Source organism: Sylvia atricapilla, chromosome Z (assembly GCF_009819655.1).
Source record: "Sylvia atricapilla isolate bSylAtr1 chromosome Z, bSylAtr1.pri, whole genome shotgun sequence".
Lineage (NCBI taxonomy): Eukaryota > Metazoa > Chordata > Aves > Passeriformes > Sylviidae > Sylvia > Sylvia atricapilla.
In genome coordinates, this window is record NC_089174.1 from 57,439,813 (window position 1) to 57,583,991 (window position 144,179).

The 144,179-nt window shown below is 38.1% G+C and overlaps 1 protein-coding gene across 1 annotated transcript; it reads left to right on the plus strand.

Annotated features, from left to right (window-relative positions):
• Positions 1-16,658: 16,658 nt before the first annotated feature.
• On the plus strand, positions 16,659-108,093 carry MPDZ (multiple PDZ domain crumbs cell polarity complex component). Its single transcript, XM_066339168.1, has 46 exons — positions 16,659-16,730; positions 17,311-17,477; positions 26,739-26,960; positions 27,889-28,028; positions 29,965-30,178; positions 32,157-32,285; positions 33,479-33,682; positions 37,055-37,169; positions 40,328-40,416; positions 42,108-42,303; positions 43,648-43,746; positions 45,734-45,813; positions 46,524-46,670; positions 47,841-48,008; positions 48,993-49,178; positions 51,978-52,187; positions 57,209-57,367; positions 60,183-60,407; positions 61,326-61,449; positions 64,477-64,675; positions 67,532-67,573; positions 71,836-71,940; positions 72,739-72,831; positions 73,319-73,496; positions 75,621-75,731; positions 78,931-79,026; positions 83,137-83,299; positions 83,909-84,105; positions 90,110-90,201; positions 90,763-90,853; positions 91,200-91,280; positions 91,827-91,919; positions 92,010-92,084; positions 93,374-93,554; positions 94,300-94,445; positions 94,769-94,852; positions 94,959-95,152; positions 95,402-95,549; positions 98,771-98,857; positions 100,267-100,363; positions 101,012-101,055; positions 102,105-102,227; positions 103,046-103,150; positions 103,268-103,380; positions 104,381-104,504; positions 105,843-108,093. The coding sequence occupies exons 1-46, from the start codon at positions 16,715-16,717 to the stop codon at positions 105,987-105,989; spliced, it is 6,099 nt and encodes a 2,032-aa protein (XP_066195265.1). The 5' UTR covers positions 16,659-16,714; the 3' UTR covers positions 105,990-108,093.
• Positions 108,094-144,179: the final 36,086 nt, after the last annotated feature.

The window sequence follows — 144,179 nt, forward strand, 5'->3', positions numbered from 1 at the left end:
CGAGCTAATCTCATGCTCCCAAAATTGGGAGCATAATACAAAGTAAGAGACCATCTGGATTTTCCTGAGACAAAAAACCAGTCAATGGATGTAAAGTTGGATTCAGTGAAAATATGATTGATCCAGTTTCTTATAAGTTTGCAAGTATGCTAGATGTCTATGACCTTGCTATGGCTTTTAAGGTCTTCATGGAAGTACTGAGGTACAGGCAGAGGCCATTTGTTTTCTTAGAAAATGGTGCTGGTCCTAAAGCTGTCTTAACAAGCAATAACACAGACAAGGATATTTAAATCTTTCTCACTTGCTGGACTGAAACATTTCCTATTACTTCAGATTTATAGATAACAAAGTTTTCTGGTTATTTAATCTCTGAAAGGCTTGTTCCTTTTTGTGTGGAGAAGACATCCCCATATACACAAAACAGCTTCATGGGCAGACTCTCCAGCTGGAGTGTTGCAGACTCGATCAATTTTATTTCCTCCCCTTGCTACAACTGAAAGTTCTCTTGATCAAGGACTCTACTCTGACACTCCTGGAAGGAGTTAGGTAAAAGACTTTTGGTGTCGAAGGCATGGACTATGCCCAACTCAGCATACCAACAGGATAATGTAGGTTACTGTTTCAAGGAATGTAAGTTTAATGCCTTCCAAGAGGGATCTCAATTCATTTGCCTGTGCACCAAATTCTTTCTCAAAAATGAAGACATAGGATTTGGTCTTTGTGGTACCTGTACAAGAAGGTATTTCTAGCAGAGAAATCTGGGTACTGTCTCCGAAATCAGATAGAGAAACACCTGGTTTTTGAATTCTAGAAGGATTTACATGAGGGTAGACCAAAAATATATTAGGAAACAAAAATGGACTCATCTAGGTAAATTCAATATCTCAAATAAGATGCTGGTGGCTCTTAAGGTGTGAAGACTCAGGCACCAGACTTATATGGAGCTGGCTAATGGGTGTAGCAATATTGGTAGGTTTCTCAAGGTAATCATGCAGATCTGAAGAAAACCTTTTGAATCTCTCCAACTTGAATTAATTCTGTAAGAACTCTTTCTGACTTTTCTGAGGATAGTTTCAATACTTAGGTTTACCATTTATTTCATTAGAGTGGAATGGGCAGTGGCATTACAAGAAAAAGCACCTGCAGAAGACATCTGTATACATGGATGTCTGAAAGAAATGTTCTTGCAGTGAAGTCCATGTGAGTTGTCATGCATTAAGATCCTAGAAAAGGAGAACACATAGAATGACCTGAGGAGGGAAGGAGAAATGCTGACTGTAGCTTCATGAGTGTGATGATGCACTCTGTGTTGCAGGGCAGAAGGTTATACTAGTGGGTCTAAGCTTGTGTACAGCTAGTTTATCCAGAAAACAGTCCTAAAAACTATGAGCATTTTTCTTCTGATGCTGTCTTCACTTCTGTTTCTCTTGTCAAGTCTTTCCTATTCAAAAGTTCACAAGATGGATAGGGAGGTGTAGAAATATTTTTCTTGTCTGAAGTAGCTCCTTTCTGCTGTTTGAACAGCATTCACATACCAGTGTTCATCGTGCATTGTGCCTTCTTCATGTTCAAGAAGATCTGTGGTAAGGCAATACTGGATTGTGAGACAGAATAGGTTCAATATTTCAGGTTTCTTTTTTACCTTCATATGTTTTTGTAGTTGTGTGGGCATTTATAGTTCTGTTTTTTAAAGCTCAAGTACTGAAATAATAGGGACATGAAAGTGAAGAGAATGAGAGGGAAAGAGTGATTTTTTTGCTCAGCTATTTATTTTTGTAAATGGTATTATTATTATTCATTCCTCCTACATACAAATTAGATTCAGAGTTCAAATATTATTAGCAGGAGATTTAAAATTCATCACTTTGCAGTTGTGTAATCCATTTCCTTTTGTCTTGTCCCCTTGGCAACAAAAATTAAAGGACAATCATATAATGAGAAAACCAAATTCCTGCTCATCTGAGCCAGTTTTTGCATAAGGCATTTTTAGATTCTGACTGGATATAGACTAAATATTGTCTCAAGGAACTGAAGGAAGTTTATTATAGCCTTGAGACCTCATCCTGTGCTCTGCACATTGTACGAATCCCTGAAAAGGCTGGACAAAAACAACAAAACAGTGACTTTTAGCCAATGAGAGCAGCTACTCCATCTAGCTAAAAAACTATTTTTTGCATACAAGGTTGTGAGTACTGATAGGTAACCTCCTGAAAATGAGGGATTCAACTTACTACTGTTGGGTGGTCTGGATGGAGTATTGATTCTTATTTTTACTTACATTGCCAGCTTTTGGCACTTAATGACATGTTGAGAGCAAATGTGCTCATTTCGTATCAAAGTTTTTAAGATCTCCTTATGCCAACATCAGTATGAGAAGGAACTTTTATCCATGAGAGAAGCAGCTGGCCTAAATCAAAATGGATTTTAGAGGAAAAAAGGCATTTACTGATTTAGTTTCCTGCTCCAACAGAGCTTTTTAATGTTGCAGTTGGACTAAATCTAAATTTGTTTTGTTTGCTAAAATTTTCACTTAGTGTTAAATGCCTATCTAAGAACAAACTAAAATGAAACTTCCATTTGTCAGATACTTGTATAAATGAGCTTATTCCAGAAATTTTTACAACTTTTTTAAACCTTCTGGTCTGCTGAAAGCTCATTTCTTTCCGTGTTTTTCATAGTTTTCTTAGTACTTTCTGTGTGGCTTGTAGGAATGGTGAACTCCTTTACAGCACTTGAGTATGCAGAGAGGAAGGAAAGATCTTCAATGGATCAAAGCAAACTGTAAGGAATTTACATCAGTGAATCTGACTGAGACTCCAAAAACTTACAGTTACAGACATTCTCACTCATATCTGGGCCAAAAGTCTGTAGCACAATGCATCAGAAGTTTCCTCCTTACATCCAGTTGGCTGAATAGGGAATAATCTCAATAATAGAAAGGTTCCCTGCACTCTTCTTTTGTTTTACAGGTGCTAATCTTGCTAGACAAAATAGCTTTGATATAGAAGATATAATAGCTAATAAAGCCCTTTTCCTGAGTAGCTTTTTCAAAAGAGCAGAGTGGTCTTCTTTGGACATGTCACCTGCCATCCATAAATTACTCAGCTGATGTGAATGAACAATATTTAGTTTTCAAGTTCATAGGCAGATGGATACATTCTTCGCATGTTTGGATTTTGGAATCTTGGTACAAAACACCAAAATACTGGTGTGTGTTTAATGCTGGTAATTCCTAAACTGTAATAATCACAGTTTCAATGCCACTATGTACTAATGGCATAAACGGCAGTTAATAACAGTGGTAAATACTAATAACTTTAGTCCAGACCCAAAGTTCACCTACACCATAAACAAGATGAAAGGACACAGATGTACATTTCTGCCTCTTCTCTACTCGTAAATTATAACTAAGAACATGCAGATCCATATGGAATCAGCTCCCTCAGAAAAGCAATGGAGCAGGGTTGTTGGCATGATTTCCCTGTACACACAACGACTTGGCAAAGCTATCTGTAAAACTTTATTGCCCTCTCAGCTCTACAGCTCTAATGACTGGACTAGTTGATACCACCTTGATGGTATAATAGGGAACTATTTATCCAAAATGAGATAATAATAACATGAATGTTTCCGGGAACAAAAGGCATAAGACTGCAAATTCAGAGAGGTACTTTTCCCCTAAGATTTTAACTCTGAAAATCACTGAAAGCAAAACATTTCTCCAATTTCACATTTGGATCAGAAGAAGAGACTAGAAGATAATGTGTACTCCTAAATGTAATCTGCATCATGCACTGCACAAAGCAAGATATAAGATACTCTGATTGGCTAAATAGCGCATACAGAGGTAAATACTATTTGGACAGTGATCAGTTGTAGAGCCATAAAACAAATCATTCTGTACATATTGCTGTGCTTTACTTTAGCTTCACGAATTAATCTCTACATAAACCTGAACTAGTCAGGTCAGTTTTCTTCCCCTCCAAATTTTTTTAGATCTAAAGGAAATGTTATGCAGGACCTCTTGATTTTTCTAAAGATTCTCTTATGAGATATTGCCTTGTCTTTTCAAATATTGGAACAACTGTTGCATTCACAAGAACCATTCACATGTTGCTCTGGACAGTGTCCCTTGAGAGACTTCTGAAAAAAGCTTTTAAAATAGGTTCTTTGAGAGTAGAGTCTGTCAAATATGTGGTAATCTCTGGCAAAATACAAGATTTGGGGAAAAAAAAAAAAAAAAAAAAAAAAAAAAAAAGCCATAATCTGACAAAACCAGTCTCTTCTTGTAGGTATTATGTGTTTGAAGAACTTATGATAATATGCTTGGCACTTATTTGGCTTCACTACTGTGATATGGGCAAGGCCTGTGGCTTTAAACAATCCTGTTTGTGTGTAAATAAATACTGTTTAAATTTGTCATAATTTCAAGTATTTTGTTTTGTAGTTATAAATAATCGACATACCTTTTATGATTTTTTTTTTACTCCATTTTACCTTATGGGGCATACTTTCCCTTCTAGGTGTATGTGTAACCTCCAGGAGCAATAATAACAGTTATGAAGTATGTCCCCAGGGAAGACAATTTCCCCAAGAACTTTTAAAATGTAAATCTATGCACCATTCTTGCCATTATGCATGCTTCAGTAAGTGAAACTAATATTTGCTACTTGCCAGCATAATCATCCAAAAGCTGTATAAATTTCAAACATGAAAGTTAAGAGAAATTTTAACTCTGTATAACATAAATGGTCTTACCTCCAGTAACAGAAGTAACTGTGTAGTTGCACCACCTGACTTTTGAAGCGTAACTTCCATGCTGAAGTGAAGGAGAAGTGTTACATTTAATACAGTATGCTTCTGCTAGCATAATTTATTATACTCAAAAGTTCTCCTTGAAAAAAATACATCCTTATTTGGATAAGAACAAAAGACATAACCACACACTATATATTTAGATTAGCAGCTATAGCAATTACGATCATAGTTACCTTTGATCTCAGATTGGCTTTCTCCAGCTTAATTCCACTTAATGAAATGGATTACTCTTGCTTTACACAATCAGAAATAAAATTTGATCTATAATAAATTCCTACCATTCTCTAAAAAGGAAGATGGTAATTAGTGGTTTTTTTAACTTGAAATTTGAGCAAGTGCTGTAATGGAAAATACAATATTGTGTCTAATTATGCATATATACATATGAATATACATTAAGAAAATTATGCTGTAATATTAAAGAGTAAGGCTATAAAGGCAGAAATGTATCCAGTTTTTAATCAAGGTAGTACTTTTGAAAAGTGTTTATTGGTCCCTTCTCATGTTTTTTTCTAAGTTCAGGGATGGAATACTTCAAGCATAAATATAAAATATATAAATATTCCCGAGTCCTTCCTCACAGGATACTTCTAGGTCCTGAAAATACATATTCTACCCATTCTGTAGTGGAACATGCAATAACAATGCCCATATGAAATATGATACCCACAGTGATGAAACCAAAAAATTACTATTATGAACACCTTTTTTTTGTTAGGAAATAAATAGATCTATGTCATAAATGTCAACAAATGTGTTTCATAGGCAACATCTTCTAGCAGTGAAGTCAGTACTTGTGATTCAGAGCAGAATCAGACTCTCATTTCATTGGCTGGATCCTCTTCCCATTATTATTTTAAAAGGCTGCATCCCCACCAGCAGCCTGATGAATGATTTATTGGACACATAACCTTGTTTCTGGTGCCCCTGTTATTCTGTAAAGACTTTTCTCAGCTTACTTCTCCTTCATGTTTTCTAATAAATCTAAGCAGTAGGTCATTAATATTAATATTTTATTTATTTAAGTAAATCAGCAAGGCAGACATCTCATCCAATATTGATACTTTGACCACAAGTATACTATAAATTGACCTGAGAAATGAAATATATCAGGATGTTAATACTAGAGAACATAAAATGAGGGTTTCTTTAGATTCTTTAGATTACTCTCCTTAATAGTCCTTTAGTCCTTTCTGACAAAATATTTTTAATGGATTTTGTAGTCATAGTAGTCTTTCAGGAATGCTTGTGATATTAAAAAAAAAAAAAAAAAAAAAAAAAAAAAAAAAGAAAACCAAAGAAACAACTGCTTGCAATTTTTATTTACAATCTCTTGAATGCATATGTGTAGACGCAACAACTATCTGTAGGTTGTTAAAACATTTAGCCTTGAAATCTCCTTACAATGGAGATTCTCTTTTAGTTCATTTTAAGGACCTCTCAAGATTATACACTACCAGTGGCCACACTCCTTACACTGACATTGCCATGACATAACTTAAAGCATTGTATGCCACTGTGCATGATGTAACCTACAATAAGGAAATCATTGATACCCTTGTTTTCAAGAAAGGGGCTGGAAAGGTCCTATTTTATAGCAAAAGGAAGAAATAAGTAAATACAAACTGCTAATGTCTTTCTAGATAACTTTCTAAAGCTAGTACCAAACATATCCACAGGCCCAGCTGCATACTCTGAACCCTAACAATTTGTTTTGCTATTTGCTAGAACTGCGCCTGCATGGCTCTTCATCAACGTCATCAGCTACTGTGCACAAGAGCTCATTGGATTACTGTGATGCAAATTCCTCATTTTATGTTTTATCAGTTTTATGTTTATTGAGAGGGCTCAGTTTCTGTATACAGCTATGTTGGCATAATTATACTCAGGAAAATATTTTTAATACAGGCAAGGCCTAAGGTAGCACAATGTTCTGAACTTCAATAACTATCTCCTACTTAATATATACTCCAAGGATTTGCCAAAATCTGAATAGAATTTAAAATGCATTTCTACTATAGAATAGCAGTCTGTATGTTAGAAAAACTTTCTGAAAGGTACATCCCACACAAAGACAAATTGCACTGAGAAGAATTATTAAGCAAGTGATGCTGTTGTACATCAGGAGTTCTGTTGCACCTAATTTTTGACCAGTTTTTGTCCAAATAAACTTAATAGAATCACTGCATTTTGTTTCAGTCATATGCCATAGTTAAAGCCTGAGCAACAGGAAAAAAATAACAGTCTCATTTTGTACTTATCTAATCAACTCTGGTTTATTCATTGAACAATGATACATGGAAACAAACTGTAACTTATTTTTTAAATTTTACTCTGGATTTAATAAAGGCTCATGTAACACACCAAGTTGGTGGGACAGCTACAGAGCATTCAATAGCTATAACATTCTAGCTACAGCAGAGCCTCTGTGTTTAATTAAAAACCAATATTTACAAGCACATGCCAAACTGACCAATGGAACCTGTGAATAAAATCTAGAAAATTAATTTTCTTAGTTAAAAAGTGGAAGAACTATTGTTAAGATGGTGTAATTACATGCATATTTTAGTACTCAGCAGAGGAAAAGGTAGCTAATAATTTGGAGTTTTTCAATCCACCAGCTCTAATAAGAGCAAGCAAGAAAAATACTGTTTAGTGATTCAAACTTTTTTTCAGAATTTAATTTTCCAAACAAAATTAGAAAACCCACACCATGCAATGTACAAAGACCTGTGTTTCCTAAAGTCTACATTTGTAATGTTCTGCTGAAGAAAGTGTTTGTACTGGGATTGCATTTATTGACACTGTTGAAAATAGATAGGGTTGTGTTCCATTCTAGTTTTATAACATTAGGTTTGTCTATAATTTTTGTGTGAGCAAAAAAAGAGCACCACACACCCAAAGAAACCCACCAACCAAACATCATCCCCTCCCCCCCTCCCATCCCAAACTACTAGAACTTACTATGACATTTAAAGTTAACATCTGTTTGGAGAAAGAACCAAACCAAGCCAGAAGGCAAGCAGATAAAAAGCTCACCAAGCTCCGCAGAGCCAGAGCCAACATGCCTAGTGGAGCAGCCGGGGGTCCATCTCCCTCTGCAGGGGGTTTACCTCATTTGAGCTGCTTGAGAGCATCTACACCAAAAAAAATATCTTATGTAAAGGAAAAGGAAAACCGTGACCCTGAAAACATTTTCCAGGGGAAACGAAGTTAACAAATAGCAAAATAATCCCACCTTTAGATGAACTTATGTTTTCAGGTATTTTGTTGTCACTGCAAACATCTGCATTATGTGCTATATTCTCATACATATATATGTGAAACACACAGCATCTTCCTTACTTTTGGTTAACAAACTAAACCAGCTGCTACATAGAAGGAAAAGTCATTCCTTCACTAACTCTACCACCTTATAAATCACTTTTTCTAACTTCATCATGTGTTGTTTGTTGATCTTGGCATTTCAATTTTTTTTAACAGTTCCGAACTTTTTCCCAGTTCCCTCCGTTCCAGGCCGGGCTCATCTTACTGCACCAGATACGGCCGGCGGCTGGGCTGGCAGCGAGCAGGGCCAGGCCCGGCCGCAGGCGGCACCGCACCACTGGAAAAAGGCAGGGGCCACGCCGCTGCCGCCTTCACTTCACAGGCGAACCGGGGAGGTGAACCGGAGCAGCCCGGCTCCTCGGTGTCATCCCGAAAAGGCGTGCGCTCCGGCAGCCGCGGGGAGACAAACTTCGCGGGAAGGGCCGCGGCGCGACAGGCCGGCGGGGCCGGGGCCGGGCACCCCCGAAGGTGCCCCGCTGTCCCCGGGATACCCCCGCCCACCGTCGCTGCGGGAGGCCGCCTGGCCCGCCCCGGTGAGACCCGCGGGCGCAGGGTGCAGGATTAGTTTTCAGGCCGCCGGGGCGTGCCCGAGCGCGCTGCCCCCGCGGCGCGGCTCGCTCGGCGCCGCTACTCGGGGGCGGGAAGGGCGGAGAGCGGGGCCGGCCGGCGGGGCCCGCCGAGCCGCTGGGGTAAGCAGGGCGCTGGGCCGGGCAGCGGGGCGAGCCCGCCCGAGTCGTGCTGCGGGGATGCGGGCCGGGAAGGGCGGGGAGGGTCCGTCGCGTCTCCGGAGATTGAGCGACCTTTTAAAACACGTTTGTCTCCTGAAGTTTTATTTGTTATTATTAATTTGATCCGAAGGGTTTTGCCGGGGGGGTGGGTGGGGGGGGGGTGGGCTGGAGGAGGAGAGAGGCCGTGGAGTCGCGGGCCGGGCGGCTGAGCCTGTTGCTGTGTCCCAGCATATCCTCCCTTCCTTTCCCCGGGCCGACCGCGGGCGGCGGGAGCGGCTATGGGGGTCGGGCTGGGCCGGGGCTCCGGCCTGCGGCGGGCGGGCGGTCCGCGGGCTCGGGCGGCCTGGCGGGGCGTCGTCCTCACGTAAACAAAAGCCGAAGAACCTTCCCTGACTTCTGCAGGGAGCCCCGCTGCCCTTTCACACATTCCTTTTTTGCCCCCCAGCGGGCGTTTCGTGACGGGAGGAGGTCTCCTCATCTGCCGCCACCGCCACCGACCTTGCTGGCGGCCGCGGCCCTCGGCCGGCACTCGTGGGCGGCGGCGTTGACTCTCGGTGGGTGCCAGAGCCGGACCGAGGCCCCGGCGAGCTGGCCATGTTCCCGGGCTCCAGACGGGGCGACGGCCGCGGCTGCTCAGGACCGGTACCTGTTGCCGTGCTGGTGTCGGCGCTCCCCGCGGGTCCGACCCCGCTGTAGCGCTCCAGCAGCTCCCCGGTACGCGTTTAAATGTAACGGGAGCGGAGGGCGAGGGGACGCCCGCAGTTGTGCTCTTTGATGAGTCTGGGTGCGCAAAGGAAAGGGATGATTCGTTTCTCGTGTCCCTCCTTGCTGCCAGTACCTCTCTGTGTTACTGGAAAGAGCATTAGTAGGAAAGAAAAAAAAAAAGGAAAGACTCAAAAAGTCGACCTTTTGAACTCGTGTAGAGCGTTTAACAGGTTTCATTTGCCATTTGGCTGAAAAATGCTGTGGTTTTATTTTTCTTTTTCTGTTTCCTTCTGTTTTGCTTTTGTAAACACTGCATCGTCCAGCTATGTTTTTGCGTCTTGTTTTAGATTTTTTTTTTTTTTTTTTTTTTTTTTTAAATAAGCTGTTGGATAGGAAACGTCTTTACTGGCTTTGGTGCCAGAGAGGGTGTCAGGAGTTTGTCTCCGTAGGAGAGCAGTGATTTACTGAAATCAAGTGGAAGGGTCTAGGGTCTGAATTCTACAGTTGCGGAAGTTCTGTTGTTTGATGCCCTGTGGTTTTGATATCACTGCTGCGTTTCCCAAGGTAACAGCAACTCCTTTGTAAGGCAGAATCAAAACTGGAAAAGGGGAAAGTGGTAAAATATCTTTTGGTAGTGATACTTGATGTTTCTGTGGAAATTGAAAGTAATTGTGACACTAAAATACAAGAATGTAAGTGGAAAATATCTAAGGTTATACCTACTTTCACAAGCAGCATTTTTGAGACAGAGAACATTTTTTTTTTAATTATTATAAATTTTTAGTTTTTATCTCTTCTATCTTGTTAACAGAAACATGCATGTAACATTTACTGATTACCTCTGGTGTTTTTAGTGGTTTCCTTAGTGCTTTGAAGAAGCTTTTCATTAGGAACTGGATACATTCTCCTCTCTTTACACCAAAGTGCACTAGGAAAGTTAGATCACTATCAGTAGGGAAAGACAACTGCACTACTTACATACTAATGGATCTTTTTACTCTACCTGGCTCTGGTGGGGCCCTGGTCTGTGAATTCCTGAAAGGGGAATGCCTTGTATCTTCTCAGTCATGCAGATAGCTGTAGATAGTTTTAACAAGTAGCACTTTTCAGTACATTGAGAACCATTTTAAAGGTCTAAATCTCTGCTCCATGTTTCACATAAGAAACATTAAAAATTTTGTGAAGTGCGTCCAGTACATTTTCTAATTGGCTTTGTGTTTGAGCATTCCGGTGAAGCAGTTTTGGCCAATACAATGCCATGCTGGCAGGATACTATAATAGTGTTGATAAGGACAGTTTTGTTTCACTGCTGGTGTTCCCGACGAGTCGATATGAAAATGTGCTATTTTTGCTTAGGCAATAATGAAGTATTTCTTTTGTAGGCTTTTCAGACCCTGTCTTTGCCTCTGAGACCCATTGCACAGTGGTCTTGTTACACAGTGTTATGACTTTATGTATAATTCACTTGTTATTGTCATAGTACACAAAGAGAAATTTGTGTTTTCAGTTTGTAAGGAAAATGGTGACTCTTTGTTGATACATACTGGCAGCTGTTTGGAGAGGCTTTGTATTTATTCATTTATTATGCTGTTGTCACCTCTGAAGAATCCAGTATACACTGAGGTGCAACTGCTGCTTCATCAGGTTTGATTGAATTGAATGAATATGGTAATCAGTTGTGTATACTTAAAAACATAAAGAGGTGATATTAACCATGCCTGTATTTCATTAATTCAGTATATGTATTTTCTCCTATATTCTGCATATGCTAAAAAGTTGCTTTTCAGTTTCTGAAGCTAATATGGAAAGATTCCAATCGAAGTTAATTTAAAATATTTACTGAAAAAAATAGATGATCCAACCAAAAGATGATCTGGTTTTTTCATTAACAAAAAAACCCCAAAGAAACCCCACCAGAAACACTTACAGTACTATGTTGCTGGTTTTGGAATGCTCTTTACTGATCAATTTTGAATACACTATATCACACACATTTATCAATAGGTGAAATCATTATGGATAGTTTAGGCCCGTTTCCCTGTTTCAATTATTAGCATGTCAATTAACATGGATATTACATCTTATGATCATGTAGGGCTTCTTACAGCGTTGCAAAACCTTATTTATACACAGTGAACAGATTGCCAGTTCATGGAAAAGCATTTTAAATTTCCTTAATACATCAATGTGATGTGTACACAATGAAGTTTGAATGCTCAAAATTCTGTTTTAATAATTGGTTCAAAGTACATGTTACTGTTCAACTCTATCGCAGCACTTTTCTTCAACATACAGAGCTGCTACCTCTCTGTATTTCTGGTGCATTCAGCATTTTGCTAAATTTCAAGAGGTTAGTAATGTCTTTTCAAAGTGCTTAGAGTCTTAATATTGGCTGTGCAATACTGCCTTTTTATTTCTGCTTTGAATGTTTCAGAACAAGTTTCGTTAGCATGGCATTTAAATGTAGATGTCAGGCATCTCTTGCTTGCTTGTTACATTCCAGGTAGTCATTGGAAATCTGCTTTGTTCCTTGTGGAATGTTAATTTTGGGTTTTTGGGGTTTTTTTGTTTGTTCTAGTTTTCCTGATGGTCATTGCTCTCTTACGTTTACTTTCACACCCTTTGTGCACCTAGGAGAAGTAGCTAGAAAAAAATACGTAGAAAAGCATGAGATCTTTCAATTTACTGTGTACGGTTTCCACTGCCTTAATTTTGGCAAGACTATTAGGAGTCCGGGAACCGTCTTAGTTCTTCTCCTGGGGTTAGTAGCCAGCTTTCAGGAGGTAACTGGAAAAAATGGAAGAGCTCTTAGAATCTGCAGCCAAAGCAGAAAATTTAGCAGTAACAAATATGTTCCACTTCCTGTGGTTTGGTTTCTGTTCCTGCACCACACAGTGCTAACACAATATGCCTATTTGAGTGATAGCCAGAAAATTGGAGAGGAAGGTGTCATGGGATAAAAATCAAGTACTAAAGGATATCTCTAGCCCAGACAAATCCAGGCCAAAGTGTTAGATTAGAAGTTTTAAAATATTCCTTTTAGCAGCTATAAAATGCATGTTGTGCTTCCTGTGCTGCTTAATTGAAATAGATTTAATTTTAACCTCAGGCAACTCCAAGCCAAAGTTTGGGCCTAGAGATCACTCTTAAGATAGTAATTTCCTCTGTATCCTCAGAGCATTTCAAGTAATGGAGGAGCTATAGGGCAAAGCCTATTACTATGTTTTCTATCTTTGGCATTGCATGTTTCCTAATCCATCCTATGAGCATTAGTTTCCAAGGTATTATCTAAAATGGGGTTGTAAAATAGCAGATGGAGTATTCATCAATGAAAGAGATTAGGTTTCCTTGTAGAAACTGAGTGATCAGTTGTGAAAGAATGATCAGTGGAAAGGGGTCATATTTCTGTTTTCATTAATCTTTTGTCTGTTTAGCTAAATGCCTTCTGCAACTTTAGTGGAAAGGAGGTGATCAAATAAATTTCCTATTTTAAAAAAAAATTCTGCCACCTATGTACTTTAGTATTTCAGAAGTACAGAGAGAAACCAGACCTACAAGCTGTTTTCTGGCAACCAATGTTATCAAAGAAGGGTAGCATGAAAAGTGGCAAAATGTGTATATAACACATTTTTGTTCAATAGCAGAAGAATCAAATTCCGGAAGCTTGAAAGGGATCATCTTTAACTTTGGTTTGTTCTTTGAGAGAAATATCTGTCTAAAATTCCTTGTTTTCTATTCTAGTGTTCTTAAACAAAAGGAAAAAGAGGATGATGAGGTTTGCTTTCTTTCCTTTCTTTTTCTTTTTGTTTTGTTTGGTTGTTTTTTATTTAAATCACAGCTTTCAGCTACCTGTGTCTTTAGAACTAGAAGATAGATTTAACTTGCTATTTGCTTAACAGTGTTTCTTCGATTTCCTGATAAAGTCTTAACTCAGACAGTCTGTGTTCTTATTACTGTGAAGAGATTAATGAACTTCAGCACTGAAATGCAAAAATAGTTAAATCTACTTTGAGCTAAGCTAGTAAGCTCTTTGAGGTGTGAAGATTGTTCTATCATGTGCAGAAGGGCTGGTTTTGGCTTCAAGTTCTCGTGATACAAAGTGGCAGGAGATTGCAAAAATGAGAATATCAGAACTAAACTTCCCACCGTGCATCTAGAAATCTAGGATGCCATTATAAAAATATTCACTATAGCAGAATTAGGCCTTTCAACAAGTAATCGTGCATGCAACTCTAGTTCTCACTAGCACATTATTGCTAAAATACCTAGAAGCATGCTGATTTAAAGGGCAGTGTGTCCTGTAGTGGATGGTGGTGTTTAGGATATGTCTCTGCAGTGCATTTTGGACAGATGGGTGGTTGCCTCTCCTGTACTTCCACTATGTTAATGTGCCACTAAGCTGGTGCTGACAGATCCCACTTGTTAGCATGGATGTGGCACAGCAGGAGCAGTCACGTGGCTTTTTGAGTATTTCAGAGTACAGGCAGAGCAAACGTGTCACCTTGGCATGGACATGTAGAGGCAAACACTTGATGTGCCTTAATGCATTCTGACTGCCTCAGAGGAGGTGTCTGAGGAAAACATTCTGGGGACAGTTTTGGTCTTGCCCATGTTTATTGCTGCAGTTGACAAAAGCATTAAACTGGCCAGCTAGGGATGGATTCCCTGCTAATATAAACCCAAATAAGGAGAATAAACTGAGAGTTCAAAATGGGTTTGCTGATGCTATCATGGTGCTAGAGCAGTATTCACTCCTCTATCTAAAGCATGAGGTAAATAGAAAGCAGGTAATGAGTGTCTTGGCAGAGGTGAGGACTTCTTTTCATTGCAAATTATGTGGAATAATCTCAACCTGTAGATACGTTTAGGACTTGTGTCTACTCTTAGAATTTTCTGCTGTAAGTTATTAGAGTTCATGCCTTCAGGATTGTGTGAACACCATGATGAGCTTGGGAGCTGTCACTTGTAAAATTTGCCTTTCACAGCACAAGAAGAATGAGATTTTAGTCAAATTGAGTCATAAAAGAAAGCAATATCCAGCTACTCCAAAATATACATTTTATAGCTGCATCTCTTCTTGAGGTTCTTGCAGAACTAAAGCAGAACGGTAGCCCACTATTTTTCCTGAGTAGTTTCTGTTGAACATATGATGTTATGTGCTTATACATATAGTGCTGAGATAAATGAAATCACTGAAAAATATTCCATTTCTAATTTTTTGCACAGTTCTCTGGTTCCATCCACTACACAGCCCCAAGAGTAGGTCTCAAGAAAGAACTGGAACAGTGAAACAGGAAGGAACTGTTTTGATTGGCTTTTCCACTGAGGAAAATGTCTAAAAGCATGACATAAATACCTCTAGTTTTAGATAGGGGCTCTGAATATAAGGGATAGTAGTTTTTAATCTAGAAAGAAAAGCTCTTGGTAATTAAGATTTAGAGAAGTCAGCTTCCTTCATAATGTTTAAATAATCTCATCCAACTCTTCCAGTGTAAAATAGACTTCATTTTGTTCTGTGACAAGGTGAAAATACAAGATATTTGGGTTGTTTTTCAGATTTGGTAATCACATGCTGGGTTTTTGCTTGCCAAGTAAGAGAAAAAAAATTCATAAAGGCTTATTTTTATTTAAAGACATAATTTGATCATGGAGTAACATTACTTTGACAAAGTTGGGTTTAAGGGGTTTGAATATTGTATTTTTGAATAATACTGTATTTTTGACAATATGTTTGAATATTGTCCTAAAGGGAATGGATGATCAGTGCTTCTCTGTCAGTGTATTGTTAAATACAAATGCTATCTTCAGAGAGGTTGTGGACTCCCCATTCTTTTAGTGGGCTGGATTGGGCTGTGAGTAACCAGGTCTATTGGAAAGTTCTCTGCCCATGGCAGTAGGGTAGGAACTAGATGATCTTTAAAGTCTTTTCCAACATGAACCATTCTTGTGATTCTGTGAATAAAACTGATAGGAAGCTTCAGGCGTATTGAAACTATGAGAATCATATTGATGGAACTTGAGGCCATTTAAACCCATTTGGTTTTCTGCACAAATTGCAAATAGTATAGGCTTGACAAAATGATCAGGGTCTATAACTAATGATCCTGTTAGGCTGTCTTGTCCAATGATCTGTCAACATAATTCCTTTTCCTCTTTTTATCCAAAGTGTCAAAAAAAAAAAAAAAAAAATCACTTTACCTGAGTGTTTATAGATCATAGCTCTGCATGTTTTTAAGTTCTTGAGATTCAAGTGGGGATGCTGTACTGAAGTGTTTTCCTACTGTAAAGAAAACAAAAGTACCGCTATGAAAGATAAGATCAACAGTTCATAAACCTGCAACGATATTTGAGCTCTTCACTTCTCCTCAGCTATCCATGTCCATGAAACATGTTCTGTCGCTGCGAATTTCTGGGCAAAAAGCCCCAAGCAACTCCCAAAAGCAACAAATAAGAATAAGCAAAGCAATTTCAGAATTTCTTCCTCCCAGCGTAGAATTTCCTTGTGGAAATCCACACTGATGAAAACTCAGCTATCATCCTCATCTGACTCTCTATTCCAATAGTGCTAATAGGAGAGGCTATAGTGTGAGACTCCAGCAAACGTGTAGCCTTGTGATTTATATGACTTTTCTTTCAAAGATATCTGTAAAAAATGTGCTGTGGCTCATGCACCTGAAATTGTCAACACAGAGCTTGAAAACTGATCCCGCTGGGAATGTCTTTTGTGGATGAAAAGGAAAGCCATGAAACAGTGTAAAATATCAGTGGCAGCTATGATTCATAGTATCTGATTAAAGCAGTGCAGGACATGTTGTGCAACAGTATGCAGACAGCTGCTTTGATATGGAAATACAAATATATTACAAAGTATATTTCTAAAGCAATTTTCAGGAAGGTTTTGAATACCAAAGTGAGTCAGAATATGGTCACCTTTGAGGCTATTTGAATTTTCTGTGGAGATAGTTTTTTTGTGGGTTGTTATTTTGCTGTTTATTGCTTTCAGGAGTCAAGCTTTTTTCTTTCTCTTCAGAGCTTAGCATTTCTATGAATGTAACCTTTTTTCCTTTCTGTTACTTTTCAGGGAAATATTTACTATCTCTTTCCAGTGTTGAAACAGAAGCTGAGAAGCAGAAAACATGCTGGAAACAATTGGTAATTTTTTTTTTCATTTGTATCACAATATTTTTGTGGCCAAAACAAGTGTGTGTGAAGGATTTGGGATATGGGTGTATACTTCTGAGAGGTGTTTTGAAAAAAAAAATCTTCTGTGCTTAGAAGTGCATGTTGTGTTTGGGTTTTTATACTTGAAAACAAAAGTTGTACAATCATATGTTTAGTGTATTTAAATTTTAGCCTTGTCTTGATTTCATTGTTTTAATATTTTCTTGAATTAAAAGTTTGCATGGACAAGACAAATGTTTTCTATTATGACTATTTATGCCACTATTTATTTACAATGGATTGTAGCCACAGTTCCTACAACTGAATTTCAATGAGGGTTGTTTCATTTTTGTTACTCACTTCTTGATGGACAGAAATACAATTTTCTTTGACTTTTGATTTATGCTTTGCCTCTGATTTCCTGCTTCATTGGACAGGTTGGGATTTTTGTTCAAAATGTAGCCATTCAAATTCTCTGTAGTTAGAACAGTAAAGAGGGTTATATTTCAACCTGCTACCTTGTGTGGCTTGTTTCTAGACTGCTACTGACTAGGAATTATTATTGCTACAGATACACATCGGGCCCTCCAGGCCATGGAGCGCTTACAGGCAAAACTTCGGGATCGAGGTGACATTGCAAATGAGGAGAAACTGAGCCTATTAAAATCAGTGCTGCAGAGTCCTCTCTTTAATCAAATTCTGAGTCTTCAGACTTCTGTTCAGCAACTGAGAGATCAGGTAGGAAAAGCAGTCTTTCAAGTGCAAGGGGGAACTTGCTAAGGTAATGCAAAAATGTGTGTGTTTCTGCTTGTTGAATGATGAAATAGCTTAAACTAAACATATGACCCAAAGGTCCGGAGCTTTGCTGAGGCCATGTTACCCCATTGACTTTTTGGGGCTTTGGTGAGGCTGTATTTTGTGTATGTGATTTTATGTATATGTTCATACTTGAAATGTGCAGGGTAGGGAAATGGTAATATGGATGGGGGGTTAACATAAAGCTTTTTTTCTCTGCCCTTAAAAAGGAGCTTGTTTTCTATGAATTCTAGGACTTTTTTCCTAAGAGCCTTGTACTGCTCTTTTGTGTTAAAATGAAGATATAGACAGAAGCTGTGGAATGGTTGACTTCAGGAGGATATGAAGATCTATTTTGTACTTTGTGTAAGAGTAAAAGATCAAAGAAAATACGGGGCTCCTGCCTCCTTTTTTTGCTTGCTTAGGTTATTAAGTATTAATTTTCTGCATGTTTTCAATGAGCTTGAGAAAAGGGTCAGCAACTTGGCTATATTGACTTTATTTGTTGTTATAATTTTCTTGTCAGTAGAATAAGAATTTGAAGAATATAGAAAGTAGTTCAGTAACTGAATTAGGACTAAACTGTGTATCCGGATTTACAAATTGCTCTTCCTGTTGACTCCTGCAAGATTGCTAGCTCTGTCTGGTATGCAGAATTGCTGAAGTGGGGGGGAGTAAACTCTGCACATGGACGTTATCATCAATGTGGAGACCCATCTGTGATGGGGAGGATTCCTCACAGTCCTCACAGTACTTCAGCTGTGTGGCAGTAAAATGCACTGTGGCCCTTTATTGCTTCTTGTGGATCATCTTGATGCTACTTTGCACAGACAAGAAATTAATTAGAATGTTGTCTGTGTTATATTCATCATGATATTTTTCAGATTTGGTTTGTTTAGTATTTAGAGACTTGATGGCATTGGAGTAATTTAAAAAAATCTCGGGGAAAAAAACTGAGGGTTTGTTTGTGCTGCTATTTGAAAATGAGAATTAACAGTAGCATCCAGAAATTGTGTGAATTATGTGGTAAAGACCCTGGGAACATGTAGTGAGAAAAAAAAAGTATGCCTGAAACATTAATAAAAGTTTGGTAAAATGGAAAATTAAATTTTCACTTCTGGACATTAGCTGTGAAGTTAAAGGATGGCTGTCTTTTTAAACACAGTTGCCTAAATTAGAAAATGAAGGAGGAGAAACTAGAATGGGTAATTTAAGGCATATAGTTTTTAAAAAGCAAAGAATAACTCCACTTTCTATCCTGATGGCAGGTTTATCTGTGAAGTAACTTTAGTGATCTGTGCATGTTGCATAGTATGTGCCCTGTGTAGTTGACGGGGAGCTATTTGGATGTGAATTCCCCCTTTTTTATGTGTGCTTATATGAATACTTACACGTGTAAATATGTTTCCAGCATTCTTAGATTTGTGTCAGTTCTTTATCCAGTAATTTTTCTGTAGAATTTCTTGCCTGCAATATAACACAAGATTATTGCTTTTATTTTGTGCTATTTAAATATTTGCAAAGATACTGAAACAAGACAAAGAATAAAAGCATGAAATAGGCAGTTATGCTAAAAAAACTTGTATTTTCAAAGGTTCACTTTTGAGGACATCCTTTTTACAACTGTTAGGGTACTGTGCTCTTGGAGCTCTTAAGCTACAGATTGGTGAAAACTGCAAGGCATGTGAGTAGTGACCAGGTTTTTTGGCCAAGCTATGCCAGACTAAGAAACAAGTTGTTTCCCAACAGTGCAACAATGTTGCAGTCAGAGTCATGTTTGAAACAGGATGACAAATGGTGCTGAGTTGTACAATGACAAGATGCTGCAGGTTCTACCCGCTGGAGACTAAGGTGGCTAATTTGTTTAATGTTTAATGATGAGCTGCATTGACACCTGAATGGGGATTTGATTCTTTTTGAGGTGAAGTGTGACAGTCTGCTTAACTGCTCCTATGTTTTTAGTGAGTTTTTAGAGAGCTACAAGACTACGGCAAAATTCTCAGGTACGTCATCTTTTAGGACAGTGTAGTTTAAAAGAGGGGGTGGGAGCAGAGAAACCAGAATGCCAGTTTACGACTCAAACAGATTTCCTTGCAAGTATCCCCACAGAAGTAGGTCAGCCAGTGATACTTCCTTATGGGCATCTAGCATTACCAGTAAATTATAAGGTAAGGATGTATTCCTGGGTTGAGGCACTGTGTCTGGAAGGCATAGAGATGATGGTGAAAGTCCTGTTGGCACAGTGTGTGGACTGAGTGGTATGTTGCTTCATATTGAGGTATGGTGCTAAAGTCAGCACATCTGATGCCTTGGGTCTTACTGGCAGGCTTTAAAGTTGTGGGGTTTTTTTCTTAAATGAGCAAGCAGAATTTGTTTGTACTGCAAAACTGTCATTGTGAAGTTAACTGAAGTGGAAAAGTCTAGGCATAACAAAGGGATTTTTTTTACTGATCTGACTTCACAAGTCTCTTGAGCTGGGGAGCACTGAAGGAACCAGTCTTTTTCCTGTCTCCTTTTGTCCTTGTTCTTCAGCTCATTTTTGTTTTCTCATGTTGAAGAGCAGTCTTCTTGTTTGAAGATAGGGCAGAGAGAGAAGAAAAATAGAGATTGTGGTGTTTAAAATGTTTTAATAGTATTTTATTTTCTTTATGAAATATTTTAAAGAAAATGGTCAGACCATGCTAGTGTTAGTGTCCTGCTTCTCTTCCATTCCTTTTTGTCTCTCAGTTCTTCACCTCCTCCCCACCTCTTCCTACCTCATTTCCACTCAGAGCTCTGCAAGAGCAAAATATCTGGTGTTCGGTTGGCTCAGATGGCATCGTGGCATTTCTCAGTTTTGGGGTGGGATTTTTTTGGTGGTTTGTTTTAGGGTTTTTTTGGTTTAGGGTTTGTTTGGTTTTGTTTGTTTCTTTTGTTTTTGTCTTGTTTGTTTCTGTTTGTTTTTGGGTTTTTTTTGTTTGTTTCTTTATGTTGTGGTTTTTGTTTGGTTTAGTTTCATTTGGTTGGGTTGGGATTTTTTACTCGTGAATTTGACCATAGTTTTTCCTACACAGTGTAGTGGTGGGTAGTAGCTGGGTGTCAGTACAAGAGAGGATTTAGGGAACAAATGAGAAACTGTCTTTTCTTATTGCCTGTGAACACTTAGCAGTGTTAAGTCAACTCTGTATTTTGCACTGTTTATTTTTAGTATTTTGTATGTTTAGTTCATGTTTTGAACCCCTTTTGGAAACAATACTGCTTGCACTTCTAAATGAAGCGATCACAAGAAATGCTAATTTGGCATGTTCATCTAATTTGAGGATGGAGTCATTAAAGTGCAGCCAGCAGAGTGGTGCTGGTGCCAGTTCCTGTTCCTAGGAGCTCAGGGCCTTTCCCTGCTGTTTTATTTCCATGTTCTCTGGCTTGTGCTTCCACACTTCCAGTGTGCTTGCTGTTGCTGCTGGCCTTTTTGCTACTCAGTCTTGTGTTTCTTGGGGTGTCCAGGGCTGCTACTTAGTGGCTGGAGTGTAGAAATACTGAAAATTTCTTTTTGTCTAAGTTGAGACATAGGAGTGTTGGCGACATTACTTAAAGTGTTGATACAGGACAGATGTGGCTTTTGTTGCTTTTTTGTTAAAAAAGTATTTTGAGCTACTGCATATAAGCACTGCTTAACTGTATTTAGTATGTGTGTATAAAACATAAATTTCGTCACACTAAGTGGTATTTATGAAGTTTTCTTTTAATCTTATGCAAATTATGACCACATTGGATATATTCATACCATTAGAAAAAGCCAATCAAGGAAAAATAGCATAAGCAAGCTTATAAAACAAAGCAGTAATGTTTCAGACTGTAATTATTTAATCACAGTGCTATAAAACTGCTTTTTAATGAAATTATGATGACTGTATTACTGTAAAGTAGTGCAATTTATAAGTTATGAAAAATATTTCATTTTAAAATTTGCACTTATGGTTTATTGCCTCCCCTGGAATGACCTATACTTCTGTGGTTAGCAAGAATATATAACAGTTATTCCCTGCTTGTTCATGCTCTAAGCCTGGATTTCAGGGGTCACATGGAAGATAGTGGTCATCACATTTCTGCTTACAATTTGCCTCAGAATTCTGAACTTCTACCTTAAGTACTACTGTAAATGTCACTATAAATGTTTTTAATAGTTTTTAAGGTGTAACCATGTCTGTTTAAGAAGAGGAGATGTAAAATGTGAGGTTTTTTCAGACTACACACAAAACTTCACTCTGTTAATAGTTTAACATGTTTTTGTGTTTATTTTTGCTTGGAGTTTCAGAGGTTAGGTGATGTTTTATGTGAGGCTGGCTTCATGTGCTAAGCACAAGCTCCATTAAAAATGAGCTGTGTTTGTTTAAAAAAGGTGTGATGAAAGTGAGATGTTGCTGTCAGTTGCTCTTGATGTGACTATGTTCAATGCTGTGTTGTAGCTGTGCTGTTGTATTGAAATTTTGAGGAGAAGCTTTTAAAGTTCTGGTTAAGCTAGTGTGAATTGGAAGGTTATTTTTTCCTTTTCCTGCAAAGGAAAAGTGTGGAAGACTTCTTTTCAGTGGTATTTTGATCATCATGCAAACAAATATAATCCAGTGTTTTCAGAACAGTGGAGTTGTTACTAATTTATGTGTATTAAAAAAACATGACCAACTTCCATCCTTTTGCTTTGAAAGGCAGAAGGAATGGGAGAAGTAAATGAATTCCTATATGTCTGCAGTGATGCCCTGGCTCACAAAAGTGTGGAGAAAGGATGAAATTTCAAACAGAGAAAGTGGTCACTATGTTTCCAGTTTGAACAGGACCTGGTCAGTGAAAACATACAATGTAAAAACTAAAAAAAAAATTAATTGCCCTATAACTACTTCTATTTCAGCATGAGAATGTGCAAATTCTCCTCTAGGGAGAAAACTATAATTCCCTAAGGACATTGTCTTTTCTTTTTGGAAGAAGTCCTTCAAACCTGAGTAGAGAAAAGCATGGTGAGATTGGGCAGATGTCCAGGTGAAAGTTAAAGTGCCCATCATGGCTACTCTGCTCTTAGAACACTGCAAACAGTGCAGTGAGCTGCCTAAAGCAATCAGTCCACTGTTCAGTAGTACTAGGAAAACATACTTAAATCATAGTACAAGTTGAGTGGTACAAGAAGTATTTTGGATTCAGATTAGGCATGTAAAACTATCCATAAAGGCAATGTGTCATATTCTAACACCTTTTATTTTTGATGTGTAGTTCCATTTATTCTTTGGTGATTATGTATACAGCGAGTCTTTTATTGTATACTAGAGAAAAACAGTATCATGATGCAAACACCATTTATAACCTTCATACTATTTTAAAACTGCTATAATTAATTACTGTGGCTTGATGTAGATTTTTGTACATGATTTTTCTAGTGCAACTTGTTGCCTACACATTTGTGTGTAAAGGAGTACTCTAGACATGGGCTTTTTATGCAGAGAAAGATTTCACAAACTGGGATTGTCTCTGCATTAGCAGTCTGAAACACTGTGTGGTGACATGAAATAAATTTAAAGCAGTGGACTCTTAGCTACAATCAGTTTCTGTGACATAACATTTTGTTTCCTTTTTGCCTGCATGACTCATTCTTTGTAAACTAGATGTTCTAGCTTTCTGTACATGGTCTCACATTTTGCTTTTAGCATTATTATGGTATTTTCCTTCATTTGTCTTTTTTTTTTTTTTGTCATAGAAAATCACTACACACAAAGTGGGGAATTCACTCAGAGTTGAGTTTTATGAGACTATCAGTAAAACCAATTACTTCTACTGTAAGAATAGACTCTTCCCTTCTGTACCCTGAAACATGAAACATCCAGAAGCTCCTACCACAGTAAAAGGGCCCCAGGACAGAATAATGCTGTTAGAATGGTGCTAAATGAAATTCCAGACATTTAATATATTTTTCTCTAGGTGTAATCATTGACGTCATTGCCATGCTCAGCTGCTGAGTCTGGCTCACTTTACCTTGAAGTAACCACTCCAAAAGCTTCACCAAAGTAAGCTGTCTTTTGTGAGCTGTCACTGATTGACCTTGGATAAAATTGGTAGATTTTACTTGTACTATTCTGTTTTTTGTTTAGGCTAGTTTTGCTGCTTTGCCAGAGGAGGGGATTCATTCTCTAGAACTGCTTTGATGAAGAGTGATCTGAGGATGATAGCCTTCAGCAGAAAGGGTATTTTCTGCAATAGGCACTGCAATTTAGTAAATGAAATTTAATCTATGACTTACTAACATTGTGATATCGGACCTGTATACTATGGCCTTTGGTGCACATGAAAGGTAGTTCATGTATGCATGAACTATATATGCATGTGTTGTGGTTTTGAAAACAAACCAAGTAAGAGGCTCTAAGTCAGAAATAAAATTTAATGAGAAGAAAAGGAAAATAAAATAGAATAAAATAAAATAAAATAAATACAAAAAGAAAAACCACTGACAGAGTCAGAATACAACCTGATCAGCGTGATGGAAACAGTCCAGACGAGGTGGTCTTCCTGAAACAGAAATCTTGTAGAAAGGTCTGGTAGCTCCGGTCCTCTGGGAATCCAGTGGGTGAGGGCTGCTTCTACTGTCCCAAATCCCAGCTTATATCCAGGTGAGAATGCTTGGCTCTTCCCCATGGGCGGAGCATCTCACAATGGGATGATGAGTCATGGAAGAGGGCCTTGATGGCCCATTAAAGAGAGAGATAACTCCCAGAGGGAGTTATCTGAGTCATGCAAAAGGCATTGATGGGCCATTAACTGAAGATGGTGATAGAATACATCCTAAACTACAACCCAGGACAGCATGTCATATACTCTCAGGCTGCTTCATATTGCCGTAGAAATGTAAAAATATTTTCAGTAGAACCATTTATTAATGGTTAATTGCAGTACTGTTAGATACTCCTAGGATTAATGATTTCACTAATGGCCATTTTTTGTGGGAAGAAGCAGGACAACAGGCTCTTTAAGAAGATTTGAAGGTTGAGGAGAATAAGAAATCAAGCACTTAATGGACCAAGTTCAGTTAACACAGTTTTATACATTGAAATGGACAATATTTTGAAGGTAGAAGTGAATTAACCTATTATATGACCTTACGCAGGTAAGAAACACAAGCATGTCATAGACTTTACTCGTTTCAAATCCATTCATATAATGTATAGGGAAGTCTTATATTCTCAGAAGGGTAGAATTTGGTTATGTCTCTGGGTGCTGTTCCATGTAATGAACTATGAAAAAAGGTTTGTCTACCTGTGCCTTACAAGCTTGCCAAAATGAATGTATGTGGTCAAAGAAAGTGCATATGTGCACTTTAGGCATTACAATTTGTTCGAAACATAACTAAATGATTCCTCACAAGTATGGATGAAGTATGGATAAAGAATCAGTGTGATATTGATACCTTGGAAGGCTGACCTGAAACAGAAACTGGACACTGTTAGAGAATAAAGTAGGTATCTATTGAAAGGAGTTCAGGTTCCAGCTTGGGCAGGACAAGAGCCCGGCCAGGACTGCACCCAGGGTGGACTGAGAGTAGTCACAAAATTGGTGACAGGTCATGAAGTCTTACATTTTTATAAGTTTTGGTTTATTTGCACATTGGGGTCTAATTGTCCAATTACAGCTTCAGGTTGTGAGGTCTCATCCTTCTTGTTTTCTCTCTTCAGTCCACTGTTGTTAATGTTGTTGGGCTGAAAGTTGTCCTTGGTTCTCAGCAGGAAAAGGATTTGTTTTGTCCACTTACTCTGTGGAGAGAGCTTAGTGGCACTTAATATGAGGCTCAGAACTACATCCCTAGGCAGCACAGAATCTGCAAATATGAAAGCTAAAGCTTAAGGTGTCAATACAAAAACACTGAGTTCCAAACATCCAAATTTTCTTCTTTACAGTTTTTTTATGTCAGAGCAGGCTTGGAAATGCTGTTGAGAACTTTTCTTTCTAATGCTGCCTTGTGATCTTTTTTTTTTTAACTTGAGGGCCTTCCCAGCCACATAAGTTGTTTGACAAATTATGTTTTATTGCATTTCCCTAAAACACTCAGATGAGATGGAATTGTATGATGAAAACAATATTCACCTTTTAATAACTTGAATGTTGGAGGACTGATATGATAAGCCTAATAGATGTAACAATTGCTTGAATAATTGAGACTTGTGCTGTAGAGATTTTAGAATATATCTACCATTTTGAAATTTTTATTTGTACTTGAAGTTTAAAATATGACTTTAAGGAAGGGGAACCTTGGGTTTCTGTATTGTGATGCAGAACGGTTGAAAGTGTGCATTGTAAAACTGTGAAAAGTGTCGGAAACTGCAATATAATAGTTAGCGTGCCAGGCAAGTACGAAGCAAATTTGTCTGGGGTAAAGCAGTACCAAATGACAGTCAACAGGCAAGTGGGACATAAGACAAATGAGGCTTTCTGCTTCACCTGGGGTTTATACCAGCAGCCATTCATTAGATTGTTTGGCACAATCTGCTTGAAAAGAGGTGATTTATTATGGCTGTGCAAACCAGAGAATTTTCTTACTTTTCTGTTCTAAGAAAAATGGATTGTTAAGTCTGTCTATGTAAATGTATGATTGTGAGTTTCATATCAGCCTTGTGGTTATAGACTTGTTCTTTAATCTTGTATTTAATCCTAGCTCATGCAGATAGTCACAATGATCGCTGTAGCACGCAGTGATGTGGAAACCCTGACCAGTGAAATTTGTTCTCTCTGTAGGCTATGAGAGTCACTTATTTTTTCATCAATATGTGAATACTTTTTTAAAAAATTTTAGAATAACAAATACTTTTTGTTTTGTTTTTTTTTTTTGAGGTTTTTAGTTTGTTTGTTTCTGTAAGTACTGATACTGTAGAAAAAAAATAGTTGTTGGTTACTTCTAACATAGTGATGGGATACTTCAAGATGCTACGGTGATGGGAACAAACTAATTTTAGATAGAGTATGGAAAATAATTTTAGGTTGTTTTAATAAATTTCTTCTGTGTTTTATGCTTGTAGTTCACAATTTTACATTGGCTATAAATATTGAAGGTAACTTTTTTTCTTAAAAAGTCTGTTTAAAATTGCAAATTGGAATTTCAAGTACTTCTAGTGATCATTTGGCTTATGATAATGTTCTTACCTAATGAGAAGGTTTCTGCTGTGTCTATAAGTCCATGTTGCTGTCAATCTTTTACAGGTAAAAATTGCACCTTCCACGCATTCCAGTGGGGAATTCCCTCAGCTTCTACATCATGGTGTGAACCTGGGATCCTTGCCACTTAATGAGTCATATTTGTTGGCTCAGCAGAATGGCAGCCCAGCTGATGTGTTAGAAGCATCGATGAGATCCGTTACTCCTCAGATTAATGGGAAATTCTCTAATGATGACTTTGAACAGCTGATCAGAAACATGTCCCAGGTAACCCTGTCAGATAATATGGATTACTGATTATATGAAATGTAAGATACATGTATGTTTATTTAAAAAGCAATTGAGTTACTATATAAACCACAATACCACTTCCGGTATAAAAGTAATCTTTTAGTTTGAGAAACAATTACTAAATGAGAAAGCAGTTGAAAAACTAGCGCTGATGTAGTCATTCATGAGCTACTGTCCTTAGTTGACCATTGTGTGTATTACAGATCAGGATGCCATTATTTTTGCATGCTGATTGTAGAACTGTTGCTCTATGTATGAGGGAGATACATGTCAAAGCATGCTCTTTTATGCTTAGTTTAATGAAAGCTAGTTCTATGACTTCCTTGGAAATAAAATGGAAAATTTTGACCTTGCTGTGCATTGTTCTGTAATCTTACTACTTTCCTGTAGTAGGCAGAAATGGTGCGTGAGTCTCTTCGGTGGCTGGAGCTGGGAATGCTCAGGCATATATTCTAAGATTTATCTATTTAATCTGTAATAGAGCAGGATAGGAGACGTCTAATGGTGTTCAGGAGAGCCTTTTTGCATAGTCCAACTTCTTTTCATCTTTCTGAAATTCATCCTCTTTTTCTGGTTTTGCTTGAAAGTTGTCCTGTACCCTCTAAAATAGGTACATATCCTGCTTCAGTCACTACTAAACCAAAACTCTGTATATTTATTTTTTGTTCCCTGATTTACTCTTCTAGGCTGTAATAATATTTATTTCTCAAATATTTTCTGTATGATAGCAAGAAATTGAAAATGAACAACTATGTTTCAGTTATTAGCTTGTATAGTTTTGCACAGCTGTAGTTGTCATTTGAAATTAGTTTCCAAGTTGTTTGCCACATTTATTATTGCTGCTTTGGTTCATTTTTAGCCTTTTAACATTGGTACTCTTTTTTTTTTAACTTCTGCTGAACAGGGTCGTCTTGTTGAGACAATTGACCTCATTAAACCTCTGAGTGGTGGTCTGGGCTTCAGTGTTGTAGGACTCAAGAGTGAAAACAGGGGAGAACTAGGAATATTTGTGCAAGAAATCCAGGAGGGAAGTGTGGCACATAGGTAATATTACTACTGAATATTTTACTATAACAAATGTTAATACGTACTGCAGTTCAGTTGTGTTACTGGTGTTATTTTGTGCAAGGGCATGTTTCTCTCCTCATATTCTGAGCATCATTGCAGATTTCTCTGGGGTTTTTAAATAGGGAAAAAGAAGAAGCTACTGTTCTGTGTCATGTCTTCTAAAGCTGAAATACATATTTGGCCATATTTGATATGGCCATATTTGATCCCATTTCATATATGAAATACATATTTGAATGCACTGAAGAACAATTTGATGCAAAAGTCAGCTGTATCTGACACTATTTTTCTTAGGAGAGTCTAGAGCAGGTGTGAAACTCAGATTTGAAGTCAAGTCTTGATCTGAAGTGGAGATATTCACAGAGATACTCAGCTGGTATTACAGAAGCTCAGCAATAGTAATAGCCTGCCGAAAGTATGCTCTAGACCTAAACTCGGATTCCACAACTGATGTTGAGAGAAGTGCCCAAGGGAGCACACAAACTCTATGGTAAATGGCAGCAGCAGCACTGGTTCAGTGCAGACTGGTAAGGTGTGTTGCTGCTCAGGATCCTGGCCCAAGCTGCTTTGTGGTGTACTCTATGGTGTGTGGAGAAGCTGAGTCGTGTTGGTGCTGTTTCTCAATGTGCTTTAGGGAGATATTTTTTTGTTTTTTTTTTTTTATGATCTGAACACTGTAAATCTAATAAAAACATGAACAAGAGAAACAAGAACATGGTATCCAGAGTTAATTGTAGTTAATCAGTTCCAAAATGTGGCATATATCTCTACGCTATTTTTTAATCCACCTAATTTCTGCTTTCTCTGTTTATTTTTTTATTTTGGTTTAGGCAAGGTTTTGTTTTTCTGTTTGTTTGTTTCCTTCCCATTTGACAGGTATTTGCTTTTACTTCACTTACTGCTTGGAGGTGAGACCTATCTTTACTGAATCAGGCCCTGTCCGATTCACTGTCAGGAAAAAGAACATTCAATGACTGTTACAGGGCTTATAAATGAGAGAGGCTCTGCCAGTAAAAAGTCTTTGAGAGCAGTCTGAAAAACAGTTCAAATTCACGAGTGAAATGCTGTGGGCTGAAACTAAAAGTCTTTTTCTTGAGTGCTCTACCTGAGTTTCTACTCTGTAGGTGCTTATAAAGGCTGGTGTAACAGAGATTGTTGTTTTCCTTGCTGGCCTTTGTTATCAAAGCATTTCGACTTTGGAATGCAAAGAAGTGGTGGAGGAAAGAGAGGGTAACTCAACTGTGTAGGCTTCATACGCTTGCTTTGGAGTACATCTGAGGAAGGACTCAGTATATAATTTATAGTGCTTTCCTTTGTCAGGAAGTGAAGAGGTTATTTTTTTATTTGTTCGTGGCTTTTTCCACTTGTATAAAAGGGATCTATTTTTCCATTTTTGTTCAGTTTCTTTCTTTGTCTTTTTTTCTTTTATTCTTTTCCTTTTTTTCCTGTCTTGTTTTTCAGCAGAACAAAATTTGTTTCTTTTAACTTATTGATGAAAGAGTGTTCCACTCCATGGTTTGATGAATATTCAGAATGGGTGCATTGAACAAAGTGGAGCACTTAGTCTGTAAAGCAAGAAGCTCAAAGTCAAGGATAAACATAAGTTCCCAGGCTGTGCTTGGAAGTTACTGAGATTAATATGCTTAGTCTCGCATGGGGTTCAGGGAGAAGAAAGCTGGCTAGGGGGTAGTAGCAGTGGGATTAGCTTCAAAGGGAGCAATCACCAGGGTGCCACATCAACTCCTTTCAGCACAGCTGCAGGGGAGGATTAAAAAAGTGGGGGGAATAGAGACCAGTTTATTAAAAACCCTGAAAGGTTGTCAAAAATACTGCAATTTCTGTGGCAATGTTTCCTATGTTTTTCTTATTTTTTGTTTTGTCATCCCCCTTCCTGTTTATATCTGTGTGGCAGAGATGGAAAGCTGAAGGAAGCAGATCAAATCCTTGCTATTAACGGACAAGCCCTTGATCAGACAATTACACATCAACAGGCTATCAGCATTTTGCAGAAAGCAAAAGATAATGTCCAGCTAGTTGTGGCTAGAGGCGCTTTTCCTCAGCTCATCAGTCCTGTAGTTTCCCGGTCTCCATCTGCTGCTAGCACAGTTTCAGCCCACTCTAACCCGGTGAGTATAGCCCAAACATCTGTGTATTCAGTTCTGGACCTGTGTGTACTTACTGTATATAGTCTTTTGAGTAATTTTTTTGAACTTGTATGTACATTCCTTCACAAGTGCATGAGGTTTTTTTCTATTTATTTTAATTGTACCTTTCCCCTACAAAGAGTAGAAAATATTCAGGCTTGCTGGGGGAAAAGTGTTCATCTTGGATGTCTTCCTTGCTCCCATCTGCCAAATAATCTGTATCCACCAGGGCAAATACAGCATGTTTACCTTACTTGATGAAGCTTTATTTTGAGGTTGCAGCAAACAGGATATTATTTATTTGCCTTCTGCTTGAGTCTTTTGAGGCATTGTCATCTGATTGCACCATCAGCTGGACAGCTGCTTTTGTGTTTGTTTTTTCTGTTGTCTTTTAGCATGAGAGCTCCAGTAAAGCTAAAAAATGCACTTCAGGACTCCCCAAAAATCAGCTCTGCTACAATTCCTTTCTTATTAGAGCTTTTGCACATCTAGATGTAGAGAAGACAGTTCATAAACATGGTGGTTTTAACTGTATTTTCTCTTCATCTTACCTTACTCATGTAATGGCTTGTCCTGGGATGAAACAACCTGTATATAGTTTCTGTAGGTTTTGCTGTTAAGTCATCTGAGGCCCTTCTTTAAGAGACTTAATTACCCGACGTGTAGGAAGCAATCAGTCTAGAAAAAGGAACTGTTTTAGTGGTTTTTTTAATCATTAGCATAAAACCTTTAGTGAAGGAATATTGGAATTATTCCTTTTATCTATGTACAGGAGTGCAGCTGACTGACCTAACTTTTCCTGCCAGCATGTAGGAGAAGCCTGCTCTTCTCCAGTATTGCTGTGACAAACTTCTTTCTCTATGTGATTTCCTCTGTGTTTGCTGAACAGCTTCCCTTGCTTGAAAAGGTGTTCTTACAAACATTCTGTAGCTGCTTCTGTTTTTTTAGCATGCCTTTCCCAGTTCTCATGTTCTCTTTGCTTTCAAATGCAGTATACTAGGAACCATTCTCTTCCCTTCAGGCTTTGCTTTATTGTACTGATTTTATTTTAAGACTGGATTTCCTAACAGGTACCACAGGGCTTTGGGTTTGCAATACCTTGATTATTAAAAAACAAACAAACAAACAAAAAAAACCCCAACCTGGTTTCAGGATTACACTTGGTGTAGCACCAGCTGTGGTTTTAAATTTCAAATGAGTTTACTGCCTAAGTTCTTCTTCAGGAGAAGGAATATCATGAGCTTCCAGCTGTCCTTTCAGATGTGGGTGTGCTAGGATGTGAGTGTGAGTGTGCTAGGATTTATCTTTCTTTCAGAGCAGTTTTTCTCCTGTCAGAACACAAAGTCTGCCATCAGAATAACTTCATTCTAGTGCTGTTGCCATCAGGCAACCCAGAAGACTTTATTACATGGGGTAATTCTGCTACTACTTGCCTCACAATATTTGGTTCTGCTTTCAGTCTTTAAAATATTGAATCGGGATTTTGCTTTCTCCTGTACTCTGTTATAATGGCTGATGTGAACAGGCACTTATGTGAAAATTTTAATTTCCAATCCTATGTGGTTTTCTAGCAGCAGTATTTACTGACTACAAAGGGTATGAATGTGGGCAGCCCTAGGCTACTGCCTAAGTTCATTTGACAAGTTCTTGAAAGGTCTGACCCATTATCCAGCTCTGATTTGTACCAGAGAACTTCCACCTGTTATACAGTTAGTAATTTACCAATTAAATATTATGTAATATCATACCTAATCACAATTGTTAAAGAGGGATTATATGTCCAGCCTCCTCCAACTTCCCATTATGAAAAACATACTCAAGAAATAAGAGAAAATAACTTGCAAATTCTTATGCATATATTAATAGTTTGGATTGATAATCTTAGAGGTCTTTTTGCATCTGAACAATTCTATGATTCTATGTTTTTAATCATTTGCAAGTTTATATTTATTCCTTTTAGGTTCACTGGCAGCATGTGGAGACCATAGAGTTGGTGAATGATGGCTCTGGTCTGGGATTTGGGATCGTGGGAGGAAAGTCAACTGGAGTGATTGTCAAAACCATCCTTCCAGGAGGGGTGGCTGATCAGGTAAATTCTACCTACTTCTCTGTTACTGTTCAGTAAGGTGTGAAGTTTCTCTTTACTTTTATGATCAGACCAAATAGTGGTAGTTTTTGTCCAAAAAAAAAGTAAAAAAAGAAACAATAATTACTGAAATTATTCCTTTGTAAAGGTGCGTTTAGTGCAGGAGTCTGCATTTGAATATTCAAGATGGATTAGGCCCTAAATCATGTTTTCAAATCCGTAACATTATATATGTTTTGTGCATTTAGAGTCTCAATTCTTTCACGAGTGTACTGGTTGTAATCAGGGGTGGTGGGGACTCCAAAGATTGACTTGCTGTGCCCTAACAGGTGAGAGCATCTGCTTTTCTCTGCTGAGCTTACTGAAGCTTGGAGCAGGTTTTTGCTTCACGTCTTCTTCAAGACACAAGCTCTGCTTTTGCCTGAGGGGCTCATGTGAATTGAATTTGGTTATCACAGCTCATTTCAAGCTTGTTCGTTGACCAGGGACCTAGGGCTGCATTAATGAAGGTCAAGGATTGAATAGGCACAGAGACTGGTCAGTCTTCCAACAGTAGCAATAGTGGCCTGATAACAGGGTCTGGAGATGCGTGGACAGGATTTACTGCTGCCCTCTTTCTCCTGAACAGGTAGATCCTTTTACTACCTGTCTCTGTAACACTTACCATATCGCCTAAATTCATATGAAGGTTTTTTATTAATTAAAGATAAATCAGTAAGAGACTAAACCAATGTAAAGCAATTTAGATAGCTGAATCACAGGAAGAGAGAAATAAATTTTATTTTGAAGTCGTGGGTAATCCTGTTACTACTCCTACTAGTATCAGTGCAAAGTTGAGTATGTGTTTGTATGTCGATTTTTGGAAGTTTGCTTAAAAATGAAATCCAAAGTTCTGCAATCTACATGGCAGTTGTTAAATACCAGTAGGAGTAACTGTAGATAAACACATTCTTTTCTCTGTGCTTGGGTGATATCTTCAAAACGCATCTCCTGGATATTTCTGGGGAAATTCCTAGTAAAATTTGTGTGCCATTAGGCAACCTTCTTTTCTTCTCCATGTTATCAGGATATTGACTTAGCATCCAGAAAAAGTCACCTGATTCATATGTCTTAGAAGTGACTAAAGCTATGTGTTTTTTTCTAATTGTGTGATACATGGAAGAAATGGCATTGTCTTGTCATTATTTTTTCTTTAGCATGGAAGATTGTGTAGTGGAGATCACATCCTGAAAATTGGTGATACAGACCTAGCTGGAATGAGCAGTGAGCAGGTGGCACAAGTTCTAAGGCAGTGTGGAAATAGAGTGAAACTGGTAATAGCAAGAGGTCCTGTTGAGGAGCCACTTGTACCAGCAGTTCCTCCAGGTACACCAGTAGCCACCCCTACACCTGAGAAACAGGTAAGCAATAGTGAATATATGTAACCCATTGCAGACTTCCTTTCTTTTTAACTGCTATTCAAATGTGTTTTGTTTCTGTTCTCAAAAGTTAGGATTTTCTTTCCCAGTAGCGCTATTCTCATTTGAGACTCTGGAAAAATTTAAATGTATTGAGTCCACAGTGCAAAGAACTGTATTCTTGCAGACTTCTGGGATTAAGGTTTAGGGTTTCCATGAGTATAATCTGATTAACAGCTTGTTCTGGGCTGCTTGAAATAATTTTTATTACATTGGGACAACTGAAGCAACACTGTCTTTTCTTCAGGACAGAACTAGTTGACTCTTTAGCATTTTTCTGTCTGCCTGCCATTTTCCTTTCCATATAATTTCATCTGTTCATCAGAACTTTTGTCCCTGTGCCAACCAGCCCACAGATGCTAATTGTTTCCAGCATCACCCGTCATTGCTCATTTACTAGAGGTTTTCTAAAAAACAGTAAGCCAGCTGCTACCCTACTCCCCTGCTGATGATTGTACTTTGTATTGTTAGTCATCTACAACTGTCAGCCACTTAAAAAAATGCTGTAAATATTACCATGACTTTTCACCTCCAAACCTCTACAAAAGAGGTAATTTGAGTGTTTGTAACAAAGTCTGGTTTCATGGGAGTCAGAAACAGCACTGTTTTGCCACATATGGCTATGACCAGATACACTTAAATGTGAACATGTGAAGTAAATTAATGAGAGAAGAAAAAGTTTGGTTTTGAGCCTACTCCTAGATAGAAGGTTTTGTTTTACTTTTTCCTGTTGCTTTTCTAGTTGTTTTCTTCAGTTGCAATGTAAATTTGAGACAGGTCACATCAGAAGAGAAAAAGTTCTTGCAATTTCTGCATGATTGTGTGCTGGTTTGGAAGCAAAGCAGTGGGACATCCAAGTCAGAACTGCAATATAATAGGAAAATGAAAATAAAATGCAGTAGTGCAAAAACACTGACAGAGTCAGGATACAACCTGACACCCTATCAGTCAGGGTGTTGGTACCAGTCCAGCTGAATGGTGGCTACAGTCCTCTAGGAGTGACAGATGTGGTTCTGTTGAAGCAGTGATCCTATAGGAGGGTGTAGTTTTTCTGAAGATCCAGTAGTGGTGTAGAAGGATCCAGTCTTCCTCTGAGAATGCAGTGGGAAAAGGCTGCATGTGCTGTTCAAATCTCACATTATATCCAGGTAGGAATGCTTGCCTCCTCCCCCTGGGTGGATCATTTTACAATGGGATGATGTAATTTTATCAATCATGCAGTGAGACTCAATGGCCCATTAACAAAAGATATCCCCTTGGAGGGAGGATGGATCGTGAAAAGTGATAATGCTGCCCCACCTGGTTTTAACAGCTGGCCCATTAACAAAAGATACCCTCCTCAGAGTTATGAGGAATGAAAGAGATAAAGAAACACTGTCCCACCTGGTTTCAACAGATTACCAGTGTTTCTTTATCTCTTCCATTCCTCATAACTCTGTGGGGGGAGGGTGGGTATGTCTTCTGTTAATACTTATAGAATATGTATAGAATACATACTTTCGATTACATTGTTCATTGCAACCTAAAACAGATTGTTATGTAACAATTTATGATGTTATGTAACAGTCTTCATGGTGATACCATAATTTTGTCCATTTGTCCATTGTAGTGATATCTGTGAAAACCTAACATATATTCATCCCCTGTTTTGTGGCTATAAGGCAAAGAAAGGAGGCTTCTGAGCATGGAAGATGAGAGACAAACTGGTACTTTGTGTCTTTACAGCAATCAGAGATGTAAAACCTTTCTGAAATTTAGATAAAGGGATTGATATTTAGCCCTAGTATTACTTGTCTGAAATGCATCTGTCAAAATAAAAGCTGAATTTGGTAATTTAATATGTGCATATTTCTACAGTACTTGCCTTTTTGAGGTTATGTGATGCAATGTTAAAAGGTCTATCTGCAGCTCATATATGATTTCTAGTGCTGACAAAATAGCTCAAAGCAACAAAGGGGCACAATTTGATGTATTTACCACCTTCCCAGTTTCCATACTTTCAAATACCTCTTTCGTAGTACTTCTCTTCTGGCAGGAGGCAAGCTATTTTTAAACTTCTGCCTACACAAAGTCACATTCTTGGAAGAAGCACACTGTTAACAGTCATAAAAAACTCATTGATTTGGATGTGGAATGAAGATAATGATTCAAATGATTTGATTTTTTAGTTTCTTTCTATCATATATGGTGTGGGTAGAGTCTTCATGATGCTTCTGAAACTATTATTTGAGACCAGAATGGCTTTGCAAAATGGGCACTTCTTGTCATGTTACCTGCAGATGTCTATTGTGTAAAAATTCATAAGGCTATAGGAATTGGATCTTTTTTTAGTGGCATTACCTGTGGCCAGAATAATCCTGTATTTTTTTATCAGAGGGATGATCAATGCATTAGATTTTCTTTTTTTTTTCTTGTGCTTAATTTGGTTTCTGGTGGAGTTGCTTGGATAAAAAGCTCAAGTCAGATTATCTTTTGGCAAATGGCACCATAACTTTCCTGAAGTCCTTCTTGGCACATACTTAGCTAGTCAAACTGGGTTTGTTGTTTGGCACTTAAAAAAAGTTCACTGCTGTTTGGCATGCAGAAGGGACAGAATAAAACTTTTAATACATTCGCCCATTGTTACAATAGGATTTTAATATGTATTCCTCTTTCATTAACAACAAGTAATTAAATGGCCCCAAAATCCACTGTTATTGAAATTCAGAGAGTTATGGCAAGTATTAATGAAGATTGTAATTATTTAGCTAGCTGGAAGTATAATTGCTATGTGGTAAAACAAACTTTTTAAGCCTTTGAAAAGCAAGAAATGTAATCGTTTGACTAATGATAGCTTTTAGCATATTTTGAAATTGCAAGTTTTAAAGAGACACCTATAGATAATGAACAGAAATTTAGACAAATAGAATACAGAATACAATTTGGGTTTTTGTTCTTCTTTTTAATAACACGGTAGTATAAAGCTAGTTCTGAGGAGGTGTATATATATATATATGTGACTTACTGTACAAGAAATTAATTGTTCAATTTGTACAAATTTCACCAGTCATTTTAGTCATTAAATAATGATTTGATAGGTTAAAGGTAATATCCCAGAGCAGTGGGGTGAGGAGGACATGACCTGCCCTGCATTGCTTTACCATGAGGCATGTTACCTATTTCTTCCTTTTCTGATGAACAGCAAATAAGAACAAAAGCTAATTTCACACTTCATTTTTAATGTTTGTATCTAATTTTGCATGTTACTGGCATTAAAGAATGTGGTGAATCTTTAAGGAAAAAATACTTCCTTTCTAACCTCCCTTTTCTTTTTAGTATGATGCTTCTCTTGATAGCTGTGAAGATGGGGAGAAATTCAATGTTGAACTCACTAAGAACAACCAGGGTTTAGGAATAACTATTGCGGGTTACATTGGAGACAAGACATCAGGTAAATGTTGATTCCTGCACTTTTATTTTCAGTCTGTTGCATACTATAGTATATGTGCGTCAAAGAACTAATTTTGGTATAGCTTCTCTTGAAAGTACCCTTAACTATCTCAAATCTATATGAAATTTGTAAAGGAAAAACGATTGTTTTCCATTTGTAAAAAGGATGTTCAGAATAAAAGCAATCAATATTATAAAATCTCACTTTAGTTATTTGAAATCTGTTTTTATCTTTACTTTTGGCTAAACTTGTGCTTATGTGTTTCTAAAAACAATGGAAAAATATGCTGAGCCCTTTTTTTAGAAGTAGCCTTCTTACAAGGCAACACAATAGCATTCTGAGTAGTTTTAAGAGATTGTTATTAATTCTTAATCAATGTGTATAATCCTGCTAGCCCATCACAGATTCTTTACTGACTTCTAGATATAATAAATGTTTCTTCACCTGTGGGCTATGGCAGAGAATAAATAAGTTTATTTAAATAAATAAATTTATTTAAATAAATAAGTGCAGAAATGTTCATGGATGGTTGCTTATTTTTACTTTGTAATTTCCACTATATTTTTTTCACAAAAATAATCCAGAACTCTGTTAGGCCTCCTTGGAGGAAATTTGGCAAATTCATTGTTGCTCGGAAGGGATGTCTGTTGAATGTGTCATAAAGCTTCTCAAAGAGGTGTTGGTTTGACTTGTATCCACATGGATATTGTTCAAAAAATGTACGGATAAGTACATTCCATATTTTTGGCAGTTTATAGCTATAATTTTTGGGATTTGAAAAAAATGGACTTCCACAGGACCGGATAGTGACACTTCGTGCAAGTCCACTTGTTAGCAGCTTACAGTTGAATCTTAAAAAGACAAATTAAGATGTAGAACATGTATAGATCTGAGAGAATATTTTAACTGATTTAGTGTTTGGGCATCACTAATCTTCAGTTTGAAATTACTGTGCTGCATGTAATTATGGTAGAGAATATTCTTGTCTCAGGAACTAGGTACCTAACTTGATTTTGTGATGTAACAGTTACAGAACAATTTTGCTGTCAGAGAAGCAGCAATAAAACTGCTGGACAACAAATAGCATGGCTGAATTTTGTGTGAATGACAAATAAGTTGTTATGGTGTCTTGGTTTGGGAAGACAGGTATTTGCCAGGGAAAGCTGGAGCTTCCCTTGGAATGGAGAATGTAAACCACTACCACCACCCTTTTTTCAATTATAATTTTTTCAGTTAAAAGCTTTTAGGCAAAAGATTTTGGAAATAGAAATAGCACTTCTTTACTGGTATGTATAAAACAAACAAACAGACAAAAGCAAAAATAAACAACTACAGCATTGATAACAAAAACAGTGCCAAGAACCTCGAGGACTTTGCTTAACAAAAGCCCAGGGCAGTTTGGTCTCGGTGCCTTTGTAGGATCCTCAGAGCACCAAGCTGGAACAGTGGAAAAAGAGTCTCGGTAGCTGTGGAGTGGCAGGGTGTCCTGGCAGGCAGGGGCAGGGTGTCCCAGCAGGGCAGAGGGATGCAGGGTCACTCTGTAGCAGACGAGCAGTGCCGATGGAACCACGACAGCAGGGCAGGGCTGGCCCAGCTCTCGCAGGGCAGCAGAGAAGCTCAGAATTCCAGAGTGAGCAGATGATGGCAGATTTCCCAAGATTGGACTGCAGTGAAATCCTCCAGCAGGAGCACCAACCCAACTGTGTGCTTTCTCCCCGAACGCCAAAAACCAGACAGACTGGCTACCTGAAGCTCTGCACGTTTCCTGCCTCAAACCCCCACCCCCCTCTGAGCTTCGACCACCCCTTTGTTTTGTTAAATAGTCTTAAATTCGACATTTAGTCTCCTTGGTAACTTATGGGTAAAAATTCTTTAGAGTAAAAAGGAACAAAATCTAACCTCCAACACATGGTATCTTACAGCTGTTAAAGGATGTTAGAATGCTTGGAAGTTAGGAGGAACAGCCATGTAATTATGCACAAAACCCAAGCAAGCAACTTCTTAAAAAAAACCCAGCTTGAGGCCCCCCCCACCAATAGTAATAATAAAAAAAAGATAGAAAAACAGAAAAAAACAGAGACTTGTCAATGAAGTGACTTGAATATATGTGTAATCTTATTTTTCCTAAGCTGAATTGAGTCATAAACCCTCCTTTCTTATCATATTGTCATATTGAGGACCAGTAAAAAGTTAGCTTGAGGTCTGCAAAGGCTGTCACAGCTTTTAAAATGTATTTAAAAGTGGATTATTTTCACATCAAGCATATTTATTTAACAGAATGAGAACATTTGTTGAGAGAAAGTAGATGCTGTTAAGATTTCTGATATCAGTGTTACAGGATGGAGACCGTCAGAGTGGTTTCATGTAAGCTGTGCAAAATGTGCATGTAGGACCTCCATGTATTTTCACTTTATTGAGGTATTCAATTTGTTTCAAAGGCAAGTGTGTTTTTCCTAAAATTTTTCTTTTAGCAAAACGTCCTACTGTAGGTGTTTACTATGTATTACTTTCTTTCTGATTCAAAAGTAGTAGCTAGTTAGTAACTACAATGTTTCTGTTTTGATGGAGGGGGTGTTTAATTTTGTTGTTTTTTGTTAGAGTTTTTAAAACTTTTGACCTTCTTATCAAATAGTAATAACTGCAAAAAAATGGTTAAAAACTGGTTCAAATGTAAATTGTAGTCCTGTTTGCTTATAATTTTCTCAATCTGGCAATCCAAACATGCATTTCTTAAGCTTTTATTAAATATGTAGAAAATTCAGAAATTACTGAATTAGTGTAGCTGAATTTTCTACCCAACTCTGGCAAAAGTCAGAGATATGTTTTTCATCTGTGTTGTTTTCAGCATTTAGATTAAAGTAAGTTAGAATATTTCTTATTTTGCATCAAGAATGTGACTTAGGCAATGTAAAGTTTGAATGAAATCTCATCCAATGCAAAGAGATATTAATCTGTCTCATTCTCTATATATTCTATAATAATAATATATATGTTTCTCTTAAATCATTGCTTTCTTTATGATTCTTTTATTATCTTACTTAGGGATCGTGTTTTCTTTCTTTTTCCCCCCTGCCTTGACTGGTGCCTTTAGTTGCATTATTTAAATTGCTTCTTAATAAATATGTTAACTTAAATTTTTCCCTGTTTTTTCATCCCAGAACCTTCTGGTATCTTTGTGAAAAGCATTACAAAAGGCAGTGCTGTTGAACATGATGGCAGAATCCATGTGGGAGATCAAATTATAGTTGTAAGTAAACACAGGAAGAAATGGGATCGCTTGTCTACAATACTCTGCTTCTTTATGTTACAAAGAAATGCTCATGTAGTACTTGTTTAAAATACTTTATGATCATTGTTGCAGTTCTGAGTGCTTCTCTGACAGTGTATCTCATCACATGCTTTCTGATTATGCTACCAGCATGTAACTTGTATTTCTTAAAAAAATCTGTATTGTATGGGAAACCATATCGTTATATATCCATACCAGTAGGAGGTTAGTAAGTGTGAAATTTCGAAGTTTGATTCAAATTGGGCAACTGTTTTCAAAATTTTTTTTAAAAGTATGTCAATAAAGTTTTAGGTGTTCAGAGAAAGAAGAACATATTTTCTTCCACTAACTGTTGGTTCTGTGGCAGAAATCAGGTCCTGAGTGCTGGGAGTTTGTTGTTGTGTCTCTCATAGATCTGTCATTGCACTGTGTGATGACAGCACTAAGAACAGGTTATGGTCTCTCTCCAGAAGTGCCTGCATGTTTGTTTGTGGAAGTATGTATCTTTTTTATGGTTTACGTCCTGAGTACAAATGGCTAAAATGGATTATTCCAAAGTATTCTTTTTCTACTGCAGATACAGAAGGAGAAATTTGAGTGATCTCAGATACAGAAAAATAATAAACATTTTTAAATATGGTTTGTTTCAGTGTGGAGGAAAAATTAAATACTCCCACCTGATGTTTAGTTACTTTAGATTTAGAAGAATTTCAGAGAAGGAAAATCCCCAAATGACTAAGGGTCCAGGGGATTCATTCTTCATTTAGGAGGACTTAAAATAATGAAATATTTGTGTTGTGTAGATAGGCAGAAGCAAATGCAGGAGCCAAAGAGCATGGTATTATAAGAAGTATTTGAGAAATTTAAGGCACTATGGGGTAGATGTAGAAATAATAGGATGTTATGGAGTTTGCAGGGAGAAGAAGAATAAAATGTGTTGGGTGCTAGGGGTAATGGGTTTGAATTGAGAAATGCCAAAATTTTGAATTTCAGAAAAACACCTGAGTTAATGCAGTAATCAAAGAGTTTCAAACAGAGGAGACCAAAATTTTATTCTTTAAACTATTGAAATGATGAACCAGCGATAACAGCTGGTTGGTTGCGACAGTGTTCTGTTTGGGAATTGTATATTGCTGTGTTCATTAGTAGGCTTCTCTGTATCTAAGTTTACTTGACCTCAGCATGAGTGCACTCTGTAGGTCTTTCTACCACAGTGGATCAATGTGTCTTTCCTTACTCTTCTCTCTCCAGAACCTCTAGCCATGGCTGTGTTGGTTTATTCACCCAGTATTTTCTCCTCAGAGGTAGGGATGGCTGAAATGATTGAGCAGACAGGCTGCACAATATGCTCTTCACAGCATGTGCTGTATCCTCTCCCACTTTGCAGAACAGATCTGCCTGGCTGCACCATGGTGGGCACTCCTCCCCACTTTGCTGCGGTGCTGGTTGTCACCTGGGGTACTCAGTGGGAGTGCTTAGCATATCCAGTGTAGCTCTGGGGTACTCTAGTGGGAGTGCTTAACATATCCAGTGACATAAAGTTGTACAGGTTTTGTTCTTGCCCCTCCACTTGCCTTTTGCTTGGGCTAACAGATGCTGAGAGCTCACTGTATTGTTTTGCCCTGAACTTTTTCTCCCTGGGTGAACTGAAAATCTGCTTAATCCTGCAGGTGGATGGAACAAATCTTCAGGGTTTTACTAACCAGCAAGCAGTTGACGTTTTGCGACACACAGGACAAACAGTTCAGCTCACTTTGATCAGAAGAGGTCTTAAGCAGGAAAATCGTATTCCACCCCAGGAGGACTTCAGTGCTCCTGTTGAAAAGGATGTACTATTCCAAACAATGGATAGTACCACAGCCACAGGTAATTAAACTGGCTTTGCTGTAAAGTTGGCTTGAAATATTTCTCTTCTCAATTGCTGGAAACCTGGAAATGATTCATTCTGGATAGCTATTACAGATGGCAGGGCTGCTGTACATGAGGGTGGAATTTTGTCTACTATGGTTTGATTAATCCTTTAGACACACTGGTATTATTTGCTACATTTTCAAAGTGAGCATTGAAAGTTCTTTCCTGCACTGTACTTCTGGCTAAATTGCTTTAAGACTTTGATCCTACAAATCTTTGAATGGTAAGAAGGCAGCAAATGTTTTAGTCATGCTAAAGAGTGAGAGCTGCATTCAAAAGCAATCAGAGAAAGACCCTTCTTGATGAGCATAATCAATCTCATCCCCTTTTACTCTTGCTTGTTACAAGCTACAGGTATGAGAGGAGTAGCCTGTATTTAGGTGCTGATACAGGAGTAGCCTGTATTTAGGTGCTGTATTTAGGTGTAAAATGTTCAGAAGCCAAAGACCAGTAGTAATGTTGCTCCTGATGATATGAGATTAGTGCAGCTTTATCTTACATATTTTGCACGTTTTTAAGTATATGTGCCACTTCTTGAAAGTCAGTGTGTTTGAATGCAAGATACCTGCACATTGGCTGGAAGTGCAAAACAGCTGCTCGCGTTATAGTTTGATGTCAGTGAAAGTATGTCACAAGTATTCAACAGAGACCTAATCCCCATCTTGCACAAGATTTTCAAAGAGCCAGTAGCATATTTCCTGTATGTTGTCCTCTCACTCTCACCTTTAACAAGAAGTATAGACCAAGTGTTCAGAATGCTGTTTCTCCAGCCAACAGGTGTTAGAGACATCCGACAGGCAGCCACATATGTAACAGAACTTGATAGTAGGAGAGGTTTTCTATGTTTGAAAACTGTACCAGATATGCAGGTCTCTAAGGCTGATGCATTTTTGTTTTCAGCATCAGCTTTCTGAAATGCACAAAGGGAAAAAAAAAAAAAAGGATGCTAATGCTAAAGAATGGTATATTTAGATGTATTTTCTTCACTCAGTCATAGAAATGAATGCAGGTACTGATAGTTGTGCTGGGGTGTTGTGTGGGTTTTTTTTTTTTTTTTTTTTTTTTTTTTTTTTTTTTTGGAAACTCACTGGAGAAGGCAAGGCATTAACAGAAGACCATGTTTTTGAAATGTGATTTTCTTCTGGCCACCCATGCCAGATTCCATTTACCAAGTGGAATACAGGTACTCCGAAGTCCAATGAAGGAGAGGATTGGTGCCCCAGAGAGTTGGTGCCCCCGTTGATGAGTATTATGACTTATAACAGCTAAATAGCTGAAAATATTTCTCCTTTTTTTCAGATAACAATGGAACAGAACAGGGATCCCCATCACTGCCATGCAGTGCCAGTGTGGTAATTATTGGAGATAACATGAAACAACAAGAAACAGGTTCTCAAGGTTTAATATTTAATTCTGTGAAAATGCACTTCTGTGTGCTTACACAGAATCAGGTGTTTTGTGTGTCTTTCCATCTTCTGCAAGCTCTGTAGCTGAGGTAGAACTAGAAAGTCAAAGTAGTCATACATTTGATCATTTACTCTTAATCATAAATTTTGTAGGAACAGGACTACTGTATCTGTCTGAAAATAGTTATATGCTGAAGATGTCACATGAAGCAGTCTGCTTTGGCTACTTGCTCAACCCTCTCCTAGTCTAGTTTTGCATATATACTATTTTTAGTCTAATCTAGAAAAAATGATTCTTCCCTTTCCCTGTTATCTTTCCACTTGTCTGCAGCTGCCTAGCTACAGTTCTAGGGGTTCTATATCTTCTTATAAATTACTTTTTCAAATTCTTCAGCTTACATTAGTTTCATTTAGTATTCTCTGATAATCTCTGAAATTCAGTCAGTTCTGGTGCACTGATATTCTCCAAATTTTCACATACTCTTTGTCAAAGCTCATATTTTATACTGGGTGTTTTTTTCCTGTTTGATCTCCTAGAACACTGTTCGGCTTTTTGGAAGTCCTGTGTGATGATATGCTTTTCAAATTGAGACATAACTTGATGTGTCAACTTGATGTGTAACATTTTTGTGCTTCCAGAGTAAAAGGGAGAACTGAAAAGTTATGCAAAATGTATTTTCATAACTCATGCTTCCTGATTTTCTTGGATACCTGAAGGAATTTGCTTTTAATGTCTTTCCTTCAACTACTGCTGTGTCTTGGCTTTGGGGAAAGTACTGTCCTATTTGAATGCCATGCAACATCTGACTTTATACTTAGTAATGTCTCTGAGCAATGACTAGACTTAAAACCCTGTCTGAGGCTCTTGGTCATTTTCTATTCTCACTAAAATCAATGGGATTTGAGAACTTTGTTATGACGTTTCTTGTCTTTGCCTGGGATGAGAATTCAGATCTGAAGTTTATTTTGATATTTACTGTAAACACAGCCCGGACCATGGACCTTGAATGTGTAGGATCCTGTTAAACCTACTGTGTTGGCTGACTGTTGTATCTAAATACTGATTTTTATTGCCTTCTGCCATAGAGCATAGACAATATGAGTGAGGGGAAGATGAGCAGGAAATAAGCATTTCTTGGTTTTTCAAACCTGCAAAAAAACTTTCAATCAAATTAAGATTTGTCACAGTTTGCTACCTAGGCAGTCACTGTATCATTGTACTTCTCCCCCTTCCATCCTTTCCAAGTTCATTGCTGGTTTTTAGCTATTAAAATTTTATGTCATTGTATGTGTGCATATATGTGAGTCTAGGGAAAAAAAAAAAAAAAAAAAAAAAAAAAAAAAAAAACCAAAAAAAAAAAAAAAAAAAGCTAAGCGGTTGGACTTGTATTCTGTTACCAGCCTCTAGGGCTTACAGTTTCAAAAAGGTCTTTCACAGTTGTGCTCATGGTTTTAAAATAATAAAAAAACCCCTCCAGATTGTGTTTTTTGGACATTCTCTGTAAAGTACAGGGTCTGTCCAAAAGGATCAGTGTGCAGTTTACATTTTTAAGTATTTTAGCCCCTGAATCAGTCTGATCAGCACACCTATAGTCTGATTTAATGTAGGGCTTGAATGAAACTGTTTCATTTCCTTTCTACCTATTATCTTAAAGAGTTGCAAAAAATTGACTGAAGTCTGGGGCTACTATGTATCCTTTCTTCCCAGCCACATACACCAAACTATTTGAATTAACTTCATGTCTTTCAAATACACAGTTAGTTTTGCATGGTTTGACTCTTAATACTGCTTTGTGAGTTTTCGCTGTTAAACCCAAGCTTGGTGAGACTAAACATGCCAAGTTTTTAGTCATATCTAGGAGAATTCTGACATCATGGGAATAATTGTGACATTGTGCATGTTCCATATACTTTATCAGTTCTAGGAGTTGACTAGGTTTTTAATTCTTTGTCACAATAATCTTAAATATAAATTTTAGATTTCCAGCTAACTAGTACAGAAGAAGCAGCTGCAAAGATAAAATGGCAGAGGATTATGGGTTCGAATTATGAAATAGTGGTAGGTTGATTTTGTTTACTATTAAGTGTGCATCTATTTCATCTGTGCATCTATTATGTTGAGAACACATGGATAAAAATTTGTTTGTATTGTATTTGTTCCTTCATGTATGAAAATTACACATATGCTCCTTAGTATGTTGAGATTATTTTAATTTTAGACTTTGAATGTAGATATATATTTTTCTGTATTTTATCAAAACCATAACAGACTTGTAAGATTACTTTGCCCATGACTATCGTTTCACAGATTTTCTAGCTTCAGGAGGATAAATATGTATTAGACAAAAAAATAAAATTTAATATTAACTTCAAAGCTCCCTTCATTAGCTAGAACTTGAAACTTCATTCTCATTCTGCATACTGAATAAATTATTTCACATAATGATAGAAATAATGCATAGAACATATGCTGTAGATACAGGAAAAGAGTAGTATATCAGTTTAGGTGATACTGAAAAATTGTATGTCATAGATGTAGAGTCTGCAGAAGTGTGTATTATTAGATATATTGTTGTCACAAGCAGTTCCCACTTGTGTATTGCAAAGTGGTGTGTGATCAGTTTTTACCTGACTGTCTGCATTACACATGATAGTATTTTTGGTTTCTCACTTCTGGAATTTTGACCTTGTTGCATGTAAATTGAAATGGAAAGTAACAGATCTGGCAGTAAGTTTGACAAATGTAACTATTTCTTCACCTTATTTTAGGTGGCTGTGGTTAACAAATTTAGTGAAAGCAGTGGTTTAGGGATAAGCCTTGAAGCTACAGTGGGTCATCATTTCATCAGATCTATCTTACCTGAAGGGCCAGTTGGACGAAGTGGCAAGCTGTTCAGTGGAGATGAACTGCTGGAAGTAAGATAAAGTACTACTTTGTCTTAGTCTGCATCTGCATTCAGTAAGGTTTTTGAGCAATGAGTTTCTTCTCATAGGTTATGACCGTGGGGTGATGTATATCTTAACAGCACACCAGTTAGTGGTTGAGTAGTCACTTTGTATGTACTTACAAACATTTATGTGAGCATATATGTATACATACATTTCTCAGCTGGTAGCTGATTTTTCAGTATAGTCCAAGGTCTCTGTCATGGTCTGAGCTCAGCAGGCAAGTAAACACCATGCAGCCACTTGCTTACCTACCCCACTCAATCCCAGTCTCACGGGATGAGGAGGAGAATCCAAAGTAAAACCTTGTAAATTGAGATAATGGCAGTTTAATAACTGAAACAAAGTAAAGTATAATAATAATAATAAAAAGGAAAAAAAAACCATCAAGTGATGTAGAGTGCATGTATTCACCACCTGCTGACCAATGCCAGACCCTGTCCCATGCACCTTCCACTTAACCCTCCCATTTCTATACTGGTGGCAAGATGTTCTAAGGTGTGGAATATCCCTTTGGCCAATTTGGGTCACTTATCCCAGCTGTGTTCCCTCAGAGATTTTTTTTTTTTTCTTGTTTGTATCTCCTCATTGATGGAGACCCCAAAAAGTACTTGATTCAATTTAGTGGCAACCAAAACATTGGTGTGTATCAAAATTATTCTCATAGTGAATACAGATCACAGACAGCTACTAGAATAAATTAACTCTATCCCAGCGGAAACCAAGACAGTCACCAGAAAAGAATATGTAGTGAAAGCATTAAGACTGAATGGGATTATCCCTACTCAGTGAAGGGACTAAACACCTAATTACTTTTCTAAATTGTTTTCTTAGAATTAAGATGTGAATTTGGTTTACATGAATGCAAGAAGCATGAAGTTTATGTGGTGTTTGTAGGGTGGGTTCATGCAATTTAAAAGACTGTGCATTCACTTTAATATGCACCTTTGAGCTGAGCACCAAACTGAGTAGAGATTAAGGGTTGAAAGTGTCTATTAGCATGGGGAATTTTGTTGCTTTTATTTTACTGTTTTTTAAAATTAGATCGTTAGCGAGTTGGAGTTTATTTTTACTTGTTTTTGTTATTGTGCTTATAAATACTCTATAGTTCTAACCACTGTGTATTCTTTATTTATTGAGGTGAATGACATCTCTCTGCTTGGAGAAAACCACAAGGATGTGGTCAGTATCTTGAAAGAGCTGCCTATTAAAGTGACTATGGTGTGTTGTCGTCCAATAACTCCACCTGTCACTCAGCCAGAAATACTAGAGAGTCTAAGCCTATCTGAGGTTCAGCTCACAGAAAAGGTATTTTGTTTTTAAACAATCACTGGAAATGACAGTTTCCTTGAGCAAAAAACCAGATGAGGTTCTTCTACATGATTAGAAATATATTTTAATATTTTTTTAATTCGAGCCAGACAAATAGGGAACAGCAAATAATGTTTATCAACTATTTTTTAGGCCACCAGAAGATAGGAATCCTGGCTGGTTATAGGAAAAAATATTCTAGGATGTGGGGCTATCTCTCTAAGTACTGCACTTCTTGTTCTGTGGGTGAGATATAAGCAAGTTGAACTCTGGGGTTCTTTAGCATCTGAATGTATTTAATCTAGTTTTGAACCTTGCTTTCTGGGTTTGTGTTGTGCATAACTGTGTTTGCATTCCGTGACTGACACTTCTGTCACTCACAAGTGAACAGCTCTGGGCAACCTGGTGAATTAAACATGTAGGAGTGGCCTAGGGTGTAGTATACAAAGCAATAGCATTTGTATGAAAAGAGAAACAGTTAACTCCGTGTTCTGAGCAAGAGACTGAATTCAGCTTATAGTTTCTAAACTTCTCTATGAAACCAAGAGAAAAGCAGACTGAAGAACATGTGTGTGTATGTATAGATGTGTTTGTTTTTACTTTTATTAAATATTCTGGCTACTGTCAGTATGATTACATTTAATGAAGGCATATTTTAGACATATCATTTAATAAGGTGTATTTCCTGTGTATTCAAATGCATATACTAATAAAGTTTTTTGAAGATTTTAATTTGACAGAGATTTCATTTTGTGAATATTTTTCTAGTGAGTAGTTTAATATACTTGCAACTTAACTATAAAGAGTATTTGAATTTTGTGCTAGGTTTATCAGAGTTCATTAAATCTCCCCAGTGCTTGCACTTTTTCTGTGTTTAGAGATATCACTTAGGTTTTATCTTGTTTTTTGTAAGTGGGGCTTTGTTGCTAAAGATTGTCAAGTGTTTACATTTTATAGGTGAATGTTTACTGTTTTTCTCAGGGTCACATAGAAATTGGATTCATTGGCTCCTCAGACACAGAGGGAACAGCTTTGGAAACAGCTGATGAGGGTCAGAGTATGGAAGAGGTGCAAAACTCCCCTCTGGCAATGTGGGAAACAGAAGTACAGCACATTGAGCTGGAGAAAGGGAGTATGGGCCTTGGATTTAGCATATTGGACTATCAGGTAATTTATGCACTTCTTTGAATGGAGGACAAAATACTTTGCATTGTTTGGATCTTGCAGTGTGTTCTATGTATTTCAATTATTTCATTAATTGAAACTAAGCAATAGAGTAGAACTAGTCATTGCTAGTAGGCATTCCAGTAATTGTATTACATATTCCTCTCATTGTATTAAGACTACAGGTTCTAATGATGATGGTAATACTGGTTGAGCAGATTACTCATTGTATACTAGGGTTTTCAGAAAGCTGTCTTCTAGTGACCCAGGGACAATGGATGATATAGCCAGCATATTTAGGCATTTAGCCATGTATTTTCCACCTGCAGTGAGTTGTTTAGGGCAAAATCCAATAAAAGGCTTAAATGCTTAAAGCAGGATTTACTAAAATCCAGAACTGTAATTCTGAAATCCCTTGCTTAGCTGCTGTCTGTCGGGGACATGCTTAAACGTCCCATTAATTTTGTGTTTGACTTCAAAATTCCTGGATACCTAAACAATGTTTCTAGGTGTGTCCCAATGAACAGCTCAGTGCCTGTCTGTTGCCTTCACTTGGTCGGGATACCAGAACAAGTATTCCTCTTGTTCCCAATTTTCCAGTGGATAATTTTTAATTGGACGTCAGTTAATTTCTCCTTGAGGTCAATGCAGGCTTTTGCTGAGCTGTTTTGTGGTGCTGTGGGGATCAGGTCTCTTTCCAGATTTCTGCTGCATCTTGTGCATAGGAGTATATGCATTTACATCTGGAGATAACTTCCAGGTGGAAATTATGGCTCCAGGGCACTCCTTACAATTAAGCTATAGCCTAGATTTTGTATTTGCACATTGGTAAGGTGAAGAGCAGTGTAGTGTAATAATGTGAAGGATAAAGGCATAGTCAAGTGTCTTTTATAAAGCACTGACTACTCTTTAAAGTGCTACTTATAATGCTCTGCAGTGAGACGCGACTGATGAGCCTGAGTGTTTTAAGTCAGTGTTAGCACACAGTAGAAAATACTTTCACTTCAGCTTTAAGTGAGCTGAAGCATTAAGACAAATGAGGGGTTGCATATGTGGTTAGCGACTGAATTTTGTTTATAGATAATAGTACTAAAGGCTTGTGGAAGTGCCTTAAGTTGGTTAATATATTTTTTCAGTAATGAGTTAGTCTTTCAGAAAGTTTCAGCTTTCTGAAACTTAGCTTTTTTTTGACGTTATAATATTTGTATATTGTGATGTGATCTCGTCTTTGATATGCAGTAAAATATTTCATTTGGACACCCAGTTTTGCTTTCTTGTGAGACTGTGAACAGTAAATGTGCTGGGAGATTTATATTTGTATTTTGCTGTTTCTGTAAAATTTTTAATTAATTTTCAATGAACAGTGACTAAACTTGAGGAGAATTATGTTTGTACTAATACATTGCTCATGTTTTATATAATGCCCTTTGTGTAGAAAGGTCTACATAATTTCTAATCCTAAGGAAGACTATCACATAGACTAGAGAGGCTTGTTTCTGGTGGTTTTTTTGTCCGAAAAATGGGTCATGCAGTACCATCTACAGTGACAGTGTAAGTAAGTGTTGTTAAAATAGTGAGGAAGATGTCAATGCTCAGGTTCAAGCACTATTTGAAGCACTGCTAGTAATATTTTGACTTGGAAAGTGTTTTATTGCTCCATGGCATTCTTTTTACTGCACTGTCGTTAAGGGTTAAGGGTCTTCTTAATGTCCTTCCCTTCCCTTCCCTTCCCTTCCCTTCCCTTCCCTTCCTTCCCTTCCCTTCCCTTCCTTCCCTTCCCTTCCCTTCCCTTCCCTTCCCTTCCCTTCCCTTCCCTTCCCTTCCCTTCCCTTCCCTTCCCTTCCCTTCCCTTCCCTTCCCTTCCCTTCCCTTCCCTTCCCTTCCCTTCCCTTCCCTTCCCTTCCCTTCCCTTCCCTTCCCTTCCCTTCCCTTCCCTTCCCTTCCCTTCCCTTCCCTTCCCTTCCCTTCCCTTCCCTTCCCTTCCCTTCCCTTCCCTTCCCTTCCCTTCCCTTCCCTTCCCTTCCCTTCCCTTCCCTTCCCTTCCCCTCCCCTCCCCTCCCCTCTCACTACACTTGTGAGTGTAGTTCTGTAAGAATCACACAAATATTTTGCGTGTGTGATAATTGTTGTAGCAGAATTATAGTCTCCTATTACTAGTATTTGATGCTAGCTGTTTTTATAAAAATCAGTATATTAGAGGATGATCACTTAAAGCAGTTTTCTTTCTTAAATCAAACATCACTTTGTTTTGTCTTGTGTATTAGAGTCCTATATTGGTATAGGACTCATATGTAAGTATTTAATTAGGCATGCACTAGACCTTGCCTCTTGGAAACTGCTTTCTCAGTTGAACAAGATCACAAAGTGTAAGACACTTATTGAAAATAAGTAATTTGTTCCATTAGAATGCACGTGTTACATTTGCCCCAGTCTACACTTCCCACCTGTGTCCTCAAACCTCTGAGGAGCGTAAGGGAGGATGGAGTTTGCAGCACTGTTGTTGCAGTAGGAAGTATATGAATTTCTGATGGTATGGACAGCCCTGCACAATTTAGTAGTGCTTTAAATTGGAGATACATGGAACATCTCCTAGAACAGTGATGTTTAAGAATTAAAATTAAGTGGAGGTCTAAATGTACAGACAGTACGGATAGGACAGTTTGCTTCTACTGAAGGTTCATCTAGAGGAGAGCAATATTTCTTAATAACTCAACTGGTTAGTAAAAGCTCATGAATAAAAATTCTTCTGTCAAGATATAAAAGACTAAAAAAAAAATCTTTTTCTTCTCTTTATTTAATTAGGATCCTGTTGATCCAGCAAACACTGTAATTGTGATTCGCTCATTAGTTCCTGGGGGTGTGGCTGAGCAAGATGCCAGACTTCTTCCTGGAGATCGGCTTATGTTTGTCAACAATATCAACTTGGAAAATGGCAGCCTGGAGGAAGCGGTGCAGGCACTGAAAGGAGCCCCAGCAGGAACTGTTAAAATAGGAGTTGCCAAGCCATTGCCTGTAAGGATTTAGGAATTCAGTGTGTACTTTTCATATTGTTGAAGCCAGTACATGCTGATCCTGACTTCTCCATGCATTTTTTGTGTTTTGGGGGTACAGCTGGGTGGCCCAAATATTGCCTTGAGTGTATGTAGGAGTGGCCTGAGTGGTATATGACTGGTGTAGTGATTCAGGACCTAGCCCACCTGTCTTGCAGCTGAGAAAACAGCAAAGCACCTTGCAACCAGCAGAGTCTTTCAGGACTGAGAGTTGCCAGGCATAGTATTGTACACTATACACTTTACATGGTTCTTTGAATGAATGAGGTAGTGACATAAAGTTGTTTTTATTTGATTTGCATGGAATTTACTGATTCCTTTGCTTTGCAAAGGAATAGTTACACCTGTTACTCCGCTTGGGGCGATTAGTTGATTTATTTCAGGTGGTGTATGGGAGAAACAACAAAACTTTCAAGAGGTTCACTAACAATTTTTTACGTGCAAACTTTATAATACTTAGGTAGAATAATACTTGGCAAAATTTAAAATGTAGGCATTCTGGTTAGAACTGCAACAATATAAAAGCATAAAAAAAACACTTTAGAAAATGTATATAGAAAAAGAAAGAAAAAGAAAGGATAAAGGTAGAAAGGTATGTAGTCACCACCCATGGATCCAGTGACAAGACTTGATTGTTGCAATTTCAAAGTGCTGGTCAGAGTCTTAATCCACCAGGAATGGGGAAACACAAAGTTCAATGAGTAAATATGCACTCAGGCTAGATGAGCATGCCAAAGTACCTCCGCTGTGGTGGAGAGTTTTACACTGTAAATGTAACTCATGTAACACTATAGATAACAAGGCATTTCTGTCTTTCATGGTTTATGACACCAAAGATATTACAGCTTCCTCTCAGTTTAGCATACTTGAGACAATTATAGTCCATGAGAAGGCATGAATACTTTCAGACTTCGTATGAGTGTCTGGGTAGGTCTCCAGAGGGGGGTTTTCACAGAGCCACTTGTGTAAGGATATGGATGTGATAAAAAAAACTACCCCACTTCACGGGATTTGCTTTTTACCAGCCTCTTCCCGTATCTGGTTCCAAACTCAGCTTGTAGCCTCTGGTGGTGGGTGTGCACCCTCTCTGCAGCTGGGTGGTTACTTTGTGCCTGGTCAGCAAAGCACCTGCTGCTTCTGCAAAAGTTTGACACATTGACGATTAACATTCCAGTCCCTCACAAGTAATCTTTTTATTTAAACAGCACATTTTGTTTATGTAATAGTGTGTAGAATTCAGTTTGTATACATCTAACTGGTTATTTCAGGCTTGGTTTGAGAAGATAGTCTGGAACAATTTAAAAAATGAGGTTAAAGGAGTTCTATAGTCACTGAGATAGTGTAGCAGTAAGAGTACTGGTGAACAAGCATCCCTGGTGGGTTGAATTAAAATCAGTAGAATGGAATTAATTCATACATACAAGGAAGATACTTTTCTCTTTATCAGTAAGCCAAGCACAGTTTTAGGAGTTCATTTTTGCTTTTCATGAATTTGTAATCTTGTAACCCTTGTGGATGTAGATATCAAATTTTTATTCTTAGTAGATCTTTCTGGAGAGACTGGGAGGGAATGGCTGTTAAAGTTCCCAGAAACTTTGCTTTTTATAGTAAGACAGTATGTTTGCTCTGTTAAAGTAAGTTTTTTTATTGGAGACTCCATATTAATTGCAATCAAAAATGTCATACTCTATCTAGAAGATGTCACTCTAAAAGAGAAAATACATAAGGGGTTTGTATCTATTCCCTAAAGCTGTAAACATGTGGCATTTGCTCTTCAGTATTTCCTGTATTATGCTTGCCAAGTAACTAAACATTGCAAATAATCCCCGCTTTTTTTTTGCAGTACTGGACAAATGCATCTACTATCAAATTATGTTGGAAAAAGCTGTTGATTTATAGTCAGAATTATGTTTTGTCCTCTAGAGGCTGACAAATACAATTGTAAAATAGAGAGTAGATTAAGTCTTCCTGCCTGCAAGCAAGATTGCTTTGTGGCTAGCAAGATTATAAAGACCTCTGCTGTTAGGCTCTTTCTCTGTTGGCAGCTGTGATGGCAGTTTTAGTGTATCTTTATAATAAAGACCAGGAATTGAAAATGAGCCTGGACTAAGTTGTGGGCTCTGTGGTATACCTGAACAGGCCTTTTTCATTATTTGGGGTTTCAGAATGAGGTGTGAAGCTGAATCAATTAGGTAAATTTGAAAAAAAAAAAAATGTCTCTTTACCCACTGAATACTGTGACTGTGATTGAAATTATCTCTCTGCTGCATTTGGAATCCATTTGCCTTTCTAAACAGCCCCCTGCCCCCTTGCAGAATGCAGTCTGCACCTGCTGTGTCCAGGCCACTCATCCGACTCAGAGCTTCGTTCTTTCTGCAGCTTTCACCTGAGGAGGGCTATGTCTCTGCTAAGGAAGATTGCTTTTTCTACACTTCCCAGTCACTTGAGGAGGAGGGGCCAGCTGATGCAGCCCTCTTCCATGCTGAGCTGGCTCTGGTTAGTGGCCCAACTTACCACAGATTTCTTCAGTCTTTGCATTTAGTAGTGAAAGGAGTTGCCTTGTCACTGTCCATGCTTTTTTCTTTCTGTCTCCACATTACATACCTACCAGAGGTGGGATGAATTCTGACTTTGTAAAAACTGGGATCTAGAGACTTCGATTTTTTGCATGAGCTGTGAATCTGGTCTATGACATGTTAATTGCTGAGGAAAAGCAAAAGTATTTTCCTAATGTTTTCAAAAATCCATGGCTATCCACTTGTCCTTGCATGCACTGTGAACAGCCCTTTGGACGTCTCACATTTTTAGAAAAATGTTCATGTACTTATTTTTCCTATGTATCATAATGCATCACTTTTCTTCTATGGAAAGTTTTTTATATTCCCTTTTTGCATGTAATCCAGCCTTACAAGGAACACTGTCTGTCTTCAAAAGCTGCAAATAGTTCCTCCTAATAATATTCTTCAGCCTTTCAACATCAATCAGTGATTATGAGATTTACAAGGTCAAAAGGTGTTCACTTGTACAAACAGTGCGGCTTACCTGAGCACTCAGTTCCTTACATAGCCCAGAAGTTACCAATAAGAACTCAGATTAAAAAGACACAGGAAATAGGGTGCTACAAAAAAGCAAAAAATCCCCCAATGCCTCCTCCCAGAAAATAAAAAATAAACCAACCCAGAATACACATGTGTATGTAGGTATTTCAAGTGTGTATTTCATGGCTGGTTGTTCTGGTGTAGATCTGATATTGAAATTATTAGGCCCTCATTTTCTGGGGACTTGAACAGGGAAGCAGCTTCTAAACACCAGAACTGAGTTCATTAGAGAAAAACTCAAACAAAAACCTGAAATGAATCCTGTCAAAGTGAAAATCTCTGCATTATTGCTTCCAGCACATTTGCTGTTTTTTCACATTTGGAGATGACAAGCTGGCTTAATAACTTGCCTTTAAACAAGACTGCATGTTTTTAATTTTTCAGTTTGTTACCTTTAGCAGTTAGATAATATTTGTCTTGTTCCATTCATTGAGAAGCAGCATGAGTTTTATATTCTAAATAACCTTTAATTGAAGATGTGTTGAAATGATCAGATGAAAACTACCTAAAAATTTGACTTTCATCTGTGGTTCCTATCAAAAACACCCTATGAAAAAGAGCAATGAAAATACATGACATAATAAAATTGTCAATCAGGTTTGTCAGTTGTCTAATTTAATGTGCAAAATAGGAAATGAAATATGCAGTCATCCAGCTGGAGATATGTTTTGAGAGTGCACATACAAGATACTGTTTTTCATAGAACAGATCTGTACTCAGGTTTTACAGATACATCCTGAAATTTCACAGTACTTTTTTTAGGGCATTGCTTTGGTAAAATGAATATGCATTTTCCAGAAGATGAGCTGATAGTGAGTTACAGCAAAAAGCAGTTTTGACTAGCAGTTAAGTCTGTAGGCTTGAAATAGTAAAAAATTAGCCTTTTTACCCTGAAAATGAATCAATGTGTTGAATTACTGCAGATTGTTGCTACTGCTATAATGGATTCATAATATGATTAACCACAGGGGCAGAAAAACAAGTTAGATCCTATCTCTGTGGATGGGTGCACTCATCTGCTTCATACAAGTTTGATACAGGCATGCCTCTTAACCCAGTGATCATTTTTGTTAGCCTACACTATGTTCTTGAGGTCTGCCAGGGAAATGAAATAGTAATCAAAATGTAGTGTATGAAGCACCTTAAAGTGGGATTTTTAGGGCTTAATTTAATCCTAGTTTTTAAAAGAATACGAGTCTTAGAAAAAATAGATTTCATTTAAAAAAAAAGGCAAAAAAACCCTACCCATGTAAATGTCTGAAACTGTTTAAAAAAATTTACTTCTCATGTAAGAGAAATAGAAATATAGGAATCATAGTATTCCTATGTAATCCCATAGTAATTTTGTCAAAAGCAAAATAATTCAAAATTTATTAAAATCACATTATGATTTTTTATATAAATGCATTGTAAAACTGCAATTTCCAGATTGTTTTTAAAAGAATGCAAAGAAGTTGAGTCAATGGAACATTCTTGACATGTGAAACCATGTGAAGCTCATTATTTTTCCATGCTATTTTTAAAAAATTTAAAAAAAAAAAAAAGCCTCAAAGAAATAAAAATATAGACACAAAGAAGTACAGCACGATTCTCCCAACACTCTGTACTTCTATTAATAGGCATGAACGTGCCTCAGCCCCACAACTTACTCTGGTTCAGACCCTGACTTTACTTCATATATTCTCTGCAACCTTTGAAGAGGTAGTAACACAGATTTAGTGGAAGCAGACAATCTTCCTACTGCACTGTGCAAATGTAATTTCAATCTAAAACATAGAATGAAAAAGAAGAAAAGTAGCAGTATGTAGTGGCTGGTGTCTGTGTGTTTGGGGCTTATGTGGTGTGATGGCAACAGCCTGGCTGATTGAATTGCTTCTGTTGTTAGGTGGACTCTGGCGAGGCAGATCTAGCGGATGAGTCCACCTTTGAACCACAGTATTCTCTAGAGAGAAACGTCTTCCAGGATTCAGTGAGAGCTCTGCATGACAGTGCCTGTAGCGGTGGGGTGAACAACAGCTTTTCTCTTCCATTGTCAACTCCGAAGGTAAAATCGAGGATGGTATTATTGATGGCAAACTTTGATTTTAAGTGTGAGCAGGCTGTATTATCAGATATAAATGTTTTGTGTCATCCTGGTTCAAAATGCTCTATTTGTTAACAGGGTAAAATTTTGTTTAGAGACATATTGGTGTCTTGTAGATGTCTTTGTTGAAGAGAGAGGTAGATAAAAGGAATAAAGCTTGGAGTTTTGCTAGATAAAGCTTGATTTAGCCAGAGTGTGGTTAAAGGTGTGGTAAGCAGTCTGCTAGAAAAATATAATTGTCATTAAAAGCATAGTAAAGAATGGTAACACAAAATTACTCTGTTGCTCTATATTTTAGTATGAAAAGAAAGAGTAAATTTTCATCCTGATTTTTGCTTTTATGCTTCATAATTAGTATGTTTCTGTGGCTTTGAATGAAATTTTCATAGTGATGCTGTAATTAAAAGTAAATCCATATATATCAAAACTCCACTAATAGTTTTTATGTAAAGCAATAAATGGAGCTTCATTTAAGAGTATCAAGAAGATCAATTGCTTTTTTGGTTCTTGGTGACATACCCATAATGACCTGATTGTACTTTATTTCTTCCCATGTTTTTTTAATGTTCTTTTCATTATTTTATATCTTTAGATTTATTTCACTAGCCTAGAACCTTCCAGTTCCATTCTCCTAGCAGTCTTCATTGAAAATCACTGGGTTTGCAGTCTGTGGTCTTGAATAGAGTAGCTTCTGCTTTTTCTGCCACACCTGAGCTGCAGTAACTCCCATGAACCTTTCTGGAATATGTTTAGCCTTTATGAGGCACTGGTTAGAAAGCTAGATTCATCTTCTAATGGTTTCTCCTAATCCTCAGAAGAGCACATCTCTGCTGTGCCAGTGGGACAGCTTGCATTGTTTAACTCTTAATAGTTACTTAAATGGATTATACATTTTGCATGCTTAGGAGTATTTTGTGAGATAGAGACTGCATTTACATTATATCACATTGAGGTTCCAGAAAGTCTTTAGTTATTTTCGCCATTGACTTAAACATAACTTTGCTTTACATACTCTTTTAAAGTACCATAGTCCTGACTTTTCAGTGTTCATCTCTGTACACCAGTATGAAGTGAATATTAAATTCTCATCAAGTAACCTTCATGATTCAAAAAATAAACGTAGTGGGAAGATCTGATTTTTAATGGAGACTTTTGAAGCAAGTGAAATGCAATAAAAATTAAAACAGCACTATTTGATGCTGTAAGGAATGCAGAGATATTTCAGTTATTTCTAGCTGCAGGGCAGTTGGTAGGTTCTGAGTGTCTCTTTGGTGCCACATTTAACAAAGGTGTTGAAAAACATACTTAAGATAATGCAGATTCTCTAGTGTGGCCACATGTTACTATAGTTGTGAATTCCTGGAATCCTCCAGTTTGTCCTAAAAAGTTGCACCGCTGGCTTTTATTTAAATGAAACAAAAATATTAAAAAGAGTATATGATACACCTTTAAATACGTATATATGGCATATGAAATAAATGCTGCGTATGATTTGATGCTTGTTTTCACTGGTCTGGAAATGGTACAAAACAGACTTAAAAATAGATGTCCCAGCTGTATTTGAAACCTTATAAAATAATTTAAATAGATTATATTATTGTATTCTTTTCTCAATAAAGGTAAGAAATTGTGTCATTGATTATATCATGCAGATTAGTTGTATTTAGACTCTGCTCAATTACATTCTCAGCTGTTACTTAAGCCACTTATTTACTGGTAAGCCTTTTTTGATTCTTGTCTGGAGACAGAACAAGCATGTACGCACTTCTTAAAAGTTTACAAAAATGAATTCTAAGTCCCTTGAGACAAATTGTTGCAAAATATCCCCAAATCCTGGGGAGCATGTCTCTGAAGCTTTTTGGAGAAGCAATAGAACAATTAATAAGACCAGTAAATAACAACTAAAAGAAATAGAGGTAGTTGATTTTGAGGTCTTTTATTGCATTTCAGGAAAAAAATCCCTAATATTGATACAGAGCTTCTAAATGTAACTTGTAAGTCCTTGATACATCTTTTAAAAATCTAACTTTTTAAAAATAACTTACTTTAAAAGGTCAGCTGGAGAATATTTGGAGTTTGGGTTTTTTTCGGAATGTTGTGATTACTGAAATCACTTGAAACATTTAGAAGGCAAGGCCTCAGAATCTTGGAAGTCTAAACAAATGTGTAGAGAACTTAGTTCTAGTACTGCAGCCATAATTGGTAGATTTGCAGTAATTATTAACTGGTAAGCTTCTGTAATTGCATTATTATATTTCATTGTTGTCATACTTCAAGTCCCCCATATTCACCTTTTGCTGAGGTTTGACCAAGTTTTAACTTGTCACTCTTTCTGAGAAGAGAAATCTTAAAATGTTTCTGCTCAGTTAAACAGATTATAATGTTGCATTCTTATTGTCTGAGCTGCTTGAAATTTCTTTTTGCTTTCTCAATGTGCTGAAAGTAAAGACATTTGCCTTGCAAAGTTCTTTCACCTGAAAAATAACTGGATGCTTGAATTTTAAAAACTTACTGGAGTCATTCAAGTTAGAGTTAGTAACTTATTTTACTTATTTCTGGTATTATAAAGCAGAAGAAATGGTCTAAGAAATCAAGTTCAATTTACATTAGAATGAATGCCTGTAGGGAGCTGCAGATGAGGTTGATCTTGCTGATCTTACAGCAGTATATTTAAATTCTATGAGATTAGTTTTTGTTTAAGGTTTTAGCATGAAATGTGGTTTTGAATTATACTACAAATGAGTGGTGATTATTCATTGTCTCCTGTGTTGAACAGTCTGTTGGGGAGGAATGCCCAAATGCTGCATCTGATTTCCATGTGTCTGAGAAGAATCTGTACAACATGAATCTGAATCAGAGACTGAGAGATGAACAGTCTGTAGTGGACAGTAGCCTGGAAACTGCAAATGATTTTACTAAAACAGACCTTCGGACTCTGGAGGTTTCGGATATCAACCAAAATGAAAGTGAAAATACAGCTGCATGGACTGGATCTCAGACGGTATCAGAAGCTATACTAAATTCAAGCCTTGCTACTACTACACAGCTTGATCTCAATGAAAAACTAAAGTTATTTGCCTTTTTTTTTAATAATAATTAAAAAGCATACAGAAAGCCTGTAATTAGACCAAAGAATTTCTTGCAGAAATTGTCACAGTGCCAATAGCCATGTATATTTATTGGATTATTAATGTCCTTCAGATGTGTTAGCTCACATCAAAGCTTTGGGGTATAGACCTTTCTGAAACAGGACGTAATTTATGTCATCAAGATTATATTTTCTCAGAGGCTGTCAGTTTGGAGGCATATACAAGTCTTTTCAGGCCTCACATCATAGATACTGCTGGAGCACAGTGTGCCCCCTGGGCAAGGGAACCCTTGTTAACCTTCACTGGGGCATGAGTGCAAGTAGGAGGTGGACAGCTGCAATCAGGCCTAGGAGGCCAAGGGGAGGTGGTGTGCATGTCTTGCATCATGGTATTCATGCAAGTCTGTGCAGTTCAGCTCACAAACTGACCTGTGATGCTACAGTGTGCAAACGTACTTTTCCTTTATATGACAGTCATTGTGACATGTGTTTCGTATTTATTCCATTCAATGATTTATTAAGAAATGCCTAAAAGAGCTGCAACTTCTTACGAGATTTGTTACTCTAGTACTGGCAGATTGTCAGACATCTGTGGTGAATGAATCTGAAGCCCTTGAATTCATTCTACTAATTTTGATGTCCCTAAATTACAAGTGTGCTTTGTGATAGATAGTTTGATCTTTGATGAACTGACTTTTCTAATGTCTGTATAAGGAATCTGACTTAATTATGTGCATGGCTTTTGTGTAAGGCAAAAGTAGTTGTGATCAGTATGACCAATATTATTTTTACTTTGGTAATCTGAACTGGTGTTATTGTCCCTTATGTTAGGATCAATTGCTTTTAATGGAAAAGAGATGCCCAGTGTCATTGGAGGGAAGTTCCACACCTCCAGATTCAGTCAAAAACATGTTTGAGAAGACTATCATTATTGCAAAAGGCAATTCAAGCCTAGGTAAGTTAAGCAAACTTTTTTTGTAAACTCTTCAGGAATATGGCTGTTTGTTTCCCTTGTATGTTCCCTGTTTTATTAGTAAAAATGAAATATTTTCCATTTAATGGTGACAGGATATTCTTTCTTTGCTGTTCTTGCCCTGTTTGACTGTGATGGCGCTGGATCCATTTGTTGTCACTGTTAACTCAAAAGTGAAATGTTCAGTCTCACTGAGAATTTGTTTTTCCCATAAAGGAGTTTACTCTTTCCTAAACGTTAACAAAACACTTCTAATGCATTGTTTTTCTATGTAGTAATAGAGTGGAAAACCAAGATACAGCTGCGGAATGGCTTACAAGAACACTATGGTCAAAGAGCTGCAGATGACACTTTCAAGTATTTGTAAACACAAAATGGTCTTGCTTACTGAGGATGCAAGAGACTAAACAAGCTGTTTACTTCCTTGCTTCAAATTTGTACTTGTATCCAAAATGTCTTTCTGTTTCTGAAAATCATGTCATGGATAAATTTAATTGATAGTGGGTTTGGCTTAATTATATTATCATACTGTAGTGAAGTTAAAAAATTTTAGGTCTGTTCAATCTGCAACTTCCTGAGCATACTGACTAGAAACACATTTTGTAGTGAGCACACAATAGATGATAATGTTTTTCTTGGTCCTATCCTGCTCTCAGGTGTGGCCCTGGGCAGTGTGAGGGTGACAATAGAACCCTCCGAGAACCCATGCTGTGCTTTGTGTTGAAAAGCAGTGATGCATCCCTCCTGTTAGTGGCTTATGTGTTCATTTGGTTTGATTTAGGTTCCTGGTGCTGTTTCTTCCAGCCAGCTGCATAATCTTGAAGACTCTCTGGGATTGGTAGGGCAGGGCCTTGTGTGGATGCTGGCTATTAGCAGTAATTCCTCAAATGCCTTAAAATGGGATGTCCACAGAATTGGATGTTTATAAACAGTCCCAAGTCAGGACTTTGTTGCTGTGCAGAGGTGGGTGTCAGTTTTTTTACAGCTGTAATGCTGTATTTCAGTGGGCACCTCAGCCTGGAATAAACAGCTTTCTGATGGCTAGATGTTCAGTCTGCCATGTGTCACCTTCATGAAACAGCCATCCTTCAAAATGGATCTGGTTTAAAATCAGGGTCTCAAAAATAGAAAGATGTTGAAAAGGCTGGTATGGGAGTAAGGTTTATCTCTCATTGGTATAGGAGGCTTGGTTAACTTCTACCTTTACTGGCCTTGTTTACAGGCTGTATAAAGGGCAGGTCACAATGCCTTTCAAAGCATCTGGATTCTGTAAAAAAATTTTCTTTTGCAATAAACTCTTTATTTAGTGGAATAGGTTTTCATTTATGTGTATGAGTATTTTAAGTGCACATCAAAGTGCACTGTTAAGTGAACATCAAAGCAAATTTCATGTCAAGTGTAATATGGCATGAAAATACAAACTTGAGGCAGGATCCACATTGGCAGACATTTTATGCATAAAAATAAGACTGATCTTGATATGTACAAAATATGAATGTGAATATTGCTTTCTTCTGTCTTTTGACTGCAGCATTTTTCTTCCAGTCTGAATGTGCTCTGGCCTGGGAAGCAACCTGGGCACAGTGACCAGTTTACACACATGACTGTACTGCTTTTACCTTTCATTTTTAAAAAAGCAGTTAAGTCAAGAAGTATGAATTATGTTGAAAGCTGCAGCTACATCATTAAATAATTGAGAGTTAAGAACTGGAACTTCTTTTTTTCCTTTTCAGTGATGTCATCCATAGTTTGCAGCAGCTCTTTAATGCCAGCCAATCCTGCAATTCCAGCATTTTGACTGTGATTTTTTAAAAGATGAGGAGCACCCAAATGCAGAAGAGCTTAAATGCTTTTGTTGTGCAAACAGTTCAGCAACCTTAGAGTGGCATTTGCATTTTTAACCTGAAACTGTAGGTGTCCAAAGTGTGACATCAGCGTTGTGGATCTGTAATGATGATGTCAGCACAGAAAAAGGGAAAGAGGGCCTTTTGTATGTGTGATGTTTTCCTAAGGTGCTATTACATTAGCCTCAGTAATGTCTGTTACTGTCTTAACCGAACAGCAAGGTTAGGTTCAGAAAAATAAAAAGTGTTTTATTAAGCAGTATTAAAAGAGTGGAAGTCCTTCGAGGAAGGATTTCAAAGGTTGCAGCCCTGCCTTTCCCACTGCCTCAGTGAACTACTAAGTTTTTCCTGAAACTGTTACTAGGGTCTGTTTCATGAACACCAACTGCCCTGAAGATGACAGTGACAACTCATGTGTGTAAGAGCAGATATAATGACACATGAAGGCCATCATAATTAGCCCCCATAGGTTCCCCATGGGAGAGGATGGGCCAAGAGCACATCTGTCTTATTTCCCATTGCTGGAAAGAAAGTGGAGTTAAAGGGTATAAGTACTGAGAAGCAGTATCCTGTGCCACAGGTAGGATGCTCTTTTAAGTAAAATATTGGGCTGTATCCATTAACAATATGCAGACCGTCACAGAAGTCAGGATGTTCTTCTGGGTCTAAGCTGTGGCCCACCTGGGAGAGTGTGAAGGCAGCCACTATCTCAGTGGAATCTAATTCATGCTTTCTGTTGAAAATAAGTATGTATTTGTTTTTGGCCTATTAATTATCTGTTTAAACATTTCATCTTCTTTCCAAAGGAACTTGTCATAAACAAAAGTGAAATGTGTATAAACTCAGTGAACCATTAGAAGAGTGGTGATTTTAAATGGTTTTTAAGTAATTTCATTATCTTTCTAATTTTTTTCTTAAATATTTAACTGTCTTGACTTTTCTTGTATTGAGCTGAGTATGTGAACTGACAAGGTAAAGTTACTGTGGTTGTGATTTGTACTTGCTGTCTCAAAGGGGAAGAGGAAGAGCAACATTTACAGGCTTGATCATATTGGCATGTCTCCAGACTGACTTTTCATTTCCCTGTGCTCCAAGTTACATTTCTTTATCTTGGCTTTGAGCTGTGGCTCGAAGACATTAAATGTTTTGTGTGTTTTTACTATAGGGATGACAGTAAGTTCCAATAAAGATGGTTTGGGAATGATAGTTCGCAGTGTCATCCATGGAGGCTCAATAAGTCGTGATGGGCGGATTGGTGTGGGGGACTGCATCCTGTCCATTAATGAAGAGTCAACCACTAACTTAACCAATGCACAAGCCCGGGCTATGTTGAGAAGACATTCACTCATTGGACCAGATATAAAGTAGGTAAAACTAGATGATGAATTATGGTCAGAAAAAGCTAATAATCAAAATTTGTTTATTTATGTAAGTATTTTAAGTGGAAATTTTGTTACTACACATCAATTTACCTATAAGTTGCAGTGTCAAATGGATAATTCACCTACAAATTGAATTTCCATGGATTTCAAAGATGAGATCACTTGTGTGATAGGTTTCAGATGTTCTTAGAAAGCACTGTCATTAGTATCATCATTATTACTGCCCTGCAAAAATTTTAATTTTTTTTAATAGGATTAGATAGAATTTTGCATTCATAATATTACTCTTCTAAAGAAAGTTGCAATTTTCTCAAAATGTTTGTTTTCTTGAAGGTGGACTGTCCTGACCATTGCACAAGTAATTTAATTTAGTTTTTTTAATGGGTTTTGGGTGCCAGACAGAAAGTATGAAATGATTGATTGGAAGTATGATATGATGTTAATGCAGAAAATTAATGCTTGAAACATTTCAGTATATCTAGAAACTCTCTGTTTTTTGTATCATTTTCAATTTTTTGTTAGTACATATGAATGAGCTGTTGTTCTTGTGCATAAGTATATGCTCTTGGTAGTAGTAGTTTTAAATTTCCAATAATTAATACAGGTTTTGAGAAATCCATTTGAGGAAAAATTTTCTTCTTCTAAAGTTCACACAATTTACAATATTTTAACTGCCTTAAAGTACAAATCTTTCTGGTTGCCGTGGTCATGGAATTAACTTGGAATTAACGCACAAGCACCATCGGGAAATGAGGTTGTTCCCAAAGATGTGGGTGGAACTGTAGACACACCAATGCTCGGTTTAGAGCTTCAAAACCTAGTGGGCTGTTTTCTCTGTTGAGCCTGTGATAACTTTGGTTGGGTCAGATATGGAAATAGTTTAATGGAGCTGTTGGTAATAGAAGCCTCTGCTTATTCAAGAGGGTGGCTTTGAAAGAATCAGTCCAGTATGGCTATGGGCAACTGTGGTTAGAACTTAGATCAGAATGGACAGCAGGGCATTCCATACTCACCGAGAGGTATTCTAGCTTGGAAGAGACTAGTATTTTGGGAACAAGTGGGCAAAATATCTTCACTGTGGGTATTGGGTTTACTTGCCTGTCCCATAGCTGTCATGTATTTATGATTTAATGTAAGCCTGTTTAAATAAAGAGAAATGCTCATATAATTAATTACATTATTGTTAAAGCTGTCAGGAATATGAGTCAGTGTTGATAAAGTGTGACACTGGTTATTACTGTAGGCTTCCAAACTACGACTCCTAGCTGTCATGATTGTAATCAGTTGTACGTGCGCGTGCATGTGTATATATCTGCTTAGGGACACAAATGCTGCAGCACCATTCTTCTATGAGGAGTCTTTTTTTAGTGCTATAGTTTGTGATCAAATACAGATGTGTTCATTATTTGTGCTTATCCTTTTATAGCTGCTGTATTTTATGCTGTGTGACTACAAGTTTTGTTTTGTAGTCTTACTCTTTTGCAGATACTTTGGAAATACTAAAACCTTGCCTTAGGCATGGATATTCAGATTTTTCAGAGAAAAATGCATCCCATTTCTGAAAGATATTGCACAAAAAGGGCAGCTGCTATTCATATTCCTACTCAAGTTTTTTGTCTTTTGTTTTGTATTTATGTTCTTTGTTGCATTCCTATGACAAGTTTTAAAGTGAAGCCAACTTCTCCACTTTAGAAACAGAAAGACTAAATTCTTCAGGAGCTTCTAAAGGAGTCTTGCAAGAAAAATGACAGTATTTTTGGGATGATACAGTTTAGCTGTAAAATTCTTCAGCATAATCAAACTTTTCTTTCATTTTTAACTTAAAGGAGCCATACAGGATCCCATTAAAATATTGTGTTACAAACATGTAGGTAACACCCCAAATCAGAAATATGGAGATGAACTATCATGTTAAGATTATCCTTCTCAGCAAACATAAAGAACCGCTCCCTTGTTCCCCTTCCATATTTGTCAATTCAGAGCTAATGTGGTGCATCACCTTGCAGCATTTTTGATTTAGGGCCATCATTTCAAAGATTTAAGTTGAATCTCTTTGGAAAACAGCAGTATGCTAGCACTCAGACGTAACCATCTAGGTATCATTCCTCTTAGTCCTAACTGCAAAATTTACTGCTTAACTTTTAGACTGAGCTTTTTTGGGGTAGCAGGGTGCCCCCAAAAGTGATTAAGCAGGAGTATTTTGCTTCCAAAGCTGCATTTCAAACAGTGGCAAATAGTATTTGCAGAGAAAACACAAAGCAATTTTTACTGGCCATGGAAAGACATTCGTTTATTTTATTAGAAGATCTTTGATTTAGAATAGTTCAAGAACCAGCAGTCTGAGTTTCAGAGTTGCATATTTAATTTTTTTCTCTCTGTGTGTAGAATACCAGATGTGTGTCTTTACTGAATCCATTCTGTTTCGCTTCTCATTCTACCTTGCCAGGAGCTCTTATATTTCCATAATAAAGCCAGTGTTTTGTGCTCAGCAGCAGCTGCTTGTAACATCTGTCAGATAATTATAAAACTGAATTAGAATTCACCTGACTAAAAGGGAGGATGAATTCCTGATCAAGAAATAAGAGGGATTATAATTCCATTTTCCATGCCTCTTATAGACTATATATTGCTATAGACAATAATGGAGAACAGACATTTTTTGGGTTAGATGTAGATGAAGTGGAGGTGGAACAGGACAAAAAAAAGGAAAGTTTAAAAAAAAAAAAAACCAGCTTATACTTCTACATACATAACTATGCCTCTCGCATTCAGCATGAGACATTGATATTAATCAACACCATTGTAAAAAGATGCTGCATCGTATGCTTCACATTCTAGATCTTCTCCAGCACCTGCTGATGATCAGGCCCTCTGTTATGTGTGAGTATTGGCAATTCAGAAATTCATTATGGCTCTGTGTTGCAACTTGTCTGTAAAATCATTTCATGCTTCTATGACATCAATAGTAATGTCAGGGATATATCCAGATATAGGTACATACTCTCTTTCTTCTTTTGTATGTTTATGTGTGCATGCACGTGTGGCTGCACATGTGGATGTGTATATATATAATTTTTTTTAATTAAAAAAGATACAAATGTGTGTGTATAACTGTATTTATATATGGCTTTAAACTTGAAGATTGGAGCACACTTTCTAAGTCTGGAATGAAAATACCTGTATTCTAAAAAACATATTGCTAATATTTTTAAATTTCATCTATGACAGCCACCTGAGATGTGCTCAGAGCACGTGTGCATGTGGTGTGTATGTGTACAAGGTTCACTTCTAGAATTGGCATGAGTACAATGTACTGATATCTGGATTAATCTCAGTGTCATATTTTCTGTGGCACTTACATTTTACTTCCTTCATGTATGCAGAGGTTCAAATTGAACCTTAAATGTTAATTACAGTGATTTGTCCTAAGCATTTTCCATACTTTGTAATTTATTTGTTGGTGTTTCAAGGTTTTTTGTGGCTGTTCAGTCAAGCATGTGATAAATGTTCCTCTGTACTGCATGCAGTGTTGTGTTTACAAGATATTTTCATATGTACAACCATTGGTGTTTCCATTTTCACTGCTTTAGTTGCTAGTGCATATCTCTGGGGGTAGGAGAAGTGGTGATAGCTTGCAAGAAAGAAAACCAGAACACTTTTCTTTCAAGCGGTACCGCTACAAAAGAGAGGAAGATGGTTAAACCCTGCATATAGTTTTCTTTGAAATTGTTGAACTTTAATTTCTCTTGCAGCAAAGAAATATGATACAGAAGTGGAGCAGTCATTTATTTATTTTGTTTTCTCTCTCTTCATGTCTGTTTTCTGACCCTTATTTCTCTTACTGTCTTCCCTGTAGCTGTATTAAGACAATTACCAGTCTGTTTTGCAGGTCAATAATTCAGGTGCCTTGGTGAGGTTTCATTTCTGCTTTACAGCACAAAGTTCAACAGTTTGTCAGAGGAGCCAAAAACACTTCTTGTTCTGTGTCCCTCATCATCCCAGCTATAGGCTGAGCTGTTCAGGATGATGCTGAATGTCTTCAGACCTCACTTTGAACTCTAAGTGAGCTCTAGCATCAATTCAGCAAGTGATGGATTTGATAACTGTGAAGTGTCTGTCCATGAGCACTGAGCAGGGGAAAAATTCTTTCCTTTCAATAATAACATGTGGAACAGAGATAGCAGGAGGACTGTCACATCAGTAATACAGGTAATAGGAGCAGTTAGGGAAAACTTTGCAGTTAACTGGACTTTGGAAATCATGAGCAAGATTCAAAGGTGAACTCTATGCAAAATATAACTTTTCATGTATTTTCATTTATTTGATCCATGTAGGTTTTCTTTTGTATGTTATTTTTTTGCAAAATGCAAGTGTTCTGCTTGATATTTGTGAAACAGCTGAAGCATTACAGAAACCTAGATAAGAATGGACACATAGATAAGAATGAACAGTTAAAAACATACCGAATGTTCATTTGAGTGCTTTAAATTAGGCTACTAAATACTGTACTTAAACACTAGAATAGAAATAATATATTTTTCCAAAAAGCTAAAATGCAACAGCTCCCAGTGAGATTATCTAAATTTTATTCCATCTGTGGAAATCAACTAGATAATTCAGTAGCTGTATTTTAGATGCATTTTTTTTAATGGTAAAACACACCTCTCTTCTTTATACTTCCAGTGCTGGACAAAGAAAGTGAAGCTAAGGCAGCTTTTCAGAGACATTGCTAAGTAGCATTTAAAACTTTGAGAGCATCTTTTTAGTCATACCTTTTTAATGATTCAGCACAATGTCAGTTATTTAATCATATAACAAAACACAATAGGGTGTCCCAGAAGCTGGACTGTGTCTGGTTTGCCTCCCTGTTAAGATCAGCTGATCTCTAGTGCTCAAATGGAGGGTAAGGCTCTACTACTGCCTTGGACCCTGGTGCTCTGAGTAGTTATTTGCCTTGTACTCGTTGCAGAAAAGGACTAGACAAGAGTTGATATATACTGGACACTGTACTATCAGAGATCACACTCTGCCATATACATTCAGGCTAAATTGGAGATAACCTGTTTTTGGGAGTGTACCATTCTCCTTTCCACACTTCAAACCATAACTTCTAGTTTCAGTTTAGCGTAAAGAAGATTGTCCAGCCTTCTAGCCAGAAGTTCTATTTACTTTACTATGTCTTTCTGCCAAGGGAAAACAGCTTTATTTCCTACTAATTTTTATAAGTGATGAATATAACTGAATGAATGTTGCATTTTCTTACATTGAAATGGAACTTGTAGGTCTTGCATGTTCTGTAGAGGCAAGGTATTCTTATGGGCCTGTTGGGTGAAGCTGCTGCATCAGCATTTGACCCATGACAGTTTTATGAGCATGATGCTGGTACTTTGCTGTAGTTCAACACACTTGGAGTTGGAGATGGCAGAGATTTAGTAGTCATTATTCTCCAAAATTCTTTTCTCTCTAGCTTTTTGCTGTTTCACTGCTGGGTCTTCATGGAAAAGCTGCTGCATGTCTTTAGCATTTCCCAGTGCTAGAATGTCCTCAGGAAAGCCAAATAAGAGTTAGGTGACTGACATTGTGCTGAGAGTTTGTTTCCAACTGTATGTTAACTTCGCAGCACTCCAGAAGGAAATATGTTGTGTCAAGTGGAGTAACACTTAAATGTTTGAAAAAAGGCCAGTGCAGAACAGGAAGATTTAAGGAAGAGGTAAAGCTGGTGATAATAATTTTAGAATGGATATTAATTTAGATAATACAATTTTAGATATTTCCATAAACAAACTAGGACGTTCCTTCTGTTCAGCACCCTAGACACCTTCATAGTGACTCCTTTTGCACTTTTCTAGGTATGGTAGATGTGATATGAGGTAGGGAACATGGACACATATGCAGACACATATGGAAAAGTAAGGTGGTCTGTACAGTAATTTTTAGGAGAGTGTTTTAGACTAATAGCATTGGTTGTATAAAAGTTTATTTGCATTTCTTCTGATGCTTGATGTGTTCAGCAAAAAACTACTGAGAGGAAGAATCAGATGGCAATCAGAGTGTGACAAAGAGGACATCAGTCAGGAATGATGGACAGGAGATGGCTTCTTGTGAAAGCCTCAGACTTGAAAGAGTCTCTTCCCAGCAGCTTATATATCCTTGTGAAGTGGCCCAGACCTTTTATTTTTTCTTCAGCCCTGTGTCTTACATGGGGAAATATATTATTTTTTCTTTCAACAATGTGATGTATGGCAGTACAGACTTTTATTTTTCTGCACTTTTTCCATCAGCCTTGCTTCTTGGTATACTTGATTGTGATAGCTAAGCTCTAGATTTTTAAGAAGGCAAAGCATAGTTAAAGGAGGGATATCTATGTAGCCCTGCTTGTATCATGGTAAATTCTGTGGTATCCTTTGGCCTCCCAGATGGAAGCTTTTCTAGAAATATTCTTCAGGCCTTAATCTTTTTTCCCCTCTTTGTTTCACCTTCTCTAGTCTATTGGGCCATTTCTGTTTCTGGCATTCAAACTTCCAGTGGAGTCTGCACATTATTTGGCTGATGAAACATGTCTTTCTGACTGTCCTTAACTGGTTGGAAGTGCATGAAGGCGTGGAGGAAGGAGTTGAGCAGGGGATTGGTCCCTGTGGCATAGGTGGTGTGCTGTAACACATTTTTTATGTCCAAACTCGCGCAGTATCCACTAAAAGTGTTGAAATCTAAAATAAATGCAAAACCACACAGAAGAACACAAAACCTCCTACAGGCAAGCTTTCAGAAACATTTTCAGCAGTCAGTGAGGATGGTAATGGTGCCTCAAACCTCACAGATCTTTCAGTGTCTGTCTTTGCTTGAGGAATCCATGTTTTGAATGAAGCTGGGTTGTCTCTTGTTACATTCCTGTTACTGTTCAAGTACCACTTACTTTAATTACAAAAAAAATATGTGTTGTTCAGCTACCTGATTTGACTATGAACGTGTACTTGTTGCAAAGTCGTAAAGGATTCATAAAAATTCTTATTCCCAACATACCAGCACTGTGGTTTTAAAGTCAACAAAGTAGTCTTGAGTGGCTTCATCATATCCATACCTCACACCCACTAAAAGGAGGACTGGCATTTCTAGTAGTTTAATCATGTTGCATTTTATTGCAGTATTACGTATGTGCCAGCAGAAAATTTAGATGAATACAGGGCCAGTTTGGGACAACAGACAGAGAGAGCTGTGCCACTTGAACTTTTTCCTTCACATATTGTCAGGTGAGTCAAAAGGCTTACAGCTTCCTCCCAAATAGGTCTCAAATGTAACTCTTTCCATATACCTTGCACATTTTAGGAAGACAAGTTTTATTTTAGAAGAGATAAAAGGTGGATTATTTTCTTCAGACCAGCAGCCACTACAATAAAAAGCTGTTAAAAATGCAGGTTTTGCTTTCACTAGCAGATTTTTAAGCATTTTTACAAGGCTGTTTGCTGTGTCCAAAAAAGAGATTAAATTCTTTCTCATCCTATATTCCCCTTAATTGCCATGCAATTGGATTTCTGGATTGCCACAAATACTGAAGTGCTTCCAATATAGGACTTCGGTATTGATAGTCTTTCCAGAACATAACTGGAAAAAATAAGTTGTACCATTCTCTTCCTTGAGTTTCAAAAATCTGTTGCACTTAGAGTTTAAAATTTCAAGGTAATTAATAATTGATTTTTTTTGCAATTCATCTCCAAAAGCAGTAAGTTTAGTTGAGTGCTCCTGTTATAATTTCTTTCATTTTGAAAGCAATAAATTAGCTTCATTTTGGTTCTAGTTCCAAATTGCAGTCTTTTATTCTGTGTTATGGATAGAAACTTCAGATAAGCCACCTGCAGATAAAAAGTGAACAGGGGATCCCGGAACACCGTATGTATTCTAAAAAACAACAGAAAAAGAAGTTTCTTATGTGAGTCTGGTGTAAAAATTCTGATACTGGCAGGGTGACTCCTTATATGAAATTTTTCAGAAAAATCTAGTAATTATGTGGATTCTTTAGAAATAAATTGCATGTTCCTGTTTACCATCAGGGAACTGCCAGAGCTTCCAGAACGTGAAGAGGGGGAGGGAGAAGAAAGTGAACTTCAAAATGCAGCTTTCAGTAACTGGAACCAGCCCAGAAAGTAAGTACAGATCTAGTTGCACATTATAAAATGTCATTTGAAATTCAAAAATTTTGAAACATATTTTAAGAAGAATAAAACCCCAACACAATTGCTGTACTTATGTATGTTGTGAGTTGCAGGAGTGATTAACGGTTGACTTTTACTGCCATTGGGCCAAATCCCTGCAGTCTAGTAGAGTCTTGATTGTTATAGTAATTTATCTTCACTTATTCCAAGCTGACTCTCACGGACTGAGTAAAAAACATGAAGAGAAAGATTCAAAGTTTTTATTAGAACCCAAAACAAAGGGACCGATACTAGTTTCAGTTACAGAATTTCTGACCAATCCATTAGATAACCTCCACTGAAAGACAAAACTTTGCAAGGAGGAGTTATTCCAGAATTTTTTAAAATAATTGTGCAAATCCAGCTGTCTTCAGTGTGCAGCTTTGTCATAATCATAACAGATTTTAATTCAGTTTGGGTTTTTTTTCTGTCACAAAAGGGTCGAACTCTGGAGAGAGCCTAGCAAGTCATTGGGGATCAGCATTGTTGGAGGACGAGGGATGGGAAGCCGCCTGAGTAACGGAGAAGTCATGAGAGGAATCTTTATCAAACACATCCTCGAAGACAGCCCAGCTGGCAAAAATGGAACACTGAAAACTGGAGATCGGATTGTAGAGGTACCATCTGAATGCCTTTTTTCTGCAATTCCCCCAGCATCTCAGGAGACACTGAGATGAGTGTGTGATGGGCTGGCAGCTTTGCAGTTGCTACAGCTGATACCACTTGAGCCACACAGACTGCAGTAGCATCTGATGATGTTTGTGTGAAGACAGCTGCCTGTTAGGTTGAATATCCAACCTGAAACAGATGTCTGACTGTGTGAGCAGGGGTCTACACAGCCAGCAGTTTGACCTGCCTGTTTGAAAACCAGAATGTGTAGGATAAAGCTTAAGTTTGGTGAAATGAAAAGATTTTTCACCTTTGGGTACTGGGTAGCAATAGAAACAGCTAGTGCAAACCATGCAAATGAATGTCAAGATTATTTCCATTTTAAATCTTTATTGATTCACATAATTCTTATGCATCTTGTGCAGGAGTTAAGGGAGGCACAGTTATTTAGTTATTTTTTTCTCCTGATGTGAAGAAATCTGTGTTTGATACTTCAGACATCAAGAAAATTTTGCCCATGCCAGAGTGTAATGGGTTATTGCAGGGTGGAATTTATCTTCATTTCTCTTCTACTTTTGCTAGTCCTGTGCTCATGAAGCTGCTACTGCATTTTACTTAAAGGTACTGAAGAATAGACAGAGTGAAGGGAATAGATCTTTCCTGGCATGACTATCAGTGTCAGGTGCTGCCCTATCTCCAGTGTTGGGCTGATAGGAACTGCCTCGATTTAACTGTGCTCGATGTCCTTAGCTGACTGTACATCAGTAAGAAGCACAACAAGCAGAGTGATGGAGTTGGTGATTCTGACTCAGACTGGGGCTTGACTTACATGATGGTACTGAAAATGCAGTTTGCTGTTTGCGCAAGAGCAGGGATCTTGAAATAATGCCTTAGTATAGACAGCACTTTCTATAACAGGATGGAACAGTTTGCAGTGTATAAGAAGCTGGGAGGTGAAATTTTGCTTGAAGGCCACAAAGTTAAAAACATTCATTTCACCTAAGTAACTGGATTTTTATGAGTGCAATTGTCTCAGACAGTGATGCTTGGAGAATCTGGGTGAGTGGAATCAAAATGTTGTATTAATGTGATTGTTTCTTAATGGAGGGTTTCAGTTTCTCAAGTTGTGGCATATGTAAACTTCCATCTGTGTAGTGCATACAGTTTTCCAGACATGAGAAGTTGAAAGGTGTTATTATTCTTTTTCAGTTCCCCATAGGTTTAGAATTTCTTTTAGATTGTTTTTGAGCTCTCTTATTTGCATTGGATGATTAGGTTTGAGATAGAGTTAGATAATTAAAAAGTTGTAGGGGTAATCTTCATCATATAAGTTTGTGTGCTAGAATTGCCACTAACAAATAACCTTTCTGTATTAGCCTCTAACTTTTATTGTGGTCATTGTGACAATACTTTACTGATGCTAACCTCACCTTAACATTGTTCTTACAAATTGTTTTACACACCCATACATGAACAGACATGAAAAAAACCAATAAGGCAAAAATTTGTCTTTAGCCATCCTGTGTAAATGCATTCTTCTAGAAGATAGAAAGGTTTTCAGCTCTGACCTAAAAATTTAACTTCTGAAGAAAGTGTCTAGTAGCTAAAAAAAAAAAAGAAAGAAAAAAAAAAAGTACATTGTACTGGCATAATACCTCATAATGAAAGACTCTCCAGCACCTAATGAGTTTCAGTTCTTATATTTCATAAAGTCCTGGGTAATAGCTTTTTCTTGAGGTGAGATTTACAGGAAACAGTATTTGGTAAACACTCCTACTCTCTCTGGATTATTGTTTCTCTTCTGTTACATTGCTTGTGGGAAAACTTACCCACTGAACTAAACTGAGTTCTCAGTTCTGAGAAATAAACTAGTTCTGAGTCTGAACTAATAATGTTGAAAAAAACCTGTTCTTAAAACATAGGAATAAGAGAATATTTATTTAATGTCCTATCAGTGCTCTTGGAAATATCAAGCCTGTGTTTGAGGGACCTCAGGCCAAGTCAGTAGAAAGGTCCACCAGAAACAGAGGTTTGGACTTAGGTTTTAGTCAAAGTTTCCTAACCAAAATTCAGAACTGACTCATGACTCTTGTAGCTTTTTGCAATGTTAAGATGAGGCCTTCCAATTACAGGTGGATGGAATTGACCTCAGAGATGCCAGCCACGAACAAGCTGTGGAAGCCATACGGAAGGCAGGCAATCCTGTAGTCTTTATGGTACAGAGCATTATAAGCAGACCAAGGGTAAGCATAAAGAATGTGAAAAGAGATGTAATAGTAATAGATGAAGCAAATGTTCAAGATGATGGTATTTGGGAATGGGATATTTTATCCTGAGAGTGCCATCTCAACTATCTTAGGAGCAAAGATTTGATTTAAGTATTATTTCTATTTAGAATGAAATCGATTTGGATCTGGAAATACCCCCCAGCACACCGTCCTCAAACTATTTTGAAAAGCCTCAAGAAAAATAATTTGTTGGGGGGCAGAGTAGGAGTCTAACTAAAACCATCTGTTAGAGATTGACAGCGTGTATGAGGAGCGCATGCAGAAATACAGCACCTGTTAAAAAATTCTGTGGACGTTAATGAAAGGACCTAGAAGTACACGGAAGTTTTCCGTCACTAAGCTGCATGGACATTGTAGACAAAAGCTACTGAGCTTTATTTTAAGTTGCTTGCATCGCTAGAAACTAAACTTCGTCGTTGTAGAGTCTGTGTAAGCTGCATGTTTATTTACTAGCTGTCTCATAACTCTTGTTCCCCAGCCACAGTCTCTTTATAGCCCTTCTTCAGCTTCTGCTCCCTGTGGGCAGAAAACTACTAACCCATTTTATCGACAGTCATCTAAGGTAAAGTTGCATGAAAAAAGCTTTATTGAATGTTGATTATTGACACTCATACTACTAAAGTAACGCTTTTGCATTTGCTGTGATGTGAACAGAATTGCTACTACTGAATATTTAGGCCATTTGGGATGGAAATTATGCCATTATTTTATCACTGCTTTTATTTAGAGAATGCTCCTTTGCTATTTTTGGTTGTAGATCTCTATTCTCTATTTTTAAATTAAGCTTGTTGATTATTTCTTCTGTACTAACAAACTCTTGTTTCTCTGTAAGCAGAAACATTGCAAATGCTCTTCCTGTATCCATACATTATGTTGTGATCTTCAAAAATGGCATTATGTTTATTATTTTCATCTTTCAACACTTGAATTTGTACTTTATAATTAGATCTTATAAAGGGAATTCCTGCTGTCATTCATATCCAGTCAGCCATGTAGCTAGCTGCTTGCACACACAAGCTATAATTACTATGGTACCACTATGTATTTAAGCAGGCAGTTAGTTTTATGTGACATGTACCTAATGAGTCCATTTCCATTTTGTTTTTTTCATGCAGGTTTAGCAGTTAAAAGAGAGCCTGTGTGTACTCCAGAGCAGCTGGAATAAAGCAAGGGGCTTGTGAAAAGATAATTTAGATAATTTAGACAGTAGGGAGTTACCCATTGAGTTAGTGTTTCATACTAAAACCTCTCTGTGTATTTCTGAGTAAGGAACAGTATATCACTTTGATTATGATCCTATAGTAGCGTTACAGCATTATGCAGTATGAAATGCTAGCTAGTTTCCAATAACTCAGCATCTTGGACACATTGATAAAATTCTGAGTGGAAGTTAGTTGAAAAAAGGAAAAAAAAACCAGAAAAAATCCTATTACTTTAGGCTTTGATTTGAATTTTAAGAAATAGTTAAAGAGAGAACTCCCTTTATTTTAGTGTTTGCTGTTGTACTAGACTGTGCAAAAAGTGTGCTAAACTGAACTGTTCAGGCAAATTCAAATGCTCCATGTTTTATCATAGTAGTCAGTCTATATTAATATAATACTGTTGCATGGATTAGTGCTAAGGCTAGTATTTTAGGAGCTATGCCATCATGACAAAAATAAGAAAGACAAGGTTTTGAATGACTGAACTTTTGTTTCCTGTTTTAGTAGGATTTTACTAAATAATGTTAATATGTGAAGTGTTTGTGATGCTTATTTTAATTGCCTAAAATTTCAACAAGATAAATTTTAAAATTCTGTGCAGGTGATATGTAATTGTTAAAGTGTAATACAGTGATTACAGTAACTATTTACTTTTCACAATAGTTTAATTTCTTTATAATATTCAAAATCAAATGTGAATCAGATACGCAGGAAATGCTGATGAGCTTGTACTCTAGGGAAACAGCCTGTTGACCTTGAATGACTTCACAGTGAGGAAACCTTGGCAAGAAATTCATGGCATTATTTTGTCACTGCTGAAGATACAGTAAAACCAAGACATTTGTTGTCTTACCAAAGATGGTATTTGCAAGATGGTATTTGAAAATAAATGTTTAGGGATGTGTTTACTATTTTCAGGAGCATTTAAAAAACCAAATGTTTTAAGAAATTTTTTAAGCAGCACCATACCTTTGGATTGAGTTTTACTCTTGGTATAAATGCTCTTGGAAGGTTTTCACATTCCTGTCCATGCTGTTTTCCAGCAGTGTTAAACTTACAGCCCTAAGACTTACAGGTATTTGCCAGATGGATACACCTAGTGTAGAAATTACTTTGAAGTATACACAGTGTACTTCCAACATACTATTTGAAATCCCAGTTGTTTCCTCCTTATTAGGTAGATTCTGATCTCAAAATAGAATACAGCACAAAAACTGCATAAGGAATAAAATGATAAAATTTATAGTCTTTTAATTGGTCTAAATGTGTTAAATGATAATGACATTTTCGGTTAAATGATAATGACAAAGTATCTTGCTTTGGGGGAAGACCAGAATATTTAGTTTCAATAAACTATGAATTCAGGCAGTTACATATGCAAATGCACATATACAAAGTGTTCTGTAGAACAGAAGTAAAATTATTATTAGATATGGAATCTGCTTAGAGGTGCCTAATATTACTAACCCTCACTTTTACAAAATAAGCAGCGAGTGTATTACCACAGACATTAAATCAAATTATGAGGATCTCTGGTTTTCAAAATAAAACTAAATCTACTGCATTATTACAGATATTTGTGTTCATCCAAAACCAGAAATTCACAATTTTTTTTTCAGTTAATTAATGTGTAAGAATGTCCCATATATAGAGATGTTTGAGAAAAAATGTAAAAATCAAAGCACATAAATGGCTGCATAATTCTGCACTTGTAGTTTGTGGTATAGAACAGGTGTGAGGAATTGGTGCTTTTCCTCTCTGCTGACAGAGCATTGGAAACACAGGGCAATTATAAGTTTTGCCCAATTTCACATACCTGTTGCAAGTGTAGAATGTGGACCTTGTTTGGTTTGCCCAAACAACTAAATTAATATGTTTTTGTTCATGAGTAAAAAAGGTTTATATAAAACTTTTTTTTTTTTTGCTTATTTTCTATTATGCCTTCCTTTAAGAACCCTTCCCTGCCTTTCCCGCAGAATGTTTTCAATAGGCCAGCTATCTTCAGCAGCACTAACCCATTTGCTGATTCTCAGTTCAACACTGCTAAGGTTGGATGATGACACACTATTTTTTCACTCATCAAGCATCTTACATGTGCTTCTTTCCCATTGCTGTCTCTCTGCATTTGAATTCTTTTATACTAGTTTGGGTTAGGTGCTATGCTGATGAGCTTGAGAACTCTAGTGAATTGAAAAGACACAGACATGCAACTTTTATACATAGAAAAGTTATGGAGAAGTTATAAACTGCCAGCTCCATTAATCATAACCACTAAATCTGATCTATTCAGAGCTGCCAAAGGGGTAGGTTTTCAGTTATAAGATCAGTCCCCAAAGTATATTAAAATACTGACTGAGTGTAACTCTCTCATCAGTGTAAGGTGTTTTGATGCCATGTACTTCTTTTTGGTGTTTGTGGTTATGACTTTCCTGCTTTGATACCTATCTTTTATTTTTGCATGAAAAAACCCAAAGTGGCAGCTTTTTTTAATGATGCTTCATGAAAATATTTTCTGTCTGCTTCTTGAAAATTCTTTTAATGCACCATGAATAGGATGCTGATGTCTTTGCAAATACAAAAAAGTTTTACTTTTTTTTTTTTTTTTTTTTTTTTTTCCTGTGGCTAGTGCTTACTTCCTGCATGTCGTTCACAATGGGAACAGCGTTAACCTCTAATAAAAAAACTTTAATCCTAATATGCATGCATTTTTGGTTTAATAAAACAATTTCTAGCTGGTTTTACATCTTGGAAGTGATTGTGCCCTTTGTCTATATTCCCATGTTGTCAAAAATATTGAATGTGCAACAAACACTTACAATATGATATGTGGTGTATAATTGCATGTGTGTTTTGAAATCTCTTTTTGTGTTTGTTACAGTTCTGAGAAAAGGGAGTAGACATGTAACATAAATGATGACTTGTGCTTTCTATATTTTCAAAACTGTTTCTGAAAAGCATTGCATGCATTTTGAAAGAAAACCTGATGACCCCGTAGTTTATATATAACTCCTTTCTTAGCACTGATATAAGAATGGCCTTTTGTCATCTCTCTTTTCTGAACTCAGTTTCATTTATAGTGAGAAACTTTGATGAATCAGGGTCATTAGTAACACCTTAAATACTTTTGTCCATTTATAAATCAAGTTAATAAAGTTGCTGCAGTTAGTAAAATGAATCCATAATTGAATATGAGTTATTGGTTAATAGTACTGTGTATTGCCAAAGGTGCTATAACATGTGGATTGCTGTTTTCTGTTACTGTAGGAGGTATCGAATCCAATTAGAGTTACCTTCTGTTGTTCCCCAACTAACCCTTTTGCTCCCACACCATTCAAGGTTTGTCTTAATTCCCATCAGTTGGTGCTACTGGTATGTGTGCTGTACATTTGTACATGGCCTGTGATAACTTCTGGAGTTCTTCTGGAATGCTTCTTCTTCCACCTGTGCCTTAATTTTTTTGAGTTCCAGACTTGCTGCCATTTTCAGTATATGCCTGGCTGTGATCAGAGTGACCCTGGTAGCTAAATGGGTTCAGCAACTGTTGGATGCTTTGCATTTTCAATGAAATACTGTGGTGTGGCACACTAAAAGTATTTCATGAGTTAAAGCCTTCTAGGTTTTTTTGTGCATTGCCCGATTCAGGGAGCAAAAGTCTTATGTGTATGTAAAACTGTGGGGATTGACTTCTGCTTCTGGCTGTGCAAATGTGTCAGGCTGAGTTCTGCAGGCAGGACATGTTCCCCGACCCCCAAATGGCATTCTAGCAGAGTTTTTACCCTCCTGCAAAGGAGCCTTGCTTTCACTTTGATTTTAGCATTTCCTTAAACCTCATGAATGTTCAGATTATGTTATGTTGTTGCGCATTTACGATGATACAAAAAATTGCAATTTTTTCCAGTCATATTATGGTGGCTGTAGTTAAAAAGTGCAAATCTGTGAGGATATAACCCTACATCCACACCTTACAAATCTTCCAGAGGTCCTTTAAACCAATATTTTGTTCTTTTTCTTGGTATTTTTTTAAATTTTGCTGTATTGGACACTGTCGCTTACAAACAGTACCTCTAAAGTAATATGTTAATTTTGGTTTTAAAACAAAAGCTAAGGTTTGTTAATCTGTTTTGATATCACACTTGTATTAGATCTGTGTTGCAAGGTAATGGTAGTTATGGAGGCTATGGGGTGACTTTAGTCTTTCTTTTTTCCCCCCTGTCCAGCTGAAAAAGGGAGTAATAGAGTAGCTTCGATGGGCACCTGGCCCCTAGCCAGGATCTAACCACAACACTGTATTTCATCATTTTTCCAGGTTGTTATTTAGCCTTAGTAAAACTCTTGGAAGAACTCTGAAAAAAGAGTTTTTCTAGAACTTCTTTCCTCTTTGTCTCTCCTTGGTGTGAAGATATAATACCAAATTTTCTTTTTGTGGACATGTGAATTTTTCATTGTGAAAAAGAACTTTTAACATTACTAGGTAGTGCTTCTACTCTTCTCTGATTCTGGTAGGTGACAATGTCTTTGCTTCACTTTAGGGATGTTAGTCTCATCTTAGGATGATGACATTGTCTTAGGTTTGAAGCATGGTGCAATGTGACTAATGATGAAAAATTCATGCAACACTTATATATTCTTTTTATAAAAATTATTGGCTTGGGAGTCACTTTCCACACTTTTGACATTTAGTGAGTTCTTAGTTAGGTCCTATAACAAGTTTCTAAATGAAAGGAAAATCTTTTTCAAACAGAAGTAGAATGAGAGAACTGGGACAGGACATTTGCAGTATCTTCATATCTTTGGAGTTACAGAGTGAAGATAAATAATTTTTGTTTAGATATGGGACCTTTCTTAAATTTCAAAATTACTGAACTGGTAACTTCCCAGATTTCTCAACACCTTCAATCTGAAAGCTGATAAAGTCTTCTGAGGTGTTTGTTGTTATTCATTTCACTGTTGCCTCTGATGAAGAGGTTATTACCTGAGTGATTCTGGCACCTAAAGACACTATCTGAGATACTGTGTTCAAACTTGCTGATGGAGGTAGTGAGAACTGAAATTATAAGAATAGGGTTATGAAGCTAGGGTAACACACCTGAAAACATGAGTGTTGTAAAAATGCTTGGTTTTCATTTAAGATTCTGGTTGTTTAGTTCAGTAGCTGATCTGGCAAGTTTCAAGGTCTCTTGGGCATGCATAAGCTAAGCAATGATGATAGTCAGAGAGAAGTTTTTTGCTTTTTTGCTCTAGTTTGCTCTAAGCAAGGCAAAATTATACAAATTTCACATAGTGAAATCCCTTATCAGAGTCTGTATTCCTCAAGGAAACTGTCTTGAATGGAACCTTGCAAGGCTGTGGATTTGGGCATTTTACCATTATTTTTTAATGTATTTTAATTATTAAAATATATTTAATTAAAATAATTAATTTATATTTTAATTATATTTAACCATGCAGTAGTTGTGCATTTATACCTCTTAGCTTTTTGTGAATATGAATAGAACACATCAAGACCAAAAGTATTTGTCTCTTGTGGTTTTACCTGTATCCTCCTTTATTTGATCTCTGTGCAGCTTGTAGGAAACTAGTAAATGAGACTGAAAAAGTCCAGTCACTATGGATTTCTTCAGTTATCATCTGTATAATTTTGTTTTCTAACTGTCCTTTCAGTGAATATGCCACCTGTTTCTTTGTCCTGTAGGTATTTTTTAGAGTTTCCAGTTTTTTGTTTACTTTCTCTTTCCTCATATTTGGCTTCCTAAGCATATGATGGGAGGAAATTATATGCAATGACTTTTAAAAATAAAATTGGTTATAAGCCTTCTACAAATCTGGCATTAAAACAAAAGCACTTGAGTCTTCATAAAAAGCTTTTTCTGAAGCATATAATGAATGGCACATAAAACTTTACTGAATTGGGCTTTTACTGTGAATTGTTGGCTTCCAGATACATTTTGGAGTGATGTTTTTTTCCTACCTTGCCTAGTGTTTGCTTCCGTTTTTGATCTCTCTTCCTTTTTGTGTGCTGTTATTAATTTAGAGTTTCAGCTGCTTGATATTGAAACTTTGAAGCTATAGTCATTGCCATTTTGACATTTTTGTATACTAGTTTTCCCTACAGAGAGCCTGTATCTTCTTAGCCACTTCACTTTTCTTATTCTCCACAGGCATTTGGTCAGTCTGATACAGAACAAGAAAAGACTTCGCTTTGTAACTTGCCTCTGCCCCCTCCTTCAGTATTTTCAGGAATGAGCTGTGATGTTGCACAGTCATCTTCTATCAGAGTCCCAGAAGATGTGGAGAAGGAGGATGAATTCGGTTACAGCTGGAGTAAGTTTTTTTCTGTGATAATATTTGAAATACTCAGTTCTAAAATTGCACTGTTTAAGACACAGGTGTGGAGGCATCTAGTTTGAACTGCTTCTTTCTCATGTGCATCATGGTTTGGGTGCTAAGCTTGCTGTTTTAGTTGTGCTTGGTCAGTGGCACATAGTTAAATATAAAACTAATTTCTTTTTCTTCATTGCACGGCAATCTTTTTTTTTCTCTATGGTCCAAATTTAATGTAGGACTACTTGAAAAATTTCAGTATACTCGAGGTAACTGTTGGCTCAAGTGATCAATGACACAAGTGATCAATATGATAGTATCTGTTACCTGAAAATTCTGCTGGAGAGAAAATTACTTCTTTTGTGTACAAACATATTTTTTAAGAGAAGTTATAATGTTTTCTGAGGTTATGAGAAGAACAATAAGCTAGAAATATTATTATAAATTATCTAAGACTTAATTTAAAAGAAGTTGTGTTTTACACAGAAAATTTAATCAACCATTTTGGGCTTCTGTCAGATACTGCCCACTAAGCACTGATCTTTACTGTCTAGTTGTGAAACTTTCTAATGTAAGTCCAACCTTTCCTACCCACACTTTTACATTTAGAAAAAATCATGCAGCGCTATGGAAATCTACCAGGGGAGCTACACATGATTGAGCTGGAAAAAGGAAAAACAGGTCTGGGACTTAGTCTTGCTGGTAACAAAGACCGATCCAGGATGAGTGTCTTTATAGTGGGAATTGATCCAAATGGAGCAGCTGGAAAAGATGGCAGGTTACAGATTGCAGATGAGTTGCTAGAGGTGAGTCCTTGCAATTTATACTGAAGCCCAAATGTACTGCCTTAAAATACCAGAATCTTGCAGAAATATATATGTTTTTCAGTGGACTTTGAAATTCTAAATTTATCCAAGTTCATATCAATATGTTATCAGATTTTCTTTCTGATGTATGCCAAAGAGATGTAGTGGGTTTTTTTCTTGGTTGTAATGAGGCCTTGAGAAGGCTGACATAGAACAGAGCCTAGACAGAGCTAAGAGAATGAAGTAGGTATTTATTAAAAGGCCTTAAAGGATACACCTTGTATACCTCCAAGTACAAGAGCCTGGCCAGGGCTACACCCAGGATGGACCCAGAATGATCACAAAATGAATGACCGGTCATGAGGTTTTACACTTTTATAAGTTTTGGTCTGTTTGCATATTGGGGTTTTATTGTCCAATTGTAGCTTCAGGTTATGAAGTTCCACCCTCTTTCTTCTCTCCCCTCAGCCCCCTGTTTATGGTTTTTTGGGCCTGAAACTTGTAACAGTTGTCCTTGGTCTCAAAGTGAAAAAGCATTGTTTTGTTGACCTATTCTGTGAGGAGAACTGACTAACATTTAATATGAGATTCAGAGCTACACACCTAGGCAGCTGAAAAAATATGAACGCTAAAGTTTAAGGCATCAATAACAGCACCAAGTTGTGGGTTAGATCTCTGAAGGCACCATTCACTTTAGAGTTGGACTCCGTGATCCTTGTGGGTCCCTTCCAACTCAGAAGATTCTGCAGTTCTCCATGAAGATGTGTTGAATGTGGGACAACAGCAGTTTCTGAGTTACAGAGACATATGGAATGGCAGTGAATTGCAGAATGTGAAAAATACTGAAGTCCTCCAGTCCATCCATCTGTGGAGTAGTCCAGACTTTCTAATTACTTCTCTGTTTACTAGAAGTGTGATAATAGCAGAATATTTTTATATTGTGTAACACAGAATGTGGAAATTAAATTGGGGGAACAGGAACATGTCTTTTTATTATGGACTTCTAACTCATAATGTGTTGGATGGTATTTTCTAGTGGAGTGGAGTGACCAAACCACGAAACATGCAACTAACATTTCATGTAGATATGTGAGCATAATGTACGTTTCTATATTCCCACAGCCCAATTGATGATACTTGAAGATGTATTCCCTACGACAGCTTTTCCCATTCTTTCTGATAGCATTAAGTAATATTACTGTCACAGAAATGCTTTGTGTAACTTCAAAGCTATATGTGAAGATGTTTGAGAATGTACTGGTGGAATGGTACAGAGAGGGAATGGTGTACCTGAACAAAGCTTGAGGAAGACATTGAGAGAATAAATTATGAATTTGCCGACTAGAAAAAAAAATTAAGAGATTTGTGGCACATGTGACATGGACCAAGTCTCATGGAGGGAACTTTGTTCCAGACTACAGTATTGTGAGACAGTTAACTTGAAACATCTGTTTCTAAAACCCTGATGTTGAAGAGGTGTATTATTCTGAAAATATGTTGAGGCACTTCTGTCTGAATCTTTGGTCTTGTGATTTGTTGCTTACTGTCCACAGTAAACTTGCTGACTAATGCTAAGAAATTGTCTCAGCCTCTTCTGAGAGGAGACATTTGAGCTTGCTCCCTATATTCCCAAGCACCTGTCCATTAGCATTGTGGGCCATGTCCCATCCCCACACTTGGCAGCCTGACCATGTATTTTTCACAAGGCTGTGGCAGACACTGCAGGAAATGCTGCATTTGGGTTGTGAACTCCAGTGTAAATTACAGGGCTCAGTATCGCTGTGACCATGCCTTGTGCACACAGCCTACACAGGAGGTGATTGGTATTATGCTCAGCCCTCAGTACCGTGTCTTGCATCTGTTGCTTTGCTGTGTCTCCACTTCTGTTAGTGCTGCCTGTGTGCATTTTATTACTTTCCTTTTGTGTAAGTCCAAACTGTCCTTTTTCAATCACTTCTCTTTTCTTGAGTTAACTTCAGCACAGTGGTTTTCCGTTTTCAAGAAAAAATGCAACTAATAAAATGCTAGCAAATAATGGCCTTAGTCTGCAAGTCACAGTGGTAGCTCCTCTCCTACCTGATTCATAGGTACTTCAAGGTATTATAGTGACTAGTCTGCTCTGCCAAATGGGAAAAAAGATTGCCAGGTCACATCTTCAGATAGTAAGTGTGGAGTCATAGAATGGCTTGGGTTGGAAGAAACCTTAAGGACTGTCTACTTACAAGTCTTCCTCAATGGGCTGGGTTGCCAACCAGATCAAGTTGTTCAGGTCCCATTCAGTCTGGCCTTGAACGCTTCCAGGGATGGAGCATGCACATCCTTCTCTGGGCGACCCATTCCAGTACCTCGCTATCCTCTGGGTCAAGAGTTTTTTTTCCTGACATCTGATCTAAAACTTGCTTCTTTCAGTTTAAAATCATTGCCCCTTGTCATATCCCAATCTCCCTATGTAAAAAGTTACTGTTCCTCTTTTTTCGAAGTCCCCTTTAAGTTCTGGAAGGCTGCAATGAGGTCTCCTTACAGGTTTCTTTTCTCCAGGCTAAACAACCACAACTCTCTCAACCTGTCTTCATAGGAGGGATGCTCCAGCCCTGTGATCATATTCATGGCCCTCCTGTGAAGCTGCTCTGACAGGTCCACATCTTTTCTGTGCTGAGAACTCCATAACTGGATGCAGTACTTGAGGTAGTGTCTTGCTTGGGCAGTGTAGAGGGGGAGAATCCCCTCCCTTGACCTTCTGGTCACACCTCTTTGGATGCAACCCAGGATGTCATGTGTTGGCTCATGTCTAGATTTTCATTCATAGGAATTGCAAAATCCTTCTCTACAGGGTTGCTCTCAATGACTTCTGTTCCCAGTCTATATTCTTGTCTTGATTGCCCCAACCCAGGTGCAGGACCTTGTAATTGGACTGTTGCACCTCATGAGATACCCACAGGCTCGCTTGACAAGTGTGTCCAGGTCTCTCCAGATGGCATCCCATCTTTATGTTGTGTTAACCACACCACTCATCTTCATGTCATCTGCAAATCTGCTGAGGGTGTACTCAATCTCTTCATCTGTTTAATTGATATAGCTATTAAAGAGCCTCGGTCCTAGGACAGAGCCCTCTCTGACTTGTCACTAGCCTCCACCTGGATGCATAGCCACTGAGCACAGCTGTATGGGTGCCTCTATCCAGCCAGTTCCTTATCCGCCAAATAGCCCACCCTTCAGATCCTGTCTTTCTCTAATTTGAAGATAAGGACATTGTGTATAACTTTGTCAAAGGCCTTAAAGAGGCTTAAGTAGATGTCATGGATTGTGCTGGCTGTCTCAGATCACCTTGATCTCCTTGTCTTCTATGTGCCTTAACATTGTATCCTGGGTTGTAGTATAGGATGTATTATATCACCATCTTCTGTTAATGGCCCATCAATGCCTTGTGCATGACTCATAGATAACTCCCTCCTGGAGTTATCTCTCTTTAATGGGCCATCAAGGACCTCCTGTATGACTCATCATCCCATTGTGAGATGCTCCACCCACGGGGAGGAGCCAAGCATTCTCACCTGGATATAAGTGAGAATTGGGACAGTACAGCCACCCCTCACCCACTGGATTTCCAGAGGACCAGAGCTACCAGACCTTTCTATAGGATCACTGCTTCAGGAAGACCACCTCACCTGGACTGCTTCCATCTCCCTGCTCAGGTTGTATTCTGACTCTAACAGTGAGGGTTTTTTGTATTATTTTATTTTATTTTATTTTATTTTATTTTATTTTCAATTTTCTTCTCATTAAATTGTATTTTTAACTTGGAGCCTCTCACTCAGTTTGTTTTCAAACCACAACACATTGCTTCCATGAGGATATGCTACATGATGTTCCCAGGTACAGAGATGGGGCTTAATAGTCCATGGTTTCCTATGTCTGCCTTTCTCCACTCTCAAGAAATGAGAGTGATGTTTTCGTTTTTCCAGTCACTGTGGACTTCACCTTACCTCTATGACTTCTTAAGTACTATGAAGAGTGCCTTGGCAACTACATCAGCCAGTTCCCTCAGGAATCTGGATTCCAGATCATCAAACCCTGTTGACTTGTGCCTATTCATCAAGTGGTGCCTATTCATCAAGTGGTCTCAAACTTGCTTTTTGATTACAGTGAGAAAGACTTTGCTTCTCCCAACCCCCACCTAGAAATTCAGTAACTTGAGAGATTTGAGAAGCCAGGCTGCAATTGAAGACTGAGGTGAAGAACTTTTGGAGTTCCTCAGCCTTCTCCATATCCATTGCCACTAGCTGTCCATTCCTCGTTTTCAGGGAGGTATACTCTCCTTGGCCTTTCTTTTCTGACCTGTTATACTTGCAGAACCCCTTCTGATAACTCCTTGCATCCGTGGCCAAAGCCCCTTTCTTCTGTGCCTTAGTATTACTAACACCACCTCTGTACACATCCAGACCATATCCACGTACTCTTCCCAGATCATCTGTCCCTAGTTCCACTGGCTATGCATTTCTTTCTTACTCCTCAGTTTGAGGAGCAGATCTTTTTATAGCCATGCTGATTTCCAGCTAGCTTGCCTAACTTGATTTCTCACAAGTGAGAATGGAGTACCCTCAAAAATCCATTAGCGCTGGTGAGGTCCTCTATCTCTAAGGACAGTTTCGGAGGGAATCTCATCCACTAATTCTTTTAACAGCTGGAAATCTATTACTCTAAAGATCAGGGTGAGTTCTGACTCTGCTCTTTTTCAAGCCCATATTCCTTGAGATTGGTGATTTAACCAGGATATGGTCACTACAGCCAAGGCTGCCTCCAGTCTCAGTCTCTCTAATGAGCTCTGGTGAGCACCAGGTCTAGTAACACTGCTTTTCTGGTTGGTTTGTCCATTACAGGGACCAGGAAGTTTCCTCAGTGCACTCCAGGAGTCTTCTGGATTGCTTGCAATCATCTGGCAGGCATGCAGGTTGAAATTCCCCATTAGGATGAGAGCCTGCAAACACAATGATTTCTGTATCTGAAGGGAGAGATCTTACCAACAGGCTTGCTGTGATCAGGCAGCCTGTGGTGGACTGTAGCCACAAGATGCTGCTCACTGATGCTGTCCTTAATTTCTAAAGAACCCACAGGCTCTTGAGCAGTTTGTGGCTGTTTCTCAGAAGCAGCTCTTCACAATCTATAAAATTCCTTAACACAGAGCACAGCACATCTGCCCCTCCTTCGCAGCCTCTCTCTTCCAAGAAGGTTGTAGCCCTTGATTGAAATATTCCAGTTGTGTGATTCCTCCCACCAAGTTTGTATGAGAGCAGTTAGATTATAGGCTTTGAACTGCACCATTCTGGTGCAGTCTAGGAACTGGTTTGCAGTTCCTCTTACTTGTTACCCATGCTGCCCATATCGATGTAGAGGCACTTAAGCTGGCTTATCAACCTCTTCACCTTTTCAGAAGAATCCTCCTTAGTTAATTTGGGTCAATTTACAGTTGTCTGTGCTACTTCCTAAAGTGTTGGTGTTTCCTGGTTCTTCTCTGACACAGAGAAGTACATCCCCCTTCCCTCTTCCTCATCAAACCCAGTTAAAAACTCTGCTAAATGTGCCAGTGTTCAGACTTCTGTATATAAAGTGCCTGGCTCAGGGATTTGGAGTGCCTGAGATTCAATAACTAATAGCAATCTCATTGCAGGATATAAGCAATTCATTTATTTGTTATGGTTAGAATTTCCCATGGCCCTGTTCATCAGTCATGAAGTGATCAATGGCAAATGAAAATAGATGATGTGCCAAGTCCACCCAATATAACTTAGCATTTTTAGCACTGTGACAATGTTAGTCTGAAGTCAAAGTATAGTGAATATTTTTACTGGAAGAAAGGAGTGAAAGTAGGTTATAACAACTCTCTTCTTGTTATCCAGTTGCTCTATACAGTCAGTCAGTGATACAGATTTTTTTAAGGCTTAAAAATCAGTTGAAGTGCATGGAACTAAAATATTTTGATAAATAATTGCTATTTTCCCATATCTAGATAAATGGCCAAATCCTTTATGGAAGGACTCATCAGAATGCATCTTCAATAATCAAATGTGCACCATCTAAAGTCAAAGTAATCTTTATCAGGTAAGTTCTGGTTAAAGGTTGGCTGAGAATGTTTGATTTTTAATGTGCTCAGGTTTCACACAGTGTTGCAATAGGACACGAAATAAAGATGCTTGACTTCAGTCAGAATGCAGTTGAAAGGCTTTATTTACAGTTAATTCAGCCCTTTTATAGCATGCTGCGCTAAGGAGGCACATTATTGGTCCATAGGGCTGACACCTCTCCCATTGGCTAAATAACAGAAATAGCAAATGACACCTGCTATTATGGGAAAGGAATATTGTTTGCACAAGTTTTTTTGGGAAAAAGAAAACTGTTTAAAAGTTTCTCTTGGGAAGAGCTAGCAATTCTCAGGCTCAGAAAATATTGGGTCCATAACACAGTGTTTGTTATCTTTAATACTGATAACATAGATGTGCTTTTGAACACAGTGTTACTAGTTGTTAAATATGTCTTGGAGTTTTCTGTTTGATATTTGTATTGTGAGTGCCAGAAATTAATAACTAGACTTAAGCATATCCTAAGAAATATGGGGCGCTACTATTACCTTCTTACTACATTCTTTAACTGAATATATTTCAGAAACAAAGATGCAGTAAATCAGATGGCTGTTTGCCCTGCAAAGTCTGTAGAGGCTTCACAGTGTACTTCAGGGACACTTCAACATCAAGAGGTAAAGTAAATATTTGTTTCTCCTATTTGACCAGAATACTAACATTGTTCTGGATAGAGAAGGACCCTGTCTGCTTAGGAAATACAGTAAAAGAGGAAGAAACCCATAGAAAAGAAAATTGAGATTTTAGTAAAGTTACTAAATTTAGTACAGCTCTGATCAATTTTGTTTCATTCTATATTCTTCTATACTATGAAATAAGTCTTATATTCCCATCAGTAGGGTTTTAGAAGTTTAGATGAAACTAGAAAATAAGCAGACTCACTTTAAATGTGTGTACACTACTTTCTTCTGGTGCAAAATGTTGGATATACTCACTTACAGTTGCATTTTCTTTTTCTCTTAGATTGATATCAGTGTTGCAAACTCGAGTGCATTTTCTTACTTGAATTCATGTAAAAACATTCAGTATGTGGAACTTCCTAAGGTATGTACTGAATTTACATCACTCACATTTTTATTCAGTAGCCATTCAATTTCATAATGCTGTCCCTCTTACAGCAAACAGTGTCTTAGTTACTAGAAGTCAAAAAAGAGGTTTCTAGAGATCTACTCCTCTTGTTTGGGATTGGACTCCAAAGTTTCCTTCACAGAAGGTCTGGTTTTGATTTGCCAATTGCTTTGTATATCTGGAAGAAGTATTCTCTTGTTCCATTTGCTGGACTTTTTATAACCATCTACTAATGGTTCCTCAGGAAAAATCAATGCCTTGATTGTTCAAAGTAAAAACTGAATCACAGTTTACATTGTAAGTTTCAAAGGAGTGGGTTTGCATTTGGAAGTGTTTCATATTTGTCTTGGTAGTCAGTATACTGTTTGTAGGTTGGCAGAATCTACTCCTGAAACAGTTTAAAACAAAAATATTTGTGAAACCTCAGACTTCATGTGCCAGCAGGCTTCACTAATCTTTAGTGATTGTATTCTAACATTCTGATGTCACATACTTAACCATTTATATTTTTGTTTGCCCCAGGATCAAGGAGGCTTTGGAATTGCCATTAGTGAAGAAGACACAACAAATGGAGTAGTTATTAAAAGCTTAACAGATCATGGTGCGGCTGCAAAGGTGTGAGAACATTTAAAATCTGATTAGGAAATGAAGGACGTTTTTTGGAATAGCATCCATTGTTCATATTTTTATTTTATGTTTTTTCAGGATGGACGTATCAAAGTTGGAGATGTGATTCTGGCTGTGGATGATGAAATTGTTGTGGGATATCCTGTAGAAAAGGTGCTTCTGAAACATCCCAAATGTTACAGAAAGCACACTGCTTAATGTAGGAGGTGATTGTGTCTTAAACTAGTGAGGTTCTCATTATACTTAATTTTCAAAGCTGGCTAAAAAAACAAAGATCTTGATATGGAAACTACTGCAAAATAATCTGAAGCCTAAATTTACAGCTCAGCTGTTATTCTACATTAATGCATTACATCAATCCTCCTCTCTCTGCTTCGAATGTGATATTACTTTCCCTCTGGTTCAGACCTGATGACTGAGAGACATTTAGTAGTGGAATAAAAGCCATGAACTATTGCTCAATAATGGCTCTGCATAGTTAGTCCACTTTAAAAGTGTGAGAACCAGTAAAACTAATATGCATAAATTTACACGAGTGAATTGTATCAGGGTAAATCAAGACATAAACTGTGCTTACGCTTGGGAACTGTCTGTAGTAACAGCCTCATTATATTCCAAGCATAGTATTTCAAACCTTTGGAGAAAAATATCTCCATTCCTAAATAACAAGATTTATTTCTAGCTTCCAGCTCTGCAAACTCAGTTTGGGTTCTGTAGTAAATGAAGGAGGCCTTTATTCTAGCACCTGCCTTGCTACCATGAAAAGGGATTCTTTAGGAGTGAGTAGATTACTTTCTGTTTGTTAAAGGGCAATTAGGAGAGCATCAGTCTCACTCTTTGATGTACTGCTGTCTCTGAGGCAGTAAACAAGTAAGAGATAGGGGTAGGTAAGCTTTGTAAGAACGGAGAATGAGTAAGTAATTTCTGAAAATATCTCTACTGAAATGTAAAGTCTCAAGAGGATTTGGCATCTTTTCTGTAAGATGGTAATTAATTTTGAAGGGTTTTCAGTATCTCTTTGAACTAGATTTTGTGTTACACCCTTCTCTCCTGTCCATATTTAGGGTCTATTTTCAGGTTTTTCTTCTAGAATGACTGTAACACATTTCTTTAGTTTAGTAGATATTTTGGCATTGACTTCTGTGAGATAAGAATTGGCTCCACCCAGCATTAAAAGGCAATATTTCTGCTTCTCTAATATTTGCTATACAATATAGTGTTTTGTCTAGAGAAGCCATTGAAAGACTGCAGTATTCTCATTTAGTATAGTTTGACAAAGTTTTGTGGAAAAAAAATCAATATTTTTGTTCCTTCCTTATGAGAAAACCTTCAGGATTGTGACTAGTAGCTCCAGTTTGCAGAGCTGTTATTCTGCTTTATATTTGGTTTGCAACTGAACAATCTGGTTACAATTTTCATAGGCTTTTCTCTTCATCATTCAGTTTATTAGTCTCCTGAAGACATCCAAATCTGTGGTGAGGCTTACAATCAGCCCAGCAGGGACAGATAATCTGACTACAGCACCAGCCTCTCCCATCACTGTCCCAGCAGAGAAGAGGAATATGCAACCACCAGCAGCAGCTGTCCCCGCTTCCAGTTCACCAGAACCAGAAGCAGTCAAAAGTAATGTTTTCTTTGTGTGTTTGTATTCACTGGGGTTGTAACATAAAAACAAAGACCCAGCTTGTAAGTTTTCCCTTTTTGTATGCACTAAGCTGTCTTCTGCATTTTCTAATATTCTCAGATTACATGTTTATGTAAATAAAGCATTGTGCCCCCATACTGAAAACCTCTTGCCCTCCTCTAGTAGAGGTGGGAGGATAAAGGGATTTCCTCCTCCATCTCAGACATGCAGCAGGTGCCTCTGTCCTGGTTGTCTAGAACTAAGTAAAGGGCATTCTTTTAAATGAATGTCATTTTTTGTGGAAAAAAGAGAATGGTTGATTGTCTTGCCATTTTATTAGTAGCCACACTTGACTCTTCTCCTTCAGAGTGGAGAGTCAAGATATTTCTGATGGATAATAGTTATGGATTAGGCAACACACTTTTAAGTTAATAATGACTCAAGTAATACACAGATCATATAGATGTTTAAATTAAATTATATCCTAAATAGAATAGGTTGTGAACAATATCTGTTTTGGCTGTCCAGACTATAGTCCAGGTACTTGATGGAATAAAAACTACAAGAGGCATGGCAAATAAAATACAGGATGTTATTCTCTGAGGAAGAGGGAAAACTGGCAGCAACATTTTCTATGGATTTTCTATTTTTCTGTCAGTGAACTCTGAAAAATGCTTTTTTTAAAGTCACTTCCATAATACTGAACTCCGTTACTGAAACCAGGATGTTTCATTGTTGTTTTAGACACAAGCAGGTCTTCAACTCCAGCCATGTTAACCTCTGACCCAGCTACTTGTCCCATCATTCCTGGATGTGAAACAACCATTGATATCTCCAAAGGGCGGACTGGTCTTGGTCTGAGCATTGTTGGAGGAGCAGACACTTTGCTGGTTGGTTGGAAAGATATATGTGTCACTCAAGTGAAATAACAGTGATGAAATTAAAGTCTGATAGAAGAGATTTTTTTTTCATATGTTTCTGTGGCATTTATAGAAAGATGCAAAATGAACAAAAATAAGAAAGCCCTTTCTAAAATTAAAAGTATAAATGAGCTTTTTAAATGTTTTGGTAATTTGTTCATCATGCATCTGATTTCCATTCCATCTGACTTATCATTGATGAATTTGAGTAACAATTTTCAATTACTTTTGGTTCAAAAGTTTTTGATGCCTGTTCTTTCAATATGCAATTATGTTGTTGTTTTTGTTGTCAGGGAGCAATCATTATCCATGAAGTATATGAAGAAGGAGCAGCATCTAAAGATGGACGACTGTGGGCTGGTGATCAAATACTAGAGGTATCGTGATTTCTTTGGCTGCTTTTGTTTTCATTGCTAGCTAAGCCTGTTGTATTTGTCTACTGTAAGGTACTGCACAATTTACCATTGTACGCTTTCACTGCAGGTGAACGGAATTGACCTCAGGAATGCCACACATGATGAAGCCATTAATGTCCTGCGACAGACACCCCAAAAAGTTCGTCTGACTGTGTACAGAGATGAAGCCCAGTACAAGGAGGAAGACATGTATGATGTGCTAAATATAGAGCTCCAGAAGAAGCCTGGTAAAGGCCTCGGGCTGAGTATTGTTGGGAAAAGGTATGTAATGTAGCTGGAGATTCAGTGTCTGGAACTTGTTTATCCAGTTTCTTTTGTGGTCTGGTGCTCAGATCCTGTGTGCTTGAAGGCCATGTATCTTATTTTTGTGCTTAAGCTAACCAGCCTTCCCTAGAGGAACTAAACCAGTGTTACTCAACGGAAAAAAGAGACAATGTTTATTGTGTTTGCAATAGCAAGCCATGAAGATGACTATCAAATGTAATGTAAAATTTGTGTGTGTATTTGCAGAAATGACACTGGTGTGTTTGTGTCAGACATTGTCAAAGGAGGAATAGCAGATACAGATGGGAGGTTGATGCAAGGAGACCAGATATTGACAGTGAATGGAGAAGATGTCCGAAATGCTAACCAGGAGGCTGTTGCAGCTTTGCTAAAGGTATTGGGAAAAGAGAAAGTGGATAAGAATGAAAAATTGAGATCCAGATTTTTTAAAGCTTTAACTTCATTCACACTGAGCTCAGACTGTTACTGTGATGTTAGTGAGATGAGTTTGGGATCCAAATTTTAGCTTCCTGAAATCTGGAGTGTTCAGATTTTGATACTTTGATAAAACTGGCAATAGTGGTCGTGCAGAAACCCATAATATTTATGAACATAGGGCTTATAGAAGACCTTTATAGAATACTATTACCTAAAACAACTGAAAACTTGACACTGTATTTTGTCGAACAAACTGATAGCTGGTTAACTGTCTCATACTTTAAGAAAGATATTCAGTACTGACTCCTAATGATGGGGAGTTCAGCAGAGTAGTTGTGCTAAAAGTGACTACTTTCATTTTGTTTGTAAACAAAACAGTTTGTTTACAAGGGGCCTGTAGTGATAGGACAAGAAGTAAAGGTTTTAAACCAAAAGAGTAAGTTTAGATTAGTTGTTAGGCAGAAATTCTTTAATGTGAGGATGGTGAGGCAATGTGAGGATGCCCAGAGAAGGTGTGGATGCCCCATCTCTGGAAGTTTACAAGGCCAGGTTAGATGAGGCTCTGAGTAACCTGATCTACTAGGAGATGGTAATTTTTATTTTTATTATATATGTTTTGTGCCACCTTTACATCCATTAAACAGTACAGTACATTTTTTTCAGTGATCAAGCATTTGGTATAAGAAACTGCTTTCTCAGAGTTTACTAAAGTAACTACCTGCAGCTGTTGGAGCCAACCTGTTGATAATTTTTTTTGTATCTGATATCCTTTCCCTGTTTCCAGTTCAGAATGAAGTCAGATATGCAATATTTCCTGTAGTCTGGCAGGAAGTCCAGCTGGTCAACCAGCTTGTCTGTTTTTCAGTCCAGAGTTTTAAGACATACTGCATAGTAAGGATTCCACTGAGTCATCATTTTCAATGGAAAACCATTTCACTGGAAAAAAATTAACACACACTAATTATAGCTGTCTCTTGAATACATAGGCACATGGTCATGCTTCTTAACACTCACATTCAGAGGTATATTTTTCCAGATCTTGAACTATTTCTTGAGGTTTTGGATTTATTGGGGAGCAGGGGTCCTGGAGTGGAGCAGTAGTCAGAAAAGGAGATAGGAGGACTTCTGTATTTTCAGCATGTGCCCATTAGTGAGAATGCCAGAACAGGGTCTGTGTTGTGACAGTGAACTTGTTAGAACTTACATGATAGTTTTTAAATTTTATTTAAGAACACAGCATTTCTTCTTCATATGGTGTACCTCTTGTCTGGATAAAAACGCCTTTTCATGTGGGAATTTTCTTTCATTTTGACAAGCATTTTTGAGTATCTAATTGAAGATGCTTTGTTTCCATTTACCATTTGTATATTCATGTTTTAAGTTCTTCATCATTGCTCAGTAGTACTTGTAGTTAATTTTCATAGCCCTGAGAAATGTTTTAAAATACCTTACACATAGTTTAAGTGGAATAAAACATGGTCACTTACATGCAGGCAGTCACTATTCCCTGTTCGAGTATTCATTCAGTTTTCATTCATGAGAGTAGCATCTAGGAGTGAATTCTCTTGAACACTCTAAAATGTATTTTACAAAAAATTAATTTATAATCTTTGGAAAATTCCTGCGTATTTTAAGTAGAATGGGAATGATAGAATTTGTCATCAGTCTGAGAATTCTGTTCATGAAGTGGTTTTTTTTTTTGAAGTGTCCCCTAAAGTATGTGAAAGGACTATCAGCTTTTCCCATCACTAGACTTAATGGATCTATCAAATGGAAGAATTTAGGAACAGAGAGACAGGTGTAATAAAACTAAATGGGAATCAATTTATTCATGAGTTCCATTGCAAAGTATTACCTCCTACTCTCACACATAATTTTAAAATTTCGTTTGTGGGTTTGTTTATTGTGAGGGTGTGGTAATTTTAGGTAGTTCCTCAGTTTTCCACTCTGAATAAGAGTTTTCCATATGGTTTGATACAACTAAGTTCATATAAGCAAAGAAGAATGGTTTTACCTGAGCTTTGATCAAGTCTTTTCCAGGACACTGAGAAGTCAACATTATTTATAAAATAAAAAGTGATTTAGTAGTAAATCTTTTTTAGTGTCACCCCTAAGAGAATAGCAACAGGATATGAGGTTTTGAAACCTTGTTTGAATGGATATGTCTGGTTGGTTTTGATGTGTTGGCCTATTACTGTGAATTTTTCTGACAAATGCATGAATCTCTCTCAGGAAAATAAAGTTAAAAGAGGATAAATAAAGGCAACCTCATGTGTTATTAAATTCATTGAATGCAGAAGTCTATGCTTACAATTTCCCAGTGAAAGAAAACAATCAAAATAGCAACAAAACTCAATTTTCTATACATTGCAGATTGATGTCTTCTCTTGACACTACTTGTATTATGTTGAAAGTCTAACTTTTTTAGCTTTGTGATAATAACTTTTCTGTTTTTTTCAAAATAATGTCTTGATATTTAATTGCAGGATGAATTTTCTCCTGACATATGCATTTCATGTAGACATGTGAATACTCAATAATGTAGTAGTTAAAATCTTAAAGGCTAGAACTTTCCAGTGTGCAGTCAGTCAATATCACCCAGCTTATTGCGGGCAGTCAAGATGCAAAAAGTTCACTTAAACTAGACATTTAGGACATTTTCTGCCCAAAATTTCTTAGTTAAATTTATGTCTATCCAGAGTAACAGAAAATTTAAAAAGTTTGAGAGAGATGATTGACTTCCAGTTTAATTACCATGTTCTCAGTCATATCAAGAGAAATAATGATTAAGACTTCCAAGGTGTTACACTATTTTTAGTTTATATTATAAAAATTGTATGTTGACATTGCAGTTCAGAAGCTATTCCTTATTAGGTGCAATGTAATACAGTTAGTCCTCTTGTGTGATTCTCATGTCTGCATTGTAATACTGATTATTCCAGTACAAAAAAATACCCTTCTCAGTACTGGGTATCATGGTGTACTTTTGTGTGTGTCACTGGTCCTGCCATGAACTCTCTGCAAAGTGTTCATTACCAGATTGCTCGTCCATCATTCTTCCCTCTGTCCATGTTTTTTTTTTTTTTCTTCTTCCACTTTCTAGAATGTCACTTACAATATTGTAGGTTTTACTCTTGTTAGACAGAAAACATTTGTTACAAGTAACTATTTTTTTAGTGTTCTTTAGGTACAGTAAGACTAGAGGTTGGAAGAATAAAAGCTGGGCCTTTTCACTCTGAGAGGAGAACATCCCAGAGTAGCCAGGTATGTAAGTATAAAACTGCTTAGTTTAAGAGAAATAATGTTAGACAATGAAAGCAAATGGAAAGATTTGTTTTGTGATCACAATTATTTTTCACATACCTGATTCGAGATGGAAAAAAATTTACAGCTTTTCAGTAGCCATTTTGTGTGTTCAGTTTAGCAAAGTATATTTGTTATATACAGGTTATATACAGTATAGCAAAGTATATTTGTTATAGACAGGTTCCAGCGAAAAATATAATCCAGAAATTACTTTGCTCCAGGCTCCAGCCTGGAAGTATGGAGAACTCCAATTCTCATCAATACCAGAAGAAGCTAGAGTCAATGTTAAACCTCTTAGTTAATTTCAGAGTAGTTGGCATGCAGTGGAATATTGCTTCAGTAAGCTTAGGGAGTTTTTCCATTCCTTGCATGTTCTTTACTGTAACCTTGCCTGCCAGAAGCAGGAAACCTGTGCTTTTTCCATCAGACTTCTCTTACTTATTTTATGGTTGGTCTGATGGTGGATTGTTAAGACAATTTCATGCATCAATTTCTGCATTTGAAAGTATCTTCCGTGCTATAGCAGCTTACATTGTGATTGTTTCCAGTAGGAGCTACAGTTCTGAAAGCTCACAAATTACCTTAAAATCTTCCTTTGGTTGTGAACTGGGGATGAAAATTATCCCCAGTTATAAAAAAACCATAATAGAATCTACTATTAAATATAAATAGTTTTAAGACATAATTAAAATTCAAGTGAGCAGGTTAAGACTAGATAAGACTGACATTTTAGGCTCTCTTCAGAATTAGTATTGCTAAACAACATGAAAACACGCAGACTCTGGCTGGTCTTATTCTAAGATGAAGTTCACAGTATTGAATGTTTTGAAGAGTGTGTCACAGTCAGTGAACTATTCTCCTCACTAAGGAACCATGTTGTTCCTTTACTTGCCCTTCAAGAAGAGTGAAAATCTTTCTGGAAATTATGCAGGTCAAGTTGAGTGGAGAGCCTAATCTTAGTTGTAGTTGACGCAGTTGGTAAACAATTGAGAGCCCGCATGAGGAGTACTGAGATCTGTCTTTTGTGTTCAAAACTTGTACCACAAGTACTGTGATACTTGCGGCTAACTTGCATTAGAAAAGCTCCGTAAGGTGCAGATACCAGGACCTTATTGGGCCCTCAGAAGAAGCACTTCAAATCTTTGCATGGGGTTGTAGAAATACGATCTCTATTGGTCTTATGATGCATCAAAAAAGAGCCACCTACAGTGACCAAAATTTTGCAGAGTTCTCTGACTCGGTTTTAACTGGCAAAGAAAAATAAAATACTGCAGAAAAAATAAACTGAATATGGCAAGTTACAGTTTTACTTTTAGTACCTGCGTCAATGAAGCTCCTCTCTAATCCCACTCTAACATTGTGTGTAGGTCAGTGAAGGAAGTGGCAGTCTCTCGTCGTTCAGTTTCCCAGTTTCTGGGTCCAGTGCGCCTGAGGTCTTTGAAAGTGGCCTAAAGAAAAATACCAGTAAGTTGGAGAGTTTTTTTGGTGCTTTCAGTATTTTATGCATGTGAACTGGTAGCTGAGATCTTTCTGTTAAAAAGTTATAACTATGTGATGTAGGCCTCAAAGTGATTCCTTAGTCAGTAAAATGCTGTGGAAGCAGTTACTACTAAGTACATCATATATGTATTGTAGTAGCTCTTTATAAAAGAAACTAGCAACTTCTTATATCAGCAGTTTAGCTATTGACAATCTGAGTCATAATTTTGTATTTAATCTAAATATATCATATGACTAGGTGTCTCATTCATAGAAATACTGATAGAGTTGGAAAAGCTGTCTCATGCTTACATTTAGATCAAAGTTATTTCTGATCAAAGTACTGCTAGAAAGTAATGTTTTTCATCTGTTGTATTTGAGCATGCTTAACAGTCTTATTCCAAAAGTTATTTAAATGGAAAAAAATTCTATCACCTATTCTAGAAGTATTTAAATTTGATAATTTTAATGATGGCCCATTATGATGATAATCAAAATCAGATTAAAATGTATATGACAAAGAAGCAGAAACTTAGAATCATCATAGTGATTTGGATAACTTTATTGGAAAAGTTTTCTAGGAATGCTAGTTTAACTTTTTTTTTTTTTAATTTATTTTAATTCATTTGACAGCAGCTTCTGAAATACAGGGACTAAGAACAGTTGAAATAAAAAAGGTAAGTTGTAGCATGCAGTGGCATATATCAGGAATAGATTTTGTAGATGTTGTCAATAGGTGTCTTTATAGATTGAAAGAAGTCTAGGCCTATTCATTGCTTTAGGAAAGGAAATAAATTTGTCTGTCTTTTCAGTTCAGGACTATATGATCTCCACTGCCTGTATTTTTATGTAAGGTAGTGTGGCTTACGCTATCATGTTTTGCGAATTATGTTGAAAGCAAAAGATGGAAGAGATATGGGGACCTAGTTTTATTGTTATGAGATTGAGTTAAATGCAGACTCTCTTTTGGTCAAGTCAGAGGAATTGTACCAAATTTGGAAGGCTTTTTTTTAGTATTTGATATTTTTCTTCACACATATTTTTAATGAGTAGCATGACAGCTGTCAGGTTTTCAAGTGTGAAATTCAGTTACCTTGATTATGCATGTGAGCTTAGTCACAAACTGTATCTGATTTTCAAAAATATTTATATTTATTTATCTTTGCTTGGCATCTGGTTCACATGGATTGATTACATGGATTGTATTCAGCCATTCATTTTTTACAGTAGAATCTACAAATACCAGTTTGCAATAGCAGTTTTTACAGTGGGGTATTTGGGTGTGGAGCAGTGGTAAAAAGTTGGCTTTGCTCTTCAACTTTTGGGCACTAGGGGAAGCATAAAAATTAATTCTAGTCTTCAGGAGATTCATAATAGAATATACATATAGACAGTACTAAGGACAGCAATCCCATCTCACTGATTTTCCTTACTCAGACCTCTGTGCTGACATTGTCAGGTGCTGAATTCTTTAATTATTTAGTTTGGTTAAGATAAAACATACAACTAAATCAGCAACTTTTCACCTACCACTGAGAAAAATAAACATCAATTCTGGTCTCTGCTTTCTTGAAGTGATGCAAAGCAAATAGGCTTAAAAACTAATTTGACACAGGAATTCTAATTTGCATAAAATAGGAGGTTTAGCGATCTTTTGAGGTAAGCCTACAAGTCTCTGTGTTTATCTTCCCAGAAAAATCTAATCCTTTTTTCATTACTATAACAGAGCCCTGCAGATTCACTAGGAGTGAGCATTGCTGGAGGTGTAGGAAGTCCTCTCGGAGATGTTCCTATATTTATTGCCATGATGCACCCGAATGGAGTTGCAGCTCAGACTCAGAAATTACGAGTAAGTTAATTGTTAAGAAGGCTGTAAAGATTGCATGAGTAATGCACTGTAATTACTCTCGACAGGCAGTAAACCAGCAGTTCAGTGATACAGTCATAAGTGCTTCTGGCTGTTGAAAGAATTCTTGCTGAATTCTTGGATTGATGAAAGAATTCTTGGATTGATGAAAAAGGAACTCAGATTCTACTCAGGTAGCATGGGAAAGTGTAATTGCTGGCATGTGCTTACTTAAGAAAGGAGGTCCTAAAGCTGTATTGGATCTTGGAGTTAGTCAGCTTGTGAAAATTAAAAGCATAGAAAGTGATTCAGAAGAATGCATTCTATAAACAGGTGCCACTGCTGAGTGAAGTGATCATTCCTACAAATGTAGGTGTACAGTCTGTTTTGTATCTGATGTTTCCTGTGCTTAGGACAGAGGGAGTACATTTTAGGGTGGGGGATTTTATCTGAAACTGCACTTAAATACATGTTGTACTTAAATCCAGTCTGCATCAAAGGTGGTTGAATTTGACTCAGGTTTCTTGGAAAATGTTATTTCAAGATGCAGAATCTTGGATGATAATTTGCTACTTCAGTCTGTCTGTCTCCAGGTGACATGCAGAATGCATCTCTGTTTTTTAATATGCGTATTTCTAGAGTTTTAGGATCATTTCTATAAAGCATCAGTACTTTTTACACTGATTACACTAAACCGGTGAAATTTGCTAATTCTGATGTTGAATTACCTGCCTTCGTACTGGGTCATTTTGTAGTTCTTCTATTGTTGAAAGTGACAAATTTATGTAACTAAGTTAGATACTTTACATTTTCTTTTGTAGGTTGGGGACAGGATTGTTAGCATCTGTGGAACATCTACCGAGGGCATGACTCATTCCCAAGCTGTTAATATCTTAAAAAATGCTTCAGGCACTATTGAGTTGCAGGTAAAAAATCCTCAGTGACATTTTGAATATTTTCTGAATACTGTTTTGCCAGCTGCTACATTGAACTATTTTAGTGTCAGCATTCTTATATCATTGATTTCCAACCTCTTTTTCTAGGTTGTAGCTGGAGGAGAAGTGAGTGTCATAACTGGTCAGCAGCAGGATCCACCTACATCCAGTCTTTCATTTGCAGGACTAACTTCAACTGGCATTTTTCAGGATGATTTAGGGTCAGTAACAATAGAATGTACAGCATTTGTAGCCTGTTACTTTAGATGATATTTAACCTATAAATGTTAAAATTCTAGGAAATAATGGATGACATTTTTTGCTTAATCACTATTAACTTATTTGGTATATGTATGACCTGTGGGTCATAGGTCCTCTTTTGTGTTTTTCATGAGGCAATCTGCTCTGCAGCAAATTTTTTGGACTCTCTGTAGGGTTGTGATTTCTTCTACAGCCTCTATTGTTTCACTGAGTTTGAGTAGCTGGGACAAACTGATACACACACACATTCTCTTTTCACTGTTGTGTCTGTGTTTTCATAGCATGCTCTCTAGTGTTGGGCTATCAGGAGTGCCGCATGTTTCTGGTATACAAGTTACACTGCTTCTGGTATTCTGCAAGGTGCATTATGGTAACAAGTTTTGCATCAAACTCTGTCATAAGTCTGAGGCGTTTTTTCTTTTAGTAATGAGGAAGGAGAAAAAGGATTCTTTAGTCACATATACCTACTTCAAATAGTAGAATTCCAAAATTTCTTAGTATCAAAGTATATGTGGAGAAATACACCTATAAATGATCTGTATAATAAACACATATGTACAAATACACAGTCATCTATTAGGAGAGAAGCAATTAAACCTTAATAGCATAAATTATTTGAGGTAATTATAGATTTTACAAGATATTTAAAATAGATGTTATGGAATCTGGAGATACTGGCAATGCCTTTGTACTTCATTAGTAAGTACTGCTGGTGGCACATAGCAGCCATAACTATGCCCTGAGCTGTGTATTTGAAATAGCTACTTTTATATAATATAGTCATTAGGTAGCTTACAGCATTTTACATTAACCGAAATGACCAGTTCTTTATAATAAAAGTATTTGTAGTTATAGTGCAAAAGGAAATGTATTGGTTAGCTTAAAAGGAGTAATGTTTTTTTATAGAATATTCTACATTAAATCCGAAGTTGAGACAAAATACTCATTTCCCTTTCTTAGACCTCCTCAGTACAAGACCATTACTCTGGACAGAGGACCAGATGGCCTTGGCTTTAGCATTGTGGGTGGCTATGGCAGTCCTCATGGAGACTTACCCATTTATGTGAAGACAGTGTTTGCAAAGGTAGGTGGAAATTTGTTCAATCAATCCATTTATTGGTTCACTGCAGTTATTGTTCTAAATCATGGCCTGGATTTACAGTCAAAAGAATGTTACTCACAGCTTTTCCTTTTTAGTGCAGAGGCTGATCAAAATGTGCTTGCAGCATTTGAAGGCTGTAATCTCAAAAGATTGAGAATTTCCAAATATACATGATTCAACCTATTAGCAGAGTCTTGTCCACCTCTCGCAGCTGGAATTATGTAAATACTTAGAATAACCTCTCTTGCCTTATATTTAGATTGTGTTTACTTCAGGTAGTAGAGGGAGATATTTTATTGAACTCAGACTGGACCTTCAGAGAAGTTTCAATGCTTACCTGGATTTTATTGTTGGATGGCTCTAGGAAGCAGCGAAGAGTCAGAGGAAACTGGAATCACGAATGCTAAATTATTATGGCAATCAAAGTATAAAGCTATCTTTTACACCACTTGGTGAAAAGTTCTCCAGCTCTTGAAAATGTTACTTCTAAAATACTAGGGTTAAAATCATACACTAGCTGGAAAAACAGAGTTAAGAGAACCAAACGATCATATAGATCCAATTTCTAGATGTGGAACTTAACTGGGCAGGGCATACTGCATAATTAGCAGTCTTCTCAACAATTGTCTCTGTATCCCTGAAAATCAAAAATATTGCAAGGGTGTGGAGGTGGGCGGAGCCCCGGCTGCTCTGCCCTGGAGGGAGCCAAGCTGAGGAGTCAAGGAAGAATTTCACAACTTCAGCCAGAGCTCCTAAGACAAAGACAAACCTCCTAGCCACGGCGACCTGGCTGGAGACCCACAAGGCCCCTCGGGATTTTATGTAGATCTGTTACAGTTGATTGGTTCTGTACCCTTTTCCTCCCACCCTGGTGTCCCATAAAAACCCCTGAGTTTCCTCTGGTCAGCAGAGGCTCCTCGTCCCTGGATCCCTTTCGCTGGTACCCTCTCAATAAAGTACCACCTGCAGAAATTCCATACGAGACCTCTCTCTCTCTCACCACAGCCGGCTAAAAGAGGGGCTAACTCACAGGGGCATAAGCTAAGAGCACTGGGCTGAAATCACTGAAAGCTGAAATCACTGAGCTGAAAAATCACTGCTCTGCCTGCTGCTGAGAAGCCCCTCCGCCAGCTGAGGAGCGCCCTGACCCCCCAAGGAGCTGTTTCTAGCGAGACATCCTTTGGGGTGGCTGTGGCTCTCTGGGTCCCAAGCGGCGGACCCCATCCACCAGCTGGCATACAAGGGGTTTTCTTTTCAGGATTGTGTCTCACGAAGAAAAAGAAATGCATGAGTCCACAGTTGCTTCTTTTATCGTTCCAGGGTGCAGCAGCAGAAGATGGACGCCTCAAGAGGGGGGATCAAATCATTGCTGTGAATGGGCAGAGTTTAGAAGGGGTGACCCACGAGGAAGCAGTTGCTATTCTGAAAAGGACAAAAGGAACAGTCACTTTGACTGTATTGTCATGAACTGGCTGCCTGATGGGTTAGGACCAATACGGCAATATCATTTACTCTCCATATTGGTTAAGAGAATAGAAATATTTGTGTAGTCTTCTTGCTCTTTTCAGCTTCACAGGACTGTGTTGCAGAACTGAAGAAAAGTAACATTTAACCATATTTTTGTATACATTAGAAGTACTTCTATTCCTGTCAAACCACTGGGATGAAGTTTTGTCAACTATGGAAACAAATGGATATTTTTCCTATTAGTAAGTCGCCACAAAAAAAAAAATGTTTTCATTAATAACCACACAAAAAAACTGAAGTGTTTTGATAAGAGACTTTGGATATTTGAGTAATATTGGAAAAATGATAAATTCACCAAGTCAGCAAGGGTGTTGCATGGGTAGCAGTAGTCAGAAAACAGGAATAAGGTTATTGAAGAAAGAAAGTATTTGGGAGATAAGGGAAAAAGTATGTAATCTGGAGGCAGATGGTTAATGGACTAAATGGTTCTTTGGAACTAGATGATTTTTAAGGTTCCTTTCAACCCATACTGTTCACTCACCATATTATTTCAAAATGCTCAGGTAGAAGGAACTCATCTGGTGACTTGGGTGGATTATCTTGCTTGTCTTTTTATGCATTTAAATTTAGTAAGTCATGGTGTATCTGGAAAAAAAAAAAAAAGAATAACACTGTGTTCCACTTGACTTAGATTTGAGAGTTTCATTATTTTGGCAGCAGTTGGCAAGGGGGTGTTGGTAGTTTTGGTTTTTATTTGTTTGTTTTGTTTGTGGATTTTGTGGGACTTGTGCTCAGGGCTGAAAAATCCATTACTAGTGGAAGCTATTCCTGGTGATTGAGAATGCCCAGAAACTGCAGTATTAGAAGAACTAGGCTTTTAAAATAGGAATATTTTATAGTCTATATGGGTGAAAACAACTTTCCTAATATGAAGTGTCTGTAAGCGAAGGTTGTCCTCTTCTAACGTGCAAGACTACATACAGGTTCAGTGCAGATATTTCTGCAAGCTGCTTGCATCAGACCTCTGAACAAACTTCTCAGAGCAGCTCTGCTTAGCTGCACCAGATGTCTGGATATTGCCAGTGTGGAGGGAGTTGATATTAATGGTGTTGCTGCCATTATCACTAGCAGCAGAGTCCTCCTTGAACTGAGGAGGCATACAACCAGGAGTAATGGGGTTGAGGATGGGTAAAGACCTGAAAATGCCTCACAGTGGAGGTGAGTAGTAAGACAGCAGTGAAGGTATTGCATCAGTGATAATCAGAAGAGGAGCTTTGACAGCTACAACTATTATTTTGGGGATATTAATTTTAGAGGCACAGATAAAAGTGTCTAGTAAGTACAATGCAATCATGGAGCTGTTTTTAGATCAGCAGTGTGGTCAGTAAATGCATCACTTTCTTATCACTAAAACTTTATCTAAAAGCTGCACTCTATGAAAGACTTAGCTAATTGTAACCTGCCGGCCTTTGCCTACCATGCTCTTAGGAATCTGGCAGATAAAGCATGCTTTTCTCATGTTTTCTTTTCCTGCAGAAAAGTTTATCTGAGTCTTTTGAGCGAGGAAGATACCAGTCAAACTAGTATGCTATTTAGCAGTAGCATGCTTTGTGTTAGCAAAAATTGAATTTTAGCAAGAAGGCCACTATTTCAACTATCACTTAAGAGAAATATGAACTGAAATGCAGGCAATGGTCAGGTCATTATTAGGGGATGATACAAAAGACAAGCATTCATTTTAGTGGGTCACTAAAGCAGTATTAGGAGTGTCTGTCAAATAGTATTAACAAATTGATAGCTATGTGTATGTGAATTAACAAAAAAACTTCACTCTCTTTGTCGTTCTAACTATTCTAGAAGTTACACTGTAGTAGGCTAAGATGCAATTAACTAGATTGTACCATTTCTGGATGCTGCTGTTACTGAATTGCTTTTGTACTTATTCCTTGCATAGAGTGAGAAATGCCTACATTAGAGTATGTAAAATCACTTTAAATAGCATCTATATTTGTAACAGAAGTAGTGTACAGCTATTTTGTTACGGCTCTTGTGTCACAATGGGGGATTTAAATTAATAAATTCCAAACTGTCATGATGAAGTAAAGTTCTGGGTGTGTTTCTGGTTGCTTTATAATGGCATGCTTACATTATTCATTCTCGTGCAAAAGATTAATTCAAAACAATTTAATAATTAAAGAAAGGCATTACTCTTGATGTGAACCTTGAAGTATCTGCTAAAAGTTGATTTTTTTTTAAAGATTTTATCTCCATTTGTAAACTCTTAGCAAATTCATGATACTGTGAAGCTGTCTTGCTCTTTTGTAACAGAAAGCATTTATCATTGTTAAAAAAGCATTCTTTCACGCATGGGATCTGCCATAAGGGACAAAAATAGGGGGCCATGGAGCTTGGGACTCAGAGAACAGGCTCTCCCGCAAGCCCCATACCAGGAAGCTGTTGCATGAGCTCTCTTTTGTGGTTGCCATGCACTGGGCCATGTAGTAATAAACTTTTCAGGCTTAGGATGTTTGGTTTTATCATTTTGTATTCGATGCAGTTTTTCAGTCTTAGTCCTGTAAGATGCTAGGTACTGTGGCACAGTTCTACCAAGTTTTATGGTTTTGGTTATATTTTTTCCATGTTACTGTGTTACAGGTTCAGAAGGGTCTGGCATCTTAAAGGCTGCATCCCATTTTCTGGTCAGATATCCAGCCCTTTCTTTTAACTTTGCTTAACTCTCAGCTATTCATTGCTGAGGTGTAATCAGAGTGATATTAATGAAAAGGTCTTTAGTATTAGAGTGGTATTAATGAAAAGAAGTGTCACTTTATGAAAGCATGGGTCTGGACAAAGGACAGCTGATTCATAGGAATGCACATTTCATTTCTTGACAGTGAGCAGGTATTGTTGGCATGGCTGCTTTTCTGTTCATTGCTCTGTTAGATTTTATTTCTGGGTTAGCTTTATGATAGCAGTAGTATTGTTAATTCTCAGCTGGGAGAAGGGTTGGAATTTAATAGCTATTGCTGATCCTCTTTCCTTCACACTATTCAATCTCTTTTTATAAGGAAGAAAAAAAAATAATAAGAAGAAGCTTTATATTTTATAGATCTAGATGAAGAAAAAAATGTTATCTTTGTTGTTCAGTGTCAAGATGTTTTGTTTTGCTGACAGAGACTTGCAAGTAATGTGGAAGTACTTAGTACTTTTACTAGTGTTTTGCAGAGAAAGCCTTACCTCAAAATGGGAGTGACATCGGAAAGAGGCATTTGTTAGATTTCTACACACACCTTTTCTTGCTTTTTAAAAACAAATAGTTTGAAGCATTTAAAATACTCCTCTGTAGAAGGCACTTCTATTTTAAGCTCTAATTGAAGTGACTAAGATTTTATTTTCTTTACAAATGTTATTAAAACTGTAAATATTTGTATTAGTAAACAGTTTTGCCATCAGCATATTCAACACCTGCAGTGTGGATTTGTCTTTTGTAAGAAAAAAAAATCTTTTTTCTGGTCATCATGCATGTTCCTAAACAGACACGTAGATCTTTAACATAATGTGTTTTAGTCCATAGCCAGTGTTGCACGGTAATGCATTAACTTACGAAGTTTGGCCACTGTATTCATGGAAGTGGTGACAATGACAGGTAAGAAGATCCAATTCAAACACTTGAGAAGAATACGCCTAATGGAAAAGGATGGTTTTGGTTATATTTTTTCCATGTTACTGTGTTACAGGTTCAGAAGGGTCTGGCATCTTAAAGGCTGCATCCCATTTTCTGGTCAGATATCCAGCCCTTTCTTTTAACTTTGCTTAACTCTCAGCTATTCATTGCTGAGGTGTAATCAGCAATGGTTCCTATGATCCTACTCTCCTGTTATAAAATCTTCCTAAGCTTTCTACTCCTAGTGAAAATGATTGTTTGAAATGGATGGAAAAAAGGTAGATGCTGCTTCTCTTATTTCAGTAGAAAGGAGATTAAATTCTGGTAAGATATTAATTCTAAAAGCTGTGTATACTTGAGCTGAAAATAACAGAATTTTCCAAACTAAATTCTTAGTTTTCTACTGGAGATTTTTTTGTTCAGTTGCAGCAGCAGATTGGTTTATGAAAGTAAGCCAAGCAGGTTTTTACTTATTGTTTCTCTTCAGCATTCTTTCTATTTGGTCTATTGTTTTTGATCTTCATATAAATAGTTTAAATATGCAACTTTTTTTATTACATCAAAGGAGTGCTTGAATCACATACAAAAACAACTTACCTATTTTTATGACTGCCAGTACTACACTGGATTTTTTCAGTGCTTGCAGTTATATGTCCAGTCTGTCCATAGGCAGACAAGAGAAGGCTTTTTCTCTAAGAGGAGAGGCTTTCAATACGTTTACACTTGTTAGTATTTTTTGGTATTTCAGCCAGAAAATGCTGCACTTTGTTAAGTGAATTCAGTTTAGTTAAAAGTATGCTTTGACTGACCAGTGTAGACATTATACCTAAAAGAGAATGTATGTTCTTCTTGAGTATTTCTGTGGGATGTCAGTTGCCTTTTTTAGTCCTGTGCAGCACTGTTCAGCAACAGAGTGTCAGTTTGGTGTGTTTTCATAGTGTTTTGTTTATGCTTCTCCCTATCCACAGCCACAGAAGAGGGCATGATACCAAGACTCAGAGAATTGAGGACATTTGGTACATTAAATGATGCATTATCTATGTCCACTACTGTACAGCAAGCACTAAGGCTGAGGCACATGTAAGGTTGTTTCAGGCTCTAAATTTCAATTACATCGTCATCACAGGGATGCCAAAGCCACTGTGTCCAGCACTTCAAGGTTTCACATTATTGGCAATTTTACAAAAAGCAGTGGGAGCAGCATCTTGGGTTGTTAGTAGGAAGTAAGTTGCGCTGTTTTGGGGGGAATATTTATCAGAAACTGTCAAAAATGTGTACAGTTTGTTTTGACTGAAAAAAAAAATTATTCATTACTTGTTAAATGTGAATATGTCTGTTGGAAGTAGACCAATATTGCAAATGAGTTATAGATAGATAGATAGATAGATAGATAGATGGATCTCAATACAGTCCTAATTGTTAAAGTCGCAGATGTTCACTGGAATTCATTTTTGTGACTGCTGAGGACAGGTGATCATGAAAGATTGTCATATGGAAAAAAGCATTAACCTTTTTTACTGCCACCAAGACCAGAAGAAGTGTAGAAGTGCTAGTATTCATATATTTTTTCTTTTTTTTAATAAGTTCACACTAACTCTTTTTCCCAGAATTTTATTTTTTTTTTTATTAGAAGGTCTAATAAAGTGTTATTCTTCTTGTACTCTTGAAATTAAAAAAAAAAAATCAGTGTTTCAAATACATAATTTTTCTTGGGTTTGATGAATATACACACATATAGGTAGTGCAGGAAAATGTTAATATTAGCATTCTGTTGGGGAATCAGAGCAACTCCAGAGCTAATGTCTGGGCTGGAGGCTATAGTTTTGCTGGTTGGGGAATTAAGTAGCACATCTAGCATAGTGAATCAGTGTTGTTTCTTGGTGATCTTAAGCACCAGATAATACCCACTGCATCTGCAGCTCTTTTTTTACGTGCCTCTAGATGGTACAGTACTTGCATTGCCATGTCCTGGAAAAGTTAGTGTAAAAGAAGTTCTAGGCTCCACCATTTCTCATTGCAAGTCATGCTTCACTTGAAAACTGAGGTCCAGTACTCTTTTGGAAGAATAGCTGTAGGTTTCTATCTGTATGAGAAGTTAGGAGTTTTAAGTCTCAGTCAGACAAAAGCTCAAGTGGGCTGTTCTTTGACAGATGTGGTGGTTAGCAGCTCACCTGTGGGTACAGAGACACTCCTTGACAGGACTGATGCATACTGACACTTTCCAGTCCTGCATACTGGTGTGTACACAAATTTCACTTGCAGTCCTGGAAATCAGGGCTTGGGTGGCCAGTTGACTGTGGGGGTTCTGAAAAAGATCTATCCTTGAGCATCTTGGCTTAAATTCAAAGATCATGTAGAGAACCTGAATTTGTTGTGCCTTTATCTAGTTCTATCAGGTACCTCCCTTTTAAAACATATACATGAGGAGAAGTACTGTACATAAATTAATTGTTAATGTAGACCTAGAGGTTGTTCTAACTAAATATGTATGTAGATTATTTCACAAAAATATTTGTGGACACGCTTTCTTGGTAAGACTTTTACAGCCTCTTTCACAACACTGAATGACAGCACTGATTGCCTTTTTGTAAAATTAACAAAACCTTTGCAGTAAGGATAAATCTGGGCAGGAAGGAGAATTGCTTGAGACAAGGTAGGAACCTCCTGGTCTGAGCTGATTTTCCTATTGTGACTGAGCATGCTCTTGTCAATCTATGCCTTATCTTCCTAGAACAATTGGGCTTTTTTTTGTTTCAAATGGAAGCTGACCATCAGAATTCTTTGTATATAATCTTCCTCTGGAAAAAGGCTTTTTTTTCTATTGTGATTGCTAGAGCAGGAAGAAAAAGAATACAACGAGGCTTTTTCTTTAAGTGCAGATTTATGGAATATTAATATTTAGTATAAATAGCTCTTTAACAGTTTATTGTGTGCTGTAATATGTTCTCTTCTTTCCACTCTTTAGTAAGAGTCTCTTCAAAGCTAGCTATTTTGCCAGCCGCCAAACCATTCTTGTCTGCACTTCTCCTGCTCCCATTTTGTTTGATTAGAGTGCGTGTGTTGCACTGGGGGGGGGGGGAAATTATGTGTGAGAGGAGGATGCCAAAGGCTGTGTGTGTGCTCATGCATGTATGTGCATGTGTAGATCTGGGAATAGTACTGTGTAAGTGCTAACTATTGGCCTGCAGATATTTCATGCCAGGGATTTTTTTTTTTTTCCTAACAGAAGAAGTTAAAATAGGTACTCTAATCTATTTTAATATGTAAAGGTTCTCAAAGGATTTTTTGGAAGAGAATAAATATTTGATCTATTTTAATGTCAGGAAAAACTGCAGCAGAGACTTTATCTGTTTCTTCTTTGTGATTTTTGTGATTCCCAGTGAACCTTTTTCTGCTATGATTGTACATCTTTTCTATTAGTCTGGTAAGTTTAACAATGAGACACAATCCAGGTTCTGCTTTCAAGACAGTGAAGTCCTATTTGAAGCTGAGAAATGTTTGGCTCTGGGATACTGATGCTGTGTTTCTGGCACTAGGATCACCTCATGAAATATGAGTACACTTCAGAGTTCCTCACTGATAGAAGCTCTTAGTTTAGGCCCATGTGAAAGACCTCACATTCATAGGATTGTTCCTTTTATATACAGGAATTATACTCAGTTTTAGTTTACTGATAGTTTGAACACATGTATTACTGACTCACACTTTAGTATAAACCTTGAATCTGTTGGCCAAGCAAACAAACGTCTGATCAAGCCAAAGTGGTAATGTGAATTGGTTTGTGCCAAGATTCCCTCGCCCCTGGGGCCCAGACCTGGCTAGCAGTGGACCTCGTGAGGAAATCTGGACTAGGCTAAAGATAAAATACAAAAAGGTGTTCTTGATCCTCACAGGAGACATCCCACAGTTTTAATGTAGAACCTACACCTTAGAGCCCAGGAGGAGAAAGAGATCGAGACCCACCATGCGAGGAGTTTTAAGCTCTCGGAAGAGGTGAGCTGAGGGGGTCTGCTGACCAATGGGGATGGACCCAGGGGGAGGGTGAGTCACAGGAGGGAGATGCAAAGGTTCACAGGGAGGTGCAACCAATATTTTGTAACAAAACACCCAGTGCAATATAACAAAATGAACTATTTAGTGCAATACAATGGGTTTGGTTTCTTTGTAAAAGTCAAGGAGGAGGTGAACCAAACAGAAATGCTGGGCAGCCAGCAGCAAGGGGACAAAGGTATTTACTAAATTTAAAGGGCAGCCTATGTGCTTCTCTCTATTTTGAAAGATGGCTGCAACTGCCATAGTATGAACTTCCAATTCAAAAGTGAATTCAATTAACAGGAGAGAGGCAAGTTAAATTAACAGGTAGCAGAAGAGGGGAAGTGCTTACCTAGTTAGGCATAAATAGGCATGGAGACGAGTGTTTTTCATGGCACTCCATGAATATCTTTCTTGTATTACAGAACCAATAAACAAGGTGTTTGTGCAGGCAGCTGCTGATTTCAGTTTGTGCACTTAGCCTGGGAGCTTCAGGTGCTGAAGCGTTGTGGGAGAGGCTGTTTGGGTCTACTACACAGCCCTATATGAAAACCTTGAAGTCAGACTAACCCTGGAAGGAGGTCCTAGATTGGCTAATAGAAGCTGACTTTTGTTTAGCTACATTTATACACGTTAATAATTTTCAGTAATAGCCACTAGATAGCGCTAGAGAATCAAGGTAAATCTCATACAGCACAGGTTGCAGAGATTTAAACGAACACAAGTGCTCCAAAACAAACAACCACTGGAGCCTGTTGTTGGTGTTCAGCTCATATCAGTAGCCTAATGGAAATTATTTAGTCAGGAGAATGTTATTTTAACTTCTGGTGTATTTAAAATGTCTACACTGATGTATTTCCAAGCAGAAAACTACATAGCAGTAGCTTGAACAGTTACGCTATTCTGACCCTGGTTTTAATGCTTTTGAAATTCATTGAAAACCACAAGCTTCAACAAAATATACATTAAGTCCAAAATGTTTAATACTGGCCATCACAAAGACACCTCTAAAAATATCCATAGGGCTATTACGCTTTCCAAAAATATGCCTCAAAAAAATCCTCAGCTTATTTGGAAAGAGAATAAAAAGCCTGTCACTCTCTGTAGGTTTATCTCTTTCAAAATTATTTGTCATTTTTAGTTTTTCAAGTATAGTTTAAGATTTTGAAGATATCTTTATGAGAAATCTCTATGAGAAATCAGGGACTGAAAATTCTAATCTCTGCTATGAAAGCAATAAGGGTATTGCTTCTACTTGCTTACTGATAGCCTTTCAAGAAGCCCAATATGATTTTTTTCCAAAGGGTTAGGAAAGGGAAAGGTTTTAGGAGAAAGACATGGTTCTCTGCCTGCACGTACAGTGCATTTTCGTAGGTTTTGCAATCCTCTTACAAACCATGTACTTAATGCACATAAGTAATTTTGTTTTGCACATTCATAAACAGTTTTTTGTGGCAGTGTTGAGGAATATACACAGGTACGCATGGTGCTGTGGGTGCTGTGCAAGGTAAGAACTTGGTGTCTCCTCTGAGAACTGCATTCCTCAATTCAGTTTAAAATAATTTCAAAGTAATCACAAATTCTTCTGTTACTTATTAACAGAGGTTTTATACCCAGTGCCACATCCTCCTTTGATAATGTCTTAAGAATTTTTCACAAGGATCTAAAATCTGAAGTTTGGTCTTGAACTCCTAGAGTAATGTGTCCTAAGTGCTTGTCTTGAAGGAGAGATTCATAATCAGCTCAGGGCATCTGGCTCTTCTGGCTTACTTCTAAAGTACGTTAAACAGACTGATATCAAACTGTGCAACTGTACTGGGGCTTATTTGCTATAGGCATGCTTCATCTCAGGTGTGGGGACTTCAAAGACCTCAGTCTTGGCTGTCATTGATAAGAGCTCATAGGAGCTCCTTGTGGACTGGGCTGATACATGTGTGAACTCATTCAGCCAGTGAACTGTTTCTTGCAGAAATGACAGCCTGTTATCAGGAGATGCATGGGCTGTCTTTGAGGCTTGCTTGCACTTAGAGCACACCCAGAATATCATTACCTACCAGTTCCTATAAATTCACCTTTTCCCGACAGCATCTGAGAGGTACATGTTTAAACAAGGTAAGAGATTTAATGGAACTGAAGGTTGATCATCTGTTTCTCCACAATTTAAATGAAGATGTTGCAGCTCTCCTGTTTCCTCCCAAGCCAGTCCCTCAACTGCAGCTTGGAGGACGGAACTTCCTTAGTGATGAGTCCATAATGCAAGCATGGAGCTGAGTAAGATTTTTCAGACTGCTTCAGGCATCCTTTAGTAGTTGACAGCTATTTGCAGTTGCCAGGCCAGTAAAGCGGTTCCCGACAGGACTGGGAGGTTGAGCTAGTGTTACAATGCAACTGAAGCAAGATTGGCAGTTTACACTGTACTAGAAATCCTTCCAGACCCTCTTCGGCCTTATATTTATTGTACATGTTAAACCATAGTAAGAATGTTACTTCATTCTCAAATGCAGCATTCTCATATTGCAGCTTGTTTTGCTCCAAGTGCCAGTGGCTTCCCTGTGGAAGCTGTTTTTGTAAGTGCTGTGAAAACAAGTTCCAGCAAAACTGATCTTTATCAAATCCTATTGAAAAGGCTGCACATACTGAATACTGAAACAGGCCAGTTAAATTTTAATCTGGGTTACATAAAAGGTTGCTCTTAAAGTGGCACATGTTGGCATTGTTCTCACACCCATTAACTTACAGCCACAAAATGAAAAGGCTAAGGAACATGTAAAACCTCAGTGCAAATCCGTCTGGGATGTATGTGTATAGGCAACTTCTAGGTAGGATAAGGTACAATCTCAGAAACCTATCTATAATACCCTGCTTATTGCATAATTTTGTTTTTTCCATGTGTGGGGATGGTGCCTTGCAGATTATGAGTTATGTAATTCAATAGCTCTTTTTGGGGGGAGAGTCCTTGTTTTGGAGACTTGCTGCCAAAACACTGAGAATTTTTTCATGTAAGTTTAGAGGGGTAGTGAGGCTGTGCGCAGAAGCCTGTGTGTGGCCTGAGCAGGGAAGATACCCCAAGTAAAGGCAAAAGTCATGAAACAGTTGGGTGTAAGACAACCTGCATTTAGCATATTAGAGGTGGTAAAACTTAGTTGAATTGCCAATTTGCATACAATTCTAGCCAGTTATTTTTGAAAGTATGGGCTCTTGTTGCCATTCTTTTTGAAGGAACTGGAGTTACTGCAAGGAAGTGGTAAGTGAAGGCACATATGCCTTGGTAAACCAGACTATGACTTGTGGGAGATGTAGGATGGCAGCAGTGCAGAGTAGGAAAAATGAGAACACAAACTGATGCTTTAGTTTTTTTGGGGTTTTTCTGATAGTATTTCTAATCTGTAGTGAAATCTGAAGCAAGTAATTACCCAAGTAATTTCTGATCTTTAATATATAGTTTAAATTATTTATTTTATTTATAAAATATTTCTTTTCTAATTAACTTTATGTTAAAATTACATGGAATTTTTGTAGGGAATTAAGAACATTTTTCTGGTGTCATAAATTTACACTTTAGGCTGTTTAAAGATCTAAGAGTAAGTAAGTAATAGTGTGCCAAATTGCGACATCATTTACATAGCTGTGATGGCTATTAATCTACATCAGAGGCCTTTCATATTTACTCCTGTGTACCTCAGATGACAAAATGGCCCAAGGCATTTGGTTACCCTTTGGTTCCAAATGTTCTTTCATTAGCATTGGATATGACTTCATTTAGATGCAGGACTGCTTCTCAAATTACCATGGGGAATTTTTTCCTTGTTTTACTTTTTGCATGGGAATTAAGTTGTAATCAAAATCCCAGGAACACTGCTGTAGCTAAAAGTTAATCAAACGGATTGCAATAGCCAGCTGCTGGGTGAAGTAGTAAGGCCAGGTGAGAATGGTACCTGCAGAAGCATCTGAAGCAACAAAACACAAAACCACCTCAGGAGCTGGAGGTCCAAACTTTATTTCCTTAACCTATTTTCTGCTATCTTTGGGAAGACACAAAACCTTCTTGTTAACTGCATTTGGTCCTCAACACAGTATTGGCTGTGTCTGCAATGCAGTGAAGTCTCATGATACGGATTACTCAGTCATCATCTGTGAGAAGAGATCAGTGCAGGGGGGAGAGTTAGAGACAGGCAGATGCTCCTCCATTTTGTCACAAAAGCTGTGTATTTAATTAAATCTTGAGTTAGGCTCAATCTGCGGCCCAGAAAAGCTAACTGCATGATAAAATAACATGGTTTGTTGAACAAAAACAATTGCTGAACCCAAACTTGACACATTTTAATGATTAAACCCAACTTCCTGTCCTCTGTTGCTGTGGTCTTACACTTGCTTGCACCAAATTTGTGTGGGTAATTGTTTGCTTGTATACACTGCCAAGCATTATTTAATTTTAAGAAATGTGCTTGACAAGGAGAGTTGGAAGCTGGGAAGACAGAATTTGTGTCAACAATGCATGTGGTTCCCAAAACAGCAGAGTGAACATGTGTGCAAGAGAGATGGAGCGTGCAAGACATAAACCGTGCTATGTGTGGTTGCTGACAATCCTGAAAGCAAGCATTAGCAAAAGTATCTGAAAACTTTAGAAGCCACACATCACCATGCTATCCTGTGTCAGGAGAGGTGCAGGCAAGTTTTGCCTTTCTGGTCCTCTATTGACCCTGTTCTAGTGATTACAATGCATCTGACTAAGACCCAGCTCAAGAAAGGGTGAGAACATTCCTGCCTGTTCCTGCTGATAACAAGTAACTTGGGAAAATTGTGCTCCATCACTTAAGAATTGGTGGGAACATCTGCTAAACCATCTCTGTTTGGTTTTCGTTAAACAGCAGACTGCCCTCTACATGTCTTGCAGATACACCAGAGAGAAAGACTGCTGTATTTTGGTCCCTGAAGACAGTTAATATTAAGCAGGTACACCACCAAAATAAAATTACTTGTCTTTTTCATAGTATATCTAACCCAAAAAACTGCCTTCGGGTTATGTTGTGTTGAGAGATACAGTGACCTGAAAATAAGCAGCAGACTGTCCAAAAGATGGGCAATGTTTGAAGCTAAGCACAGCTCTAGAGAGAAGTAGTTTTACGTCTAGTATGCTCCTAAGTTAGGTAATGTGGGAAAATAAATCTTAATTTTAGCTGGAACTTTTTCCCTCTCTATCCATGTAATCATTGTTTCCTTCCCTGCTTTTCCAAAGACCTGTAATTACTGCTTGAGCAGACAAAATATGCAACTGGAATTGCAACAACTATAGTAAGCAGCTGTCTTTGTATTAGTGATCAAGTCAAGCAGGGCAGATCTGAATTAAATTTGCAAAGCATAAATTTCCCTTGCAGCCAAATCAACTGAAAGTAACTCACCCCTTATTATCTGCTCAATGAAATTTTCCAGGAGTTGTACGGTATATATACCTTGAAACTACTGGAAAAATAATTGTTGAGCAGTCCAAATGCTTTAAGGGATGATCAGTCCAATGGTGTCATCAGAGTTCCATGGTCCTCACGGGGCCAAAACAAATACCCATTTTTCATCCAAATATATATTTTTCATCCAAATGTATATTCAGCCAAAATAGAGTTGTGATGAGATTCCAGCTGCACAATTTGACCTATTATAGGTAAAAAATTCCTTTTCATTATCATGGGTATATGTTTGCACATTATTAAAACTATTCTCTGTCTTACCTTAATATGTAATTATTGTTTGCTGCTTACAAGTGTGGCATTTTAATGCACTATGAAATGTCAAAAATTATAATTGAAACCCTAGAATCTGAATGTTCCTCCAAGTGCCAGTGGCAGGGAAGAAACCTTGAATTTTTGCTTTAGGTAGTGACATGGACAAGAGAGTAGCCTCTATGTGCCAGGGAAAATACGTGACACTTGTTTCTGTTCAAAGGGAATTACAGCTTGGACTGGAGAAACAGGACAGGCCTAGCCCCAAAAGCTGGTATACTTTTGTCATCAGCATGGATCCCCCTCTTTTGTGCTCCATATTACATGGTGCAGCAGAGCAAATGCAGGTCAGATTCCAGCATGTTGCTGGAATTTGTGGGGCTGGATCTGGCACACCTGGAGAGATGAGAAGAAGCTTGCACTTGTCTTTGGGTTGCCGCATGACAGCTCAGGACAGTTCATTCAGAGAGGAATTGAGAGCAGAGGCATTTGACTTGGAACAACACACTGACACTGCCTGGAATCCTAGAAATGGCCAGTTCACTGTAAGTCATAAAGTAAGCTGAGCTTGGTTACAGATGTACTTAGTCTTCAAACCCTACTCCTCTTGTCCTCTCAAATATTGGAGGAACAACAAAACACTTGTCATGGGCAAGGGAGCATTTGCCACTTCCTGTGGTTGATGTGCAGAAAGATGTCAGTAGAAGCAGATCCTTTCCACATGGCAGTGATTACTAGAGAATATATATGATAAAATCAGCTCAGTCAAAGGGAACAGAGAAGGTGCAAAACGTTTAGCTGTAAAACTGTAACACTGTAGTGCTCCCCTGAGAGATATCTGGGAGACGTTTATTTATTTGTTATCTTCTAAGGCAAGGATTTTTTTCAAAGTAGTGCTTTCTTAACTTAGACGAGCTCTGTGTGCAGCATTCCAAATTTTTTAAGAGACTACCAAATGTCAATTTACAGAATAAAGGAGAAGTCAAATATCCGCAAGTAGACTGTACAAACAGTTCTCAGATTAATCAGCCACCCACACTAGTTAACTGAATTGCTGTATTAAGTTTTACACAGCACCTCGGCCTTCATTCAGTTGAGACTATGAATATCAGTCTTTCCAGTGTCCAAAATATTGAACTTTTCCTCAAGGTAGGCATGTAGTTACTTATCATCCGGGAAGATATTACTCCCCAGCACAATGAGGAAAAGGGCTGACACCTAGTTGTTTACCAGCAGCACCACTGGAGTGCTTAGCAGGGGAGTTACCAGCTCACAGCTGCCTTAGTGACAGATTGTGTGATGTTCTGCTCTGTGCAAAGGACTGGAAATTTCTTTAGGCTGGCACCTGTAGAGCAAGAGACTGTTTATATGCTCACTAATTGCATCACTTAATTCATAAGTGATAATTATGCAGCTATAAAATATTTTAATGGATTTAAATTATTTAAGCTATTGTGAGATATTCAGTGGAAGCAGCTTTCCCTCCTTAATAGTAAATTAATAGAGAATTAATAATAACCATGACTGGACAGGCTGTAATGCCAACACCAATGTTGTTCAATAAAGGTGTTCAAGTGGGAAAATATAGAATTTTGAAACAAGGCACTGGATCTGACACAGAATTGACAAGGGAACTTGTATTTGGTCTTGAAATTATTATCACAAGAGAAATGTTTAAAAGTTCAAGGAAACCTGAAGCATGATTTTTAAAATTGATGGTAATTTCTGAGATTCTCAGAGACTTTGGGTCAGCTGATAAACTGAGATGGGATTTGGTTTTGATAGAGATGGCATAGAAAATGGATCATGTTTATAGGCTAAAAATTCCATTGTAGCTATTTTCAAGCTTGAATCCTGTAACATTATGCTTCATATAAACACAAATTGAAGTGGTGAGGAGAACTCCATTTATTTGGAAATGTAGTATATGTTACTCCATTAGTATGGTCAAACTATCAGCCCAAGGTGCACCTCTTGTTTGTCAGAATCAGTGGTTTGGAGGGAGGTGGTAGGAAACAACTGCTAGGATATCATCCCAAATACGTCAGCTGAATTTCTTCCTGTTGGCTCATAGCCCTAGGCTTAAAACGGGTTTACCTATACTGCCTGCAGAGTTGCCCCCAAACCTGGCAAGGGCCTTGTCAAAGACTGAAAAATACTCCTTGTTCTCAGTCCTTCAGCAGCACAATTTGCAACACCACTTGTTACTCTGCACACGCTTGAATAGTAAGTCCCAAGGCTCAGCAGAATAAGCACTGACCAAACTGAAACCAATGGCCACACTCTGGTTTTCAGAAAGGCAGTATTTTGCTGAGAGGTCTATTGCTTAGGGTCAGAAACCTCAGCAAGAGGAAAATAAAATTTCTTTAACTGGGGCACCACAGAGAAATACTAAGCTGTGCCAAAATTGTTTCCATACCAGCCCTGAAGATGTAATACATAGAGACAGGCAAGCAGCAGTCCTCAGATAAGGTGAATTTACAATTGCCATGTGATGGTGACTCAATTATGATTGCTGAGAACATTAATGATCTGTTTAATGCAGTATCTGTGATGGGTTAATTATTAAAATTCTTGGCTCCTACTGCAAGGACATGGGGTCCTTTATTCATATCAGAATTTTGGCTGGTAACTGGGTTTTAACCAGTGGCATAAAGTAACTGTGCACTGGGATCTCTTCTCTTTCAAGGGCAATAGTTACACATTCCAGAGAAAAAGAAAAGACAAGTCAGTGAAACAAGCTGGGATAGGCCCATAAAATTTTGTTTCCAGTAAAGAACAAAAAGTAAAACTTTTAAATTTACTTCCAAAATAAAGAAAGGTGCAGTTTTGTTGTTCAGTATGGATTTGTGAATATGCCTGGAGCAGGGAAGTAGAATAACCAGTGGGACTGTATAATGAATTTCTCTAATAGGCTCAACATGAAGGAAAGTTAATTTGTGCTAAAATAAGAGGCCACTTGTGTCCTCTGGAGATGACTTTTTCTGTCCAAGAAGTTACTTCACGCAAGAGGAAAGCTTACAGACCATGGGTAAAAAACCCTGATCTTTCACCTTGTTTGCTGGAGATTATATAACTTTCCCCAGATAATTATTTTTCTGCATTGATGAAAACCTATTGAGCTGTTATTTAATGCTTAGCTACTGCACTATGCTTTTGAAAAGTAGGACACAAAAGGATTTTCTGTCTTTCACTGTCATAAAATGGTATACAACTTTTTCTCCTGAGTCTATTCTCTTTTTCTCAACTGAAGGTTTTAGTCCTTTGAACTAAAGAAGTTGCTTTCCTCCAAATCATGGAAAAATACACTTCTCTGTGCAAATCAGTGATAAAAATACACATGTAGAACTAAGCTAATTACACATGACTGTTCAGTCTCATTTTAGATGCTTTATCTGAGACATCTCCACTGTGGTGGAAGAGTAAATTCAACCAAATACAGTTAATTTTTTGACTTTCCCTTGTCCCACAATGTTTTGTTGTGCCTCTCTATTAAAAACCAGAAAGTCTTGTGAGAAGGAAACTGTTGGTGCTTCCTACTCATTTTCTAAAGGCAGAAATCATCCTGAATTATGTGAATACATTTACCTGCTTCTACCTACATTTCAAAGCAGAAGTGCTGGCAGAAAAAGGAATCATGCCTCTGATTTCAAAGGCATGTGCACTTGGTCTGATGGTTTTGGTGTGCAGGATTTGCACCTGTGTTTATGCAAATCTTAGTTAATAATAAAGCAGCATACACACCACTAGCCAAAAAATAGCAACTCCTGCCTGGGAGTGGTGGGCACATTGTCTATGTGATACTGGTTTTAGCTCATTGTTTATGCCCAGGCTGCCTTCTCAGTATACATTTCTTAAAAAAGAGAATATTTATTTAAGAAATTTTACAGTCTGATTTCCCAGTAATTTCAAGGTAATATAATGTCTAAATAAAAATTTGTGATTCTGGAAATTTGTATGCAATTCATGGAATCACTTTTAGCTTCACTGAGCTCTCTTTACATATTTACATATAAACACCTTACATTTAAAGGATATGCCTTTTGTTTTTCATTCCTCTTGCCCACTGCTCTGGGCAAACACAGTGTTCCTTGACATGGTGCATCCCTAACCACAGTTCAGTCACATGCTTACACTCGCAAAGCATGACCCGTGTAACTAATGTGTGACAGGTACTGCTCCGAAATCTCCTTCCCCCATTTTCTCATATACACAGCTTTTCTTTCTCTTGGAACAGGGAGGTACTGAGTATTAAAGTTCTGCTTTAATTCTCCAGGGTGAATTTCTACTAGGTGACAATTTTAATGACACTGCTTTTCTTGAAGGCTCATGGCATTGTCCAACGGCCTGCTTGATGCAATGCTTGTTCATGGGGCTGTCATGGGTTAAATGCCATGGTGTTAATTCATTCTAGTGTAGCTTCCACATATTTTTCAAGCAATCAACATGGTGTGCATTCTGTATTTGTATTACTGGGCTCTCTACATAATCTGTTTCAAAATTCTACTGCATAAGTTACTTCTTCCTTTCCTGCCATCAATACAAATAATTTTTGGAATTAATAGTAAATTGCAATTCAGTATCAGACTGCGGCTCAGCTCCATCACATATTTTTGGGCAATGGAAAGCACATAAAATGTTGATTTGAGCTTGTTTCATGAAATTTCTATGTATGTCCATATACATGGAAACTTTAACTTTACCTTAGTCTGAATTAAATTTTTTTTTGTGTGTATTTGATTCGTAAAGAAACAGATGATGCCTGGGAGATGTGACATGGATTTTTTTTTTTCTTTAGGGTTGAATTTTGTTCCAAAAATGAAAAGTTTTTATTTTTCTATTTTTTGCTCAGTCATCTATCACAGGTGTGTGACTGCTGTTAGGACCACGAAAGATGAAGCAGGCAGCAGGAGGTCAAGCAGGAAAGCTTTATTTTTCTGACTCCATATGTATACAGTTTTACAAACAGGCCAAGATTGGCTACACAGGTAGCCACCTCTTCAACCTCGTTGGTGAACAGCACCATCAATCATCTTTCTCCTCCCAGAGGAGAAGAATGTAAACAAATTGATAATTTCCAAAAATATACATAGTTTACCTGAAGCTGCATGAGAACAAAATGCAAACAGTGAAAAGCAGCCAAACTTGAGGCAACATCTCACCCTTTTACCATTAAAAAAAAAAAAGAAAATGAACAGTGTTCAATTTCTTCATGTGGAAGGACCATTGGAATGATCATCAACATCCGAGTCATCACTCAGTGATCACTCCACTTGTTGACCTTCATTTCGGTCACGGTTTTCTACTTTCAATCTGACAAGGTTATTAGAACCCTGCAGCACCTTACGGTGCTCAATGGCATAGAAAACCTTTGCCAATTGATTGCAAGGTTTCACCCTGCATTCCCTGTTTTTGTTTTGAACAATGCAGGCCTCAGGGACACAACACAGGTCTTCAGCAAATGAAACAAAGCAACATTGCTGACTTCCGTCAGAACTGACTGACCAAACCGCTGTGCCATGTTGGCCACAGAAACAGATCCATGACTAAACTGAAAGGTTCCTGGGAAAGCTCTGGAAATACCTTGACAGCAGCCCTCAATACAACCAATTGGGCTGCCCCATCCTCATGACCTTCCAAAACTTGACCCATCCATCAGATCCATCCTTTCAAGCAACAATGGCCCGTCATGTCCTTCCCGAACTGTCTGCCAAGACAGCGTGTCCTTGCACTGGCTTCTGAGTAGTTTTGGGCTGCAAAAATTTTCAAAGTATTTTGCCACTTGCAATAGCTCATGGCTGGGCAGATGAGAAGCGACCTGTTCTAAAAAATTTTCCAGAGCATTTGGCAGAGAAACACTGCTTGGAAAGCTCCAGTCAAATTTCTCCCGTAATACTGAAAGTATGAAATTTGTGAAATCCACACCCATCAATTTGCAAGTACTGTTGCCTGCATTTAATTATCAATCAAGCAACGAGCTCAAACAATGGAATTGCCGTCTTTTGCAGCTGATGGGGCAGGAAGACCCAGTCCAAAACGTGCAAGGGATCGGGCCATTCATCATTTCATCAGCCACTGATACCTGTAGGATGCAAATGAATCACAAGAAAACAACCTTTCAGATTTACAGTGAGGATCGACCAATCCGCAGGAAGCATGGTGGGTGATGGCACATCAGCCCGCACCATCTCCATGCTTTCCACCATGGCAGTAACTTTTCAGAGGTCCTGTAACAACCTCAATGTCCCAGACTTCTTTTCGAGGCAGGAAACAGGGGCGTTCCAGGGACTGGTAGAAAGTTCCAGATGATCCTGGACCAACTGCTCCCGAACCAAGTCACGAAGGGCAATGAAGTCGTCTTGAAGAAGGGTCCATTCCAGACGCCAAGCTACAAGGGAGAAACTTGCAATGTCCACTCCAAAAACAGACAGAGTAAAAGTCCTTTCAGGACAGTCTCTGGCCAGAGCAACAGTCCAGTGAACATGAGGCAGCCCAATAGCTTCAGAGAGCCTCCTTCTCGCCGCCGGCTCTCTGTCCTGTGAACAGAATACTCAAAAAACACAAGTTGAGCAATTCAAGTCCCTTCAGGGACAGTGACAGGGGTGGGTGGGTGTGGAAACTGTGCTGGCCCAGCAAATCTCCATTGGCTTTGGGGATTGGGAAGACACTCGTGGCTGAGACCACTTCCTTTTCACGCTCCACTGCCCATTTCCTGAGCCCCATACAGGCTGGCCATTCACATGAACTGTGGCCTTACAAACATTGGCTGTGTGATTTGGCCTTCCACACCGTGCACAGAGGAACAAAGGAGTGGCCCCCTTTTGAAAACGTTTCCCTTTCTTCCTGCCAGCCTGAGCATTTGCCTGTGTCTGCTTCCCACCCTGCTGCCCCTTCCAGGTTGCCTGCAGGATGGTAGCCACGGCAGCCACCTTAGCACCTGTGGTGCCCAGCTTTGCACAAGGCCTTGGCCATTTGCAAGAGTTTGGGATTGCCCAGAAGGGCCTCAATGATCTTCCTGCACTCTGCATTACAATTGCTCCTCACAAGATGCTTGAGCAACATCATCCTGGTATTATAATCCACCTGTTGCTCAACTGAAGCTGTCAGCCTCCCAGCGAATTGCAGGAAGGGTTCGTCAGTTCCCTGAAGAATCGTGGCAAATGACTGTTTCGGTGCAGACATCTCCATTGTCTGTACCAGTGCTGCTATGCCAACTTTCTGGCACTGCTCCAGTACCAAGGGCTCATAGGTGACCTGCCTATTAACATCAGCAAACTCACCTATACCCAGCAGCACGTCTGGCCCAACCCCATACCTAGGGTCATCTTGACGAGCCATGCGATTCTGTGCTGCAGTCTTTTCAGCCAATTGAGACCACTTGGACTCAAATAGGTCATATTCAACCGGCTGAAAGAGAACCTCGGCCAACCACCGAATGTCATAAGGAGGTAACACGTCTGTGTCTATCAGCCAGAGTACCTGCATCATCTCCGGAGACCCCAGACGGTATTTACCAACCCTATCTCGGAGATCAACCAAAGCCTGCCAAGACAAATGGGCATGCTTGTCGCGACCAGCTTCCTGAAGCACACGGAAAGCTTGCAGACCGCCAGTCGAGGTATCATCCTCTGAATCCTGTCCCCTAGACTCCACGGGGACAGAGGCAGGTGCCTGTCATGCAGCACCTGCAGAGCTGGGGAATTCATCCCTGCCCTTCAGGGGGCGCCGTGCCGAACCACGGCCACCCACGGCATCAGCCTTGGATCGGACATCCTCCCAAAAACGTGCACGATCCCGCGGCCGGACCGTCACCTGACACGGTGGCAGCGTCCAATGGCCAGCCGAAGGTGACCCGGCATCCCGGGCCCCCTTGCCATGGGTGGACACCGGCCTGTCGCCAGCTGCGCCGTCCCCCCTAACAGTCAACACTGCGGAGCCGGGACCCGCCTTTGCACCGGCGGCTGTGGCGGCGGTACGCGCAGCGCCGCTCCGGCTCAGCGCGGGCGGGGAACGCAGCGCCTTGAGGGACTTGCCGTGCGGCACTGCTTCCAAGGACACGGGCGACTGGGGGGGAGAAGCCACAGGGAAAGGATGGGGGATCGCGGGGGGTGAAAGACTGGCTGAAGAGCCAGGCCATAGAGCCCGAAGGCCACGCGAGCTCCAACACGCCCATGCATCTCTCGGCGGAGCCGCTGCTGCGGGAGGGGCTGCGGGTACCGCTCCCAGCATGGTCCCCCCGGCCGCCCGAGCTACAGTGGTGGCCGGCCTCTCACTCTCCGGGGCCGTGCCCCCCCGGGCAGACTTGGCTGGCCGCCCGGAGCCGCGGAGGGACCGCGCGAGTGCACGCCTTCCTCCTCCACGGAATATCTCGTGGAAATCCCACAGTGCGAACAGTCCGCCATCACCATCCCCCCTTCCCGGTCCAAATGCGCTCTTGGCGCTTCCCGCGCCGGGAATGCACGGGGAGGGGAAGGGACCTTCTGCTGCCGCCTCCGCAGCACCGGAGGAGTAGCGCCGGTCCCGCTGGGCTCCCGCAAGCCCTGAGATCCCCCGCACTCCAGCGCCCGCGGGGTGCGGGTACGGGCGGGGTCCGGTCCGCGGGCCCCGCGCCCTCCTCAGCTGCCGCGCTGAGGGAGGACAGGCTTTCCTCACTCCTGTGCCGACGTGGGGCGGGAATCGGTGTTCCCGCCGGCCCCGTGCGAGCGGGGGTGGGGGCTAAATCCCCTCCGCTCCAGCGGTGTGTCCGCGGTGCGGGGACAGGAGAAAAGGCACCACCATCTCCCCTGGGACCTAGCCCGGGAGACAGCATCAGGCTGGAGCCATCCTCTGAAGCCCCAGAACTGGGAAACTGCATACCAGGCAGCACCCTTTCCAGCCTTTTCCAGGTTGTTTGCAACCTCAAAATCTCTGCAGTCCAGTCGGTAAAGAAAACGTCCAGCAAATGGTCACCTAACAGTCTCCAATCGAACGTGGAGAAAGCAGCCTGAACAGTGGAGAGAAAACCATGGCTTGTAGCATAATAGAAAACCTCTTGGAAGTTCTCCAGAAACAGAGGCTCCCTCCCTCTCTAGGACCTCAAACCAAAGGTCCATCACGAGGGCATCATCCGAGGAAGAGGTAGAGGACATCATCTCTTACCACTTGTGACCTCAGACACACAGAAGGCTGAATTTCTTTCCCATGGAGGGTCACCAGATGTGGCTGCTGTTAGGAGCACGAAAGGACGAAGCAGGCCAGCAGGAGGTCAAGCAGGAAAGCTTCTACTTTATTTTTCTGACTCCGTATGTATACAGTTTTACAAACAGGCCTACACAGGTAGCCACCTCTTCAACCTCGTTGGTGAACATCTCTCTTCCCAGAGGAGAAGAATGTAAACAAATTGATAATTTCTAAAAATATGCATAGTTTACTTGAAGCTGCATGAGAACAAAATGCAAACAGTGAAAAGCAGGCAAACCTGAGGCAACACATGTGAGAAGAAAGGTTTTTCTTCTTCATGTGAATTGCAACCACAAAGTTGGTGCTAGGGTCTGCCAGTTCATAAGTATCAGAACATGATGAAAGTCCTTTTTTCATATTTTACTCCAAATGATTTGACCATGATGTGTAGCATGATCATACTTGCATGCGAATGTGCACAAGTGGTACAAGACAGTTTTGTTTTAGGAATGGAATTTATTTCCTGCAGGTACTGCTCTTGATGGGTTTTGAAAGAAAGCATGTGCCATAGAAAACAAAGAAGAAAAGTAATTTTTCGTATAAAACAAGAAATTTTTAAGGAATCAAGCATATTAGTGGTGAATGTTGTACTCCAGCTTAAGGCCACCACATAAATTATATGTGAAAAATTGCCCATGGAAGTTTATGCACACCTGTTTGTGTCAGTGCACTGAAATATTAATTTCAGTGTAGGTTCTGTTAAACTGAACATATTTGTCATGGGTTTATATTTGTTAAATTTTGTTTATCAAGTGGAAGATAGGATTTTCAGAGAAAAAGGCAAAACAGGCAGAACTTAAAAATAAAACAGATTTTATTAACATACACTAAAGAAAAAGAGAGAGACAAAAAATGAGACATTCAAACACCTTCCCCCCACCCCCCAACCTGTTCACTTTCCCACTCAGCACAGAAAGAAAACTATGATTTTCAGTCAGTTGCCACCATTTAAACACGAATATTCCCAGAATATTCTTCCCTTCTGAAGGTTTTTGTAGGATATTCCTTGAGTCTAGGCAGACTGTTAGTTCTTCCCTTCTTTGTTTACAACTGGCTGAGGCAAACATGTTATGTTTATCCCTCCCAATAAACCAATGACGATCCCCACTGAGAGCATCAGTTAAATTTCCAGAAAATTCAGGGGACATTGATTTGTTTTTCTACATAAATTACCTTTCATGCTGAGGTTACAGACAGAACTCCATTGATTGGTTTATTTAAAGTGAAGTTGTAATGCATAATGCCTGTTCACAAAGATTTTTTTAATTGGAAGATTTTCATCTAAATCCTATGCATTTAACTACCTATTAAAAATGCTAAAATATAAAAGTAGCTGTGACCAAGTGTGAATCAAAATACAAAATTGGTGATAAAAAAGCTGGTAGATTTTATTAAGGTATAGGCATAAACAAATAAATCTTCCTTGCTATAAATTACTGTAGCTGCATTGACTAGTCCATCTGCTACAGCATGTCGTGGCAACATTACTATTTTTTTAAAATGTATCTATGCTCTTACAGGCATAGTTAAAATCCAGAGTTTTATATATACTAGTAAATTTGAAGCAACAAAGATTTATTGTAAATCCATAGTACAAAGACATTAATGCGAATTATAGAAAGCATGTATTTGAGCTGTGCCTCTTTCACCCTGTTTGCAGAATATTTCTCTTGTACACTGTATTGATCAAGAGGTGCTGTAAGATACCCGCATGTTGAGCTAAGTCTTCCCCAACCCTGCAGCCCCTCCTCTCCACTCACCATCCACCCTACCTCAAAAAACAACAACAACAAAAAGATACTGCAGTGAAAATATTTGGAGTGTGTGGTTTGCCACATTACCCTAAACTATGGTTTGGGTTGTGCTGATGAGAAGATGACACTCAAGACTCTGGATTCAGGGTGATATTTCTTCTATTAGGTCAAATACAGCAGTGACTTCTTCCAGAATGTGCAATATTTCTGTGAGGCTTTCCACTGTGGAAGAAAAATATACCACATATGCTTGGAACATCTCTTAACACTCTGTGTTTTGCAGCAGTTTGTACTTCTTGTACTTCTACTCTTCATGTGTTGCCCACAGCATTAGGGAGCCAGACTCAAAGCTCAAGACAAAAGAGGAATTTAGTACAAACTGCTTTCTCTCCTGGCCTTCACTGTATCTGATTGATGTATATTATTAGTTCTTGGTCATAGGGTGATGTGAAAACCAGCTGCTGAGAGCTTTTTTTTTTATTCTCTGTCTAATTTCACAGAGATTATTTGAGAAACTGATATCAGAATTCAGGATTCAGATGAGAAGGGATCTTATACAGAAAGAAAGTGTATCTTTTTTCCCAATGCTGATATGGAGCATACTGCTTTTTTGCCCTTCCTTGCTCTTTGGCTTGCTGCTAATCTTGTGCTTGAAAAATGTATTTATATTCCCTTTGCTAGGCATGAACTGAGGGGTGTAATTTTTGAACTTTCTTTTTCCCTGGGAAAATGGACAACTATGACACAACTATTGCAGTGTTGTCTTCCTGATCTTGCAGCAGGCCTGAAAAACAGTGCACATGCTTCTGCACTTTGAATTTTTAGTGGTATCAGTCAAAACGCTATAAATCTTTCCCTTTCCAGCTGTGGGAAACCCTCTGGGAACTGGGAAAACTCCACGGAAACTGGGAAAATCCAGTTTGCCTTCAACTGGAATTGTCTTTCACCAGAAGTATTTTCTCCTCAGTTTCCAAGTAATTAGAAGTCATTATTTGTCATTCATCAATTCACAATTAATTAATAGAACTACGTAAGAATTAGCAGACGGCAGCATGATACACGTTGTGCCATAGCTGCTTATTTCACATGATACTCCAAATAAATATTCTTCTCCTGTACTGGATCTAATGATGACATTTTTGTCATTGGTTATGCTCCATGATTTTTCACTAGTACCTGGAGACAGTGAATGATTGCCTTCTGGAGAATGCATGCAAGCATATCCAGGGTTTAGGAGATGTTAGCAGATTCTGTTTTTGGCAAGAAGGAATATTGGCAAGAGTAATATAGTAAGAAATAACAAGAACCTTGTGTATGCCCTATATCTGATAGTGATATCCTCCAAAAATTTGAAGATTCCTGATAGAATGCTACACAACTGTGTCCATACTGTTATTTTCATGCTTTAGGTTTTATAAAAATGCGTTTAAAAAGAATTTTGAACAACTTCATTCTGCAGGGGAAAAAAGTCCTGGGTTCTCCTGTTCCCACAAATGGATTACAAAATAAAGCTTTCTTTGATGTGAGGGGAGAGACAAGGTGTGGCATAAAGTTAACCAGAGGTGTATGTGGTGCACATTTTTTATTGGAACTTGAGAAAAGTGCACCATAGTGGATTTGGCCTGCAGTGACTGGCTTGCTATTCCGTTCTAACTTTCGAATTCAGTATGCAGTTGGTTTAAGAAGGATGCTCAGTTTGCAAGATGGTGCAAGAAGGTTATGAAATAGCTAGTATGGAACATCTCACCTGCACTACCTAATATGGAGTGATTCTTTTGGTTTTTCTGTTTTGTTTCTTATCTTTGTGCGAGATGTCTAGCTATTCTTTTCTTGGTGTGTTTATCTCGGCAACTCCAGCCTGGAGTTCCCATTATATTTTCATGTATGAACCTAATCCAGCACTTTTTGCATGTGTGACTAATACTCATCTGTACAATGGTTCTGCTGGAAACTCTGATGTTTCTCACAGGAACAAACCTTGAAAAATCAGTCCTAGGGTTACTCTGGTGAAACTGGAAATGCAGGTAAAAATGCACTGGGATACCAGATTTGCCATTTAATATAAACTGTGAGGTGGTGGAAGGCGTGAGAAATGGTATGAGTGTCTTTTACTATCTGGTATTTCTCAAAACTTGTTATGACCATTCCTCTGCCATCCTGAAAATATATTTCCATTTTTCTTAGGCCATTTTACTGGAAGGGGCTCGATGCATGCCACTAAGTGCAAGGGACACCTCCATGATAAGAGCGGTAATGGTATACTGAATCCACTCCCGATGAATTCTCACTTTTTCCTATGTCAAAAGACTTTCTAGTCCATAGCCTGGCAGTATTTGGACTTTTTTAAAATTCTGTTTAGCCAACGTCCTTCCACTCAATATAGATGTGAAGTTTTCATCTGAGGCATATGAATGATTTCTCCTTTGTTAAAGTTTAGAGGACTGGAAGATCTAGCTTGTTTAGATTGCTAGTAACTTGGAAGATTTGTTCTATTTCCTGGTGCATGGGATTGCTGGCTATGAAAAGGCATGCATGAAAGAAGCCATTGACAAGGAACCTACCTGACTTGTTCTTGGCAGGGAAGTCAGCCTGTCAGTGACTCTTGGGAAGACACTCCCCACAGTCCCCCAGTAAAGTTGAGGGACAGCTTCCACTCCTAGCACTGGGATCTCACTCTCCCTACAGGGATCTGGCTTTCTATAGACCAGCCAGAGACAATGACACAGTCCCTTTGGCATCTGCTCTAAAGCACAAGAGCCTTTGTGTGGGAGCTTATGGAGGAATGCAGACATCTCTGAGCCAAGAGGTGAGATCACAAAATGTATTTAAAATAACAACAGAAAATAGCCATCTCTAGGCGCAATGGTGTCTTAAATATATTTGTCAGCAGCACAGCATTGGAATCATCCTTTGGCTGCAAATGCATAGTGGCTACTAAATGTCTTAATGCTTGGATACTACTTTATTAATACTGATTTTAGGCAGCTGCTAATTGGTAACATTCACACAGAGGAATAAAGTAATATCATGACACCACTTTGAGAGAGTATTTTCCAGAACTTCTACTGTGCTCTATACCTGACTGTTAGGAAAACCAGAATCTGTATACCCCTTTTATTGTTGGAGTTTCATGCAATAGTCTATTGTTGAAATCTACTCCAATCACAGAGGAGAAAAGAGAACTAACTGTGAATAAAGTAGAAAAGACCCTGAAGTTTAAAATATTTCCCAAAGCATTATTAAAACCAAATGAGGTTAGATGTTGACACACACACACATACACACACACACACACACAAAAAAAAAAAAAAAAAAAAAAAAAAAAAAAAAAAAAAAAACAAAAAACAAAAAAAAAACCCCACGTATTTTATTTAATAGCAAAAGAGGAAAAGAGAAAGAAGGAGAAAGAAAGGGAAAAGGAATGAGAAAAAGAGAGAAGGAAAGAAAGAAAGAAAGAAAGAAAGAAAGAAAGAAAGAAAGAAAAGAAAGAAAGAAAGAAAGAAAGAAAGAAAGAAAGAAAGAAAGAAAGAAGAAAGAAAGAAAGAAAGAAAGAAAGAAAGAAAGAAAAGAAAGAAAGAAAGAAAGAAAGAAAGAAAGAAAGAAAGAAAGAAAGAAAGGGAAAGAAAGGGAAAGAAAGAGGAAGAAAGAGGAAGAAAGAGAAAGAAATAAAGAAAAAGAAAGTGAAAGCAAGAAAACAAAGGAAGGAAGGAAGGAAGGGTGGATGTGTGTGGGGGAGACAGAAGTGTGCCAGAGACAGATAAAGTAGAAACATACCACCCCTCCTTGAGTCCTGAGGATGTCTCATTGCTTCCTTCCCTCCATCTGGTCTTCTTGGTTGTGAGGGTCCCCCACCAAAAGGCACAGAATCCAATGGATTATTAATATACATTTGGATAAGTGGGAACACCCAGGTACCTCCCTAAGGGGGCAGATTTGACGCTGTCTTGACTTTAGATCAGTTGCATCATTTTGCATCACAGGCAGTCCCCTGGGGCAGGGGACTCCTTGGCAGGGAGAGCATTTTGATGGGCCATGACACCCCTCCAGCTGTCCTTCATGTGGATATCCTGTAAATGTGGCTTTCCCAGGGTGAGAGGGCCCTGGCAGCTGTGCTGGTCTGCGCAGCAGAGGATGGGTGTTCTTTGACTCTGACCAGAGGCCTTTTTTGGCCATGAATGCAAAATCTTCCTCCTTCCCCCTGAGTTAGGGGAATGTGCAAGACTGGCAATAATAAGCATGGAACTATAACTTCCACCCCAAAGCTGCAGATCTGAGCCCTGCCATGGATGTTCTTCCTCTCTTATCCATCACTTCCCAGATGCTTTGAACCATAGTGTCACTTTTCTTATCTCTATCAACTAGCAGTCCAGGGCCTTAGTCAGGAGGCTCATTCAGGGTGCAGTGGTCTTTCATGCAGCTTTTGTTACACAGTTTTGCTTCATAAAAACAGCCATAAAGCTTAACATTTCAGTCTCCAAAACGAGTTTCAATTAATTAGGTCCTGCATGTGCATTGCAACAACCTCAGGCAGAGCTAGAGGCTTGGGTCAGAGTGACTTGGGAGCTGCTTAGCAGAAAAAGACGAGGGTGCTGTGACAGTGACTGAACATGAGCCAGGGTGTGCCCAGGTGGCCAAGAAGGCCAATGGCATCCTGGCCTGTGCCAGCAATAGTGTGGCCAGCAGGACCAGGACAGTGACCATCCCCCTGTGCCCAGCACTGGTGAGGCTGTGCCTCAGATTTAGCATTCAGTTTTGGGCTCCTCACTAGAAGGAAGACCTGGAACTGCTGTTGCATGTCCAGAGAAGAACAATGGACCTGGTGAAGGCTCTGGAGGACAAGTCCTATGAGGAGCAGTTGAGGGAGCTGGGGTTGTTTAGCCTGGAGAAAAGGAGGCTCAGGCAGAAGCTGATTGTCTCTAAATCTGCCTGAAAGAAGGTTATAGCAATGAGGAGGTTGGGCTCTTCTGTCATGTCGCAAGTGAAAGGGTGAGAGGAAATGTCAAAAAGTTGTGCCAGGGAAAATTAAGTTTAGCTATTACTATTTTTTTCTTTTTTTTTCTTTTTTTTTTTCTTTCTCTGAAAGAGTGGTTAGGCATGGAAATGAGTTACCCAAGGATGTGGTTGAGTCACTGTCTCTGAAAGTGTTCAATCTGGCACTTAGGGGTATGGTTTAGGAGTGATTATGGTGGTGCTTGTTTGATGGTTGGACTTGATGATCTTGAAAGTTTGTTTCAACCTTGATGATTCTGTGTACTAACAGGCTTTTCTTTAATTTAAACTTTCACTGAAGGTTCTGGTAATTTGCTTTGAGAACAATAAAAAAACCTGTTTGTGGGTGCAAAAGAATATTAAAAAAATCAAGTCACGACATAAAGTATCACAGTCAAGATATAAGGAGAAAAAAGGGAAGTTAGACAAACAAATATATTTTCCTTCATCTGGAGTGGTGATACTGGTTCTCATTATTCACAGGATAGTTTTCTTTAGATGTAGAAGTGAAATAAGAAAACAAACTTCCAAGTTAATAAGATTTTTTTTCTCTTTCTTTTGTTTTCCAAAAGTTATTTCTTAGAGAGGAACACTAGTGGGGGTAAAGATTGATTGTCAGTATAGAAGTATTTACATAGTTAGGAAAATCTTTTTCTTGCTAATTGTGGCCCAATGGCTTTACTGAACAGATGATGGACTTATGCTTAAGACAGTGGGACAACACTCAAAGACATTTGGTACATCTGATGTCATGCTTTTCATACTATTGATTTGCTGGATACATTGCTGTTGAATTCAATAACATTTTTAATTTCCATGTTAAATTGAAAGATGTGTACCACTTCTAGACTTCAGGAGTATGAAGAGAGCACTCTCCATATTTATAAGAATACACATTCATCTTGGTGCTTCTTGTTCTCCTCTGCTCCCGAGTTTTGCTTTTTGTGACATGACCCCCTTGTCCTTGCAAACAAGAAAGTTGGGTGCTGTTGGTGCAGAAAGGACATCTCTAATCACAGAAAAGATTGAGATTAGTCTTGCAAAACATCTTTGTGGATCAGATACTGGTGATCCCAAAGATTATCTGAAATAATCCTGTAAGTGCCTTGTCATTGTGGAAGTGGGCATAATCCTGGTCTGTCTTAGTCTTCTTCCAAAATGGGTAAAAGAGGTTATGCTTTCTTTCTTAAATCAGGGCATGTCCTAATAATTTCACCTTGTCAAGGTGCAACTCTTCATGTCCTCTCTTTGGATAGTTTTATCTCCTCTCTGTATGATTTGTGTATACACCTTTCAAAAACTCATTGAACATGCTGCTGTATGAGGGAGAAATCTGCCATTTTCATCCTTCCTTTCAGAAATACAGGAAAGTCTGTGAAGGGGAGTTAATATCCATGTGGACATGTGGGGCAGAACAGGCTTGCCCACTGTCAGTGCTCTGCCTAGGATACAGAGATGGAGTACCTGCTGATTTCTGCTGTTTGCCAGGAGATGCTGGTGGCAGCAAGTGACTTCAGCGCAGAAATGCACTGGAGGATGTACACAATATATCTGTAACACAACTTTCCAGGCCCTTTTGTTTCAGTATGTGCTAGCAGAAACATGAGAAAATCAAAGTTCTTAATGTGAGGAAATAAAAGGGGAAACAAGCCCATAGATATTGGGAATGTTCATGGATGAAAATCTCAAAGCAGATGTTGGGAATGTTCATGGATGAAAAAGTCAAACTGGACTGTCAAGACTGCCTAAATACTAGGGCAGATGAAAGTTTTGAGTAGAAATTAATTTATTTTTTTTTGTCAATGTGGTTATTTCTGAAAACAGTCACAATTGCTTAACACTGTTTTAATTTCACCTGGATTTTACTGGTCTAAGCTATTTTGCTCCACTGAATCTTTCCCTCCTCCTTATTCACATGAAGAATAAATTCATGAAAGTATCTGGATCTTAGTGACTCAATTGTACTTAAGCATCATTGTTGGGGTGGGCAGAGCCCCAGCTGCTTTGCCCTGGAGAGGGCCAAGCTGAGGAGTTAAGAAAGAATTTCGCAACTTCACCCAGAGCCCCTAGGACAAAAGACAAACCTTCTAGTCATGGCGACCTGTCCAAAGACCCACAAGGCCCCTCGGAATCTTATGTAGATCTGTTACAACTGATTGGTTTTGTACTCTTTTCCTCCCACCCTGGTGTCCCATAAAAACCCCTGGGTTTCCTCTGATCGGCAGAGGTACCTCGTCCCTGGATCCCCTTCGCTGGTACCTTTGCAATAAAGTACCACCTGCGGAAATTCCATACGAGACCTCTCTCTCTCTCATCATGGCTGGCTAAAAGAGGGGCTAACTCACAAGGGCATGAGCTAAGAGCACTGAGCTGAAATCACTGAGCTGAAAAATCACTGCTCTGCCTGATGCTGAGAAGCCCCTCTGCCAGCTGAGGAGCGCCCTGACCCCCCAAGGAGCTGTTTCTAGCGAGACATCTTTTGGGGGTGGTTGTGGCTCTCTGGGTCCCAAGCGGTGGACCCCTCGACCAACTGGAATACATCATAATACTAAAAAATTTTTTATAATCATCTGAAGCTATTCTTAAAGTGAGATATATTTTATATATATGTATTTATGTACATGTCTGTGTCTAGATATCTGCAGAGAGACAGATCATCTGTATCAGACAATGGAGTCTAGTGTGTCATTTAAATAGAACATAACATGTTTGTGATTTGGGATCATATCCAAAAGTTATTCCATGGAAATTGATGCAGAAAATCTAGATTTTTGCTGGGATTAATTGAATGCAAGAGCTTTTCCTGTATAAAATATTTCAGTAGCAGTCCCCTGTAAATCTATTTGATAGCAATGAAACTTCTGACTAATTCTGACTTGATAATTTTATAAGAAAGTTGAAAAAACCCACTGAAAGTTGGTGAGAGAATCTGCAGAAAGATCAGCCAGCTGTTGTTAGCATAAATATGGCTTGGTGTAAAGAAGGAAATGTTTTCAGAAAAAGTTGCACTCAGGAAAAAATACTGTTGATATATAGTAAAGCAGACATGTAGACTGGACTGGAAGAATAGTAATGATATAAGAACAGTGGTAACATGGGCTTGGTGAATAAATTACATAAAGATAAATATTTTGTTTGAATTTCTCACACGAGTTTGTTTGGTTTGTTTTTCTTTTTATTTTGTCTTTCTGTTTGAAGTCCAACATCTTTTCAGATTTACTGCAGAAAGCTGAAAATATTTGAACACATTTGAAAATATTATTTGCTGTTAACCAGGTGGAAAACTTCACTTGTAAACATTGACAAGGAAAACTTCTATGGAAAGCATAGTGCTTAATACTGTGTTTTTATGACAGGCTTTACTAACGGTGCACTGGGTGTTTTTATACTCTGACTTAGGTCACAGAATATACAGTTTTCTTAGTGCTATTTGGAGTCCCACCTCTGAGTTCCTTATTCCATTTTCCAAATTCCCAGCCCTAAAGCAAACACTTCAAAAGAACAGTGGTCTATTTCATAAGGCTTTTCAATAGATCAGCATTGAGGATATAATGTCATGTCATTGTCATGTCATATCATGTCATATATTATATTATATTATATTATATTATATTATATTATATTATATTATATTATATTAACATACATGTCATATATTATATTATATTAACATACTTGGGGCTTCAAGGGATAAAAGCTCTCTGAAGTGTTTTGATCATGGAGTGTGGGAAGTGATGTTCTGGAGAAGAAGACATGTGCATGGGTCAAGAGGATAAAGTGGTTGAAAGGCATTGCAGCTGCCCACAAGTGAAGGAAAGAAAAAGCAAATATGCTGGGCAAGGTCCCCACAAAACGTCAAGAAGAAAAACTTCTCTCTACATGTTGGCTGTTGACATGCACTCTGCTAGCCCCTCAGCAGCTGCACACACTGAGAAGATGCAGGTGAATATTTTTTCTCCATGCTACATGTTCTACCACCAATGGGATCACTGGCATGCTCCTCTCCATTGTTTCATTAATTTAGGGTTTTTTTCTGCAGCTGTATGAATGCTTTAGAATTCTCCACCTCACTCATTTTGTTCTGTCTGTTTGGCACCACAATCTGGTATGAGCTGAGAGACCAGAATGTCTGAAATTTTCCTATTTGTTTTTACAGCTCATTTCTATCTCTCCATAATATTTTTTAAGATGTCTGATAGGTAAAGTATGCTTTTAAGTTTGTCTGGCCTAAATTATAAAAATATCTGGAAAGGATTACAGGATGCTAAATGTCTGTATAACATAGAGCATGCTAAAAATTGCATTTAAATTTATGAGGGTTTAAATTTTTGAAATACTATTTCTTAGTATTCCTCTTTTACATTAATGCTTAGAAACAGACAATTCAATGGCTGTATTTCTGAGAAGATCTGTTGCCTTGGTTTTTAAATAGCAATTGACAACAAAACATTACAACAACAATATTACAGAGATGAAAGAAAAGAAGAATGAACAACTTTCAGGTTTTTATAATTAATTTTGGAAAAGCTCACATATGCACCAACTTCCTCACTACCTTTACATTTTACATGGATTTTATGTGCATTTTTTCACATTAATTGTGCAAAATATACCATATTGTGCATTTTTCTTCTCAAGTTCTGATTATAGAAGGGGTCATCTTGTACTTTTGAAAAACATGAATAGCCTATGTGGAAATATGAAAATTTCTGAAGATCTGAAATGTCTTAATTAGAGTTTTTTGCTGAATGGAAAACCTTGTTAGCATGCATGAATTCTAAACTTTTTATGTTTATTAAATCATAGACAAATCCTACTTGTTAAACATATTCTCATTTTCATCAGTTTTTTAGTTCCTTTCAGGTTTGTCTTTTGAGCCAGGATGATTTACATGGTTTTTTTTCTGTTTAAATCAAACTTTCTTTAAAATAATAATCAGATGTAACTGGAGCCTAGTTACGCTTAAAATATTTTTAATCACATTTGTCCCAGAGTAGGGGAAGCGTGCCATGATAATTCTTCTGAAAGTGAAACCCCAAATATAAAGAAATAAAAATAAACTCATTTTAGAACTCATTTTGCATACGGTAAAATATAATTTAATTTTAGCATGATTTTACTGGACAAATGATAACAGATCCCCTGTCTACAATTTTATAAAGCCATCAAGGTCAGCTTACTGACTGTAAAGTCTCTGGCAATCAGGTAGATAAGCATAAAATGAAAGTTTGAGTTACACACTGACTTTATCACAAGGTGCATTTGTTTCAAAATAGGCAAAATTTCATCTTTGATAATGAAATTGTTAAAAAAAAAAGGATTTAAAAAATAAATAAATAGAGACTACAGGGAAATCTCATTTACCAGAGATATTTACACCTGATGAACCATTTCGATTGCAAGGCAATCTGGTGCAGGACTCCATATTAGCTTCCCTTTAGCTTGTTTTTACATGCCAAAATGCAAACTAATCCTCTGTTATGCAAATTTCATCCCCCAGCTACCTGCAGCTGTTGATTGTGACTGTAAGAATCTCAGGCTGCTGGCTGCAGTAATTTGTTTGTTGTGTGGCCAGGGTGAGTAGAGGCTGCTCAGGCTCCTTTCCCACTCAGAGTGCCCCAGTGATAAGACAGCTTCCAAATAACCTCATGTGTACTTTGGACAGAGAAAAATCTCAGTCTGAAAGTGTTTCTCCATGCCTCGTTTTTGTTTGTCACGTCACTACAGCAACAGGGAGTTGTATTTTTATGATTCTATTATATACAATTCCTTTTCCTACTGATGACTTTTAACTTGTAAGTTTTTGATCACAAACAGGTTTAATGGACACATGAAACTCCCTGTTTCATTAAAAAAGTTCATAAATATCCTGAATAATTTTATGCAGGCTAAGGGGAAAAAAAAAGCCTAGTGTGGGAAAGAAAAGGAGAATTTTGTTTGGATCTTGTATCTCAGATCTGCTGACTTTATCTCAGACAAAACATTCTTAGAGATATCTCTTGCCAAAATGCAAAATGAAAACAAACAAACAAACAAACAAAAAGACCCAGTTTTAAAAACATTTTAAAGCAGAGCAAATAGTTAGTCTTCAAGCTATCCCCTTTCCAAGGCTAGCAGGCTGTGTTTCCAGAAATTATATTTTACTGTTAACAAGGTTAGAAGTTCCTTACAAGCCAATGTAATGTGTGTCATTTCATTGGGGGTTGTTGTGGTGGTATTACACTCACTGAGTTATAAAATCTCCATAACTCCAGATCTATGTAAATGACAACCCTGTTTTGCTAGAGGCTGTGGTCTGTCTGAAAACTTCAGTGATGAAAAACAATTCTGTTCAGTTTAAATATTCTCAATACTGAGAATATTTATTTACCTATAAAACACAAGCATGCAACTGAAATACACTGACAGAAAAATGAACATATAAATGCCAGGCTACAGACTATTGAATCAAAGAAAAAGGAGAATTGAGAAGATAAACTAAGCTAAATTAACAACATCAAAGCTTTCTGCAGGCTGCAGTCAAAAGCTTTTTATGAAAAATAAACACTTGAAATCAATACAAATATCATGCTGCAAGGATGAAAGCACCGTGGGGGCGGTTCATTCCTTCTGGCCTTCCCTGACAATCCTCTGCTGTGTGGGTGAAGAGCTATGAAGGAAAAGACCACGTGCTCCCTCTGGAAGTGAGAGGGCTGCACAAAGAGCAAGCTCTTTCAGTCTGTATCTTCAGTTGCACTATTGTATGATGCACAATACTGCTTTGCTCAGGGAAACATGGTGACAATCCCAAAAACTGCCACTGCATTAGTCTGAATCAGATTCCCTTCTCATATCTGCACAGTGAATTTTGTAATTGACAACACTAGCCCCTTACTTTCTTCTTTTTTAGAGGCATTCAAATTGTATGGCATTGAGGGGGATATAATCAGAATATTTAGCATCACTTTTTAGTGTATCAACACAGCAGCCCTGAAATACATCTGCAGTTTCATATGAAAACTATACAAATAAAAAAAACACAGCCTCTGCTTTTGAAGGCTTAGCTTTTATATTATAAGCAATTTCACTCCTGCTGAACAGAGTGCGTGTCATGGATTTGATTTTATTCTATAATTTAATTCCTGTAACACTGCCAAGCTAATAAAAACACATTGCTGGCCTCGCAAATTATAAAGAAACTATTCAAATGACCAGTATCTGATGCTGATGCAGTATTGTTGTGGGAAGACTTGATTTTGTGATTTAAGTTAATACATCTATAATTCAAGGGTTTTTTTAAAAACAGGATAACTACAGTTTTACTGCCAATGTGTAATGGTTAAATATGGAGATATAGTTAGCTCTGTATGTCACACTTAATTGTAGCAGCTGTTCCACAAATAGGCAACTAGGCTAAGGTTGAATATTTTGTTCAATGTTGTAATGTATGGTAAGTATTAGACATTTTATGAAACTTAGATACAATCCCGTCAAGGGATTGTGGCTTCATAAACTACTCTTTTAAAAAACCAGGGTTTTGTAGGTAGTTAACAAGAAGTCTACAGAGTGGGCTGTAAAGTACAGTTGTCCTTTCCAGCAAACCTCTTTGACACGTGAAGAAGAGCAGCACAACTGCTGAGCCCTTTTGTTCAGAACGTTAACACTGTAAACACCACACCATAACAGCCCCATGACAACATCTGTCCATCCTGCACAGCAGAAGAGTACAAAAGCAGCTCCACAATTTGGAGTGGGTTAATGCTGTGCATCCAAGACAATTATGTGCACTGCAAGGGGACAATATAGGAATGCTGTGGTGAAACAGACTGAGCCCACAGTGGCTGTTGCACTTCAGATTAAAGAGATTTCTCCAGGGTAAGTTTAGTTTAGGGCTTAGTTTACACTTGTGTGCACTGGCAATCTGTATGAAAATGGGTAAGAATCTTCCTATGAATGGTGTTAATTTTCATGACAAATGAAGGCAGAATTATTAGCAAGCAGTCTCTTCTCTCTTTATAAATGCTAATGTTGATTTATTGGGAGAAACAGAATGGCAGGAGAGCATCTTCTCCCTTGTTTTTACCATAGATTTCCCCTGAGTGAAACCTGGTATTTAGTAAAAATTCAATGTATTTTCCAGGCTGTTTACCCTGTGTGTTGAAGTAAAAGCTTTTGATTTTTTCAAATATTTATTCTTTATGAATCTTTATCTCCCTTTCTGAGGGCATCAGGGACTGCTTTTAAAATGTGATAGAAATTAAGTTTGAAAATAATGATCTTCCACAGCTGTGTGGCATAACCTTTGAATGGAGAGTTGTGTTTAAGAAGAATGGAGGCTGGTATGCAGCACAAGCTGCAGAAGGAGTAGAATATTTTGATAGGCCCAATGGGCACAGTTAAATTCTCCCTGAACAGTAGACACGTACTGTGATATAACATTTGATCTATTTTTTGCCACTGTCAACTGGATCTAGGAGTTACACTCAGGATAAATGCATGGATTATCAATGTAAGCAGACTCTTGATGTCCTGTTTTCTGTATGATGACCTGCAAAATGGAGGAGATTATAAAATACCCTCAGCTTTCTGGCATAATGAAATAGGAATTTTGGGACTTTGATCTTAATTTTTAAAATTTCCATTTTACTTCTTTAGGCTTACAGCCAGTGTAGTGACAGCATTTCTACATTGTGTATCTACATTGCGAGGTAGCAGGTTACACCCTCTTTATCCTTCTTTACTATCTCACAATCTCTAAGAAAGGTACAAACTGTTCCATAACAACTCTTAAACATTGGTCTTTGGCAAATACAGGAAATACACAGCACTTCTCTTCAGT

What these genes read in the sequence shown, in the direction of transcription:
- MPDZ (XM_066339168.1), top strand. An exon ending in AGGTTCAGCTCACAGAAAAG is followed by an intron (nt 48,009 to 48,992) that starts GTATTTTGTTTT and finishes TGTTTTTCTCAG; the next exon opens with GGTCACATAGAAATTGGATT. An exon ending in TTGCAGATGAGTTGCTAGAG is followed by an intron (nt 84,106 to 90,109) that starts GTGAGTCCTTGC and finishes TCCCATATCTAG; the next exon opens with ATAAATGGCCAAATCCTTTA.